This window comes from Malurus melanocephalus, unplaced genomic scaffold (genome assembly GCF_030028575.1).
Source record: "Malurus melanocephalus ecotype Western Australia unplaced genomic scaffold, MMel_1.1 scaffold_267, whole genome shotgun sequence".
NCBI classification, from domain to species: Eukaryota; Metazoa; Chordata; class Aves; order Passeriformes; family Maluridae; genus Malurus; species Malurus melanocephalus.
The window spans coordinates 101,581-219,437 of record NW_026623499.1 but is presented as its reverse complement, the minus strand read 5'-3'; the positions used below and the strand labels follow the sequence as shown (position 1 = coordinate 219,437).

At 37.3% G+C, this 117,857-nt stretch overlaps 1 protein-coding gene across 1 annotated transcript; it reads left to right on the top strand.

Moving 5' to 3' along the window:
* Positions 1–47,808: 47,808 nt before the first annotated feature.
* Positions 47,809–108,724, top strand: SPRED1 (sprouty related EVH1 domain containing 1). Its single transcript, XM_057376003.1, has 6 exons — positions 47,809–49,001; positions 82,536–82,710; positions 89,295–89,463; positions 90,759–90,808; positions 98,814–98,972; positions 103,654–108,724. The coding sequence occupies exons 1-6, from the start codon at positions 48,973–48,975 to the stop codon at positions 104,311–104,313; spliced, it is 1,242 nt and encodes a 413-aa protein (XP_057231986.1). The 5' UTR covers positions 47,809–48,972; the 3' UTR covers positions 104,314–108,724.
* The last annotated feature ends 9,133 nt before the right edge of the window (positions 108,725–117,857 follow it).

The following is a 117,857-nucleotide window of genomic DNA, read 5'->3' as shown; positions in this document are numbered from 1 at the left end:
CTTCCCTTCCCTTCCCTTCCCTTCCCTTCCCTTCCCTTCTGCAATCATTCCCAGAAAAACTGTGATGAACTTTGTGAAGATTATCTGCATAAGTAGCACCAGCACAGCACTAGTAGAAAACTGCTCTGAGTGAACATCTGGGTATAGGATTGAAATTCTTTCACATGTGCACTTGATACAATTTTGTGTATCAAGATTCCTTTCAAAGCATTGCCAGCTTTGCTGAAAAGCTCTTCGTGTTTATTATTTGTTCATGTCAGGTAATTTTCAAGTTCTCCTGAGGCAGATCTTACCCAAGAAGTGGGACTTGGGATTCCATTGTGCATATCATTACCGTTCCACAGCAGCAAAATGCCATCTTTTTATTCTTTTACATTTCTGACAAGCTGAATTCCCATGGCTCATATTGTGACTGACTACAGCAAGAACAGCAGCCTTCATTTTTTTCATGTTTGGCAGGATGCTTTTGGGTAGTTTACATGACTTAGAATGGACAATTTTACTTCCTGGAAGTAAAAATGGAAAATCATAATGTTTTCTTTATTCATTCTGTGATAAAGTGGTAACCATATAAAAGAAGGGTACTCACCCGCATTAAATAAGATCAATGCAATAATGTCCCGTATTCATTTTCTTTAACATATTGTTGTAATTATATCAGACCAAAACATCTCTTACTGAAGTCAACTTAAACCCCACTTTGAATTTTCATTTTAAATCCTTTGAATTTTCCTTTTAAAGGAACGGGGTATTCAAAACTTTGAGCCCAGATTGACTTTTGCTACAGTGCGCTATGAGTATCCCTTAAAAATTTGGATAATTGGTAAAGAAAGGCTACCAATCAGCTTGTGACTGATGGAGCTCTTTTACAACTACACTGTCCTTGTTTTCTTTTCCACTCTGGCTCTTTTACACTACATTACACTATTTGATTTCATCACCATGAAGCATCAAATAACACCTGGGTAGTTTTTTCCAGTTATTTTCTCTTTTTTTCTATACCTGTTTTCTGTCTCTTTTTTCTGCAAGAAAAGCTGTCAAAATAACCACAACCAATAGGATCATTCCAAATCTGTTAAGTTGCTGATTTCATATGCTTTATATGCTAAGAGTCTGCAGAAATTTCCACACACCTTTCTATGAGTATTTATAATAATGGAAGATATTTTTCTTGGTTTCAAAATTACGAATTTCAGTCTAAAACATCTTTGGCTAATACATGAGAAGACAGAAGGCTGAATTTAATGAAATTGACTTCATGTTACCTAAAGCTTCTCCATACAAGCCTGCTGAGTCCCCAGTCTCTGTGCAGAAACTGTGGTTCCACAATTTGTTGACTATATAATTCCCATGTAAGCTGCAGTTGTTTCCATCAGAAGTCAATCCCTGTACCACTAAAATAARGACTTGAGGAGACAAAAGAAAAGATATTGCAGACATTAATTTTGATGCTTGTCCCCATTTGATGAAGCATAATGCTCAGCTGCACTCATCCAGTGACACTTTCAGCTCAGACATGTCATGCTCCTGCAGCATYGGTGTCTGTCAGTTGGTGTTCAGCCAGTATGTGCTGATAGAAACCTCGGCTGGAGACTCATGTCAGACTTTGGCAAGCAAGGAGGCAACACAGCAAACAGAAACCACAAAGGGAGAACTCAGCTGGAACCCTGGATTTCAGTTCTGCATTTTTACTACCACATGGTGTTTGTTCTTAACTCTAAAGTTGCCAAGTCAATTGGTTTGTCTTCTATTCTTCGTTGTTGGCAATTACCAGATTACACAGGGTGAATTACAGGAGCATATGAAATCTAGTTAAAGATTCACTTACTGAAGGGGAAAATTCTGGTGTGATTACAGACCCTGTACTTACTCAAGAATATYATTAGCATTTATTTAGATAACAATAAGGGCTGCACTTGTCCAGTGCAAGTACCTATATATATTCATTGCTATGAAAATACCAAATCAGAATTCCCTTTACATTTGTGATTGTCTRTATTTTACAAATTGATTTAGACTGTGAAATTCAAACCTTACAAGTAGTTGAAGTCTTTATGCATTTCAGTTACTGCTTTTGGCAGCCATGTCTATATACTGTTAAGAGTTTACCATAACCYCAGTGCAGGAAAAGTATTTAACAGTTGTAGTGTCATGTAACATACTTCAAAACTAAAATATCTGTGACAGATACCCTAACACTGTCAGAATTATTAATATCAACATTTAATTAAGGATCAAATTTCTGAGGCTCTTTTAACTGGACAACTAATTTAAGAAGTTGCTGTTACAAGTTGAAGTAATTTAGTAATTTACACTTCCTTAAATTGACAGCATTAGGCAGATTTTTTTGAAAAAAACACTTGCTGCCTGCACAATTTTTTTCTTTTTTTAAGATTTCCAGCTGTTGTCATTTTAATTCGCATATCCATGGCATGTAAAGTTCACCATTATTTTTTATGCTGGTGCATTAGTGTAYCAGATATTTTCTAATTTCATAAAGCTTACATGTGTGATTTACATAGATTTACCTCAGTAGTTCTRTACAGCCAATTCCATTGAGTTGATTACTTATCTAAATGGAAAAATGGTTTKAAAATAATCATAATCATGGGAACTCAGTGAGCAAAAATGACAATAYTTTCACCTAATAGAGTTCAGAGAGTTTTGTTATTTTTCTGCCTATTTTTTGTTAGTTTTCATGAAGGACAGTTTACTTTGTAGAATATAATGACCTAATGAAGGAAATATAATGCCTGCAACATTTTTTTCTCCACATTCTCTTTAGGACAGGTTTTCGAAGATACCTAGAAAAAGAAATGTAAATCTACTGATAACTTAAAGCAATGCAATACRTTCATATGACTGCGGCATTTGTAAAAGTTGAAAATGCATGGGGAATGCTGTTTCATCTGTCTAACAAAACAAAATAAAACAAAAAAAACCAAACCAAAACAAAAAATGCATTTTTCCTGTCTGTTTCTTATTAAAACTAAATGCAGCAGCAAATGCTAGCCTTGGACTTAGATTCACCTGGCTAGTGATCTGCAGGTCACTCAATTTGCCTAAGCAGCTTTAGAACAGGTGAAACTTGATGATTTTGCTGTGGAGAGAACTGGTGAATATTTATTTCTTGCCACAAGCAGAAGAATTAAGATAAACTACAAACCTCAGTGTTCAGACTGCCACATTCTCAATGGTTTTCCATATGTTGGCTCTGGTTCTCCTCAAACTTCCAGGAACCTCATCTGTCTCAGGATATGCAGTAAGACTGCGGCATTTGTAATATACAGTAAGACTGTATGTTAAAATTCAGCCTCTGCCCATTAGCACTCCAGAAACATGAGTCTTCTGTCATAGAGATTATCCCATACTTGTTCTTACACAGAAAACAGAAGTTGACTTGCTGTTGGTTGTGTTTGGGATAATGGTTAGTGACATTATTTAGGACATGGGAGATGGAGAACTAATGTAATTCTCAGCCTCATGGGTTTTTAATCTACCTCTCTCTCCTCTTTGTGGCAATTCTGTAATCATCCTCTGACAAGGCAGGGTGGGTGAGATGTGGTGATACTGAATTACCACCGAACCACTAGATAGAAAAAAAAGGTTACTCTCACCTTGTAAAACTCAACCAAGTTATTTTACGGCACTGAATTAGCTAAATTTATAAGTAAACAGAGACATAAATAAGTTCTTTTGTGATTGTTGTGGCAATGAAATAAAACCAGTTTAAAATAATTACCTGTTCATACAATTCCCAGAGAATTTTGGTATTATTCAGACATCAAAAGCATCTAGCAGCTTTGTATATTAGGCCTTCATCAACATAACAGGACATGTTTAAACRTGGTAATTACTTAAGTATTTTGTTGCATTAAGAGATGTGTAGCATCTGTTTCCCATCAGACATGGTAGTTAGATGAAGAAAGTATTTTATAAAAACTTACACATTTGTTGTCTCATACTTGTGAAATTGGAACAGAATCATCATCCTCAGTTGTAAATGGAAAAGCTTAACAAATTGCTTTTTCAAGTTTATGCAGCTATGGTGGCTGTTTGAAAGTAGGCTCTTCTGAATGCAGAATCCGTGTGTCTTCCTTAGCAGCACAGAATGGTCCTGCAGTTAGTTTCATCTCTAGAGATTTCTTATATTCAAAATCTCACCCRTTGTTTTAAATTGTCTTTAACATTCTAGAATACGCTTCTGCCAAAGAACCTTACCCCTTTTCAGTAATACCCTCTAGTTCTTCCTCTGCCATGTATGCAGGAGCATGAAAGGATGACAACACTCCAAACTTGAATGTCTAAAGTGTATTACAATTCCTGCAATAAACTGGAGCATACCTAGTCATATAAATGATATTTTGTACTGTAGTGGCCTGTGAAATATAATGCAGTACTGTAAAGTTGTCTTAGTTCTTGTACCCTCATTGAATCCAGTGAATGGAACAACCAAAGGATTTTCATCTTTTAAAGCAGTTATCCGATCCTTAATTTTCGGAGATTACCAGCATTCATCTACTTTGGTCCAAGTAAGAAATCAATGTGACTGCCTATGGAGTACTCTGAATTTTATAATAAAGTGCAATTACAAATTAAAAACTGTAAAAAATACAGGCATATAGAGAATACCAGTCGCTTTTAACTGAGGTTCACAAACAATCTGATAGCAGTCACAGGCATTATGGTCTTTTTGAGTTTGGACAGCTTCTGTATATATCATTATGAGAAATACCACCCTTATCTGTACAAGATCCTGATATTATTTGCCTCACTTGTCTTCAAAACTTAAAAGCAGAGAAGTACCATAATAAAAACAATCAGAATCTCACTGGTAAAGAAAAAAAAGTCATTGACATCTATTTGTTATCCATCTTAGTTGAATCACTGCAACACCTTCAGACATCAGTTAGAGATCCATGCTCCTTTCTCCTCAGTATTGCATACACATAAATTTAAGACAGTGTAAAGTTTCTTCCTGTTTTTCCATCTGATGTTCGTAATTTGAAGGGGATTTTTTTTCCTCTCTTTGTTAGATTCATGTAAACAGATCCTTACTTCCGTGAAGTGAGTGAATTTCTGTACAGGAAAAAGAATAAAAGTTCAAGTCTTATTCAAGTCTTCAAGAGCATCACCACCAATCTGTGGCACACAGCACTGCTGCTGCATGCAGGGTGACATGATAAAATTAGTCTAGTTGAGACAAAAAAATACTGAGAACTCTATTCTTTCCACTCTARTTTCAGCTTCTGTTACCTGATCACACACATTTTAGGTTTGGGGGGGAGTCATGTTGGTCATTTTCTTTTCCTTTGGGCTGATTAATATGKCAGAAAAATCTGCCCCAGCCAAGATTTAGTCCAAGTCCTGCCTGTTAGGTCCAGGTAACTATTTTGAGAACAGAACTTCAAGTTCTACTTCTTTTCCAGGTAATTGGTAGGTCAGTTTGATTGGTGTTTGATTGCTTCTCTGYAGTTAAAGGGATTCCTGATGGAAACCGGCATTTAAAATAAATCTGATCTGTGTAGTTCAGAACATTGTTAGGAAGAGGGAGTAGAAGAAGATCTAAAATCTCCAGGGCATTTAAATAAGGAAAAAAAATTATTGGGCTCTGTAAGAAGTTCAACATTGTAATACATTTCTAGGCCTAAAATCCAGAGAATTTTCCTATGTCTGAGAATTTCATTAAATCTGTTGTAGGTTTGAATAAGATATTTCTTGACCCTTATTGTCCTATGGTGGGAAAAAGAAACAGCAATATTGACTGATATCACAGGTGAGCATTCAAGATGAATAAATACATGTTTATTTTAGGCTTTGAATATGTAAATTGATTTAGTAGAATGAGAATAAGCAAAAGCCAGGCACAAGGTATAATTCTAGTAGCAATGTGTATATACAGTTACTATTTGTTGCATAAAGGAGAAGAGTTATTGACATCTCAGATCTTTAAAAAGAAAATTAAGATATTTCAAGCTGGAGTATGACTCAGAATCCTGTCCTTAAGATCCTTTGTGCTGTCTGAAAGATGCACAAAGCAACAGGGGAGAYAGACTTTAAATGAGAAGCAGCAAAAATGCTGTCAAAAGCTAAGGTAAACAAATATAAAATATAGAAAAAAATGAATGTGTTTTGCCATTCTGTATGACTCAGTGATGCATTACGTTTAGTAGTGTCAGCCATATGTGTTTAAGGCAAAARTGTGATTGTATTTCAGCTGATGCTTTTTCTTTGATTTTACTGTATACCCGAGTTCTGCACAGCTCTGTATTATTCACTGAGATGAAGGATGATATAAAATGAATTCAATACATCAATAAATTAAATTTCAATAAAATTAATTTAATATATTTAATGTTAAAGACAATAAGATGATCAAGCTCCTTTCTGTTTCCCTATACATCTCTTTGGCCCTGTTTTAAACACTTCATTTTTTTCCTAATGGGGTTAAAGGAGAGCTAGCAGGCAGTGTAACACCATTTTTACTGTATTTCTCTGAGTCACTAAGTACCCTGAGAGATGCTGGTGTCTYGATTTGTCAGCTTGGTCCCCCTCCTTGCATCTGACATAGTTGCAGTGTCAGAAACAGGAATAAAGACTTGTTTAAAACAAAGGGAAGCAAGCAGCAGAACCAAAAATTATACATGGWTATTAAGAATGTGCACAGCTTGGGAAAATAGCCTCTTTCCCCCAATATTCTCCAGTTCATCCATTTCTTAGAAAATCACAGCCATTCAAGTTTACAGTGATCTCTTTATAAGTTGGACATTCAGAGATTTATGGAAAGATGGCAAATTGGACAAATAGCATTTATAGCAAGATGACACCAGCTACTTTTTACAGATTTTGGTTTGCTAAAAAATAATGCTGATGGATGTTTCTCACTATGCAATAAATCTAAATAACTTATATGTTATTAAGGCAGAAGCAATAAAAGGGAGTTATTATTTAATCTATTTGTGAATATTTTTGCTACCACATTAGTTTCCATATTGCACCTCAGAAATGAGTGTACTGAGGTGAGAGGTAAGCTTTGGTTGTGAAAATCTGAGCCCTTCCAAAAGAGGATGTAAACATTACTACAGCAAATAAAGGAAATGCTCCAGAACAAATGCTGTTTAGAAAAGTAGCTTTCATTCTTCAGAAAACAGAATTAAAAAAAAAAAAAAAAAAAAAAAAAAAAAAAAAAAAAAAAAAGAGCAAGCAACAAATAGTCAATAGATTTCTTTTTCTTCAAAGGATAAAAAGATGTTTTTTCTGAGAGGAGGTTTTTACAGAAGGTTGCTTACAAGATAATAATTAATTTATTGATTTAAATCTTATAAAGGAAAATGTTATTTCTGATATGTAAGGTTTAGGAARGTTTAGCAACAAAGCCTGATGACAGAGTCAAAATTCTAAAATGAATATACAAACAAAGAGGGCAAAGGGATAAAAATTAAATTTAAAGGCTTTAAATCAGAACTTTATGATTCAGTGTTTCTCATGCAGTGATTTGCTATAACYGTAATGAGGACAGTGTGTCCTTACATGACTGAGGTAAATTTGGGTCTAAAACATAGGACATCCCTCATAATGAATATGGGTTTGGGTGTGTCGGATATGCGTGTGGCTTCATTTGAAATTAGCTCCTCAGCTGAAAAGTATATGCTGAAGTTTCTTCCCATACCATAGCAGAGAATGTCACAAACGAGTGACTCATTGCTTGAGCTTTATTTTCYGTTTCTGTTGTGTTTGGTCATCTTTCTCCTGTGTGGGAAGATGGTATGTCTGGTCCCCTAAGCCCCATTTTATGTGCAGTAGCTGCACAGCCATGCATAGCCATGCAAAGGTGAAGCAATTGGGAACTATATCTCTTCCCCTTATTTTCCCACTGGATCTRTGTCAGACAGCTGGAAAAACTGCAGTGGAATGTCATTGACTGTGCGCTCTGCCACCCATGGTCTGTAACACAGAGTAGGTTCAACCCTACAAAAAGCTGCCTGTGTGGCTCTTCCCTGTTGTGGCACTTTGGGATGTGGTTCAATGGCAAACAAAGCAGTGTCAGGKTGAGCTGGACTTGATGATCTTACAGGTCATGTCCAACCTTAACGATTCTATGATTYTAATGAGAAGACCCCCATCATCCATGCACATCCATGACAATCAGTATCCCATCTTTTCTTTCTTGTTTTTGAAGATGGCCTATTTATGTAATTTCAAACAGATACATCCTTGATTTAATACAACTACACTCTCACATACAGAGCAGAAAGCTGGTGCTGTTCCTGGGGGGGAAAGAAAAGAAATAAAGATTAATATTTGGGACCTTTTCAGAACTCTTCACAGTAAATGCAAAACATCAAAATCGRCATGATTGCACTGTGGATTTTGCAGGCTATATTCTCTCTGGTATCTACTTTTACTGGGGTACAAAAGCCACTGAATTGCATGGAATACAACCTGACACAGAATTTCTGTCCAGTCCTTTCAACAGACTTTACTTAGCCAGATTCAGTTCCTAACCGGCGTCCTCACTGTATGAAAGCTACCTATGGCTCTTGTGTATCTGTCTGTGAGTCTTTCTTGTCTGATGTTATATTTTGTTATTTCAATAGTAGGTCAACCAAGTGACTTTCAAGCAACCCTACCAAGCCAGACGATGAAGAGGTCATCATGTCAAAAGCTTGGATTCTGATGTCCTGCACAGTGTAGTATGCCAGGGTGTGGAGGACAAGCTCATTTACGGAGATAGTTATGGTTGGTGGCAAAATATCATTMCTCCTCAAACAATAAAATTAGAAATAAATGAACAAAGTGCAACAGTAGAAAGAAATCAACAGTTGATTTGCATGTGAAACAAGAAAGAATACTTCCATTTGCATGACAGACTACTGTCTGCTTGCTCTGTACTAGCTCACTCCTTTTATTCCTCCCTTTCTTCTCTTCAAGCTGTCATACAAGTTGGCTGAGTGTTTTACCGTGCTAAATTCTGTTATTTATGCAAGTGGCCTGAGTACTTGTTATACTTCTTTGTGCACTAGAGGCTGAACTTCAACTCCCCTTTTGACTGTTGAAAAGATATATTGTGCATACATGGAGAAGGAATAATTTAGGGGGTTCCTTGCTATTTATACTGGTTTTCTGGTGGGTTTGTTTTTTTTTTTTTTTTTTTTTGGGGGGGGGGGTTTCAGTTTTATGCATCCACTGATTGTTGTCACAATCATATTTCTTCTATGTGATAAAAAGTATAATGGTCCAAAGAGATACATTTAATATCTCCTTCAGCACCTCATCTTTCATCCCTACATGTTTTACATCTCTCAAGTACTTAACACAAAGTGCACAATTCTCATATCCTGTTCTCCCCTGAGATTTAGTTGATCTCATATATACACTCATTTCCACTGGAYTTCACAAGTATCATGATAAATAGCAGGACCATTTGGAATATGATGATCTTTCTGGCTTATTCCATCACTCTCTCTTTCTTGATGGTCATTTTAGGAGAGATGCATTTCTTCCTCTGTGCTCACAAAACTCATTATTTCTTTGTATGGAGAAGTTGCCTTGTGTGCTCAATCACTTCCTCTCTATGAGAAATTCATTAGATACAGATACAGTCACTCATGGTATTTCTTAAATTCTGTTGAACATGTATTTCTGACAAATGCTACGTGTTCACTCCAAGGCATGATGCAGTGTTAGTCATCTTTATGTATTCATACTAAAAATAGTCAGCCCCACAGCCAACTACCTCTGTGTGAGTGGAAGCCAGCTTTGTGACTGTGGAAGGGTGACTAACTCCGAGAGCAAACATTCTCCAGAATGCCTCCGCTTAGTCAGTTTAGCTAGGACATTTCCTCCACTCTCTACATGATTAATGTTCTAACCATTGTCTTAAACATTAGCTTTGTGTTGACAGTGGTAATGAGAAACATTTAGTGTGAAACTTTGTTCCAAATTTAAAAGATGCTCTTTAGTAAGTTAAAGGGGATATCTTTATTGTTGGTGCTGCCTCGTGTTCCATTTTAGCTAAAGCACATGAGATCAAAGAATGCCCTAAGGCATGTTACATCATTGCTACAGTTTAAAAACTGCATCTTGGCCAATAACTAGAAACAATTTATTGCTGTCACATTTCACCAGGCATCACAGAAGGGGTCAAACTGATATAAAATGTTAGTATCTTACAAGAGAACGTGAGAATCTTCCTGGTAGCAGGGAAGAAACCTGTTACAGACGTTCTGTTCTGGACTAAGCCAGATCTCTGCAATGCCAAGCAATGGTTACAGCTAGTAATGAAGTGTACATTTTCATCCCTCCTATATGTCTTATGCATGTTTGCATGCACACACAGTATGTTTTTGTGTGTGTGGAATATTTCAATATCAATATATGCATATTTTTGATAAATAGAAGAACAAATGGACAGAAACTGATACGTGTGGTTTCCAGCTCTTATTTTGGCAAACTACATTCCAAGTCCTAGTTCTGAACTTAGCACTATAGGTCACTCTTTAAATGAAATGTATTTTCAGAAACCAGGCAGCCATATGTCAAGCCAAACTATTAAGACCAGTTAGAAAGAAAACACCAGTCTGAACTTCCATCTGGAAGCTGAAGCATTATTGTGTACAGTTCTGGGCCTTTCACTTTAATAAAAACATTGAGGTGCTGTAGCATGTCTAGAGAAGGGTAATGAAGCTGGTGAAGGATCGAGAGAGTAAATCCTTTGAGGAGCAATGGAGGGGTCTGAGATTGTTCTTCTGGAGAGAAGGAGGCTCAGGGGAGACCTTATTGCTCTCTACAAAGGAGGTTGCACCCTGGAAGGAGGTTATGGTGAGGTGGGACTCAGCCTCTTCTGCCAGGCAACAAGTGATAGGAGATGACAACATAGTCTCAAGCTGTGCCGGGGAGCAGGATGGACATCAGAGAGGAAGAGTTTCTGCAYGAGAAGGGTGGTCAGCATTGGAACAGAGGTGGTGGAGCCACCATCCCGGGAAGTGTTCAAGAACCAACTGGATATGGCACTTAGTGCTGTGACAAGAGGGTGACTGGTCAAAGGTTGGACTTGATGATCTTGGCCTTTATTCTGTGATTCTGTAATACATAAAAAGTTCTGAGGAAACATATCAGAAGTAATCCTACAGAGTTGTTTTGATGAAGTGTGGTTAAAAAGATGAAAGGACTGAATTTTCAATTCTTACATTTAAAGTTAAGTATTTGTATTGATATTATATCACTATTAGATGAAAGCAGATAGTGACAGGACAAGGTTTGTAAACTGAAAGATGGCAAATTCAGATTRGCTGTTAGGAAGAAATTTTTTAGTCAGAGGATGGTGAAGCACTGGAACAGGAGTTCTTCCCTCCCACAAGAGGGATTGTGGATGCCCCATCCCTGGAAGTGTTTTGTGGCAGGTTGGATGGGGCTCTAAGCAAACAGAGGTGACAAGAAACTGGGATTAGTTAATTTTGTTTCAATGTTAGACATTCTAAAAACAGCTATCTCCACAAGGACCTCAGAAATTAACAATTAATGCTCCTACTGAATGTTCAAAGCAATTATTTTTTATTGTTTCTAAATGTACTTTTTGTCAAGGACACAGCACTCTTGACTGGTTTCCTGTCTGCACTTTACACAGTAGAGATCTAGAACAATATTGGCATGACAAACAGAAATAACATCAAGGGGCACTATATACAAAACAAATTACTTGCTTTTACCTCACTGACTGCCCAGACTGTCTTAATAAATAATACCCTGGCTCCCATCCAACTCCCTGCTTGCAGTCCTAAAAATTATGGCAGAGACTGTGTTTCAATGTGTGTACTGAAAAAGAGAGATACAAGCTCAAGCAAAAAAAAAAAAAAAAAAAAAAAAAAAAAAAAAAAAAAAAAAAAAAAAAAAAAAAAAGAAAAGAGAAAGAAGTTGGAGATCAGTCTTTAGCTATCTAAACAGAAATAATTTCATTTCTAATCTGGCCTTGGAAAAGAGGTGCAAAAATATCTCTCATCTGGTGTGTGCAACAGTTTTAAAGTAGTATACTCCAGAGGATCAAATTATTCAGGCAGCAGAATGAGAGGCAAAACAAGAGCCAAGGATTTTGAATAAATACTACAGCTGTGGGAAATGAGTTGCAGAAATAAAAGGAGGAGGGACCAGCTAGTTTTGAGGGTAACAAGCATATGAAATCTAAAGGAAACATAGGAAAACTGGCTCTGATTTATACCGAAAATAACTTCATTGAGTTCATTAGAGTTCTATAGGATACTGAATACATCATCTCAGAAATTAGTTACTATATGATGGCAGTGAATAAGAGAGAGGGAATTCTGCAGAAATACCATTCCTTTTGTCTTAAGGTTTTTGTATTATACTATTTCAGAAAACTTGGAAAGTGACAGTCTCAGAGTGGTAGCTAGGGCCAACAGTATTGCAAGCAGGTGTTACACAACTCCCCAGCTCCCCCAGCTCTTGTGCTCTGCCTTCAGCCACAGTTCCTCTGCTGCTCTCAGTTTGGATCACTCTATGCTGTTAATTTTGTGATGAACTGGGTAGTGCTTTTGCAATGCATACAGATATGCAGCACTGACTAGAAACAGATCTCAAGATTGTTTCCACTTTAGGTATCTTGGCCTTTTGTCCAAGATTTTCTGGTTTTCCATGCTTTCCAGTCCTCTGTGTTTGTAAGGTGAAAAAACAAAATGGGCTGAGCCAACTAAAAGGGATTCTCCACAAGGGACTGTTTCTGCTTCTGCAATTCTGTTCTGTGCACCCTTCCTTCCTTCCTGTTGACTTTGCTGCTTTGGATCTCCCAAGCTCGGCCCCTTATTGCCGGGGAGAAGACTTTGTTGCCCTTCACCAGTCTTTGCTCCCCACCATCCCCATGAAAGTGTGCTTAGGCATAACTAGGAGATGAGTATTGCTTCACACAGAATCTTGCCTCCTGTCTGTCAGAAAAAGAATACATCTCYGTCTTCAGCCAAAAGGCAAAGAAACAAATAGTGAATCCTTATTCACAGGGAAATGTTTTATTTGCAATACATTGTGTCTGAAAATATACAGACAGCAGCAACTGTGACTTCTGTATTAAACCTAATTGCCTTTGTGCCTGAGCCACCCATCTGAGGTGACCCTTTAGAGTTTCATCTATTTTAATTATTTCCTATGAGCTTCTACAATTTTTCCTAGCTTTACTGGAGATTGAAGACAGACACCCGAGATTCACCCAAAGAAGGAGGCCCACCACCTAGAAAGAACAAGAACTACACAGGCTTTATTTTCAGCATTCCTTTACCTGACTGTTAAATGAAAAAGTTGAAAATTCTGCCATTTCTTAAATTTCTGAATCCCCCTGCATTTTTTTGTTTTGTTGTTCAAAGGACCTCTTAGTCATAATCTTGAAGTTCTTAGACATATTGTATTTGCTTTTTGCACACAGCTGGGACCAGGTCCACCTGTCCATCTAAGTATTAACATCAGGCTGTACTGATGGTCAGTTAAACTGTTGGKATCATTCAGAGTACAACTGCTCTGTGCAACTGACTCAGCTTCGAGTGAGGGTGCACTGCAAGCAGAACACACGTCATGTAATAATGTGTTGATTTTGCATTCAGTTTCTTGTGAATGGAATCAATTCTATAAGTGACACTTCAGTCCCAGCCCTAAATACTGAGAGTCCAGTGCGTTTAGCTCTCAGGGGAGGGGTTGGCATTGTGGCAGGGTGCCCACCAAAGCCACTCTGTCATTCACCTCCTTTGCTTGATAGGGAAGAGAAAACACAAGGAAAATCTCATGGGTTGTGGTAAGGACAGGGGGAAACTTAAGGCAGTTCCTCATAGAAGCCTCCCCAGCCAACCCCTGCTACGAAAATCTTGCCACACAAATGAAATACAAGCACAAAGAATGAATTAAACTAGAGGAAAGGATAAAAAAATAAATGTTTTCTACTTATCACCCACGTTTGTAGAGGTGAAGTTTCAACAAAATGCTGGGAAAACATGAATTGGAAGAAACTTTTTTCCTCATTTCTTTTTTGCAGTAAAGTGCTAGATGCATTATCAGTAATATTAGAATCCCAGGCAGTAGGCAAAAGAAGCAGCTCTAAAGGAAACTATTGAAGTGGGAAGAGTTTTTTAAGAAGAACCAGGAATCCAAGATGTTTGTGATAAAGGGTGGAAAAAAACATGAGGGAAGCAAAACAGTGTTTGATGCAGTACACTTCCAAAGCATATCATTACAGTTACCTACTGTCATGAAATCAAGATTAAATCCATTGCAACAATTAATACACAGAGCTTTTGGGTCCTTACTTAAATGCTTAAATGCAGAAATATAGTTTTGAAAACTTTGTCATTTTTCACTAYGGTTTATTGAAAAATAATTGCAGATATACTTGGAAAGCCAATGGAGCCAAGTTGCTCCATGCCACTGGATTCTTCCGCACATCCTGTACTGATGGTACTGACCATCCTGAACTACAGGTGTCTTTATAAAGCTTTCTAAGATTACTTTGAGAGAAGGCCAAATTATAAATTTCATCTTTTCTTCTTTCCCGGGACTTCTCTCCCAGAGCTGGGGGTGGTCAATATTTTGGTACAAATTGTCAGTTTTTGCCTGGCAGGAAGGAAGGAGGAGCCTATATCACATATATGATAATTGTAAGAGCTTTATTTTTTTAAGAGCAATGAATGTAGGGCTTCTTTTGTTGTTCTTTCTTATGTTGCCATTGCAAATATTTTCTATGGAATTATTCTTAGAGTATTTACACATCCATACACTGAGGAAGTTCACTGTCCACACATGAGAATTTCTTAATGGATCTCAAAAATAAAGGGAAAATACTACTCTCACATCTGGCARTCATTTGTTCATCACAGAACTGTGCATCTGAAAGTATTGCATAATAGATATGCAGGGCCAAAATCATCCTGGGTGTAACAGTACTGACGTCAATTCCCTTACACCACGAAAGAATTTTTTGTGTAGAATGCAAAATGTTTCCATGAAAGACAGAGAAACACTTTAGTATGGGTGCTTCTTCACTTTATWTTCTTTAAACAGCTGGCAGCTGGTAGACATTGGTGGCCAGTTGCAATAAATTAGATGGACCATGAAAAGGCAAAAAGGAGCRGGGTATGGCCACTAAAATAATTGGTATTGAGGATTTGAAATGCCATGTGCTTTATGTAAGGGRTGCTATTTCAGACTGTCTCTAGAACGATCACTTGAATTGAGTACATACTGTAGGCCAGAACACACAGGGTGTGCTCCTGAAATGCCTAAGATTTTCTCATAACTAACATGCTTGGATCTTCTAGAAACATGAATCATTTCCTACTAATGAAGGGTAAAWTTTTTAGGCGTACCTATGCGACTTAAAAAGCAGATGAACTCCTTTGRAAAGATGCAGGAGCAATTTGCAATTTGTGATACTTTTGCTGTCACTTAGATTTTAAATCTCCAACTATATTTCCTCTGTTGTTTTTAGGGTGGCTGGTCCTTGGAGCTCTCCCTAACTCACTTTGCTAAAAACAAACTCCTTTACCTGACAGATGAATTTACCTCCTGGTTTCATCTGTTGTGGATTAGGAAAGATTCTACTAGCAGAGAAGGGGAATTTCTTGCAGAAAGGTCATGAAAAATGAGAAAATTAAGATCTGAAAGCACAGGGTGATGGCTGCCAGTTTGGTATTTCTCTAAATTTTGGGATGTTGAATTTTGCTTTTGAAATCCAGAGGGTTTTTTGGATGATCCTTTGTGTCCTAAGAAAGGTACATGTTGTGCATCCTACTAAAAACAACCAGGGAGATTATAAAAAATATTACTGTCATAACACAAGACATTATAAAGATTTARGCTCTGCACATTAAGAGATTATAAGGATTTAGGGCTCACATATATAATTTTATTATATAATCACTTATTAATTRCACATCTCAATAAACCATAACACAAAATTTCAGGGTACCATYGTGGCTTCAGTGCAACAAATGGAACCTTTGATAAAACAGAACTTTACCCTTGGCCCAAAATCAATTAAAATTGTTTCACAGATCATCTATGCTTTTTGCAAGTAATGTATGTAATTTACTAACTGTATTTGTCTGTAATGGGCTCACTGCATTGTCCTTCACAGAGGAAAAAGCCTGACTTGGCTTCCTCCCTTATTCCTTCATGTCTCTGGGCTCCTGACCCCGTTCAAAAGGAATTCCTGAGCTTCTCTGAACAGAGGCTGCACTTGCTGCTGGAACTTATTGTAGCCACAAAACTAAGAGGAGATTTTGGCAGTCACAGCTCAACTTAAAATGCTAGATTGGGTCCTAGCAGCTAGGAATGTTATCAATTTGGAAAAGATTTTTTTTAAGATACACAGGTCTTTTTTAGAGAATTATCATATTAAATGTATCTGCTGAACCACTTAGGTGTGTTTTTCTTGAAATTCTCTTCCTTTACAGCATTCTCTCTTTGATTCTATTTAGTGGGAACAAGATCAGGATACAGGATCTGGATATGTGTAGAAACATTTAAAAACATATTATGGATATATCCCTTATAATTTTTTATTGGAATTGAGTGTGAATTTGTATTTTTATATTGTTCAGCTGGCTTGCTTCAAAAGAATCTTAWCTGAATTAAATTGAATTGCAGCAACATAAACTAGTCACTTGAAAGCAAAAGGAAAAATCTGTATGTGCAAATGCACAGCTTTGAATTAAAACTATTATTATTTCTTTAATTGAGCAATTTCAGATTGCAAAAATCAACATTTTCAGCTTCAAACACAAAACATAAAATAACATCCTTAGTCTAGTCACAGTTAACCACACAGTGACTAAATATAGCATCAGCTAGTCTTCAGGATGTGTCCACAATAACAGATTACTCAAAATGTTCTGCTGCTATTGCCTACCTAATATTATGTCTACAACAAAATGTGGAAGTTTAAAATATCTCTGTAATTATGGTAAACAGACAACAATCACTAAAATTGCAGAGTACTGTCTGCTGTTCCTAACCTACAGGCTGTATATAGAAAACTAAATTAAACAATTCTGCCTACCGCTGGTAGTCAAATGCATGCTGAATTCCAGGTGTTGATGAAACACAGRGAAATCACATTTTGAGTGAGATATAAACTTCACTCCTGATTTTTGTTAAGATTTTTAGATGATTTCTAATTCTGAAGTATTAGTGTGTATTTCCTCACCAAATGTTTTGAGAATTTTGACAGACTTTTAAAATGTAGAAGTCGTTARAAAAATGACACTATTTCCTTTTGCTTCCTTTAAATCGGGATATTACTCAGTGACCAAAAACCTTTATTCAGGCTAACTCAATAACTCAAGCCAAATTGCTCTTTGAATTGAATTGAATGCAAAAAAGGAGCAGGTATCTTTAAGTGTGTCTCCAGCCGTGTTTTGAGGAAAGCAGTCCTTGTTTCCGGGCATGGCTTCCACCCCTCCCCGCCTGCGACCCCGCCGGTGCCCTTCTGCTTACGTACAGCAGCCTTTGAGTGAGAACAGGAAGAGGCGAATCAAAGAAGCAGCTGTTCTCTGAATCACAATCCTCTCTGGGTTTCTCTATCAAAAAAAAAAAAAAAAAAAAAAAAAAAAACCAGGAAAAAAAAAAAACAAAACAAAAAAAACCAAAAACAACTAATAGGAAGATAAGACAGAGCAGAAGTATAATATTCCTTGAAGCCACATTTGCAGCTGCTACCAAGAATCTCACCAGCAGCGTGATAAAGATGGGTGCGAGTCCACACGAAGTTTTGTCTTTACAGATTGAGGGTCTGTAAAGAGAAAGAGGGTCTGAAAGAGACAGGGTCCCTTTCACTTTGGTTTGCACAATCCACACGGCTGGATAGCAACAAATTCAGACTCATCTGTACAAATGGTCTATTAGAAGCTGCCTTAGTTTGGCTCCAGAAGTTTTCCTTCTATCAGTTCCTGAATAAAGGCTTCCCAAGCCCACTTATAATATTTTCAATGTTTGTGTTTAAGAATCACMTCTGTCTTTGCTGCTCAAATACATATCCATTTTCAGTCTACTCACTTCCTGGTCTAAGTGAGCACGTGGAGGCCAAAATCCAATATCAACACCCTGTAAACAGTTTCCGATCAAGACAGCTATGAAAAATGTATAGACTTGAGTAATGATTATTTTGCAAATTCAGGAAAATCTTCCTTTTTTCATTTTAGAAAGACCACCTTGTATTGTATTTTTCTAAATGGAGATTATCTGTTTCTTCAGATTGCTTTTTCTATTATATCTCATAATATAATCTGTATAATTACTTCAGATGCTTTTTCTATTAATAGGGCTGTAAGATATCCCGAATTTCAAAACTTACTGAGAAATTGTATTCTGTGTGATGCTTTTGAAAACTAGACACTCGGTCATTCCATGATTTACTTATGAAATCAGATGCAGACTTAGTTGGATTAAGAGGTATTAATGTTCCCTAGAATGTCACTTCTTATGCGCTTCTGCAGTAAGCCATATGGTTCTGAAGTTTCACCTACACATTCCCATTTTCCCATTCAAATCTAGATTTCTTTTCACAGTCTAATATATTTTCATTAAAGGAATCCAGGAATTCCTTTCAGTGGGTCAATATGAAAAGAATTTCTAAAAAGTATGTACTCAAAACTACAGGAGCAAGATAATGAGTATTGTACATTTAGTATAATAAATCCATGCTACTTAATTTAGCAGCCTCTTTGGTAAAATTACATGACCCACCCACATGAATACCCTGGAGGTGTTCAAGGCCAGGTTGGATGGTGCTTTGCGCATGGTCTAATGAAAGATGTCCCTGGTCATGGCAGGGGGGTTGGAACTGGATGATCTTTAAGGTCCCTTCCAACCCAAACCATTCTATGATTTTATGATTGTGCCTTCTAGCAAAATCTTTATATTTTCTCAATGAAATAATACATGTCTAATGGAAGTAGCAGTTATATCGCAGCATATTAGCAGTTTTGAGCATATAGAACAGGTTTTTAAATGTTGAGGACAAWGTTTGTCACTCACATTTTAGATTTCCAGTGTATGACATGAAACCAGAAAAATGTGGCCACAACTTACTTGCAACATGTTTGTGGACAACATGAAAAATGCACAGACCTCATTGGATTAGGGAACTGCCACATTGCACCATGACTCAGTTTAAAAAGAAAGCAGTGATATGTAGAGAATGCTGAAATTGGACATTTGCTACCTTGCTGCTTTGTAGTCATTAAAAGTTACCATGAACCTTCAGAAACCTTTTCTTGCATTCACTTTGTTATTAAGCTTCGATATTAATAAATTTCATCATTTAAAAGATGGTGAAAAAACAAGTCTCTCTGTTCTGACATTATTAAAATTGAGTTTTAAATTCCCATTCTGGTAACTTCTATAGACCTTTTCCCATATATTTTGCATGTGGTATAATATGGGCAGAAAAAAGAACTTTCCAACAAGATTAGTTGGTGACCTTGCATGACACTTTACATTTCATAAAGTATGAAAACAGACCTAGTTAATTACTTAAAACATTTATTTCCTCGATTAAACATTTCATGAATACGTGACTTTAATTTTCATTTTAACTTGGGCTTCTGAATGGAAAAGTCACTTGTGAAAAAGAGCTTAGAYGCCTGACTTGGATATTTTTTGATCATCCTTTGTTAGCTTTAGCATAAAAAAAAATGAAGCATGCATTCCTGTAATATTTCATCAAGTTCTGACTAACAGAGATTCAGAAATGTTCTAAAATGTACAATTACAAACAGGCATAARCTTTGAGACATTTTTGTGGTTTCAGAGAAAACTGACTTAAGTACATACGTCTGGAAAGTCCCACCAAGAAGCCACTTCTGTGTTTTCAGGAAATAAGGCAAAAGTGCCTGCTGCAATTTCTCTATTGTCWTCTGTTTATTTGTTTTAAGCCACATAATAAGCAGAAATTTGTGATCATAGATGCAGTATTTAGAGCAAAAAGAACTTTTTTGAAGATAAAAGAGTTGTGTATATAAACAACTGTTCTCAAAAATTTTGAAACCGGTTCTAATGGTCTTATATTCAGTGAGACTGTGAATAGTGGGAGGGTTCAAAGCTTCGTAGCTGTGGAACCAAGCCATGATCACAGTCATTCTCCTAAGTACTTTGTTTTTACTTCCTTTTTCCGGAATGACCCACAGAGACAACTGGACAGAAGAAAAGTAGTAGGATATGCCAGAAGATGGCTCTGAACAGCCTTGATGAAAAGGGTGATTGGAAAAGTAGTATCCTAGATTGGACTGCTATTCTTGATCATAAGAGCAGCTATATTAGATCTGAAGGGCCCTCTAGCCCCACATCCTGTCTCCAGCACTGGTCAAGAGCAGGGATCTGCAGAAGAGTACAAGAACTGGATGACTATATTGTCAGCACTCTCTGGTATCTGGAAGATCCTGATAACCAGCAGTTAGGAATTCAGAAATTTCTTTACATAAGAGCCTTGGATTTGTCTAGTCCCATATTCTATCTCCAACAATATCCATAACTAGATGCATAAAACCCACAAGTTTCACAGGCCTACTRCCCCTTCTGCTTCGAATTTAACTGCTAATAGTTAGAATAGATGGTCACTTCTTGAAATTGATGGAGACTGCAAGAAGTTGGTCCATGGTAATAAATGTTGGAAGGGTTAAAATTGCAGTCAGTGGGATTCTGATGTAGCTCACAATCACACTCCCCCTTTTCAAACAGTAAATGTCTTCATCATGCCAACTCTCTGCTTTGACAAAAAGGAAAGTCTCTCTCCTTTCTGTAAGTTTTCCTATTAAGTTTTCTCTATTCTCTCAGAGTTTCTGGATTTCAGCATCACTTCCTGTTTAAAGCCCCTAGCAATCCAGAAGACAGSCAAAAAGGCACGAGTGATTTCAAGCATGTGTGATGAATCTTCTTCTGATCCTGAGAAAAAAGATAAGGAAACTTGGAAAGAAGACTTTTTGTAATGACACAGATATCAGAATGGTAGAGACTCGCAGCTGCCAAACTAAACCCTGATCATTCAGGACACTTTGACTCTGTCCCAGCTGACCCCTCAGCAATACTGCAAAACTGTGAGACTCAGAGTGAGACCCAATCTCTACAATTAGTGATCATGATGGAGGGATCACAAGTTGAAGCTTAAATAGAATCTGTTTCATATATTTGCTGTGCAATCTTTGCGCCTTTGTGCTGAGAAAAAGGTGAGTTCTGTAGGACAAACAGAAATTGGAAGGAAGCAATAATATTTTTCACATTGGCATAAGAAGCACTTTAATTCTGTCATATTTCTGCCACTTAAAGAGTGATGAGYTCACATAGTTCATACAATCAGAGCATATGCACATTGTGGAATGTCTAGCAGCAGTTAAAGACACTTGTTCCTTTGTTCAGCTGCCTCTTGGGGTGGTGAAAGCATCCATCTTCTGATAATGAAGAATGCCTTTTCATATTAATACCTTACACTTTGATCTCTAAAGACATCTATGTGAAAGAGATATAAAAATATAAACTTTTTCTTTTTGCACTGGAATCAGTGAAAGCATTTCTGAATACAATTCCTTTTGTGACAGTATGTAATATTCTATGGTGTCTTCCCTTTTCCAAAGACACATGACTTTCTTTTAGAACATGTTCTTCAGTAAAGATGCTGAATAAAACTAGGCTGTACTTAGAAGTAGATACCTGTTATGTTCTGTCTTTGGGCAGCTATGAGCACAGTTGGAACCTGTGCTTCTGTTGGAGTCCATTTTCACTCCCACAATAAAAACAATATGACTGTGCTGAGTAGATGTGACCTCTACTTCTATTTATTTTGCTTTTTTTTTTTTTATTATTTATGCCTGTATTTAGATTTCACTCTATTTTAAACTGCTCTGTCATAGGTCATAATTTATATKTCCCCACCCTGTCATTTAATTTACATCCCAATCACAGTAAATGTTGCAAAAGAGAATCTCGGAGAGAGAAGTAAGAGAGAAAGAGCACAGGCTGTTTCACTAGAGCTAAAGGATTTTTCCCACTTCAGATACCAGGAGGCTTTATCTTTGAACCTTAAGGTGACCTTATCTCTAAAAATTCAGAAATACACTGAAGTCCTGATTCCCTGCCACTTTAGGTTTAAMAAAGTAGAAAGAGTTACAAAATGATCCTTGTGGCTTGCTACTTTATCTATCCAGTGATTGCTCTCACAACTTGAAAGGACAGGTGAAAATAATATTCACCCCACCTTGCCACCCACCTCATTGCCCTTTTTTACTTCTCTGAGCTTTTCCTTGTCTGATGGACATGGGAGTGACAGCAGAACTTCCTTAGTTCAGCTGCCACATCCTCTTTCCTTGTGGGAGTTGGGAGACCTGCTAGCAAAGGTATGTTCTGCATATTCACATTTGAAGGTCATTGTCTGGCTTTGTGCTGCTAATTACGTACTAAGCTCAGTGTTGATAATACAGGACCCCTTCTGTGAAGCTTTAACCCCAAAAGACACCATTTCCATTTGGCAGTAGTTTCTGCCTCACATGTTCACTGAAATCAGACTTCCTCTTTTGAGAACTGGAAGAAACTAGATTTGTTATTTGAAATGTCAGCAGCTTTTACATAGAAAAAAAAAANAAAAGATGGGAAGTAAAGCCAGGGATTTGTACTTCTATCATAACACTGGCAAGACCTCTGAAAACAGGAACAAGAACAGGTCTTGGGATATTTTAAGTGTGGTGCCAAATTAGTTCCAATCTGTATCTATTAAAATGTAAAAGTCAGCAGGAACATAAACCACTGTTGATTTATGTTCCTTAATCTCCTCCCAATGTCATATTACTCTCATTATGCAGTTGGCTTTACAAGCTCCAAGAAAGGACTGGCATCACCAAGGACTACAGAAAGCCCTGTGTACACACACAGAGAAAAGGAATGTCTTCTCCTTAAACAGCAATCTTACTTTTGCTCTCAGTGTGAGATTGGAAACTGTAACATACTCACCACTRTCAAAATACACTTCAAAAATAAACAAAATTCAATGCAGACCTGTCTTTTATAAACTATTTTAGAAACAACTTCAAGGCATTTTTATAATGTGAACAGAAAATCAGTTTTTGTCAGAATRAAGTTAATACAAAATCTAAAGCAATTTTTAAATATTCGCAAGCACAGTCACATAAAAGCAAGCAACGAGCTTCTGTGTAGGACAATTTCTGATCTATTGTCTATTAAAATAGGATCATTTGGCCTATTTTCAAAAAGTCTACCTTGAATCAGGTCAGCAGTTTGATGACTTCACCCATTACAATCACATTTCAGTGCATTCACCACAAGAGACTGAATATGAGACAGACAGACATGAAACTGAAGAATCAATAAAAATAAAATCTGTGGAAAATGTAGTCTGAGAGCACCACTCAGAAACCCAAGGTGAATGAAATATTTGTAGATGCAGGAGTGCCATGTTTTTGACACAGGATGACAGATGGGCAGAGGTGTGATTCACAAGCATTTACTGAACAKAGACTTAATCTCAATATTACAAGCAAATTTGTGCTGCAGAGGAAAGTCTGAGAGAGACCATAAGGCTTTAAGTCAGGAAATAACAGGTTTGCTGCCTGTAAAAAAAAATTTTTCTTTCTGAGGTGTGTGGTTTTGATGGCAGATTTAGCAAATGATTGGCACAATATAACAGAGTGTAATTCTAAGAACCACAGAATTACCCAGCAGTGGTGGTACATGCCTTTATTGTATGGGCTGAAAWCTCAGCCTGGCTCAAATGCTTGTGTCTATCTCTTTTTCTTTTTTAATATTCATTATCCATTTTTTCACCAAAGATATTATGTTTGAAGCAGYATGTAATATGTCATTCAATCTATCCATTGAATTTAGCTTTACTTATTTGGGGAAGAGTCTCTAAAAGCAATCTATTTCCCCTGGAAATGTGAACATTTAACAGGAAAATTCTGTTATTTTTGCAATTAATTTCTTTTTATGATGCATAAGTCAAAATTTGAAAAAAACATTTTTGACAAATGTTGTCCAGTTTTGAAAATGAGATTACATTCCTCCACAACACTTAAAACAACTTTAAAAAAAAAAAAAAACTGAGGGAAATCACTTATGTGTTTATTCTAAATATGKTTCATGTACATAGAGGAAAAAAATATCCAGCTGTATGCTGTTAAGCGTTCCTGGAAACAGGTGGTGACCTCTGTCAAACAGGAAACGCGTGGCAGGGAACAGAACACGATGAAACRGCTTCCAGAAGTCACACCTCGGCTGCACAAATGAATTTATGCCGTGTTTTGACCAGAGAACTACTAGACAACAATTGCACTTAGTCCTTTCCATGGAGARCATCCACATTGCTCCCTTCTCCAGTGGCAGCTCTCAAAAACCCACGGAGTCCCAGCTGCAAAGGTGGTCCTGTGTCATCTGGCTGAAAGAGCAGCCCCTCGGAAGCAGCGTGGGGGGCAGAGGGGAGGAAGGAGAGCACCCAGTGTGCAGAGCTCCCCTCCAGCAGCACTGCCATCCCTGGGCTGCCACGCTCCCTGCTCAGCCAGGAACCCATCCCTCCCAACCAGCCCTGCTCTGGCAGCAGACCTGAGCAAATTACATGCGTGAAGTCCGCTTTAATCACAGCTCTCGCAGCCACAGAGACATACTTGTGATGCAGATTCTCATTAATTCACCTGAAGGCAGACCAACCAGCTGAGGAAGAGAAATGAAGTCATTTTTGTGAGAAGTAATTCCCCTCAGAACATTTGCATCCCCTTCCCAGTACTTCCTTGTGTTCCACATTGCYGTCTTTTCTTTCTCAATATAGAACTTCAGATATAGTCATACATAATTCAATACTGTATTACACAGCTTCTTCTGTGGTTTTTTCTGATCCTTTTTCAGTTTTAGTATGATTCTTTCTATATTYCTCAAATGTGGGACTGGAAAACAATAACAACAAAAAATAAATCTGAAGTGCTTCCTAGCAATGTTTGCATTTCCATGACGGCCTTCAGTGTTCTGTGTAGCTCTGAAGAACCTTTACCTGGTTTCTCAAAGTCTCTTTTGACCACTTCTATAAATCTAGTCAGGGTACCAASTCGAGTGCATAACAGCAGTCCTAAGTGCCCCTAAATTACCTCCAGAAAATACCTGAGATGCCTCTCTTCCATTTACATGCCTGATTAAGTGCTTATTTGCTATGCAGAGCAAAACTCTTGCTTTGAAAGTTCTGTTTACTTAACAATTATCTTTTTGAACTAGAGCAATGCTAGAGGTTTCTACTCTGGTATTTCCAAATCCCTTCTTGGCATGGTTAATCAATCCAAAATCCTTTTTCTTGTTTAAACAGAAGACTGGATTTATGAAGGCCACAAATCAAGTTTCTTTACTCCATGTTATAGTTTGAGTAGTCTCTGAATTTCTCATCTGTAATTTGAAGACACTGACCTACAGGCCAGCTTAGCAGCTCTGCACTACTCCAGCGAGACAAAACTGTTTTAACTGCTGATAATCTTTAAAGGAAGATAGTTCTTTTCTCTTTCCTTCTGTAGCTTCAGTGGCTACAGAATGTTTGGCTTTCCCTTTCCCRAAGACTTAGCATGAACATCTCTCTGGGAAAAAGAGGGTGTGTTTCTGTCAGRTAGATCTCTGCCTGAAATGTGGAGTTTAAGCAGTGGTCCTGTAACTTCTCTGAAGGAAAATTTTTTCTCTGTCCACTCTTCGTTTTTATGCAGAATCCGTGTTCTTAAAGAACTCAACCTGTCACCTTCTGGTGAGACTGGATGTTATTTTAGCCCCAAAATTTAGTAAACACACAGACTTTTCTTAGCTGTGTTCACATCTCTCTTAAGACAGCCTGTCTTCTTTGTGATTTCAAGTATGCTTCAATATTAGCCAATATATAAGGCAAAATGTATATATTTTCATTCTTCCAAGAAAAGACTAGTATTAAATATCCATAAATCAGATAGAGACTGATCCCAGCTGAGATCTCAACTCAAAATTCCACAACTCAGAGCAGAGCCCAAAGTTTGAATCTCTTCTATCCAAAATTATATAAATCCTTCATGAATGTGGGTAAATCACTACAACATAGACTGCTTTGTTTTCTGTCTCTGCTTAGCTGTTTCCATGGCCTCAGTCTTGTCACTTTACCTTTCTCACACTCAATTTCTCCAGCTCCAAAATGGTGTTAAATTGTATATCTTTCTAAAGTATTATGAAATAAATTGGTGAAGTGTTTCTGTAGTCCCAGAGTTTTATTACAGCGATCATGACCACTGTAAGATTGCACTGAATATAGGCATCAGATATTTATTCATTGCAGGTACAAAACCTAAACATTTTTTTTKATATTAAAAGGGACTGGACCACAGTTGTTGCCCTCCAAGTAGYTACCCATTTGTGAGTGACAGACATAGCAGGTGATGTATAGCACAGAGGAGTGCCTATCTGATGGCTTCCAGTAAAATGGGTACCCTTGTTCACCTTTAGCCTGTGATCTGGTATATAAATGGAAAGTCAGAGGATTTAAAAGGTTTCTACATTTGGTATGCATGTTGGCAGTCTTAAGACTAGAATTTGTTAAGGAAAGCATTCTTTAACCAAAAAGTACCTCCACTTTAAAAGACAATGTGCAGTTCTGGCTTTTCAATACAGGACAGCAATGAATCTTTTACTGCTTTGCACATGCAGGCCAATGCCAATTATGTAAATAGGTCAGATAAGAAACTAAAGAATCTTAGATTAGGATAAATAGGATAAATAATTCAACAAATATATTAATCAACCTTAGAAAGTTAGGTTTACTTAAAAAAAAAAAACTACCGCTTTTGCAGTAAACTCAGTTACCCAGTGCTTGCATCATCTTGCCTTACAAATTGGCCACATACTCATGCTGACCTAAATTACTGGTTTGTAATTGGACACAATCTTTGAAAAGTTTCTCATTTGGGATTGAACTTTTTATGACCTGGGTAGAAAACTGCTATTTGAGAAAAAAAAAAAAAAAAAAAAAAAAAGACTATAATTTCAGYTGATGAGTTTTGCTCATAAGGAGATAACAATTGATTTGAGAATTTAATTTACATAGAGTCCATTCCTGAAAGCATTTTACAAATACAACACCAAAGAATGCTTTTCTGGAACTAGAGAGTTAACTATGGCCCTTAAAAAGCATTTAAAGCAATTTCTGAATGTTTTCTTTTGGCTTTCCTGTGCTTTCATGCTTTCATGCATGAGATGCAAAACAAGTCCTTTACCATGGGTTTCTATGCAAAGGTTAAGTCACCAGCCTAACTGCTGAAATTGTTTGGTTATCCCAATGATAAATTAGTGATTTGCTAAATAAAATCATCTGCACTGCAGATTTATTTGCCAGCGCTGGCTTTATGTATGTGGACAACACACCTGAAAGCATGGTTTTTGTTGTAGCCAGACAAACCTGGATTTGAACATGTCCGGTTTATAAACTGCCAGCTAGATCCACACAAGCTGGATTGGTAACAGGCAGGTTCTGCCTACAAAGCAGGGGTGCAATGGGTCAGTTMCTTTACTTACAACTTTTCTTCAGGATGCTTTCTCAGGATGGTGTAGACAGTTGTTAAGATCAAAAATGTGCTCAGCAAAGTAAGGGTGAGTCATAAGCAATAGTTTGCTGATTCATCCATTTTTACAGTTGAAGGGCTTCACTTAYTCTTTTTGCATGGCAGTTGCACAAATTCAGCCTAAACTGGGTAAAAAATGCTACTAAATGTGGAAAATTTACTTTACACTCTCTGCTCTCAGTTCCAGTACAAATCATTACTCACCGTAAAGAGCAATGGCAAACAGAACTTGAAGAAGAAAAGCCAGGGCAAGTATTATTCTGTAAACGTAAAAATTTGCAAACAAAAAGGGAGGGTTACACTSTTACTTATTTTGTGGTTTAGTTATTTATCATGTTGCTTTGGAAATAATCTTATGTTTATGAAAAAAAAAAAAAAAGGACATATTTCAGATCAGTCACTAGTGCTAACTTTGCAAAGGAAGGTAATGAGATCAGATTGGCTGGATTAAAACTTAGAGTGTTTTCAGGCTTGTAACTCCATGCATCTCTGGGACAATTTCCAGTGCTGGAAATCCTTTGTCATAAAAAATGTTTTACATTTGTTTATTTCAGTAGTATTAGTAGAAGCAATAGTAGTATGTATTATTAKTTCCTTCATGTGCAAAACACCAGTTTCTGAGCACCAAGAATACCCGAATGTCCATGATGACAGACCTGACAAAAGTTGGGCTACTGGACAAAAYTTAACCTTCCTGTACTGAGTTACAGAGGCACGGATGTGAATAGGTTACTGTGATTARAGCACTTCCAGAACTTTGCTTGGTTCTTTGACTTTTGTTGGAGAAAATCACTGTTGCAACTTTTCATTTACAGCTAAGTCTGTTTCCAGCAGCAGCTTCTGTAGGATGTATTTCTTAAAAACTTTAAAATAATGTTAAGAGAAGTGCTAACACATAAGCAAGATAAGATGCTGCTCTTTAGGAAAGAAGAGTGACTAAGGTGGAGACTGACACACATCCGAGTAAAATCTTTTCTTTCAGCATATCTTTTCTTGAGGTGAAATGTGATTTTAAAGCTCCATTTTAGCAATACAGAACTGCCCACTGTGAAATATTAGGCATGAAATATTATACTGTGAAATAATAGGCATTATTTCACAACATATTTGTGTTCAGTTATAAAATATAACTGTTCATACTATGAAATTCTGAAATGGAATTTGGKTTTTTTTGGATATATTACAGGCCCAAAATAGTTTTCATTCATTAATTAATGAAATCAGTTGATCTATTTTCTATCCATTAACCAAAACTAAGCACTTCCTGAAACCTTTAGTAACTGTGCTACAGCACACAGACTCCTTTAATGAAATTGCCCAAATCTACCTTAAGGGGCCTTATTTGAGCATTGCTATCCTCATTATAAAAAATGCAGTTGGCATTATGGAAAAGCTATAGATACAGCTATAGATATGTGTGGGAACAGCTTTTGCATCACACTTAAGRTGGGGAATATTCTCTTTTCTGGTGTGTGTGTTGCTGCTCTTTGTGGTAGGTACACACAAATATCCAATCCACAAATGGYTCCCTAGCGCTTCAGTCTGTCACTACAACCAATCTGACTGATCTCTGCTAGGAAGAAGTTCTAGGATAACAATATGACACACAGCGTTGTTCCCTGCCTGCTGAATGAAATGTCGGTTTGAAATTTAGGGAATATTTACTATTTTAATATATTTTAATATATTTTAATATATTTTAATATGTACAAATATATTCAAAGTCTTTTATACAGCAAGATAATTGCTAATTAAATGATCAGGTTTCAGTACGTTTACTTGTGTAATATTTACATGATAAGGTGTGGTGTTACGTATTTTGTTGGCATTCTTATACTCTGCCAGAGAACATGCCATGCAGAGTTAATGAAAGAAATTATATTATTTTCTTTGTTATGTTTATTTACTGTATTATCACCATATGATTTAATTATTCTGATCAGTTGAGACCTGGCTGTCATTACACTCATGCAGAGCAAGGGCAAACATWTGGAACTATAACAGTAACACTTTAAACACTTTGCATGAAATTATAGGCAATATTTAAATTCCTCTGCAAACTTAGAATAATTTCAGCCCGGGAACATACTTTTAACTTCAACTTTGGGGAATTTGTTTATTTTCCTTCCTAATAAGCAGGGTTATTTTTAAGTTATTTGAGTTCCTTTAAAAATCAGGTTTTTGCATGGATATAGATTTGCTCTTGAATGTCTAATAATTGGAAATTATAATTGGCAATTGATTAGAATGCTCTAGAGCACAGTATAGCACCGATGAGATCTACTCAGCTTTTACTGAAGTAAGGCAGTGCAAATTGCAGCTTATATACAGGCATCTTTCTTAGAGGGATAAATGACAGATGGTTGCTCTTTCATTGACTTGAACTTATCTGCAACCAATAACACAGATGTGATAAAAATCGGAGTATAAAAACACATTTGCTTAGATTTCAAATGGTTTGTTTGAGAGTTAATCTTGATCTTGTTAAATTTGCTGGCAGAATTCATGTAAACTATTATTGGAGATTTAATCCTTTTGTGGATTAAAACATTCTTGCCCATAAGTGGAAATGTTAGCTATTGGTCCACCAGAAAAAAAAACTCCCTATAACAATCATATACACCTGAGTCGGAATTAGATGTCTCCTTCAATATTCATACTTGTGGTTCAGCAGAGAGGGAGGCTATTTTTCACAACACACAGCAGCCAATTACAGCTTTAGACTTACTGAAYAATTCACTAAAAAATGAATACTGGTAGAAGTGTGCCTAATGCTTTACTCAGTTCTGAAAATTTGATCAAAATGTGTGACTGGATCCCACAGTAGCTTRGCATTAAATCTGATATGCCCTTTCAAAGAGGAAGTTGTTCAAAAGATCTGGAGTATTTCAATTTGTAAATTGGCAATTGTGATTGCCTGGGGGAGTGGACAGGGTAGAAACTGTTTTATTGAACAGATGAGATTTCTGAACACAGCAGGAAACATAATCTACAATGCTTTCCAAAAATGCCAACGCTGATATTAAACATGTATGCCTCATCCCACCTGAGTAATAAGAGTACTGCRAGCTAAATTTATTTCTCATAGTGGGGAAAAACACGTCCCACTGTGATAAAGCAGCAGAATAACAATGAGACAACCTGGAGGACCAACTCTGTGTGTTCACTGTACACCTGAGCTGTCGTACGTGCCAGCCAGGTCCCATGGCCCCTCCATCCTATGTCCCACAATCCAAATTGAATCCCAACAAAAAGACTGCTAGTAATGTTGCTGTGCTGCACGACTCCCAAATTGAAGTTCTGGCTCATGAGAACTAATGGCAATGGTATCAACTATTTATGCACAATTTCAATGCTAAAATATGAATTCTAGGTGGTTTTGTACTTGCTGCTCATTTTTCCTTCCTGATCCCARAGGAACTGCAACAAAGAGTCTGCCCCTGTCTTCCAATATCCTTATTTAATAATCCAAGACAATCTGGAATATAGAAAATGGTTCTGGTGAAGAGGAAAGTATCTCATCTGTCTCTCCACAACTGCAAGGTCCATCTCCTAGAACTTCCCTGGCCCAGTGCCCCAAATATGTTAWCTCCTACTACTTTCCCTGGACAAGCTCACCATGGCCTTGTGCATATGTCCCATCAGTAGGAAGCTTACCCTGGTTCAAGGACACTTGCACCAACAATGGTAGTAAAACTGAATCTTTTTCAGGATCAAAAGAAAAATTATGTTGCTTAAAGCCTTCCTCTGGGTGCTGCAGGCAAGCAGCCCACCTTAGTGCACAGTAAGAAACACCCTGTACTTTCTTGTGCTTCTCTCCGTAGACTCTATACTAAGCTATATTTGGAGGGGACAGGAAGTACAGCCTTTACTTGAATAATAAGAAAATGTTAATATGCAGTAGTCCTTGCAGATTTATTGTTATTTAAAGAGAAATACGGAGAAAGAAGCCATCAAAAAGTTCAACCAGAACAACATACTTCAAGTTGCATCTCCCTATGTTTAGCAGATGACAAAGATATTGAACATCAATAATCCATCCACATGGACTAAATTTTTTACCCACTCCATTCCCAGTTCCACTTTTTCTTGTGGCAAGGTCTGGTTTTGGCATTTGATCTGTTCTAGCCACGCCTCCCATTCCTTTGATTAAATTAGTTGCATATGTAGATTTGGTTTTGTGTGTTTTCTAATCTTAGATAGCATAATACTGCATCTCTTTCAAATGAGAGTAAGAAGAATGGCCATAAGCTACATTTTATCAGTGYGTTTCCCTACTGTGTTCTCAAAGAACATAACACTTTTCTCCTCCTTTTTCCCATACATTCATATATCCTGAAAAGGTTTTTGTGTGTTAGTTTCTGGTAGCTCACCCTCCTCTACTGGAAATACAAGGATTGTAAATTTAAAAAAGAAAAAAAAAACCTGAAAAATTAAAAAAACATAAAGTAAAAAAAAAAAACAAAACAAAACAAATTGTATTAAGAAAATAGCAACAGGCAAATGTGATCCCACACCATTTCCTAACTTGTGGTGTATGAGGAGGCAGTGATGGATTTCATGCTGTGAGTGTTTTATAACTATACTAAAAAAATAGCATTTTATTGTAGGTTTTTTAGACCTCAAAAGCCTAATGATGGTCATGCCAAAATAGCACAACATGGAAGCGGTAAAATAAATGCCAGCAGATGCCACACAGGAATATTCTTGCTGTATGATTGCATAGTTTTACTAGGGAAGGCTTTCTCATGCATATAGTCCAATAGACCATTAGTGAACCTGCCAGCCTAAGTGGACATTTCTGTTCTCTTTAAAGATATAATTCCTCTCCGTGATTCTTAAGACTTGTTTATTCATATATTTTAACATTAGAAAACTTGACAGATTTATATATCATACTAAATATACTAAATCACTAATATAGGAAGTCTATTGAAATTAGAAAATAAGATTTTCAGTGTTACCACAAAGGAAATCTTAATATTATGTGGCTTTTTCAGGTGCATTACCGCAATTTTTACCAATTCTAGTTTCCATGTAAGAGTTCCCAGACACATGTGTTTGGGACAAAGGATGTGTAGTATACATATAAAAATTACTCACAGAAGAAAAAGGCAGAAAAAAAAAAAAGGGAGAGAACTATCTAAAACTGGGAAATGGATGGGGAAAAAAGAACACAAATTCAGAAAAGTGTGAAGCCAAACCGGGGACAGTTTTAAAATCTAAAAATAAAGCTTTCGAATTGATACAAATAGGAGTGGAATTAGTCTTATCCCCTATAGGGGATCTCTCTTTAAAATATTATTTGCAGTYAAACTGAAAGGGATTTTATTTTAAATGCTGATCACATTTTGTGAGGACCTGAGAACCGTGATTTATGTAAAGAGACTCCAATGTAAAATTAAAGATAAGGAGAATTATTTGAAGCTAGAGAAAAATACTCTAGATCAGTTCTTCATCACATTGGCTGATTAATATTGGCTTTCTGGCCTTTCATATATTGCCTGGTACCCACTACTGCTTTTTCCAGCAGGTGATTATTCGCTCAGCAGTGAGAGAGAGCACCATTTCTTTGACCTGGGTGGTAGTTATGTGTTAGTAACAATCTTGCTTGGAAAGATTCAGTGATTCATCCAAAATGATGGAATGGGGTATCCTGATCAATCCGAAGGTGGCACAGAAAAGGCTTCTGAGTCTCTGTGGGTTTTGAGATGAAGTAGGATTTATTCGTGATGGTGCAGCAAAAGGAATGTTCTCAGAACTGTTTCTAAGAATAGCAGGATGACTTCTATAGCAATCCTGTGAGTAATTTGAGAGCAGCATCTATTCTGTGTTTCTGAATCCCATGAGAGCATTTGAAACATAAATATATATAATTGTACAACAGCTTTTTTTTTTTTTTTTACATCTGACTTTTTTTCATTTACAATAGCTTAACTTGCATAAGAAATCTGCTGTGGTCTATAGTATTTGAAGAAACTTTGTRGGATTTGGAAAGCAAGAGCATACACCAAATCTCAGGCTTCATGTTTCTGCATCTTATCTGTAAGCTAATGATGAAAATTTATAGAAATGTAAGTGGTRGATTTGAAAATGAAAGATCTGGGAGCTTCAGTAAGGCAGCTGAACCACAAGAAAATCATTCTCAGAAGATTCATTAAGATGCTGGCAAAGTTTCTTCCATGGGTTTCATTTAATAGAAGCAATCACCATACGGTAGCTAGCATATATGAGCAGCRAAATATACTCATGGCCAGCACAAGAGATAGTAGTGGTCTCACAGTTTGAGGTAATCCCAAAGCAAATGTCAGCCACTCACCAATCTTGAAAGCCATTGATTATAACTCTGTTTCTAATGGAAAATCAAATAAAAACACTGACATTGTTGAAGAAAGGAAAATGAGATGTGGAAAGATTAAAGGACAGACACCCCAATCTAGTTGAAACCAGCTAGATGTAGCTGAAATGTTCAGAGGATTAGTAGTGACAAGAGGCTGCTCCTTTTCCATTCCCAGAGTCTTGAAGTTCTTGATCCCAAGGTCAGACGGCTTCAGGGCTGCCTTGTACCTAAATCATGAGATCAAGAGAGTGTTTGTTGCAAATTATTGCAAAACTATATATTCCCAGTAAAAGTGACTTTCCTTTGGAGGCATCCCTTGGACTGCCAAGCTGGCAGAGGATATCAAAGAACCTATTTCCTGTAATCTAGAAGAATATGTTTTCTTTACAGTTCATATATATTTATGGCTGTCATAAGCTTATGTTTCTCAGCAATTTAGTTTTGCATTCTCACACCAGGCAGAAATTTGATCCCAAACCTTCTATAAGCCATACAATACACAGTAATATTTCTAAAAGCAAAACTGAAAATGTACATGTTAAAATACGCAAGTTAGAGCATTTGTAATATTTTTTAGATCAGTAATACAGTGGAGCACAGAAAAATCCTGACAATAGGATTCATATGACATAGAACTTGAAAACCCACATAGGAATTATAGGCCATAAACAATTATTGCCTGAAARTCCAATTTAACTGTTACAGTCAGTGTCATCTACATAAATGCTAAAGTAGTAAAAACCAGCAAAAGCTTATTACTGCATATTGTAACCAGGTTCTCCACCTCAAAATTCAGCTACTGATTTTGAAAGCTTAAAGGTATGAAGAAATTTAGCATCAGGTCAAGAAAAATGCCCTCCTTAACTCTTTTTATTAGGTCTTTGTCCCATTTTTTCTATTCCCACACTTTCAGAAACTTTAACAAAAATCGTTAATCCTATCAGATCATTAATACTATGAACCAAACTTTTTCTGATGGTTTCAAAAAACAGACAAATGTGCTGAATGACTGTTTTGCTTGACTCCTCCTCATTCCTGAGTATAAACTTACTTTCTTTATCTGTTTTGAAACCCAAACAGTGGTTATAGGAGTGCCTCTCAAATGATATTTGCTATTTTAACAGAGGTTATTATTATGTTGATTCAGGAGGGCATATCAGCAAAGAGATGGTATCTTAAGACTTCACAGATGGGAATCTGAAAAGATGAGTCCAAAGAACATTCTTAAAAGGTATTTTTCACTGTATGGCCCTTTGCAGCTCACCAATAGTCTGTGTCCTGTGCTCAGCAATTTCCTAGTGAAATGACTGGAAAATAAAATGTTATTCGCTTTTACATTATCCTTTACTTTTGCATACTAGGTGGATTTCTCTGTCTGTCAGTCAGCTGCTTTCTCCATGGACTTCCAAGAAAGTTTCACTCTTTTGATGCTCTCTTGGGGTTTAATTTCTTAGTTTCCCAAGATGCTTTACCAATCCACTTTTAGTATGCCCACTCTTACTGTTSTAAATTGATTCATAGCCAGCCAAGCTAAATAAGACTTCCCAACAATCCCAGATATGCAGCATTTTCAGGTAAACATTTTCTAGTAACAGTAGGAGAATAATGTTTGGTTAACATTTGGTATTACAGAGAAATCAAAAGATGTAGAATCAATCCACGCTCTTTCCACAGGGACGCGGTACAACCTTGGGCTAATCATAGCAGAAAAAACGCACAATATGTATTCTCGGGCCTCTGATGATCTAGGCGCTTCACTCACAATCCAGTCTCCCAATTCAACTCTGGGCAATGGACAGATAATAGTTGAAGGTGTCTCCCACTTCTGTCTGCAAACACAATTGGACTTCCACTCCTTATTGGATCACTCTCCATGTGCTCGTTCAATAGCAAGTGCAATGAAGCCCAGATTTTGAGAGCCATAGACACTCTGACACCAGCAGCATCAGAGCCTACACAGCTGGTATAACAGCATGGACAAAAATACCTGGAAATGTTTATTAATTTAAAAATACTTTTTTCAGGAACAGATGAGATATAAATTTTCATAAACAACTGGAGCATTCTCCTATGAGAATAGGCTGAGGGAGCTGGGCCTGTTGAGCCTCGAGAAAAGACAGCTGAGAAGGGTCTTTGTTTGAAGGGAGGTGGCCAAGAGGATGGAACCAGACTATTCCCACTGGTATCAAGCAATAGGACAAGAGGCAACAGGCAGAAACTGATGCACAGCAAGTTCCACTTGAATATGAGGAAGAACTTCTTTATTCTATGAGTGACTGAACACTGGAACAGGTTGCYCAGACAGGCTGTGGAGTCTGCCTCACTGGAGATATTCAATAACTGTCTGAGCACAATCCTTTTCCATGTGCTCTAGGATAACATGGATGTTAGACCATATGACCCACTGTGATCCCTTCCAACCTGACTCATTCTGATTCATGCACAAGATACATGTTCATATATGTGTATGTATATCTGTGCACACATTTGTGTGATATACATGCATTTGTTTGATATACATGCGTGTCCCTGAATGAGAGTGTGTGTGTGTGTGTGTGTGTGGGTGAGAGACAGTTTAAAAACAGGAGTACTTCATAAGCATTTAGAAGATTGATTTAGCAATGGAAGAATTCAACCAAAAACCCAGAGCACATTTCCAGCCATGTGTTCTTTATTGTACTTGTCTGCATTTCCATCTAGAATGAATAACTGGAAACACTCTGTCAGTATACCAGATCACAAGAGGAGCAGGATGCTTCTTAACTACCACACATTTCKTAGAGGAGAAAAGGCTGTTTGCTGTAGTGTAAAGCAGATCAGGATGAAGAGAAGCAATTCTGTCTCTTCCTCCCACACACAGACAATTTACACCTGCACAATTCAGCTGTGCTGAAGCATTTTAATCAATCTCAGAAAAATCAAGAATGGTTTAAAATTCCCTTCTCAGGGAAGACCAGAGATTTAGGAATGTCATATYATATATGTTGCAGCTGGTGTGTACAATGGAAAGAATTAAAAATTGTTTCTAAAACCTTACCAATTTTTYGTATATTTGTGAATTGGATTTACTCATTAAATTAACTGAACACTGTTCTTTGTACAGCAAATACATGTACTTTGTTATTTACAGTGGGAGTTTTTTTTATCCTTACAGAATGTGGAGGCTAAGAGGAAATATGTAAAGCATTACTATTATCCATGATTCATTGACAACAGGGCAGTTTTTGTCCATACTTCTTCAGAAATGGTGTTTCTTACAATAGTGCCAACTAAGAATAAGAGCCCATTTTTCTAAGCACTATGGAAACAGAATAATCTTGAAACTAATCCTACCTCAAACAGTTTACAACCTAAGAAATGAGAGAAAGCAGATAGGGGTTGTTACTCTTTATGTCTTGCCTTGTATAATGGAACTGTAAAGAATTATATAAATTGCAGCTAGTTCTGATGCTAGTTCTGAAGCTTTGTGATTTGCAGATTAAAATGAAACTAAGTATGGCTTCTGCCTTACTGTTCCAACTCATATTTGAATTTCTGGATCTGAATGAACCTGACAAACCTTCTTTCTCACAAAAGCTTTTAGTTTTACTTCCAAAGCTTTTTAATCAAACTTGGAGGAAAGTGGAAAGATGCTGTAGGTTTTCTGAYGCCTTCTAATCAGAATTCTAAATCAAATGAAGCATCAAAGTCAGATCACATTTCTTTATACTTAATCTGAATATTAATCCTGTTTCTTTGCCCTTAATTGTTCTGAAGTTGTTAAAATGCTCTCATATAAACTAGCTAACTGCCTGAAAACGTTAGCAGACTGAGGTGGCAGGGGGAAATTTGATGGAAAAAAAGAAGCTTTAAGGCCTGACGATGGACTGATGATTCTAAAATCTCWGAAAAAAAGCAGTTATCCTACTCTACTCCTTCCATTTACAAAAGGCATCTTCAAATCTCATTAAAAATATATGCAGGAGCAGTGGTCTCCATGCCACTTTACAAAGTGCAGATGTTTCTCATCAATTGTTGAAAGGAAATCATCAAGCTGCAAAGAGGCAGCAAGCYGAGTTCCTAAAGCAGTACTCTTGGATTAGTCCTATTTGCATCTGGATGGATGTAGATGTCACTGAAAACATCTGTGGTTATCAGATGGACTGACAAAGCAAAATAATGGCAACAAAGGGAGACAGCGCACCAGAAAAACTGGGTAACTTTGAGGACTGGAGTAGCAGAAATAAACTGAAATTTAAAGGCCAAAATTGAGTATTTAGAAACTAAGAACAAAAGTTTTACTGTAAAATCCAAGCTTTTCAGCTAGAGGAGATGCAGGAGGAGAAGGAGATGTAAACATGTACTGGATACAAAACTATTTGAGCTACCAATCTGCTACAATCAAAGAAAAAGATAAATACATTCATTGGCTGTATCAGGGTCAGGGAAGGATTAATACCATTAGTGCAGAGCCCTGGCAATAGCTCATATGAACTATTCTGCACAGTTACTGTGTTCCATGTTCAAGAAGAATTAATTCAAGCTAAAGTAGTTGCAGAGATGATGGGCTATTCAACTGGTCTTGGAAATGGAGAGCCTGGCATACGAGAAGAAAAGGGAAGACTGTGTTCTGGTTCATCTAGAGCATGGGGACTGAKATGATGGGTTAAATATATCAAGGGGGAATATAACTAAGCAAGTAGACAGTATTGTCATAAGAACACAATGTGTAATCTGATCATGAATAGATTTAGGCTGGATATTAAGATGTTTTCTCTTAATTAGGGAATGAATACAGAGATCAGCTTCCCACTAAGTACAGAGGAGAAACCTTGGGTTGTTCTAACCCAGCAGCTTGGTCTAACATTGACAGGCCAGTACAACYGAGAAATTATCTAACATAGGTGCTCATGTGAGCAGAGCCACATAAGTCAGCTTAATGTTTTTTTCCTTATTACCTCACAGAATTCTTTTACCTATCTATGCAAGCTTCATTTTTAAATCCAAGTGATGTTTCACCAGGGAAACTGAACCCTTTAAAAGTTATCTATAYACCCAACCCCACTGAACTAATCAAATAAATTATATGGGCTAAAATACTGGAAATCAACTATTTTTGCCCAAATGATTTACGTGTGCCATGCTGTGCTGTGGAAGATGGGGAGTCAGTCATCCAAAAAGGATACTATTATGATAGTGATACTATTGTGATAGTATTTTAATTAAATTATTTTCCAGTGGTCTCCAAAAGCCAACAGCTTAATTCCTTCCTACTTGGTATGTTTAACATCCATTGTATAAAAACAATCTGTGTAAATGTTACTATAAAAAGAAATTTGTCAGTTTTATCRTTTAAACCCTGGAGATGTCAAATATTCCTAGAGAGCTGGTGAGCAGTTATTTTACTGATATGCCTATGTTACACTGAAATACACTGAAAAGAACTTATAAGTTATCTTGGCACATTTGTCCCTAAACTTGTGTGTCTGTGATCTGTCCAGTAACAGGTACTGCCTTAACATCTGCTAGACTACAGACCCTTCAACATTTTTTCCATTTGTAGCTGACTGCGAGGTCTCAAAAGAATTAATTTAATTTTTGATAACTAAATTATTCTTGAGAAAGTAGTAAGAAYAATGCAAAAGTATTTATTGAGTCCAGTCTTTTTTCAGAAGGATGAAGTGTGTCCTTTTCTTTATAATTCAGCTCTCTCTGAGATCCGAGACTACCTTTTTATGGTTCACAAGTTGTTGTTGTAATCAGCTTGGCTGCAGGCCCAAAGCAAGCTGTGTGACTCAGTGACAGTTGCAATCAGTGCAACCAGGAAAAAGACAAAGAGCCAATACATTTGGAACCYACAGCAATGGATGAAAATGTTTGGAGAGCTTTTTAAGGAGTCTATTGGTTGGAGAGTTTCAGATTAATCTGATGTTTAAAATATTAAATATTGTCACCACAGAACATGTATACAGCATCTAATGTTGCCTTTTTTTTTTTTTTTATTTAGAGAGTGTTATGTTTCAATTGAAGATGGTTATGTTAATACCCCACAATAAAATGTTTCACTATTGCTGTGCACTACAAGATTTTTGTTTAGGAAATGCTTAGATGTGTCTTAATACAGGCAGCAAGTTACACTGTCCCAAAGCTGCAAAAAGGCTGTGTCATTAGCTTAATGCATGAGCTTAACTCTTAGAAATATCAGTGAGATTTAAATATGGGCAAGACAGAAAATTATTTTATTTAAATGTGACCATGTACCATTCCAGAGCCCAATACATCCTCTTGAAAGACAGGTTTCCTATTTGCGATTTGCAGATTGCTTTGAAATAAAAGATGTTATTTCAGTAGAAGATATCTAAAACTCTTCATATAAATGATAAGGTCCCTTGGTACAAATCTGTTGTGTAAATTCTTTCACAAACATTTTGGTAGCATTTGTGTGATCTGATTGTGAGGGCAATCAGGAATCCACACTAACACTGTAGGGAGGAGTTGAATCCAGGGTGAGATACAGATGATGTWGAATAGTTACACCTGTTCTGCACTTTCTGCAAGGAGAGGAAAAATGCACAAGCATATGAGAACAAGTTAAAGATATCCTGAATAGCTCCAACTTATGTAATAGTACTCCCACTTTCTCTCCTAGCAATTCATTGCCACTTCATGAACAGAAATGTACTTAAAAGTCACCCACAATCACACATATGAATACAGTCCCACTCGCACATTTGTACAGCGATTCCTACAATATTACCTTGTATCAAGCAGCCTAAAAATTAACTTTTAAGGAAGAACATACAATACACATTTTAAATAGCCCTGGGAACTCAGCAGATAAATCATTGGGAACTATGACATGTCCCCCTGTCACAAAGAACCTTTGGTTACATAAAAATTGCCAGATAGGCTCAGATTAGTTGTCCATCGAGTCTTGAATCCTGTTTTTGAAGGTGACAAGTACCAGATGCTTCAGAGGCAGGTGCAAGAAACCCCCATACTGAACACTTATGTAATAGAGAGGGTTCTTCCTAAAATCAGCCAGTTGGTGGGTGGCTTGCGCTTCACAGCAGGAGAGTTTATAATGCCGTGAAATGTTTATCTTCATTATGTAACCGTCGATGTGATTACCCATCTATAGTCAGCTCGGGCAAAAAGTGCCACAGGGCTTTTAATAAACACTGTTAATCAAGACCTTGTTTTATTTCTCAGCTGAGAGACATCAGAGCAATTGAGGATCTGAGAGACCCTAGAGTATTATACAAATTTGCCAGACTGATCATATTTTACARTATAGAAAGAACTTGTAAGTAGGGTTCGTTTGGCCATCTAAAAGGTGAGAGTCTGGTGTAAGCTAGTCACTAAACCAGAAATACATCCCAGTGCTGATAACTAGAAGTGAACTTTTAGGGTTACACATGATGAGCTTGAATTGGGGAAGTGAGCAAGAGGACTTTTTCCTTAAAGTCTTTCTTGGGGAAAAAAAATGTCTTAGGCAAATGGAATTAAAAATAGCCCACATCTGAAGCAGACTACAATTCTAAAATAATATTCATAATCTCCACTACTCTAGACAAAATACAGAGCTTTTTCTAATATAAAAGGATGATTTTGCTCCATAGTAAAGAAGTAAGAATGGAAACTTGCAGTAATAAAGCAGGAAGGGAAACATGCAGTATAAGTACTAAAAAAAAAAAAAATCTATACTGAATGCTTGATATTTAAATAAATTTATAAATTTATACTGATGTTTTAGATTTTTGTTATTCTTCCCCAAGTTAAGCTTTTCTCCATGAGGCAGCATGCATGTATAATGATTACATTGAATTTGTTTGATGGTACATTTATGTCATTAGTTAATTYGGCACAACTCTGTAGGGCTCCTAGAAATAATGGCACACACAAAGTAGTAATCACACTGGTTTGCAGCACAAGACCATTYGCAGAAAAATAAACAAGTACAGTGCAGAAAGTCTCAGTGTTTAACATTCTTTTCAACTAAATTATTTTGATGAAATGGCAAAGATAAGCTCAGTGGAAGAAGATATTGGAGTAAGTGGGCACYTGAAGTGGTGCAAGGCAAGTTCCCTCTGCTATCCTGTTACTGTGAAGCCTATTTTCTAAAGCAAAGACTACGTGCAACATTCACTTGCACTTGAGCTAACATGCCATTCAGAACTTGCTTATCCATTCCAGATTTCTTTCTGCTTCTATCAGACCAGAAAAGCTTGAGAGCATTATGTATGTATCTGTTTGCGTACCTAAGGGACCCTTAAAAATAGGGTAGATATTTCCATTCTCATTTCTAGAAGTGAGAGAAATCAGGGTGGAATAAGAATTATCCTCCCATGGAAGTCAAGTGATGTAGGAACTTACTTCCTCATGACTGAACATATTAAACAGTTGTGTAAATGTGCTCCTTATTCATTTTACTGCAAAAGAAACAGGTCTCCTTTAACTTCCTGCAGTGCTAAGTTGAAACTTACCCATCTGTGCCCTGAAACGAAGTAAAAGTTGCATAAAACTGACCACAGCATCTCAGCTGAAATCTCTTCAACTACATTGCAAGTGTTCCATCACAACRTACCCTGAAAATTTTTTAAATTAATTGCCAAAGATTGCAGAAAACAGGGGTGGCAGGGCTGGGAGGAGAACCAGGACTGCTGATGGGTCATTCTGTGTTCAGTGCATTGGGCCACAGTTTCCCCTAAACAGTGCATCTTTTGAGACAGTAGCATCAAGTAGAAYAAATAACTTTTTTATCCCATATGAAATAACAGGATTCCTACTTAGAACTTAACAAAATCTGACTTTGATGATATACTAATATAGATTTAATCAGCTCAGTTTAGCTAAATCCTTATTAAGATGTGTGTAATGACCACTCAGTGTTTTAACTCACACTAGGCTTGTGAATGAAAGCTACTGCAGAAGAAATTCCCAAATGACCTCTAATAATTTTACTCRGAATGGCAGAACATCCATCTGACCTTCATATTTTATAAATTTATCATTAGCATGCAGATACAAACATAAACATCCTTGTGTTTTGTGGAGGCAGAGTTCAAAACTTTCATATTTAAGTCTTAGAGCTATGAATTGGTCACTTAAGTTCTACAATGACTGACTAATCTGGATTGCATTACTTCCACTGATCCTATTAAGGATTTTAAGATGCGAATGCCACGCCGATCAGAATTATGCAACCTAATCTCAATAATACATCTATATATAATTCTGCCATAGTSTCAGAGTCCTGCTACACTCCATGGCCACTCTCGACCACCTCTTTCATCAGAGATGTCATAGACACATGTGGAACCATTTCAAAGAATGGTGGATAAGAAGACTGGGCCAAACATACATTGGCTCTACATTCAGTTGTAGATATGAGAAATGCTTTAGTCCCACTTAGTTAAGTGATCACATTTTTTTTAGCATGGGGCAGACTGCTGCCTCTTCATARTTAGTCCTCGTTAACCAAGCATTTTCAAGTCCAATGTTAGTCACATGACAAATGCCAGTGAGTTTGGGATGCATACGTGCATGAAAATTACAAAAACACAAATTCAGAATTCAGACTCTTTCACTCTATTGGGTTYTTGTGGCCAGGTTTTGGTAGCAGAGGGGCTATAGGGGTGGCTTTTGTGAGAAGCTGCCAGGAGCTTCCTTTGGGTCTGGCAGAGCCAATGCCAGGCAGGTCCAAGACAAGACATGCCACTGGCCAAAASTGAGYCAATCAGGAACRGTGGTTACACCTCTGTGATAACATATTTAAGGAGGAAAGAAAAAAAATTATTGTGCAGTWGTAATTGTGTCCAGAGCAGAGCAGAGTGAGAATATGGGAGAGAAATAACTCTGCAGACACCAGGGTCAGCAGAGGAGGGGCAACAGTTACTCCAGGTGCCAGAGCTGATTCCCCTGCAGCCCACGGTGAAAACCATGGCGAGGCAGCTGTGCCCCTGCAGCCCATGGAGGAGACTCACTCAGGATCAAATGGATGCCTGAGAGGAGGCTGTAAACCCAGGGGAGACCKATGCTAGAGCAGATCCTGGCAGGGACCTGCAGACCTGTGGAGAGAGGAGCCCATATCCTCCTGGTAGGGCTTGTGACCCTGTGAGGGACCCAGGTTGGAAAAGGCTGTGCCTGAAGGACTGCACCGCTTGGAAGAGTGACCCATGTTGCAGCAGTTCAGGGAAAACTGTTGCTCATGGGATGGACTCACATAGAAAAGTTCAYGGAGAACTCTCTCTCAYAAGAGCAGCCCTGTGTTGGAGCAGGGAAAGGACTCCTCTCCTGGCAGAAACAAYTTGTCATGAACGACTATAACCCCCTTCCCCATCTGCCTGTGCCATCGTGGGGGAGGAGGCGGAGCTTGGGAAGGAGGGGAGGGTGGAGAGAAGGTGTTTTTAAGACTTATTGTATTTCACATTATCCTGCTTTGATTTTGTTAGTAATAAATTCAATTAACATCCCCAATTCCAGTCTATTTTGCCTGTGATGGTATTTGGTGAGTGATCTCTCTCCTGGACCTTATCTCAATCCACAAACCTTTTCTCTTCCCCTGTCCAGYTGTAGAGGGGAGAGACAGGGAAGCTCTGGTGTCCAGCCAGGGTCAGCCCACTACACTTAGATTTTTTTCTTGTGTGTTATATGGCTTCCTAATAATACACATTACTTTCATTCTGCTTTAGYGGTAACAGTTACCTCCCCATTTCTTATTTCAAAAGCTCCACAGATATCAAAATGTTATAGCAGAGCAATGACATTGACATATAAATTCAACTAAAGTGGCATTTGATATGGGAAAACATCAAATGCAATGTAAAAAATATATTTTTCACTTCATTTGCCATATTCTATTCTGAGTGTATCTTGTCTCTAGCTAAGGAGTCACCCCTGAACCCACACCACAAAGTGAGTACATTTCATCAGCTCTAGTGAAGAGTAAAAGAAGCTTTCCTTTTTAGAGGTAACTTTCCCAGGTCATAGAGAAGGCAGCCAGACTTCAGCTCAGGACACTTCAATTGYACAGTTGCTAACAACAGAAGCCAAAGAGGCACAAAATGTACAAAGAAAGACAAGGCCCCAAAACATATGGCGGTTTGGAAGCAGTAATTTGTCTGAGGTTTCTGAATGGTGACATATGCCTAACTTGCTTCTGCCTTGTTTGCATAGGCAGAGCTCACGTGTACTAATGAAATTAACCACTAGCATTGAAAACACCTCATCACTTAATTCTGCTCAAAAGAATAAAACCTGGAAAGCCCTGAAACCAAGTGCTGCTCAGCAAAATAATACCAGTACTCCAGGATTGTGTTCTTCAACCTTTCCAACCTGGGCAGAGGGAAACAAACAGGGTATCAGAATGGAAACATAAATCAGTGCAGATTTTCTGTCCTGCTTAGGATATTCAGGTAAAGAGAGAGAAATTGCTGCAAGACTTCTGTTTTGCATACTGCAGCATGAGACTGCTTGCAGAAATGGAAGAGCTAYCACAGGTGAAGAAGCAGTGGGTCCTTCTCCCCTTACTACTTCCACACAGAAAAACAGAAACCCAGGATAAGTCTCACATTTTCCAGCTGACAGCTAAGACATTTTATTCTTAATAAAGATGCATATGAAAACCTCAAGGAGATTGAAATTATTTCAAATTATTGGTTGTATTACAAAACAGTTTATTTCAYTGAATTGCCACTATGAAAATAGTTTTTACATTAAATATATTTAAGGAATTAGAATTAAAAACCATACACCTAGATTTATAATCTTTCTTGTCAATTGACTTATCTTAACCAAAACAACTTACAGAATGTTAACAACTTTAACTTTAAAGCCAAAAGAAAATGAGAAATAAATTAGCAGGAAGTCACATTATCTGCCAGTCACAAGACAGGAAGTTCTCTGAAAGGGTTCCCATTGCTAAGTAGAATATTACATTGTGCCCACAGCTGAGTTTTAAACACTTTTGATTCATGTGAATTGTAAAATTATATAAAATTAGGTTTGCAGCCTACTTTTAGGATCTGGATGAGGTTGTGCCATGAATAACCATTCCATTTTTGGATGTACTTGTCTGGAAAAAAAAAATTAAATTCCAAAATAATTGGTAATTTTYCCCCAAAGCTTCCTAGATAAAGAAGCAAACTTTAATACTGCAGGTTTGAGATATGTGCTGTATGAAACACATTAAAGTGTCTTTATCAAAGAAAACAAGATAGCAGTTTACTGTAATTCTACCATTATGTTTATGGTAGAACCCTTTTATAGAAACACAGAATTTCGATCCATAGGAATGAAACATGCCTTTCCTTGCCTTCTAGGTAAGATAAAAATAGGTTTTGTTTAAAATGCTTCAAGTAATCACACCACAAAATAAAAGTCTGACTAAAACTGTATACACCTAGTGAAAAGGAAAAATTTCCTTAACAAATACCCTTCACAAATGCAATACTGCCCTGCTTCTGTSCATTCAAACAGATGATGCAAGTTCATAGTCTGGCCTTCACAGATATGAGGCACTCCAGATTCCCGTGAAATGGTGAAAATTCTAATTTCCCACGTTCCTGTCTCTCCCTTCCTTGAGAAAAGTCATTCAACAGTAGTGTGGGAATCAGACGCATTATTATTGCCGGGGAGCTTGACCCATCTTTCTCAAACAGGAAGAGACAACAGCTCATCGCCACTCCTGTGGTACCACCAGAGCTGGGAAAAAAAAATCTCATTGTTACAGGAAAAAATTAATTTTTTTTTACAAAAAAAGTTTCGTAGAGAGCAGCTGTGAAAAAGTGAGGAAGAACACAGGAAGCCTGGGATAATGGAATGTGCATTGGGAAAGTGTTGTCTAACAGCAGTACCACAATGTTTTGGGCTCTCCATGAAGTTTGGACAATAAAGTGTATCAGCTGGCAAGCATGCATACAAAGATGAAGAAGGAAGAAATAAAAATCCAACCAACAGACAAAACCACAGTATAATCCTTTATTATAACCTAATTTACTTGATAGTCTGACTCATGATTTTTGAGTCCTCCGGGTTCGCAGCCCTGCTCCACTTCTTCATCAGATTAAGCAGCACATTCACCATTTAAGTTCCTGAAAAGGGATTTGCTTGCTGCTGCGTCTTGATTTCATTGCTTTACCTAGATCCACTACAAATGCTTCCATTTCAGCGTGCATTTAGAAAAGTGGACAGCTAAGTTTACACGCATCCTCCCGTGCCGTCACCCACTTAGAATCACAGTTACGGAAGCAATTACAGAAATGTTTTCCACGTCTTCAGAGCGCACACTGGTAAGAGCCTCCCAAGGCACCGCTGGCAGTAGCGCAGCCCCGGGCTCTGCTCAGCTCTCCGGAGCAGCGGCTCCACGCCGTGTCCAAGCGGGACGCGGACACTGAGGGCGGGCGCCCCGAGAGGAGCCGCCCGTAGCAGGTATCGGGCAAAGGGTCCCGTTTCACCAGCCCYCGCGCTCCCCAGAGACAGCCGCACTTTCGCAGCTACGTTCACTTCGGCTTAAAAAAGTAGAAGAGAGGGAGCTCAGCCCGYAGGCGAAGACTCCGGCGCTCAGCCGCGCCCGACCCGAGTCCCCAGCCGCTGCAGGCGGCCGAGCCGGGCCCTCCGCCACCGCCGGCCCGTTCCCTCCCACCACTCCCGGGAAGCCCTCCCCGGCCCACGGCGGCGGCCCCGGGGGTCTGCGCGGCCCCGCGTCGAGTAGGGAGCGCCCGGCGCGCCGGAGCCAGCGGGGCCCGGGAGCGGCGGCCCCGCGCCCTCGGAGCAGGAAGGAGCGCGGCAGCGGGCAGCCCGCGTATCCCTCCGCGGCGCCGAGCGTGCGTGTGCGGCGGCTCCTCGGGAAGCGCGTGAGGCAGCGCCGCGGGGAGGGAACTACTTTCAGGAAACTCGAGCGTCGGGCAGCGCCGGGCGCCGCGGGCAGGGCGGCGGCGCGAGCCCGTCCGGTGGCGGCCGCGGGTCAAGGGGATTACTTTCCTCCCCTCGCTCTTCCCTCCTCTCCCGCCTCCCTTTCCCCCGTGGTTATTTTGGATCAAGCTGTGGCGGCGGAAGGAGCCTGAAGTCAACGCTTCCGCCCAGTTTTCCTGTGAGGAGGAGGCGGGGGCGGCCGCGAGGAGCCGAGGCGGTGGCAGCGGCCGCTAATGGAGTTGCTGCCGGGGAGGAAGCGCCGCCGCTGAACTTCCCCGCGGGCTTTCTCCCTCCTTTCCCCCTCGTCCTGCAGCCGAGGGTTCCTCTCTCGTCCTGGCAGCCTCGCTCCCCCTCCCTGCCCGCGCCTCTCCTCACACAAACAGCCGTGACGCATCCTCGCTCTCCGCCGTCCCCCCCCTTCCCACCCCCAGGCTGGTTTAAAACGCCTCCCTCCCCCCGTCGCCAGCCTTCTCCTTGGGGCCGGCGCGTCCTCCCTCCGCAGTGTTCGGCGTCGCTTTGGAGGGGGTGGGAGATCCTCGCCGAGCCTCTCTGCCCCCCCCCTTTTCCCCTTCCCTCCCCGCCTGCCCCGGCCTGTGGCGGCTCCGGTGTCTGGAGGAATTTCTGCCGCCGCCTGCCCCGGCTGTGCGCGGGAGGCGGGCAGGGAGGGAGGCGGCCGACCAGCAGCAGCGGGAGGAGGAGAAGGAGGAGGAGGGCAGCAGCGAAGGCGGCTGCAGCGGGAGATGAGCTGCAGCGGGAGGACGGTGCGGTGCAGCTCTTTGCGGCGGGGAGCCCTCCCTTGTCTCCACAACTCTGTACCCCTTTAACTGGGAGCAGCTTAAGAGCAGAAGATACGTGGTTGTTGCTGCTGTTTGCACCACTACCTTCGCTACCACCATCATCATCACCTCCAAAGACAGGGGAAATACGCTGCACAGCCGGACAACAGGAATTCCGTGCTTCCAGGATAAAGACCGCTCTCCTCTCCTTTTCCCCACCCCTCCCTCACTCACCGCACGGCCCGTGCCCTGGCCGGGGGCGGCAGACCGGGAGGGGGGGTAACAATGGTGAAGTTTCTGGTGAGTTCTGCCTGCGCCCTGGCTGCGTCGGTGCTGCTCCGTGTGCCTGTGGGATCGTGGTGAGGAGAAAATGAGCGAAGAGACGGCGACTTCTAACGAGTAAGTGGCCGTGCCCCCTCTCCCCTCCTCCCCGGGATCGGAATGGGGATGGGGCTCGACGCGTCCCTTCGGCTCCGCGCTCCGCGGGGCCTTTGCCCGCGCGCGTACGTGTGCTGTCCTCCCCCTGCGCGGACTGCGCATTTCTGCTCGCCTACATGGAAGCCTAGAAGCTCCCTCTTTGTGAAGGAGCTTCGTTTGGAAGGGCTACGAGCCGGCGGTCAGAAAAGCTTGGTTTAGTTAAAGCCCGGTAGAAAACGGTGCAGGTAACGATGTTGTCTTGGAGGGGTAGGATGGGTCCGAAATGCCCAGAGAGGTATCGGCACGTACTACCTCTGATAATATCCTATTACTTGCAGATATTTCACATGGAAACTAGTGTGTGGGAGCTTCATCCTGCAGGAAACTGCTCCTGAATTTTAATTGGATGAGTCAGTCAGTGTAAATACAGCTTAAATCTACCCTAAAGCCCTTTTTTTCCCCTTTTTTTTTTCTGTTAATGAGCACTTGGGACTTTTCCCCCCTTCCCTTCCCCCTCCCTCCCCGAGAGGAAAGGGATAGTTCAAGGGTCTCTTTAATATTTTTACTGTGACTGGTTTGGAGGAAATCCAGAGGAGATGGTGTGTGTGTGTGTGTGTGTGCGTGCGGCTATATTCCCCTGCATATAATCAGTCTTTGAAATGCATTTGGGTCGGAGGCGATAAATATTTGTCAGAAAATATCCGAGTTCTTAATAACATTGAAAAAGGAATATAAAGTATTTTGAAACTTTTCTTGTGATCAGGAAGTTTAAAGTTGATTGCTGCGGTCTCCGAACCATAGCGTTACGATTTGCGATGTCGGGTGTTTGCTCGGGCTGATTTTATGAATGATGCGGTGACGGCCGCGGCCATGGCGGTGGGGAGGCAGCGCTGCGCCCATTGTATCTGTAGGTAGCTGTGAGCGGCCGGGAAGCCGCCGAGCTGACAGCCGGGGTGCGGACGGGGCTCCTCCGGCAGGATAGATGGATTTATCGTTTCACTGCCTACCTCCGAGCAAAGCTTGCGCACCTTCCCKTGCGCTCCCTAAACGCGGCGTTCGGGTCCCCGGGGAGCGGCGCGGACCGGGCCCCGAGGGGACCGGAGCCCAGCGGGACGTGGAGCTCGGGCGCTGCCGCCCGCGGCGCTGAGCGGACTGGGGGGAGCTGGGCCGGGGGGAACCGCCGGGCGCCCGCGGGGCCGGGAGCCGGGGCCGCCGCCGCCATGTTTCCTTTTTTTGTGAATCGCTCTCATTTGCATACCATTCATAAAAAAAAAAAAAAAAAAAATTACGAAAAAAGAATTGCTGTCACCACCGCTGACCTGCGGCGGAACCTGCCCTGCGGAGCGCCCGGAGCGGCTGCTCCCGGGCCGAGGGCCGGCCTGCGGCCCGCGGCCGGCGGCGGAAGGTCTCCAGGACCTGCTGTATTAATATGTGCTGTTCGCTGCTTGTTGACACAGTTATGTGGGAAATATCAGCTCGGGGAGGTGCTGGGAGCACGTGATCAGCTCCATTCATAAAATACCTGGCTGTCCATTCACAGTGCAGTAAGTGTCTGCATTCAGCAGCCTCGCAGATCAGACCTGCACGGGAAGGGAGAGGCAGCCAGGCCGGCAGGTTTATCGGAGAGGGCAGCAGAAAGAGGGCTTATGGCTGCGAGCATGGGAAGTCACTGTAAATGGGGACGTGGAGGGACGAGAAAGGCTTATTTTTATGGTTTATGTTTGTCCTTTTGCTTTCAAAGGGCATTAATTCAGATGTGCCTTCTTCCTGTACCATCTTACAATTAAGCAAGGAAGAGTTTTATTCRGAAAACGTTGAAATGTTTTCCCCTCCAGAAATACTTCATTTAAAAAAGAATAGTGAAAATCAAATTCATTATTATGAACGTGTTTTCAAGACAGTGTGTTAATCCATTTGGACTAACTTACATTTGATTAAACACTATCGCCTTACATCTGCAAGATACCAACATTGTGAAAAAGGAAGTCAGTCATACCTAATAAGGTGTCTGAAAATGTTGCCTGTTGTAAAATACAGGTGACAGTGAAGACAACTAGATTGATAGAAATCAACATTACGGTTCATTTTTGTCTGCTTATTTTGAGAATTTTACAGCAGATTAGCAGTCATAGTTTCTCCTTAACCTATGCCGTGGCTAAAGAGACCTCCGAAATATCAGAATGCCAGAAACATTTTAAATAGGGCAGAAATTGTTTAGAGGTCAGTGTATCATCTTTAATTTTAAATATATTGAAAATTTAAAAAACCCACAGTGACATTTACTGATGGAGGATCCTTAGCACAGATAATGTATTTGTTTGATGTAACTGTTTTGTGGTTGCCAGTGTTAAAATGGTGATGTTCATTGCTCATGAGTACGCTATTACATTATCTTAACAAATTACACTGAGGTGATTCTTAATTATACAGTCATGGAGTGGAGGAGGCTTGTTGTTAGTACAACCTAAGAGAATACCTGAATTATTACTAGTCTTTACCTGATATAAGAAAGCTCACATACAGTATTTGCTTTGAGTTTATTCAGTGATGCTACAGAAGTAAATGTGTTCTTACATAAATACCCTTACAAAGCACTATAAAAAATGCTTGTTTTTAAAGAATGGATTGTTCCTTTTTTTTACTTCAGTAAAATAGCAGAAGAAAAATAAGAAGGTCTCTACGTTGCTTTGCTTTTTTTGACAGCATTTTTGGCGTGGCCAGAGTCATCATTTCTTTCTGATTGCTTTTGCACATAGCACAAGCGTGTCACTTTAAATGGTTGGGAAATATCATTGAAATGCCAGATAAACCATTTGTAAAAATAGGACAGATCTACAAATTGAAATTCATCAGATATTAAAGTTCACTGTGTTTAATCTTACCAGTAGAATTGATGACATCATGACATCAACGGCCTTGCGTTCATTAACAGACCTTTCGGCGTATGAGCGAATACGGGTACTTCGCAGTGCATTTTGTGACATTGTGGCTACCAGGAATTTTCTGGTAATTGGGCCTTATTCTTTGTTTATAAAACTTCATTTTACAGAGTRAGATATAAATATTTGAGGTGTCTAAAATTTGACCTGAGTTAATAATACATTCTCAGTGGTGGGGGAAAACATTCATTAAAAAGCTACATTAAGGACTACTAGGTTTCTTTTTGGTCGTGAACATACAGAAGGCAGCCTTATAAAATTCTGATCCTCAGATAAATCTTCATTGGTGATTTTTACATTGTTCTTGTAATGATGTTATTGTATTTGTCAGTTAGGTGTTAATTAAATGAAAGTATTTCTGTATTTCCAAATAATTTTATTTTTTCCTCTTCAGTGATGTTTTGCAGTCAGGGTAGTCAGCATCAACACAATATATTTGGAAAAACTGATCAGTTTTTAAATGAAAGCATTTCTAGGATTTGTGGACTCACGGGTCAATTTGTTACTCACATAATTCAACATAATACTGTTAAAGGAGGCATGTCAGTATGCATTGTACAAATTCCTGTTTTGGTGGCAGGTTTTTATTGCTGTCTAGAAATGTTACTGAATTTCCGTGTTAGGTAAAACAGAATAGTTGTTGCGCTGTGTAGTCCTCATTCAATAGGGATGAATGATGACAGGCTTAAGATGGAGTCTGAGTTGCTGCAGTCGGAAAGTAGGAGCACTGCTTTACTGGCTTGTTTACTTTCCTCTGTATTGCAGGTGGTCGCTTTATTTATCGTTTATCGTTTATTTCAGGGAATGCTACTGCTCTTGAATTATATTCAGAGTTGCTTTTTACATACTGTATTCTTACAGATTCAGCTTGTCACACACTGATTGCTTTACCACATAAATACGGGAAACCTTATACTCATTTTCCTAGATAATTTAATTAAAGAGATTATAAATTAAGCACAGAGTATATTCTAATGCTGTGTGCCTAGCAGCCTTCAGGTTATGATGCTATAARCATCCCTAAGTTTTGATTTGAAAAAGTAAAAGTTAACTAAATTTTTAAATAAGGTGTTTATTCATGTCTTACTTCAATATATATGAAAATACTGTTTGTACTTCATTTGTGCTTCAGATTTGTATTGAATTTGTCTTACAAGCCCAGATACTGAAAGATTAATGTGAAATTGTATCACAGAAAGTAAGGCCAATTAGTTTGGGCTTATTAGTTTGGGGAGGATTTTAACACTTTCCAGCAGGCTWATTTTCGATCTGTTACTTAGTGCATATATAGACACTGAAATTCTTCATCGCTTAATGAAAAGAATTTGTAAATAGAAGCTTTTTTTTAAGGAAAGGATCTTCTAATAATAATTCATTAAATCATTGCAATTGTGATATATTTTCATGTGAGGGAATGGTTCCTTACAGAGTCCTTGGGAGGCTTTTCCAGTATTATGAATGGATTCTTGCTGTCTGTTTGGCTTTATGTTGTGTGACACTGTTTTGAAGGTGAAACTGAATTTGCATGTTACATAATCTGAGAGTCAGTTGGGGGGGGTGTTATTTTTACTTTTTTTCCTTTTCAGAAAAGGCTCACCCTAGCAACAGTCCTTGATTACTGTTATATTGCAGAAAAATGCTTTTGGATGTTTCAGCCTAACTGGAGCCAGCCTTAATACTTGAATTCAAGAATGCCAAGTGTTTCCCTTGTTTCTTCATTTAAAAATGCTCTTGAAGTGTTGAAGTGACAGTGAGGACATCAGCATGTCTTTTAAAAGTAAAGATATTTCTTGAAAAGAATATATCTTGACAGGATCAGAAGTCACAGGATAAAATCCTGGTGGGTTTGGTGTAAATGCTGTCAGTTTTGTTTGTTATTTACCCATTCTTGTGTATATCTGGAGAAATTGTATGTATAGGTGATGACTTGATGGGATTATGACAAATACCGGAAATAAAAAACTCTCTTCAGAGTATTGGCACAAGTTTAAAAAGGAGGCAAAGGAAATAATTTTGTCTTTTTTTATTTTTATTTCTGTGATTCAAAAAGAGTGACTATGATAGGACGTACAATATATGTTGTCTTAAATGCCATTTAAATGTTTGCATTCTCCCTTCTACTCTTCTTCCTCAGTTAGAACATGTTACAGTTTACTGAAAGAAATTTGAAAGATGTCTGGAACTTGCCATATTGTTCAGGATCCCGTTTTTTTTATGGCTGAGGAGAAGTAAATACCTATTTGAGAAGGAAATATCTCTTTTTCCTTTCTGTTCTAGTGTGCAACAGTGCTTAAGTAAATTTTAATTTGTCAAGTTACTGAATGTCTGTAACTGATTGCAAACAAAAATTCAATGGTCCCCAAAAATGCGACATTTGTTCCTCTCCCTTGAAAATATTTATACCTCTTTCCGAAGGAGCTCTCTTGTTAAGTATCTATTTAATTAATGGCACATAATGTGCTGCAAAGTTTCCAGATGAAAATTCAGTAAAATGTAAACACACTTGCAACAATTTTTATATTTCTCATACTTTGTTAGGTGTGTCTTCTATCATCAGCAATTCTTATTTTTTGATGGAAGGAAAAGGACTGAATGTATTGGCATATATTTCTAGACATAAGACAATAGTGATACATACTTCTATTTCTYGTACTCTGTAAGTGAAGATTTTGGGTTTTTTTGGTTTATGCATAGGTTATGCTTCAGTAAAATCTGTTGGCTGGCACCATTCCCTGTGGTTTTTCTCATTCACAAAGTGATAATATTTTGTATATGGTAAAATACTTCATGGTATGTCATACTAGCGTAAGCGTAATACCTTTCCTACCTGAAAATTGTAATAGGAATCTATAAGACTGCAGTGGTATTGAACAGCACTTATTTGTATGAAGTAAGCAGACATTTTAAGTGCATGTTTTCTAATATTTTCAAGCTTATCTTAACACACGTTCAAGCTGATATCTGTGATATCAGTTTGTTTAAAAATTAATATTAATTTGTATATATTCAGGTCTGTATTTTAATTTTCTCCTACATACAAGCAAGGAAAAAAAATACCTCTAACAACCTACAAGTCTTTAGATATGCTAAGGGACAAAAAATTTGCATTTAAGTGTTCTGAATGCTAAAATTTGTTTATAAATGTGGTTCTGATTAAATAACAATTCRCTTGCTACACACAGGCCCTAACTCCCAATGCTCCAATTTAGAGGGGGAAAGCTGATAATGATGATAATATTATTACTGTTATTATTATTATTTTATCCCAACATAATGATGGTAAATGAATCTATCTATGGAAGGAGATCACTCACAAGCATTTTTTTTTCTGTAAGAACTCGGTGTCATGACAGTAAATAATTTGCACAAGGAAAATAGGCCATAGAAACTTCATCAGTTACTCTGTTCCATGCTGCACTGCTGCCTGATACCAAGCTTCCATTCACAAGGAAATACTTTTCATGTGCCCACTATGCAAGAATTCACCAAATGTGTATCATTGAAACAGCTAAACCATCTTAAAAATTAGGTGATGTAGCATCTGTTCCTTCTTCTTCTACCCCCGTCCCCCCCAGGTGTGTTCATTCCTGTGTCTTGACTACTGCTGTTCATAATATTTTGTTTAGGTAAGGAAGTCTAATTCTGTTACAGCAAGTTCAACACTCACCTATTCAGAACACCAGAAGGAATTGTGTGGCCCGAATGCTTGGCTTGAATGATTTTGTGAGCTRGTTTTTGACTGGAATGGTTTGCAAGGGCAGGTGTCATTAAAGCCTGCGGAACATGGTTGGGGTTTTTGAGGTTTTTTAAAAAAACTCCAAAACCAGTACTAAATTAATAGGCCTTACCCAAGATGATCTGACAACTGTTGTCAATCACCTTTTTTTTTTGACTCCTGCTGGCTAGTTGAGAAGTAAGTCTAACTGAAGTTTGACAAAGCAAAAATGAAACTGATTTCTTTCAGTTTTAAGTAAAATCAAATGCTGTCAACAAACAAGCCTATCAACAAAAAGCATCAAGAATCTCATTAATGAAACAAGTAATTACTGAAATCTAGTGTCACTTTTATTAAAAAATTGTTGCTGAGACTGACTGTCTTCCCTAAATAACGCCAGAACTGGTAAGATATAGCTGTCAGTGAGGATTCCTGCCAGGCATTTTTATTCCTTCAGAAATTGTGCAGAACTGTTTTGGTGAAGTGGTATAAACCTTGAGGGCAGAAGTGATTTCTCTCTCCTTAGCCTTTTGAAAGGATTAAGTAAGGGTAGTGAAAGGTGGGAGTACAGAGCCTGTTCTGATTTAGGAATTTTTATGTAGCTTCTTAGAAACTTTTCAGCCTCTCAGATGTGATAAAGTATTCTGAGCCCGGAGTATTTTCTTTCTGTGCATGGTGTGCTTATTCTGGATCCCAGTACAGCATGCCTTAATATGAGGCCTGTGATTGAGGCTGATGCACTTTGAACCTTGAACAGAAATACATTTTTAAAAGGTGTAAAGAAGCTAATTGCAGATTTAGAATGGGAATTCTAAAATGGGAATTCCTGAGGGTTTTTTTAATCTATGTATGGAGATGACCTTACTTACAAGAGTTGCATGTTTTTAAGCACTAATTATTACCGATAATCACTGGTCTTTGTTTGCTTTAGGACAGAATAATTTGGAAGTTTCCTAGTAGGACAGACTTAGAATAGGTTTGTTTGTGCCCTCTTCAGGGGGTAGTTAACTATATCATTACAAGTTCCACTTGTAATTCAAATGATACTGATCTGTCCTACTGAGGTATGACTGTGCTACTGATGATGAAAAAACATTTTGCTTTTATTTTGGGAGATTTTTTAAAAGATATTAATTGCTGATACCAGTTGTACATAATGAGCATGCCAAGGGAATGCAAAGTTGTAAAATAAAATGGTTGAGAACTGAGGTTGTTTATGCAAATACAATCCATGTGGCTAGGGTGTATGAATTTTGATGATTTTTGATAATACAGATCCAGAATTGTAATCAGATTGCCTGGGTTCTGCTCTCAAGCCTTCAATATTAGGAAATGCCTGTTTTCTTTTTTTCAACCCCTTGTCTCATTTAATGCACCTCCTGAGCCAGAGAGGAGGATTGCATCTTCTGGTCATGGATGGGGTGGGTCCATGTAATTGAAGACTACATCTAAACAGTGGTGTCACTCTTATCCTATGGGAAGTGTCATTGTTCAGGCCTGTAAATAAGTAGTTAAAATTCTATAAATAGAAGTAAGCAGTTAAAATTCAATGATGACTACTATTGAAAAGTAAAGCAATATTCTGACAGGTTTGTAATGAGGTTTTTTAATTTGGTTTGTTTCTTCATTTAGTCTGATTTTAGTCTTTAATCTTCAGATTTCAACTATGGGAGTATTTCAGATGTTGGTAATATTGCTGCAATTGCATCCAGACTTGCAGCGTGCTATTTCTTACATTCTTTCTGCTGATGTGATTTTCTTAATGCTTATCTGAAAGTTGGGGTTTTGGTGTCTCCCCCCCCCMCCCCCGCCACAGTTTGAAAGCTCTGTCTAGTTTTTTGAGAAGTTTATTTGAGGCATTAATACATTTGTAGTGTTGAACTTTATTTTGATTTGGTTCTTTTAAGGCTGTAAGGGCATCTGTTATGAGAAGTCACGTGCACCAGACACATGCATCACTCTGTGGCAAGTCATAGGGTGCCAGTGAGACTGTTAACAGTGTATGGGCTTACTTGCTGTGGAGGCACCTAGAGTGAGGTTTACCATTAAGCCTGGTTTCTCTGTGGTGACACATAGTTCAGGCCTGTAAGTGCAAGTTACTTGCAGTGCTTACTAATTTGAAAATGCCAGTTGCTTGTCATTTCTTAATGAGTACATACGTTTTCTATCTTTATCTTTTTTTCCTTTTTATGGGGGGCTGGGGTAGGTGAGGCAACTGGCAGGTGAGCTGTGTTCATGAAGTCTTTTGTTATGTTGTGCTCTGTGGTTCCCAAAAATCTTAGAGTGTGTAAAATCACCCCTTTATTACACAGCTGTTTCAATGCATTAAGGCCCATAATGTTTTCACAGAATCTTGCTTCATCTTCTACTTCTTTCAGCCTCCAGAAAACTTTTTAATGGATGTGTAACCACTGCTTGAGCAGTCTTGTGATGATCTCTAGCACAATACTTTCCTGCTTTCTGTATTTGTACTGAACGGTGCTAGCTTAAAATATCTTATATTGTCTTAGGTGTATCCAATTTGACACATCCTCTCCAAGAGCCCCCWTATGCACCTTAAAATGTACGTGCTTTGTTACTATGGTGATGGAGAAGAATTGTGCATGTTAACAACCCGTGTTAGGTAACGGAAGATTTGCAGAAATCAGTTAAGCATCTGCCTGGGGCACAGAAAACTCAATCTGTGACCATACCTCCACCCAGCCTCTTGGCTGCAGGCAAGCAGAGGGAGTCTTGTTATGGGATTACATGCTTCCCTGTTTTCAGGTTGTCTGAGGGGCAAAGACGACTTTTTGGTAGTGGTTTCAGAAGTTGAGATACTCTTGCCTTATCACATACTTTCAAGTATCTTCCATCATATAAGACTGTTCTGCATAGTGTAAAGGAGATGCTTGGGCAAACATATTGTGTGTTTGTCACTGACACAAACTCGATTTTGATTTTCTTTGGACTACCTGGGTTGACGATGCATGAATTCATTAGCTTTCATTTCTCAGTTATGGCCACCTGCAAATCCTGCACAAGGAGAACATGTCCACATTCATTCCCCTGAAACAAGGTAGAAAACATGAGCTCTTCTTCATCTATTAGTTGAATTCTGGATGAAGAACTGGTCTATTCAGGGAAGCTATTCCAGTACAACACATGAATTTAGAGTACTGTAGTTTACTATAGTGTAATTTCCTGCGGGGCCTTTTATTTTCCTAGTTCTGGAGTAAATTGAGGTTAACTAGGGGAAAACAAGCTTAGCTGGCTAATTAGAGGAGCTTTTTCAGGTTCCTCCTTTCTTTCTTTCTCCACTGTGCWTTTAAAAAACGCAGGATTTTTGCATTAATTACTTTGGTTTGTTTCTTTGTGGCTTCTTGTTTATTTCTTATTTGATTGTTTCGCTATTGCTGAAAGTGGCATATCTTTTCCACTTTTTGAATGTGTTGAAGTGTGTGTATCTCTAGTCATCCTCATAGGTTTTGGTTTGTTTTTAGTATTTATAGGAAGCATTTTCTCTGAGTATTTCTCTGTATTGGTGTTCTCATACAGATTATCCTGAAAAGCTTCTCTGGAAGGTAGGCCACTGGTTAGTGTCTCTGAGATGTTTCACTGGCCCATTGAGCATCCTTACAGGTCTTAATACCAGGGTTTTACCCTTGAGCAGCGCTAGCAAGAAGCCTGGTTTTTACCACAATAAAAACATAACCCAGATAAAAACATGTGTTTCTTTTGCTGTAGAAAGAGAGAATGCTTCCCACAGGCTACAGGTTCATCCTCTTTTCAGCAGTGAAAGAAGACTACATTACAAAAATGCTGAAAATCAATGTTGAGTCACTGCTACAAAAAATTCTTTTTTTATATATATTCTCAAACAAGTTTTCCTGAAGAAGAGCTACAGTTACATGTAGAACTCCTTTTCTGAACAAAATCAAAAAGTGTGGATTAGACCTGATGAATAAGTTTATCAAATCTATTACTTCAGCTGGTTTTTAGGCCTGTGGAGCTACTGGTAAATATAGAATTGGCTTCTCTATCATTTGGCAAATCTGTGCTGCTTGAGCTTGAGCCCCACAACTGAAGCTCAGTGGATGAAGTAAGAGCTTTTAGTTAGTTTTAAGATCCTCATTCTCCTTTCAGCAAGAGCATGCAAACAATGAGCTTTGATCAACTTAGCATCCCAGCTAAGGCATGATGTTCCACATCTCTGCCACATGCTTCAGGAAAAGATCATTTCAGTAGAGAAACTGCAAGAGAGATCCTAATTGTATTTCACATGGCCAAAGAGGAAGGATCAAGTGGTGCTTCTTAAAGGTAAAAGTAATTTTGGTCAGCTTTTCTGACATTGCTTCACAGTTTGTTTTAAAGGCAATTACARTCAGGTAGTGCAGAAATTGTAATATTACTACAGTAGAAATTATTTGCTTGCTCCATATTTTTTTTTTGTTTCGTCACTTATATGTATGTATTTTACAGTGGAGAAAACGTAACTGTCATTTCCCAGTTATAGAATTAATGTTCATGATCTAGGGTGTATTTAATGTGAGGTGATTTTTTTCCAGTGTTGTTACTGCTTGAGTGAGAAAAATACTCTCTTACTTTGTCTAAAGAATAAGACAGTTTACTTGATTCCTGAGGAATTCAGTCTTAACAGCTAAATTGAAAGATGCTGTTTAATTGTATCATTAACAACAAAAACTTTTGGTTGTATCATGTTTTCAGTAGGATGGAACTTCTGTTATCTTTATTTATACTGGAAAATTATGTTCTCCAAAGGACTAATCTTGCTTTCCTCTGCAATGAGTTCTTATTAAAACTCAGCAAATAATTTTGTCAGGATGTGCTCCTGTTTGTCTTTGTCCTTTGTCAGAACAAAGGACACTGTCTGACTAACAGTCATAAAGTAGGAAGGTCTTTTGGTCTAACCCTTTCTTCATGCATATTCCACTAGATCACAAGGAGCTCAGGTCAATGCTTCTTACAGTTTAAATAGCCACATAGTATTTGTATGCCTTTAACTTCCAATATGATCAGAAAGGATACTTACAAGCAGATCTTCAAAATTCCATGGGTGTTTTTAAAAGATGTAAGTAGATGCCTGCTCTCCCAAGCGGTATGAAGATCTGGAATGATATACCTGATATGTGCAATGGGTGGATTTGTTATAATGGTTTCTGATAGATTACATAATTTGAAATACTTAACTCGTCAGGATAGTTTRAGGGCTTTATTTGGGTTTGGGGTTTTTTTCAGACCTTTTCTGTTAACCTGTAAAGTATTTCAGAATGTAAGTACACATGCCATTTAAAATAGAAATAAAAGAGAATTCCATTAATGCACTGGATTTTATCACCACTGACAAATCTAGTTTCACTAAATATAAAAGTACTGGTGCTGTCATTTTGACACACAAAATAACTTTTGTCTCTCTGCAGTTAATAGACCCTCTTAAAGCAACTAAAGCAAATTTACAGTTGAAATCAGTTAATGAGAGAGAGTGGGAGTAGATTTATTTAAAATCTACTGAACTTAAATGCTCACTTGTTTGCTTTTTAATGGTAAAACAGATCTGTGGTTTGAAATGGTTTGGGGAAGTTGTGACAAGGCAGATGATGATTCAGAAATGTTTGAAGAGTGCAGAGGGGTCAGCTACAGTTTCTCCTTTCTGGGAGATTGGAAATGTCCCTTTGAAAACGCCTGAGAAACTCAATAGATATTGAAGATGTTCAGAGGTGCCATTTCTACCTGGACAGTGTTCCAAGAGCTCCACAAATTAATAATGATTTAGTACGATATTTTATTATTCTTAACATCTTAGTGCTGCTGTTACCTGAAGATGATAATGCTTTGCATGAAAACATAAGAGTTTTCATAAAGGATCTGGCAAAAATTCTTGTTGACATCCTTTTCTGACTTTTCCATTTGCTGTGGAACTTGGTTAAGATACATATGCATCTGTTTCCTCCTCAGGAGGTATGAGTTGAAATATATTATTTGTTTCTGGATTCTTTGGTGGGGAACTTTACCATGTAGTTTTTCRGAGGGCTTAATTTGACTTTAGCAAAAATTTAGGTTTGGGTAGTTTATCTGTTCTTAATTCAAATTTCATGTTTTCAGGCATTTAGAAGTAAAAGCAAACTGGAATTACTATGCCAGCCTATGCAGTTTTAATCCTTTGGTGTCATTCGCTGTTCATACTTGATGGTAGAACTTGAAATTAGTCTTTATCTAAATGAAATGTTTCAGTATCTGAATATACTCCAASAGTATTTCTTTCTTGAAACTGTTTGCCTCACAAGAGCCATGTGAATAAGGTGATGAGGGAAAATGTTTAGCATGGTATTCGAGGGAAGAATTTAGTTATTCAGTTTGGTTAGGAAACATATTGAATTTATGGTCATGTCAGTGTCAACCACTTGCTTACTGATATTAAGGTGGTATTTTAGATAGAGAAAGGGATYGGGAGGTGCTTGTGCTCTTCGGTTTTGGCCTTGAGTAAGGACCTCATGAAGTAGGGAGGAGACTGCCTGTGTCACTTTCTTTCAAGTGTCCATTCAGTCAAGGCTCATTCATTAATCCTTGGTGGGTTTGTTTGTTTTGTTGGGTTTTTGTTGTTGGGATTTTGTGTGGTTTTGTTTAGGGTTTTTTTTTTTTAAGATGTGTCTTTGCACTAGATACAATTGAGGTGCAAACAAAGGATTTATTAATTAAAAGTTAGGTAAATATTTCAAAATTTACCTGTGTSTTCTGTTTAACTGTAGGTCTGCCATTTTTGTACACAAAACATGCTTAATGGAAATCAATTAAATTCAAGTAAATTCTAAGTGGTTATTTGAGTCAAGACACTACTGATTCTAAGTGTAATTCATATAGGTTTGAGAGAGCTGCTGAGTGTTTTAAATTACTTCTTTTTCCCCTCATAGCTGTTAGTGTTGTTGGACTGGAGTTAATTTGCACCAGCACTGGTTTGGTTGCATGCAACACTTTCTCAGGTGTAAAATCTTCTTTCAAGGTGTTATTAGGGAGAGAAAGGTATCGAATGAAAATAAGGATAGGCCTGTGGAAGGGCTGAAGTAAAACTGCTGTAAGGGCTACCTGTGTCTACAAAATGTATTAATTCCTTACCCCTTATTAGAGCTGTACCTTCTGCCAAGACAGGTCTGCTATTCCAGCTGGGGCTTGCAGGAGGTGATGTATACCATTCTTTYAATTCTCAGTGGCATTGATGGTAACTGAAACTACTTTTCTTTGCTCCTGTCTATCCTTGTTAGAAGTTGAAATGAAAGGCAATAAGGAATAAGACAAAGCTGAAAGAAAAAAATAAAAGACTGACAAGGAGAGAAATCTAGGGCCTGGTTTTAGGTATGTATTTAAAAATCAATTAGGCAAACTGCTTGCATTAAGTTTCTAAAATTATTTCAGTTGCCTGTCTTACAATTTGAAAGCTCTGATAGCAGATTTTTAAGCTTTTTTATTGAAGCATATAATGTAGTGAACATTGAAGTCCTTTATTACAACTGCTTCTCATACTGAATTATTGCCCTGTTGCCCAGTGCATTGGGTTCTGGAAAAATACCTAGTAAACTCTACAGCCTAAATGATGTTCTGTTTGGCAGTGTTGCAAGCTATAGATAGTTTGGCTAAGAATTGCTTCCAGTCCTACCAGTGGTATCCATGACACTAGTAAGAAAGCACTTTTAGGCAATTTTTATCRGCTTCACTTGTTAGCTTTCTTGCTACGTTAAAAGAATGCCCAACACTATTCTGAAACTTTAAAGAAAATGCGAAGAGAAGTTTAAATGTCTCTGTGGGCTATGCAGCTGCCACTCTTTATATGAAGAATGACAGGCTTCACCAGAATGTCTGGCTCTTAAAGCAGGAGACCATGATGCTGAAACACATTAGAGCAATGTTATTTATATTCTGCCAAAAGCAATTATCCTGCAAGACTTATAAATATGTGTTAGCTTTTATGTGTGTGATAAACTCTACAGACTTCCACAGAGATCTCTAGGTCTACTCAGAGTGATATATTTAAATTTTTGCAGGACTGGAGCCCAAGTGTTTGCATAAGAAGATGTTTCTAGTTGCAGGCATATGCTGATTATTCAGTAGCATGGCAGGAGTGTTTCTTTGGGATTGGTCTTTTACAATTAGGATTGTTATTATGCTGAGCTAAAGAGTTTTATATTTAATAGTATTTAATAAGAATTGTTTTAAGAAACTTGTTAGGATCCACTGGTATTTCTTTTCAGCAGCAACTTCTAGGCTCCCAAGGGCTCTTATCTATCCAAGTACCCTATTTTTAATTTCTGTGAATCCTTTACTTTTCTTTCCCATGAAGATTTATTACTCCTTAAAAATATCTTCAATTAGCTACTTAAAGCCCTAAAAGTGGCTTTGTTCTGTGCTATGTCTTTTTGTCACCCTTTGACAGAAAATGAGCTCCACTGTTTGAGAGGAAAGGCCTCTACTTTGGATCTTGGCTACCAAATAGAGCAGCTTTTCTGTTCACCCCACAGCTGTTGTTAATGTTTCATTCTGCAACTGCTAGAGGATGGGCAAGTAACCATCCTCATAGGAGACAAAAATATAACTCCATTAGTCAGCTGGCGTGGGTTGTTGAAGCAAAAATGCAGGCAGTATTTTCTCCTGGTGGAGAAAAATCCATCACATCCTATTAAAGTTGCCATTAGCTGACTATGGGACAATGTACATTTCCTGAGTTCATGATTGCCTGTTCTCCTTACTTTGATGGCTGTCTACTTTAAAACTTGTAATTTAGTCAAACTATTATAAGATCATGTTACATCTCTGGGGTTAAATTTATTTGACATATAATCTGTCTGGAAAAAACCTTTAAGAAGCACTGGTGCTTTCTACCAACTGAACCTCAAATTTTTCAAATTATTGTTGTGTGAATTAGTGAACCTTATTCCTGAAGAGGTTCTATGAGCTTTCTCAAATCTGTATAGCCATATAGGAATTCTAAGATTTAGTGTTTAAACTCATTGATACTTATTGTACTTGATTGAACTTATTGTTAAACATAGATTTTTAAGTTTGTATCAAAGGTGGGTTTGTATCAAAGGGGTTTTTTTTTGACATTTTTTGATGGGGTTGTTTGGGTTTTTTTTTTTTTTTACAGATGTCTTCTGAAGGTTGAAAATGTGGTAGGATAGTGACATCTTTGACATTCTCTTGCTAGTATTCATTGTAAAGTTTAGGTCAGGGAAAGTTATAGTCCTTCAACTTTTTCACACTAACATTTGAACTCTTAAAGTTTTTGGATGCTTAATCTTCCTAACATGAAGTTATTACATAAAGCAGAACCAAGAAAATTAAAAGGTTCCATCTTTTCCCAGCTGCTTAAGGAAATTATTTTTCTTTGGTGTTCTGGAAGTGCGACAGTGTTTTGGAGGAGGATGACTCTCTCTCTCTCTAAGAGTAACACATATGTGGTCAGGCTTCCTAATTTAATGCTTAGGGATTTTGTTAAAATTCCATATTTCTTTAATTGCTTATGCGTTTTTTTTAAATGTGGTGTGTACAGAGTGAGATGTACAATCTCTTAAATTGAGAGGATGAATATTTAGCCTTAACACGAGGATTGAATGGTTCTTTATGGTAACACTTCTGGTATTAGTGTCTCAAATGTCGTAGGTTATTGGTTGTAGGTCACAGGTGCATTAGCAACTATACATTAAAGGCAGATTATTATGCAGTCTTGTGCTGTGTGGCCAATGTCTCTTTCCACGTTGTGTAGGATATTGATGAAGAAATTATGCAGTGGGAAACCATGGTTTAGTTTTGGTCTTTATTGCAGTAGTCTTTCAATACAGGCAGTTCCTATAGGAGTTGGATGTATCTCCAGCTACTTGGCKGTTGTTTGTGATGGTTTTCATGTTTCTTTAGGGCAGGTAATAGGCAATGCTTTCTGCTGCTTTGATTTTGCTCCCTATGCCCTCTGGTAGAGCTGCTTCTTATTCTCAGTAAGTTATCTACGCGGTGGCAAAGTTATCTATGTGGAGCAGAAAAGGTAAAATAGGAAAATTAGATTACTGTGTTGTTATACAAATATAATCACTCTACTTGTTGAATTAAACTAAAAATTAAAAATTTCATAGCTCCAGCTCCAGTTTTCTGTCAAGTCACTTCCTTGCATGTTCATGTAAGTTGTCTAGMCTAAAACTTAGTATTAAAAAGTTGACAATATTTTGTACTATTTACACAAAARCTTGGTTGCTGGGCTATGAGCTGTTGTAAATTATTATTGAAAATAAAGTCTCTGTAAAAATAATTTTTAACTTCCCAGAAAAGAACATGAGCAAGATCCTATTTCAGTATTTGATCAGACCTGGTTTTACTGGTTATACTCAGGTTCATGGATCTAAAGGTTAGGCTCCTTTAAGAATTTTATCAGCTCTTCACTGAGAGTGCATAGGGGAGTATCTCCTGAGGTGCTGTGAGTTGGAGTGCTTTTCCTACTGGATTTTTGCAGTTTGGTGTTCAGTAAAACTTTAATGCTTTCCCTTAATGAAAGGAAAACCCATCTTCACTGTGTTTCTGATTGGCTTGGCTTTGCCTGGCAGCTTCCAGGCAGCTGTGGAGGTTCCTTTTCAGATTCTAACCTTTCTCTTTAGTCTCACTCTCCCACAGTGGGCTTATCTTCTGCATGCATTGCTCATCAAACAGGCACTGTTTTTTCTTCAATACAGTAATTTTCTTTAAGTCAAGTCCTTCCTGCATGCTAAACTATACAGCTGAGTCTTTGGTTTTGCACTGGGCCACTTGAAGTTGCATGTARGCTGCTAGATAATTTTGTGGGAAGTTGGAGCATGCTTCTGTGGGTATGGGCAGGGTTGCTCTTGTCCTTGAAGTAACATTTTCTCTACTTCCTGCTTGTTACATTAATATATAGGCAAGCAAGATGTAGGAACTGGTCTCTGAATAAAAGGCATGTGGACACTGGTGTCAGTAGGCTTTTGCTCTTACCTGCTTCTCTTCAGATTGGCTTGGTAGGAAGCTTGTTTTGCCTCTTGCAAATTGAAAGAGATTGCCATATGGTCTGGTACAGTTCATGTACACAACTGTGATCCAGTAGAGGAAAGGCAAACTCCCAACCCCCCTACTGCTGTTTCAGAAAGGAACAGACAGGAGGAAGTAGGAGTGAGAACAGATTTCTGGATAGATTGGTAGGCAGTGGGGTGAATTCTTAGCACTTCCCACCAGAAGCCTATTCTAATAAGCATCGGGTTTTAACTGTGTGTATGCTGCTGAGGAAGACAGAATATGAGTACGAAGAGTAAATGCATGAATTGACTTAAAGGGATAATTTCAATTTAAAATCATGGATGTATTTCATACCTTGAAACAAGGCTGTGGTGCTCTCAACTCCAGCTGTGTGAAGCTAATCATGGCTTGATTTTTTTTTGTTTTAACCTCCATTTTTTTAAAACTATGCATTCAACTGAACATGCACTACTGGCTTTATCAGAAAAACACTGCTATAGCAGTATTCCAACTGAATGAGACTTTCCTATGGTTCATACCTGTTGTTGGAAGGACATGTGTAAATAGATCTACAGTGATTGAAATATGCCAAATGCAGCAGAAATTTTTTTCCTTTGTTTCTGGGTCGTTTAATGCAAGGGGGTAATGCTACTTGTTCCCAGAGTGTACAGGAGGAACAAATGGATTTTTATGTTCGACAAATGGCTAGGAYACTGGTCATCAGTTTGAGTCTGATTTAAATCTTTACTCTTTTAATGAATTAAAGTAGTAAACAACAAAAGAGCAATCTGTTTAGAATTAAAAAAATTTGTATAGACTGTAGAGCATTTTTTATGGCTTTTCTCTGTATAAAAAAGTATTTTATACATGCCTCCCTCAAAATTAGTATTTTACATAAGTCTTTTGAAAACTATGTAAGCCTGCATTTCTGTTGAGGAAATGTAGTTTTGGGTTGCCAGTGAAAGGCGTAGTTTGCATTCACCTACACAGCCTTGGCCCTAAATGTAAGGGGCACATGACTGAAGGTGGGTTGGGGCACTGATCTGCTAAAACAATCTTTTTATGAGTATGGGTTTTCTGTTTGGTTGCACAACCAGTCCACTTAAATTAAATCAGTATGCAACTGTAAACACAATGGAGGTAGGAGAATTGTATCCCAAAACTGGAGAAGAAAAGGGAGGGAATTCAGGCTGGATTTAGGTGTATTCCCATTATCCCACAAAAGCAAATAATATTTGCTACAGACCTGCAGATGCTGAATCACTGATGGAGCTCTATATTTAGATGGCTCCTTAGACGTCTCCTGTGAATAGCACCTTGCAATTAATGAGGAACTCAAAAAATGAGAGATCTATGTAGCATGTATGTGCTATGCATAGTATAGGGTACTCCTATCACACAACGGTTCAATGAAGCATCGCCCTTTAATTTGTCTCCTGGAGATGCATCGTCTGTCTGTGTCAAAATGCTTACATGAGTGTAATCTGGAAGCTGTTTTTCTTTTGAGTGCCTATTTACTGGAATCCGGTGTTTAAAATTTGAAATCCACAGGTTGGTTTTTTTTTTTTTATTTCCTTGCATTCCCAACAATCAATGAATAACTTTCTGTCGATACTGATCCTTGTTAAAGGATGAATAGCTGCAAAACTTGTAGGGTTTTCATGTTTGGGGCTTTTTTTTTCCTTCCTCTTTTGTAGAGCGGAGATTTGTATTTCCTCTCCCTTATGCGCTTTGCATAATAATGCAGGACCACAAACTGGGGGAAAAAAAAAAGTGATTAGAAGCAACAGTGGTTCATAATGCCAGCAGTACTGTCGTTTAGAAATTTTGTTTTAYCAATAAACTGACTAATCTTAATTTAAATTTAAATCATCTGCTTTACAAGTAGTTAACGGTATGGTCACTTCTTCAGTTTTTGTTAGGGTTTATTATGAATAAATGTTTTGTAGCAGAAAATGTTCAGTTGTCAAGTGAAATGTTCTAGGTTGTTTTTAAAGGCTACTTTTCTATTTTAAAACCTATTTAGGGTGATATTTCCTTGAGTATTGGTGACTAGGCATCAATGAAGATGAGGTGATGAATCACTTCAGGCAATCACATTTGTTTGGTATATATTAAACTTCTTCCAAATAGAGGCTGCTATGATTCCTTTCCAGTGAAAAGATCCAGAGTGAGTACTCTTAACCCTTCCTGTGACTTATAGTAGTTTGCATTCAGACTTCTAAATTCATACAGTAGGACTGCAATTTTTGTGCTAATTTATTGTCAGATAATAGTTTTATTAGTATAAAAGTTTGGCCATATATGCTTTATCAATATTTTAATGTGCAGGATGGTAGTACTCATTTCTTTTATAACTGTACTGAAAATACTAGGTTTAGCATGGATTAATGATATAATGAATTTAAAGTTACATGCAGGTTATATGTGCTTAAAATTGATTCTCATCTTGTGATATATTTTCAAATTTTATTTCTTGAAAATTGTGATTTCTCTCATTACATCATGGAATGAACTTCTTAGTGTTCAGAACACCTGTTTTCTGTTCTACCAGAGCTAATCCCTTTGCACCTTCTGGAATCAAGAGTGCTTTCCTTTTGTATTCAGTTATTGCATAAAGGAAATTGTTTCTTTTGTTAGCATGTAACTGGGCTTTACTAATAAAAAAAGGCCAAAACCTCTTACAGTAAGAATTCAGAGAAAGAAAAAAACTTGTTTCTTGGAAGGAAGAACACTTTTTTCCATTACTTCTTTATGTGTTTTGTTTTCATAATTCCATACATGTGAGGCCAAAAAGCTTGAATATTAAGTTTTTCCTTTATGTTGATACTGCAGAAAAAAGGTTAAATGTCCCAAACTTTGTCACTTAATCCTAGGTATTAGTATTGTTAGTTGTGTCTTAGTCTGAAAATACATATTTAACATAGATAAGCAGGCAAGCTCCAACTGAGCTGAAATGTGACTGACCCTTTTTTGTATTCCATAGGGGCTAATGTGAATGAGAGTTAGGCAGCAGTTGCTGACAGTGAATCAAACATTCATACACATGTTCAGATGCTGCTCAGGAGCTTGTGGTAATTTCACATCTATAATATTGCTGTGAGCAATTATGGGATAGTCTTGTGGCAAAATCAGTAGTGTATTGATTAAGGTTGTATAATGGTTCTGGGTTGAAGTTAGTCTTTCCTTCGAATTATTCTTGATTCACATCAGTGTTCCCAGTGTTCATCACTGCAAAGCTGCAGAAGCAGTGGAGAAAGTGCATSGTAGAAATAAATTAAGAATGCAGAGTTCTCCTGGCAGCAGTGCCAGATCATATTAAAGTGCTTATAACAATAATTGTAGTGTGTAGGTATGCAAGTTGCCTTGGATTTATTAGTAGAAGATAGTGTAGAATTGTCAGTAGTTTCGTGTTCTCCTGCAAGGCTATGTCAAAGGACCTCCTGAGATCATGCTGCAGAATGTAGTTTCAGGTAAGATTAAAAGAAATCTGATTGCTGTGCATTTTCAGCTGTCTGCTTCCTCATTGGAAATGCTTCTTACAGTCATTCTTTCCACTTCTTTTTGATGCTTACGGGTTTTCCACCTCCTAAAACTGTTAATATGGGATAGATTATGATACAATAACTTGTGTTTGCTGGAAATCAATAAACAGTTAAAACCAAAAGATTCTGTCAGAMTCTGGGTTTTTAAATTGGAACCAATCTAAGCAAATTTTTTCTAACTTGAATTTGGCTGCAAGGTTTTATGCTGCCCTTTTAATCCAGGAAAAAAATCAGTGTATTATAGAAAGCCACAGCATAAGAATTGCATGTGAAACAACGATGTGCATTGTGATTATGCTTCTAATTGATAAAGGGCACCTAGTTTTTCCTCATGTGTCAGCTTCTTGTTTGGGAAAAGGAGATACTGTTTCCTTTCTCTTTTTTATTCTCTCTGCTTATTCTGGTTTTTTTTTTTTTTTTCTTTTTCCTTTTTTTTTTTTTTTTTTTTTTTTTTTTTTTTTTTTTTTTTTTTTTTTTTCTTTTTTTCTCATTCTCCTTTTTTCTCATTCTCCTTTTTTCTCATTCTCCTTTTTTCTTCATTCTTTTTCTTCTCTGCTCATGTTATTTACTTGGTAGGGGAGAATTTATACAAGCCATATTCCCTACCCCTGTCTTTTCATATCACTGACTTTTGAAATGTCTGTTATTTCACTTTTGTTATTTGAGTTTTGGCATTTTTAGCTCCCTCTTCTTCCCCTTTAATAAATCTTAGGCATTCGGGKTTTTTTTCGGTGCTTCCTAAAGAAATGATTGTGTCAGCTTTTTGCATTTTTTTATTATCTTTTTATGATAATAGGCCATATTGGCTTTTTTTTACTCGGTCTCTTGTAAAAATGCCTCATATAGATGGTTGTGTTGAATATTGGTCACACAGTACTTCCCAGTCAACACAAGGGTGAAGAAAACAAGGATGTTCTACAAGGATTTAGCTACCTAATGGTAGCTAAAATTGCAGTGGTAGTTCTAGAATTCTTCTACTCAAATAATCGCTTCTCTCAGTATTATTTTTAAGTACTTATTGACTAAAAATTTATTTTATCCGTCCCTTCCAGTGTTATTAAAATTACAGGCAAATTACTCTGTCTGGGAATTGCTGCATGGCTAGAAAAGATTCTTTCTTCTCGTCCAACCTAATATAACCTCTTAATATTTGAGCAGTCAAATTTTAMAAGCAGAACTCTCAAAACCACAATTTCATGTCCTATATGTAAAGCTTATGCATGATGAATGCATTCCCAATGTTGGGTTTTGAGTGAAATGTACAGACTTCTGTCAGTTGAACAGAATTGTATGGTACAACCAATACTTGAGACTTAAACTCCTAAAAAGTGAAAATTTTGGCTCAAAATTTAGAGTTTGTTATCATAACTAAAGCAGTTACTTGTAATACACTATTGGTCTTTTGACCTTGCTGCTTTTCAGGATGCATAATAAAATGCTGTCTGCTTTTCTTCAGTTAATAAAATAGTTAATGACTTCTCCTAGATTATTTTGATTACTTGGACAGTATCCTTGAAGATAAACATACTCAAAATTTTTTATATATAATAAGGAAAAATTAAATGTAATCCTCACTGTTTTGGTAGCAGATCCTGTCCTTGGAATGTGAATGTAGAAAGTCCTTCTCTTGCTGGAAGAAGAGCAAAGGTCTGTAACAAAACTCGTGGGGACTAACCAAATAGCAAAAATAAAATTCTTGAGTTTGATCTTCTCCACCTGCACCTATTTTTCTGTTGCACCAGTTTAATTTCCCCTTATGTTTATTGAATATATAATGTCTCCTGTCTCTCAAAGCAAAGATATTTTATTTTCTGGTTGTATTTCTGTAATTGTGCAGTCAGGATTAATTTCCAGTGCTATTAAACACAAGGACATCAAATAATTCTTGAATGGCTTAATGTCTCATTAATTTAGTAAGATTTTTTAGTTTTGTACTTTAGCCTAAATTGTGTATAATAGAAGTGGCAAATAGCCACTTTAAACATTTTTACAGTGGATAGCAATCAGTTTTGTCTAGTAAAGCTGTGCAATACCGATGTCAGAGCTGCACAAAAAAAAAACTCCATAGTTGTTCCTACGTGACATTTTTGTCTCATAGATTGTCTGCAGCTAAAAGTCCGCTGTTTCGCTTCTTGCTTGGATTCTGCTGTCTGAAAACTGTTTTGAGTTTGTGTTATATCATGTTGCACTTGCTTTCTTGGTACTCTAATCATATATTTTGTGCAGTTTGACTTCACTGTCTCCATCACCCTTTTCAGAACTTCCGCCTTAGGGTTAAGTTTCATCCTAAACCATAATTTGTCATAGAGTGATTTGCATTAGAAGGGACCTCAGATGTCATCTAGTTCCACCACACTGCAGTGGACAGGGGCATCTTCCACTAGACCAGGTTGCTCAGAGCCCCATCCAATCCATCCTTGAACACTTCCAGAAATGGAGCATTCACCACTTTTCTGGGCATCCTGTTCCAGTGCCTCACCACCCTCACAGTATAGAACTTCTCCCTAATAACTAATCTAAACTTATCCTTCATCGGTTTAAGGCCATTACCTGTCTAATGGTATTAATGGTTTTAAAAGTCTGAGGTAGAAACAAGGGGATGTGATTATAGCACTAAATTATCTCATCATCTGTGTTGTAATCCTTTGTTGTAACCCTTTGTGTTGTTGCCAAAACAAGGAAAATTTATCTGGTGGATCCCTTTTAAGTTGCTAAGTAGACTGAGAGATGCAATGATTATTGTAGGAGTTCTCATGACTAACTATMATTTATAAAGTGTGAATTTGTACTTATTTTGGTTTATTGCATATTTGGTGGGGAGGAGGGATGCATGTGTACTCCTTATTCTTTTTCTGTTCAGTTGGTTACAAGTTTCTTAACTTTTCTCCTGGAATAGCAGCAAATAATGGAACTTAAATAATCTTCATTTTGAAAATGGAGGCCTTTCAGTCCCTTGTTATTGTTTTGCTCTGTGTTGTATTCATACATGACCCATGTATTACATGCATACATGACATGCAGGTTTTAGTAGAAACTAGCGAAGAATATTACTAAATATTCTAAATTACTGGTAAAGAACTATATACTAAATATTATTTAGTTACACTTTCTTGGGATGTGCTGTTAGAATTCTTATGTTCTGACCTTAGGGCTTGTGAATCACCTATGTTCTATGCTTAAACTGCTGGTTAGGCTGCTAATTATTACTGAAATTATTAAACATAGATCATACAATTATATAATGGCTGTGTAAGTCACATTATTCATGCGGATGTATGGCAAATATAAAGGGCGTAACATTGAAACATTTTGTATAATCTTCTTAAAAGTTTTTCTGGTTTGATAGACTATTGCAATAGAAATATTTGCATTTGTCTTTCACTTGCTTGTTTCAGTTTATGTCCTCTCTCTGAAATATTCATGGTTTGTTGAAACTGCAGAAAAGACTGTCTCAAGCCACAAAATGTGGTGCTGTGTAGCAAGGAAATGGTAGCTTCCTTTTGGTCAGTGAACRTACACCTTTAAAATAGTTCTGTAAATTCGCAAGCTTCTCTTTAAGGCTCATTCTGACTTCGGTGTTAWGCATTTTGCTGTTTGGTTTTTAGTCTGTTTTGTTAGTGCAGACATTTATGACTTGTCCATTTGTGTGTGTTGGATGTTTACTGTTTTCTTACGTTAAAAGGAGAAATTTAGCATTAGGGGTTTTCTTAGAATATAATTTACTGTGCAAGATAACTCTCATATTGGTTAGTTAAAGTCCTTGAAAAGCCACATCCATATAAATGTTGAGACAAGCTTTAGATTTAATAATATCAGTGATGGATACTACAATTTCAGTTCACATGGTTTTAAACACATGAATGTTGTTTATATACAACATWCATTAAAAATCTCACAGTTTAGCAAGGCTGTTAAAGAAAGAGTATTTTTATAAGTGTGGGTATCTTTATTTGGTTCCAGGTTCTGTTCCTGGGAAATGCGTGCCAGAAAGGACCTGGACCTTTTATAAATTTCATTTMATGTGATAAGAATAAAATCTAAATTTTGTGCTTGCCTACCTAATATCAAGTCTTATTTTGGGTGARTAAGGTCAGTGAGTGTAATGCTCTTTTATAATGCATTGCCAAAGTTCAAGAATACGTAGCAGCTCACTCACTAAGCTTTGTACACCAACAGGCAACTCCAAACTTCATTGAATTGTACTCGTTACAGATGGTCCCTTGCCCAAAGGGTCTGTAGTCCAGGACAGCCTGTCAGAAATTCAGACATAGTGAATACAGAAAATCTGTGATAATGTTTTCTGATATGCTTGAGAAAGTATAACAGCTTTGTCCTTTGTTTTTGCTAAATAAGTTCTTAGATGGAGGAAAATAATAGCTGTCTGAACATTTGCTGGGCACTATTCCTAAATACAGTGAGCAGTGGAATAAAAAGTACACAGGTGCTTGTTTGAAAATAATGTACTTGATATAGCCTGTCATACCTTAGGGTAGCTAAAATAATTTGGAATGAATGTTTTAGTTACCTTCATCTTATTTTAGTGGTCAAGAACTTTATTACAAAATGGCTTATTGATTAATGGATTCAAATACATCTGTTAGTGGGGTTTCTAGTTCTGCCATCCATAATCTCAATGGCTAGATGGCCAGTAGCTTGGACAATGAGAGTGATCTAATTGCTTGCCAACTTGAGAACTTGGACTTTGTGAGCATATAAGACTTAAGGAAAATAGCTCTGAGAGAAGAGGGAATTCTGATGTGTTGAGGTCCTAGCTATTACCTAAAAACTTCCCATAAATTATTGTCCTAAACTATAGCAATCATTGCTATTCCCAGGAAGATAAAAAGCAGAACTGAATCTGAAAACTTCATTAAAAAAACCAAAACTTTCTAGGCTGGATGAATGTTGTCTGATGACATTTGCTGGAAGTGTCAAGTTRTCTTAGTTTCAGTGGAATCTGCCTTAGGCTGCAGACGAGGTTGTCCTAAGTTTGCCAAAGAGCTTGAGAAAATGAAAAGCTTGTTTTCCATAGTTTCTTTAGATGCTCCTTTGTTTTTGCAAGCTTGGAAAGAAATGGTAAATTTTCTAACTAAAAAAAATTTTTTTTGGTGGGCTCTTTCATCTTTCTCCATGTTTCCATGGTAAGCAAATCAGAATTAATACATGGCATCAGTACCCAATAGCCTGGTAAGAAACAAGTAATGATTTCATAGAATTAAAAGAGGGTACAAACAGTTCTGTGCTATAAATGGAGTGAAGAGATTCCTGTGGATCTTCAGAGATTCTGAGGTAAGGAAGAAGCAAAAAACTATGAGAATATATGCAGAGAAGAGAAGACAAGCTAGGATGGAGAGTCTTTCTGGAGTAACGGCTGTCAGCATTTAAAAACGAGGCAAATGTAGGGTTTTCTGGAGAAAACCCACTAAAACTGGGGGGGTACATGAGTACCAGCATCTGACCACTTAAATTCCGTCATGTGCCTAAAATTGGATGCAGTTTAATTCAGGAGTCCTTGGTACCAGCAGTCCTCTGTTGTTAAGCAGGCAGCTATGGAAGTGGTCAAAGAGCATCTTCCGTGTCCAGTTATTTCATAAACTGCTATGAAGGGGAATGACATACTATATGCTGTTTATTTAGTTTTGCTTCACGTGTCCGTAACCTGAACAGCCATCTTTGAATGTTACTTTGAATTTTTTTAATTTCGTGCGGAAGGATGGAAAGAAAAATAAATTTGTTTAGGTTGTTTGTTTGGTTGTGTATTTTATATTAGATGTCATTTTCTAAGTAATATGCCTTGACCAGATAGTATTACAGAACCCTTTCTATTACGGAAACTTAAGAGAAGGCAGTTTCTTGAAAAGGAGTAGAATCCAAGTATGTGCTCTGATCTCCCATTGTGTGATAAAATATTACTTTATTTAACCAGCCCTCATGGATGACATACAGCACTAATAGAAACTAGCTACAATTTTTAAACAAGAGAAGATGCTGAGGAGCAAGGCTAAAATGTTTTCCATGCAAATTCTAATACATACTTTGTATGTAATTTTGATGGATTTCAAATCTTAAAAGCTTCTCCATTCTTCATATGCTCTTGTGCTTTGCAGTAGTGCTTACAGCAGCCGCCGTTCTTAAATTGTCTGTATTAAAATATGAGCACAAGAACACCATTCCAATTTTTTAAGGTTTTTTTATTACTCTTATTTTGTGTCCCAGAGAACACTTCATGAGAGCAATGTACTGTTATGACTCTTGTTCGTTTGTGTCTCATTTTCCCTTTTGAATTGTAGGTCCTCTGTCAAACACCTAGTTTTATGAGCCTCTTCTACTAAATAATAATTGTAATCACGTATTTTTGGCTGATTGGGATACCAGTTATCCTTTCCTTACATAATGCAGTCTCTCATGTAGMTTTTTCCTTTCACCATTTTGGGTTCAAGCCATTTTGCTTGGTAGTTCAGGTTTCTGTAAGTAGATTTTCCTCTTCTTGTTTTGTTTTGTTGGTTTTTAAATTTTTTTTTTGTTCGAGCACAAATGTTCCATTCAACTTTTTTTGACAAAATCAAAAGCTCTTCAGTAAATCAGTGGGTACAAATACTCTAAATGGCACAGCATTTGTCTGTAGTTCTTCCTGGAAATCCATGTCTTTTCTTGCTTAACTTCTCACAGAAGTAAACTTATTAGGCATGGTAGCCATGCACATTTGCTGTTTATTGTGAGGAACAGCTTTTGCCTTTTTTTAAAGGAGAAAATCTGCCAAGGCTTGCATTCTACCAGCATAAGAGTTTGGTATATATTTTGATTTGTTGATATAATTTTGAGAAGAGAAAAGTAACAGTCACATTTAGCAGAGCTATATGCAAGTAAAATGGACTTCTGCTCAGTGGTCTGACAGTACCTTTTGGTGCTCTGGATATGCACGTACTCATGAGCAGTTCTCTAGCTGAGTGTCATAAAGTATTCTGCTAAGCTGTTTGGGTAGTTAGAACCATAAAAAGCTGACTGTGGTTCATGTATGCTCTTCTGGTAAGGCTACAAACRCAAAAGTATATTGCACCAGAAGTTGGAGGGGTTAAAGTACATGTGTAAAGTGCCAGTCAAAGGTAAAGAGACTTGATCCATGGCCATTTTATATTTGGAGATCAGCCTGGAGCTGTTACTTGCATGCCAGCAAAGATAGTGTAATTTCATAGCAGTGTGTCACGATTTTTCAGAACGCCTTTTTTTTTTTCCCTTAGCCTTGTCAGAAGTGTTTAAATAGCAGTTTGAACAGTGACAACTCTTCCTTCGAAGTATTATGAAGTCTTATAAATTAACCCCTATTGGTTATATTTCTGAAGTTGTATTTTATTGAGATTGCTGTGCTTTGAAATATGATACTAAATAAAAGAAAGAGTAATTGAGATGGGAAGGCGTTTCTAGAGATCATCTTGTGCACCCCTGCTGCTCATGGAAGGGTCACCTAAAGCAGGTTACCCAGGACTGTCCAGATGGCTTTTGAAACTCTCCAGGGATGGAGACTTTGCAGCTTCTCTGGATAATTTGTGCCAGTGCTCAGGTACTGTCACAGTGAAAAAGTGGTTGCTGATGTTCACATGGAACTTCTTGTGTTTCAGTTTGTGTCCATTGTCTCTGGTGCTCTCCCTGGGCACCACTGAAGAGAGCCTCTCCCTATCCTCTTTTGCACCCTTCTGTCAGCTGTTTATGTACACTGATATCCACAAATGTTTTCTTCTTCAGGCCAAGTCCACCCAGCTCGCTCAGCCTTCCCTCATATGGGGGATGCTTCAGTGCCTTAACCCTTTTTGTTGTACTCTGTTGGACCCACTCCAGGAGCTCCATGTCTCTTGTGTATTGGAAAGCGCAACACTGGACAAAGCTCCCCAGGCGTTTCTCCATAGTGTTCAGTAGAGACAGAGGATCACCTTCTGGCATCACATCTAATGCAGCTGGGACATGGWTGGCCTCCTTGGTACCACGGGCCTGCTTTTGGCCTGTGTTCAGCTTGGTGTCTCTATGAAACTCAAGGTCCTTTTCTTCAAATCTGCTTTCCAGCTTTGAAAGAAATTATAACTAAGTATTTTTACCAAAGCTGAAAGAGTCAGTTTCTCCTATGGTTCAGTTTGTAATTCCACTTGCAGATTCAGGTTTCATGATGGTAATGGTAGTAGCAGTATAGTACTAAAAAAAATTTGCAGTTGTAGTACAATTGTTTTAAGAAACAGTTCTGAAATCACTTTTGGTTTTCAGTCCTGTATTAAAATAGAAATGTGCAAAATGCAGTACAAATAAAAGAGTGGAAATATTTAAATGGGTTAGGAGAGGGAAGATTTGCCTGCTGCTTAAACTAGGGTAAAATAAATGTAAAGCAGCAAGATGGCTGCTTCCCTACTACCCCCAGCATCTCTTCCCCTTTTTCTCTGGGAACAGTATTTTGGCAAAAAATTAATATTCATTCTCTTTTGGTTGGCTAATGGAACAAAGGACAAATATAATAACATTTGTTATAATTAATTKTCTTGATATTAAATGTAAGAAATATCCCAAGTTATCAAAATAATTTGCTTTTTACAAAAAAAAATAAAACCACAGTGATGAAATTACAATTGTGTTCCTTCCCCAGTCACCAAAAGCAGAATTGTTCCTTTGTTGAGCTGAAGGTCCCAGCCTGTCTTGGCCTGTGACATGCTTCCCAAGCTTGGACAATAGTTTCGTCATCCAGCTCATAAGTCAGTTTGGGCCATATGACTATTATAAAGATACAAACATACAGCTTTTGGAGGACGAGAGAGCCTTTAAAACCTATTGTCAGATTTTAATGCGTGGTTCTCTTAAAATGCCTTCTGATGGCGAGGACAGTAGGTCCTATCTTTCCTGTCCGCTTATGGTGGATTTTTCCCCTAATGCTTTTTCAGGCTGCTTAGTTCACCCCACTTCAGCTTTTGATTTTGGGACAGGAAATCATCCTCCAAGAAACGTTATTATCTTCATTTGGTAATATTTTTAGAATGAAACTTTACACAAATATATTCTGCTATCTTAAAATTGCTTCCATTTCAGGTTTATTAGGTATCTCACTCAGACGCATGCTGTATTCCTCAGTAAGTCTTCACTGCTAGAAGGAAAAATGACTGTAGGTAACCTTTGTTTTTTTCTTCTTATTCCAATTTATAAGTCCCTTTATTGGCATAAGAATACCGTACTCTTATCTTCTGCCTGAGGCATTCAGAGAAGGTCTGTTTCCGTAGTTGTTAGGAACTGATCTTAGATTCCAATATCATTGTCCCGTCTTACTGATCCTCAGCAGGGGCTTTTGGAARGCAGCATGCTCCTTTGGCCAGAATACCATCTCCTTTAAACCTCTAAAAATTTCCAGTGGCCATGACCAAAACCAAGGAGTCTCAGGAGAAGTTGACCATCGTACAATAGCTTTGCACTGCTGTCACACTGCTGGTCTTTATGCTCCATATCATGTGGTTGTGTCACGCTGGTAAAAGGCTTTGTTAGAGCAATGCTCAACTGATCGCCTTGTTTGATTTTTTATTTAGTTGAGGTATTCCTGATAGAGCTGCTAAACATGCAAGAGCAGGTAGAAACCTTAAGCTCTGTTAGGAAAACACTGGAGTCTTGTCTGCCTGTTTTCCACATCAGAGGTACACCAGCAGTTTAACAATTTGTTCTGAAGTTCCCAAGAGCAGATGGGGCTATAATGCCTAGAGATACAAGACTTCTGAGTGCTTTCAGGAGTGCCAGTTGTGTGACAGGCAGATGCTGTTTTGCTGTTTGTTTGCAGAGAATTTTGGAAACTGGAATCATTCGTAGGTCCTGCCACTGCACTGTGGATAATTGCAAACCAGGTTGTATTGTTACTAAAAATAGCTATTGTTACCAGTTGTGAGTTCTGTTTAAATATAAAGCTAAACATAAAACTAAAAATCTCTTTGTAGGCTTTGACATTGTTATAAGTACAGAATTTGTCTAGTTAATCTWCAGGGTGGTTGTATGGAAAAACAGACTTGTTTCAATTTAAAAGACTGTTTATTAAACATTACCTGTTGGGGAATTTTATTTTGCACTAATGCAGTGGATTTGGTAGTAGTTTCTAAAATATTTAAAACAATAAATGTTTAAAACATTTTTTGGAATATATGGAAAGCAAAAACCAAGGTTGTTAGCTAGATCATACTAGGCATCTCAGTATAGGATAGCAGGAAAACCCCAACACTGACAGAAAACTATTGAATGAACTCCATCTTTGCTTCTCCTTTGCAGTTCCTGGAAAGAAAATGAATGTAGAGTGTGAACTTTCATTTTAAGAAAAAAATAATGTAGTATTTTAGGTTTTTGCATGGAGCTTAAGGGAAGTTCTCTTTAATGAAACTCTTGCTGAAGTTGATGTAAAAAAAAAAAAAAAAGAAAAAAAAAGCTAATATACCCAGATTTATAACCAGATTTATAGAGTGAATAATTTAAAAGCTAAATTTATGGTTCGCTTGAATGAAGAAAAGTAAAGACAGTTGTAGGCTCAACCAACTGGTACACCTATTGCTTACTGTGTGTTTTAGAGGAGAGTCCTGGTGTCCTCAGYTTCTGTAAGAAGAGGCTCTTCTGAGAGAAACAAGATGAAAGACTACCTGTGTATGAAGTGTACAGCTACAGTCTGAACTTAGCTCTGAGTGAAACACAGTGATACAGGCCAGTGGATGAATGATTCAACTTTCAGTAATATTATTAAGCATCAAGATGTAGCCATTTTTACTTGCAGATATTAGAATTGTGATAGATGCATGCAATGAAGGATTGGATTTTACTTTATTAGATTTGTCTGCTGTGTTTGTATACTTAACTAAAAGGTGTTGGTAAAAAAATGGTGGGAAACCTTGACTGAACCATCATTTTAACTATGAGATATAGAGAGAGGAGGGGACTTTGCTCAGAGGTGGCAAACAATATTCTTCTGAATAAGCTAAGAATTTATAGTCTTGTTTTATTTTCCATTTTGCAAACCATTATGTATTTAAGCTTCAGATACTTGCAGCAAAATGCTTTATATATATATAGTATACATACATACACAAGTGAATCATATGTGTGAATCATATGTGTGTGTGAGAATGTAATATATTAATTACGCAAAAAAGCCTACCTTTGTTATTTTGGGATATTGGGGGGGGAGGGGAATAAAGCGATAATCTTTTATAAGTGCAACAGTTTGGTGAATAGTTTTATCTCAAATACAGAAGGAACGACTTTGTCCTCTTCTAATATTTCCTCTTCAGCCCTTAAATTGGACAACGCTAGTGSAAACCGGCATAAGGACTTAAACCCTCAATCAGGGGTATGTTGTAAAAAGATAGCACCTTATTTTAAGGAGTTAAAATGTTCATTCATCAGCTGCTGCATTAATCCAGTAAATCATATTTCAAATGTAGCACCTTATAACATCCTTGGTAAACCATGGAGTTTTCTAAGTAATGTAATGGCAAATTCATAACCAAAACTCAAGTTTTTCATTTAATTTAAAAGAAGAAACTGAGAGCAGAGAGAGAGAAATAACCAAAATCTCTTTTTCCAAYACTCTGTAGTTTGGGTTTTAAGTAATGACATGATAATAATTTGTTTATTTTATAAAAATTCTAAATGATGGAAAAAGGTGTTAAATTGTACAATGCAAGTAATTTTACACACCATGCAAATAAGGAGAGAACCAGCAAATAGGAACTGCAAATACGCATTTTTAGCGGTCATAACTTGTTCTTGTTGTAACTTGTCAAACCCCACAGTGGTGTGTCCTAACCTACCCTTGCAAAGGATGGCTTATATGCGTGGGGAGGAGGGATGGATAAAGGGAAGCAGGGTTTCTGGCTAGAAGCCTGTTCTTGTTTAGATTTCAGTGACAGAAGGCCTGACCTCTTTCAGTTTTCTTGTTCTCTTTTCTGTGCAATTTCATGGTGGCTGACTGGCTTCATGATTAGTCTAAAATAAATCAGGAGTTGATTCTTATTCTCTTCCTGGCCCTCTAGCTAGATCACTGAGTGTAAAGTTTTTAGAAGAATATGAGTTTTGACTAGGTAACCATATTCTCTGGTTAGGTTTCTTTACAAAATCACAAGCTCTGAGAAGTCCTAATGAAGGCAAAAAAAAAAAGACAAACATTTTTTAGAGGGTGGTCTTAAATTGGTTTCTTCTAGGTGATGTTTGTGGAAAGACGGTGTTAATTATTGTGATCTTGGTTGTGGGTTTGTTGTTTTTGTTTTTAACTAGACTTAGCTGGTTTATGGTTATGGAAAACTAATTTCTTCTTTTCCTTCTCTTTCAGTAATAGTTATGCACGAGTGCGAGCTGTGGTGATGACCCGGGATGACTCAAGTGGTGGATGGTTACCACTTGGAGGGGGTGGACTAAGCTGTGTCACAGTCTTCAAAGTCATTCCCCAGGAAGAGAATAGCTGTGCTGATTTTCTTATCCATGGAGAACGACTCAGGGATAAAACGGTAACAATTTGCATCTATTTAATGATCCTATTAAAACTATAGACTTAAATATAGATGCTTGTTTATTGTTACCTGTAGACTCCAAAGTAAATTTTTAGTCTCAGTCTGATGCTGTTGCTGAAGTTTTCTCTATCGGTGACTGTGTATCAAAAGAGCCAGTTATTTGTTTTAGGTGTATTATCATGCTTTTTTAGAATTAAGCATATCAGTTTTTTAGCAGCTTTCCATCCATTTTGGGAAACATTTTGCTATTAGTTTTTCCTCCACTGAAAGATTAGAGTTGAATCTTGTTTATGTACCATGATGCTGCATTTAATTAGGGTGTTGGAAATGAGAATTTCATTAAGAACATGAAATCAGGTGGAATTCCTTGGTAATGATTTGGTTAGTTGTGGATTATGGCTGTGACAAAAAGCAGCCATTTTACATGAGAACAACTTCATATTGGAAGACAGCATGAAGCTGAACAGGTCCAAGAATTGATCTGGTTTGGAACATTTAGACATATTCATTCATCAGCTACCTTACATAAAATACCAGTAATAAACATTTCTTAAATAGCATCATGAAAATTAGCATCATGAAAGGAAAATGGTGCAAGATCTCAGCTATTTCTCTATGCACACCTAAGAAAGGCAAAACGGGCTTACTAAGGATTACTTGGTTGCTTGTGTGACAGATTTCTGAATGGGCCTGTGTCTTACTGTGGAAACAAARAGAAGTGGGGGAGGCACAAAAGTTTCACCTTAATGACTTGTTATCAAGAACTTACTCTTTCCTGCCAATGAATTTTGACTCCTCTGTAAGCTTAAAAGATAGAATTCCTTCTTATACTGTACTGCTGACCCTTCTCAAGCCCACCAGTTTCTCCCTTGAGGCAGGACTGCTGAGTTTTCTGCCTTGACTGTGATTATTGTAGGAAGACAGCATATAAATAGAAATTTTGCTGACTCAGTTGTTTCAGTGGGGCGTAGTGCTATTAAGAGTACCCTGTGTTCCCGCACAGCTACGTGCACCTGCAGTTCCTTCCYCACTTTGCAGTAGTTCCCTTTGGACCTTTTTTTAGCCTTGTTGAGGTTCTTTTTGAGAAGCTTAGTTGCATTTAGAGTTATTTGATAATTTTCTTTTAATTTGTAATATTTGCAACATTCACAGCTAGCATTAAGAATAATAAAATTCCTGGAACTAAAGGCTGGTTTAATGTTTTGCCTGCATGCAATGAAAATGTCCAGCCATCAGTGTCCTGATCTGTTTGCAGTGTACCTCTCTCCTGTTTCCCCTAGGCGAGCCTTGTTTTGTTTCCACTTCTGGTAGAAGGTTTTACATGTTTCTCCTCCTCCTCTTCCTGTCTAAAACCAAGCTCATGTTAGCATGAATATATTTTCCAAACCTTTATTGTCTTGAACAGTTTGTTTTGTTTTTGGCTTTTTGTGTGTGTCCCATCTTGTGTCCATCTGTCATCCTTCTACTTAACCCCTAAATGTGACCTAACTAGTTTGTCAGGGCAGATTGTAATCTTGCTGTAGTTTTGGGAATTTGTTGTTAGAAGTCAGCCACTGAAAATCACAGGGTCTGGCCAGTAAGTCTCTAGTGAACTGGCTTAGCTTCCAGAAAAAGTACAGAAATTCCCTTATCCTAGGAACCTAGAGTGGGGCACTTTTCTGTGACACAGGGAAGCATAGGTTTTGAAATACCTGAGGTTAGAAAGCAAGTGGAGTTCTGATCTATGGCTTTTACCTAAGATAAATGTGAATCATAATGCCAGTATAACTGTTTAACCTATGTGTCAGTAGAAAGGTGGAACTCWCTCCAAAGCAGCCTGAAGTCTATAGGTTAGGTATTTGATGCAGGTATCTTCCAAATGCCTCTTAAATGATTATACTGAAGAGGAATGAATTAGCTTTAGTTGCTGCTTGTCCCAGTGCTGCTTCTGACACTACACTGCAGTTCTATTCCAATGTGCCAGATCTTTCCATATATTTTATCAGCTATGCAGGCATTTAATTACAACTGTAGATCTCAGCCTGTCAGTCACCTATATAAATTAAATACTCTGGAATGAACATCAAAATACTGAAGTTCCTTGTTGGTGAGGGCTCAAGTTGTTTCTTCTTAGACCTGAGAGGCAGTTTGCTGTCAGCTCTTCTATGAACCAGCTTCAGACTACACTGGAGAGCTTCCAAAACTTCTATGCTGTACTGAGCTATTTAAAACATCTCACAGCATTCACAAAAAGCATCCTAGTTATCTGAGAAGAAAATCAAAGTGGCAGCACCATTGAATGAAATTGAGAGAGAATGCTCAGGTTGTTTAGATTTGTGTTGGAATGCAAGGGTATTTTGGGAAGACTTTTCACATAATTACGCATTTCCCCCTTTATTATACTCACCTTCCTAGGTCTGGCTCCAGCCAGTCTGCTTGGAACAATTGCACTCCCTGGTAACCTGGTCAGGCCTGCTGTTCTGTCTTTCTGTGTTTACAGTAGCTCTCTTCTGTCTTAATAGCACTAGTGTTAAACTTACTGATTTTTAAGCTTTGGCTTATTCTATCTTCTTAATGAAAAGTCTAATTGACTTCTCTGGTTTATTTTCTTCTCCAGACTTTTGCCATGCAACTTGTTATCGAAGGAGACAAAAAGTGTTGCTAGTATCGTCCAGGTCATGAATCAGGAATGATAAAGTATTTACTTTTTAAACTGCCTTTAAAGTTTGAGAAAAGATTGATTCTGAGGGGCTGTGATACAGCCCTTATATAATCTTTTTTCAATGGAATAAAAAAAAAGGATGCACAGAATAATTATGTAATATGGTTACCGTGGCACTGGGTCTCTATGCTCATGTAGCATGAATATACTCAGGTCATACTGCTTGTTCCTCAGAAGTAAAGCAGAAAAGGCATTCAAAAACTATGTGCTTTTGTGTTTGTAGATTTGGCTTGGGAATGAGAAACAGTGAAGCAGTCTGTGTTACAAGTGCTCTTGTAAGCTTTGAAAGTGCAGCTGAACACCAGTAAAATAGTATCCAGTATCTCAAAATGTTCACTTATTTGGTCTGTTATTAAGATAAAAATTCATATCAAATGCTTAACTTTTTTTCTTACTTGTTTCTGAAACAAGCGCTAAATAATGATGTCATATCTTAATTACTTATTTTATTTCTGTTTTAAAATTTTGGGTTTTCAAGTGCTGAAGTAGAAAATTTGTGGCTCTGGAGATTGATCTTGTCTACATAAAGCGGATTCTGTTGTCTTTAAAGAATGTAGCTTTTAGAGGTGAGGAAAGAAACATGAAGGTAACAAGTAATTTTGAGTAGCAATGAATTCCTTAGCGATACGGTTAATGACATTTAGATATTAATTTTTTTTTCATTAAATAATAGGAGACATAGAGCCCTATTTTTGCTCCGAGTATTTAAATTTTGATCATGTGGATCTGGCTGTCTTCGGTCTTGAGTCTGATAATTCTGCAACGTTTTCCATTATATGCCGAAGTGGATGCTTCATATTGTCATGGAAGTTTTACATAAACTCCCCAAATGAAGGAAATCTTCAGAGCAGTAACCCATGGGTTGTTTTTTGAAATGCAACTTAGTTAAGCTGTAGTTACTTTATTTACAGTTTTTCAGGTCTTTGCTGTGCTTATCCCTGGAGATCTTGGGGAAGGTCTACCTGGAAAGGTTAGGGAGCACATATTTTGGGTAACTATGTGGGAGAGTATTATCATCTTCACCTATGATGTGGAGAGTTCTGAACCATAGCAAAGTGCACTAAAAAAGTAATTGGAGTTTTGAAATGTATCTTCATTGAAAAAGCTTGATTTCCATTTCCAGGCCTTGGGGAATAAGTGTATGAGGATACTTCCTCCCCAGCCCCAATGATAGCTTGCATGCTTGAGCATAAAGAAGCCTTTGGCAAAATTAAATTTTACAAGGAAAAGGTACGCTATTGCTGCAAAGCATAGCAGTGTTTCAGGGAGAGAAAAATGCTTCAGAGGATGACTAGTATTTTTTCTTACRTGATTTGGATTTTTAGTATTTTTGGATGCAACAAAAATTATTGGAGGACTGGATGATTATAAATTTATGTCCCACTGCTGATTGAGACCTTTAGCTTCTGAGTTATCTCACAGGTAGAGCAGGCATCAAGTCTTGTTTGTGTGGATTTTTATATCTGATAACACACAGAATTTTGATGCAACATGTTTTTCCATTTTCAGTGCCATTTCACTAATACTTTCTGTGTTAACTGATCTATTTTCATACAGGTTTAGATGTGAAAAATGGGTGTCATCCTCTTAAACATGTTGTTTCCTTGAATTACACTGTTGGATGGGCTGTTTGCTTGTTCTGTTTATCGTGGCTTGTCATATAAAATGTAAGGATTGGAAGTGGGTGATGAGTGTTGCTTTTTGGGGTGGAGGTAGTTGGTTTAGGGGTTTTCTGGTTTGATCTGTATGTCTTTGAAATTCATAGCTCATGGTAAGTGAAGTTTTAATCCAGTTTTTATCTCTGTTGGYAAATTGTTACTGCATATGAATTTTCGGTGTGAAATAATAGGGATTAATTAATTTGGGACCAGAGATTCATTTATAAAATCAGGCTTGCAGTACTTCTTGATGATGTTTTGGATGACACCGCACACAAAATACACTGGGAAAATAGTTGGTGWTAATGTATTAGAGATCCCCTTAAATACCTCACAGATCTAGAAAAGGCAGTAGTGTGAGAAGGCTTCATTTTTTACTCCCCTTTGAAGGAGAAAGCAAGTTTAAAATCATCCATAGGAGCAAAGAGCGATTATTTAAGACACCTTAGAACTGCAGAATGATAGGAGGTTTTCTTCCTGCACGCCTACACCAAATAGTTAMATTCCTTTCTGTGTTTTCTTGTAGGCAGTTTTACCTACTCATTGTTGACCATTTAGGGAGCTCTAAGTGGAGAAACAAAAAATTATTTTAATGCTGAAGGAGTTTATATGTGCAGAAAGAATGTTATCCTTCTAGGGGCAGAGAGAAAGCAGTAAMAATTGAGAGGAGATGATTACTAGTGGGGTGCACAGGGAATAAATAATGGAGAGCAAGAGAAAAAACCTATTTGCATATGTGAAAGGAGAGGAGGAACACAAAGATTATATAGGAATAACCCAAGTTCAGATTTTTTTTTATTATTTGAGGGGTTTTTCTGAGTTCTTTATAATTAAACTAATTTTACCACATCCTGTGAGGAATTTTTTATCTTTTCTCTCAAAAAGCCACATATGTTACAAAACAAAATTAAAATTCTGAAAGTACATTAATGAAATGATAGAATATTGAAATTCCTCATTCATCTCTCAGTGAAGGCTTTCAGCATCAAATACCAATGCAGAGGTGCAGGTGGTTTTGTTACGAGCTTTATTATACTGCTACAGGAGATCAGTGCAGTTTCCTCCATACTTTCTTGTTCACACTGGATTTTTTTTAATCAAGAAATACTAAGTGAAACAATGTTGCTTTAAAATAATTTTTGCCTGTGAAGTGAATATGCAAATATATTTTTAAAACCAGTCTGTTTAAAGGGGTGATGATGAGGCTTTGCAGTACCTAAAGGGAGCTTGCCAAAAAGCTGGAGAAGGACTATTGAATAGAGCATGTAGTGACAGGACAAGGCCTCAAATTTAAAGAGGATGGATTTAGATTAGATATTAGGAAAAAATTCTTCACTGTGAGGGTTGTGGGGAACTGGAAYAGGTTGCCCAGAAAAGTGGTGGCTGCTCCATTCCCATAGGTGTTCAAGGYCATCTTGGATGGAGCTGTGAGCAACCTAGTCTAATGGAAAGTATCCCTGCCAGTGGCAGGGGGTTTGGAACAAGATGATCTTTGAGRTTTCTATCAGCTGAAACCATCTTATGATTCTATCTGCAGACTGGGACTTTACTTCGTAACTGAATGTACATGTATACCTGTATTGATTTTGTAGCCGAATAATTCTGTTTAATTCCTAGTTACTGKTTTTTTTTATGGTTGAACATGAGCCTCAAATGTATTTCTGTCTAGGTGCCAGCAGTAGTACCTTCATAAGGATTTTAGGGTTTATTAATTCCATTTTTTTAAAACAATTTTYTTGTATTATTTGCACTTGTCTAGTGGCCTTTCTGGGAGAAAGCTGATATGGCCTGAAAGTAGCATGAAGTTCCTCTAGTGCTAAAAAATCTTCTAGATCCAAGTGAGACAGTAAAATTTGGTATCAGGATGTGTAAAGGTTTTTCRGGGGATGTGGCCTACTTCATTTGTTGAACATCTACCAAGTCTGTACTGGTTGTTACACGTATGAGATACTTTTGTGGGTATGAAAATTTTGAATAGGAAGGCTGACTTTAGTATGCAAGTAGTGTCTTCAATCCATACCACTTATCAGCAACCAAGAGTGAATAATTCCGCCATAATGGAAATGAAGTTAAAATTATATCCTTGTAGCAGGAAGAAATGTAAAGAGAGACCTCTATCTGCTCTTATGAGGTATATTTTTAGGTAGTTCACAAGGACTACCTTTTGTTCTCAAATTTGATGTATTGGTCACTGCTATGTTTTCCTTGTTTTCTTTCGAAAGGTGGTCTTGGAATGCACATTAAAGAAAGACCTCGTTTACAACAAAGTTACTCCTACTTTTTACCACTGGAAGATTGATGACAAAAAGTTTGGCCTCACATTTCAGAGCCCTGCTGATGCAAGAGCATTTGATAGAGGTATTCGGAGAGCAGTGGAGGATATTTCTCAAGGTACATATTTCAGGGGAAAGTTTTGGTGGGAGGGAGGGATATTGAATGTTTACTAAATGAGATGTCAAAGCACTTTGTGGGACGTTAATACTGACAGTATATAAGGATGTGGATTAGACTATAGTATATTGAGATTTTAACCGTTTTTTAAATAGTACTTCTGGTATTTCTAAAGTGTCATTCATCCAAGTGTTTTAAATTGTTTCACAAACACTAAGAAGGTAATTTCCTGAAACATTCCTATATAATAAAGTATTGCCTCTTTTAGACATGAAGAAATGGAGGAAGCTGGAGTGTTATATTCTGTCACTTGGGTCATATTCTCAGCTTTTTGCAACTCCTGTGTTCTTATAGGATAAGCTAGGAAGTTGAATGATTTGTGGCCTGTTGAGTTCTCTCTTTATCTGTGCATACTTTCAGTTAATCATTTGATTTTTCACTAGCAGCTGGCAGCACAGTTCTGAGGACAGGTTTTATAGGAACAGTAGAAGATTTAGTCAGATAGCAATGTGGCTAAATGGTTCCTGAGCCTCATTGAACTCATGATAACCGGTGAGCAAACTGAAGAATATCATCAAGCCTAGACTCGGAGCTGAAAATATAATAAATGTATTGCTGGGTTGAGACAGGGAGGGAAGTGAACAGGTGTCTATTGAATTGAAAGAACATCTCTTTCTGGCCTGTAAAAAGTAACTTTAGAGATTTTAATGTGTATTGTCCTATTTACGAAGGGAGGAACATGTTTCTGAAGGGAAATGCTTTTTGACATACTAGAATGACTGCTTTTGAATTGTGTTGATCTCATCCATATCCCTTCAAGACAAATAATTAAGAGAACATGAGAGTAATTTTTTTCCCTCAGGGTCTCACAGTTCCTATTTCTGCTGATTTATAGCAAAATACAGCACAGTGTGCCTTCATGCCAACCAAATGTGTCTGCCTTTAATTTTCAAATGCTACATTAAAGGGAATTAACTCCCTTGCTTCCGACTGCTGATGACACTGAAAATGCTTTTACAAGAAAGGTGGGAATAAGAGAGAGGAGTGTGYGACAAGGAATATTCAGCATGTTAAATGCAGCCTGTATAAATGAATGATGCTTACTAAATCAACTTGAAAAACAGTGATCTACACGTTCACTGTAAGTTAACCTGTTTGAAATTTCACTGTAAAAAGTAAACAAGAATATTTATGTCATCACTGGATATTGAGAGATGGTGTGCATTACTGGAAGCAGCAAGTTGTGAATAAAAAGAAAATAACCTTGTCTACTTTTTTTTGGTCTTTACATGAAGGTTATCCACCCTCTCAAAATGATGTTGAAGTGGCAGAAGACTGCTTTCAAGTGAGTAAATATTTTAATTAATTGTGCATTTTTTCTTTTACAAATATACTGAACAGATTTTGCTCTCAATCATGAGAATAAGCAAAATAAGAGTAACASTAAAATTCAGTTTAATGAAATAAGCTCCAGAATAATCAGACTTACAATATTGTATATCCTAAACYAAGTAGTCATTATTTAATCCATATGATCGTTAACTATCTTGAGTTTAATTTTTACATTCAAAATGTCTGTTCAAGTTACATGCCCTCTTTGATTTTACTGAAATATGAAATACCCTTTTAGGAAAAATAAAACAGAGGGATGAAAAATCTTTTTACTTTTACATCCTATTTGTTTTCTTGGATTTCACTTTGCGGTGAGAAAACACTTCTAACATCAAATGGTTAGAGTTGAAAAGGTGCTGAGACAACGGTTAAAACAATCTAGTCCAAAGACAGAAATTCAGACAATTTTTAAAAATGTACTGAAGATAGTCACTTATTGTGATTCAAGTTTTTGTGATTTATCCTTTTTTGCACTGTTCAATTTCTRTAGTCATAATGGCTTAAGAGATAAAAATTTATGTCCAGCCATGCTTCAGAATTACGGTGCTTTACACATATGGTATATCATATACCATAAGTACTATAACACTGATCCACAGCATGGCCTGGTAATATCCAAGAATCCATGTCATTAAAAAGCCAGTATAAAAAAATTCTTTGGAGATATATATATATATATATATATATATATACACACATATATATATGTGTATATATATATATGTGTGTGTGTGTGTGTGTGTGTATATATATATGTATACACACACAGAGTAAATAACTGCAGTATAACTGAATAAATGCTACTTGTGTCTTATGTATGCTTGTAATTTTTTCCTTTTTACTATGGTTTTAGGGTAAGCTTTGTCTTTATTCACATATATGTTCCGTTTTCAGAGTGCAAGGTATTTAAATTATTATGAAGATGATAAAGAAGCAAGTTGACTTAGGAGTCTTAGTGGATATTCAGAAAACTGATAGTGTTCCTAAGTGATTTCTTCTGGGAAAGAGTCATTTATGCAATAATACATTCTGTATCAGTGTGAATAGATCCAGTGTAGAACCTCTGCAACACAAAATCAAGAAAGTTAGCAGCCATAGATACTATGGTAGGAGACTGAGGGTCAAGTATTTAGAAAGTATACTGCAATGCAGTGGCAATAGAGAGAAGGCTTGTGATACCTTTTCACTTGATGCTTGAAATGTATTTCTTTGTGTAAGTGTTGGCTGTGCAACCACCTGTTCTTTATTTGCAGTGCTTTATTTTAAGGCACTTGTAAGTAAAATGGCTAAAAATATTAGTTTAAAAAGAAATGAGATTTTGACAGAGTGAAGGAAGTGTGTGTCAAAGTTAATGCGGTCCTTAATCAGCTCTTAAAAGATTTGCTTAAACGTGCTTTCTTGCAAGGATTAATAATTGAACAGTTTTTACAGACCTAATGATATCGGAACAAACCAATTACCTCTTGATTTTGCTGCTTAGTTATTGCATTTCTATATTAGGATGCCAAAAATTGAGGAAAATACCTTTATAGTTACAAATTTATTACTGGGAAAGTGGAGAAAAGTGTATTTATTTACATCTATTCTATATACCTGTGAATATAAATACACCACCTATTTACAAATGTAAATACAGGTTTACTTTATGTTCCATTTTAAAATAAATATAAATTTATATAAAATAAGTTTATTTTATTTATTATAATTATTATATTTATAATAAAAATTAAAATAAATTCAATTTTAAATGCATATAGTTTTAAAAATTTCTATAAAATGTTTTATGTATATATAAATATAAAATAAAAATAAAAATAATATATTTATAATAAAAATTAAAATAAATTCAATTTTAAATGCATATAGTTTTAAAAATTTCTATAAAATGTTTTATGTATATATAAATACCCACTAGATACAKGTATATATTACAGGTACAAACAATGTGGTACAAAATGCTGGTAGAATTATCTTTTATGTTCTAGACAGGAAAACATACTTAATGACTTCATCACAATACACATTGCTTAATTGTGGATTTGTGCTGTGGATAGATAGCCTCTTTTCTAATGACGAAAAAGCTAACCAATGTCTCTTACAATATCTCTGCATATCAAAGCAAAATAAATAATACTAGCATTGCCTATCAATAGCAATACCAGAAGGGAGGAAAAGAAAAGAAATGCAGGGAAAACTGAATCCACCCTGGTTTAGCTGTGTTTCATCTAAACCAGSTTTATGTATCGATAACACGGGTGTAATTGCAGGGTTACAAACATGGGTGTGCAAAAACTACAGCATTTTGATTACAGGCACCAGGTCCAGTCTCCAAGAATATCTTTGAAATACCAAATTGTCCACATTCTTACAAATTACTAATACTTTCCCCTTCCAAGATTGATATTCTGTTCAGTGAAACTGGATACCCCGGTGTATTTTCAACTTAATGGATAAGACCATCTTTGTTTAAAGATAATGTATAGAGAGTATTTGAAGAGTCGTGGTTGGCTTGTCCCCCACTTCTTGCCACGTCTGTATAGTTCAAAAGGCTTAATGATCTTTTGTTTCCCTGTTTATTTTATAAGCTGTTTTCCAAAGTCTCTATTGGTATTGTTGCATAAATTTTGGAGTATATCTGTGCAAGGGCATTGTAGAGTGTGGATAGTATATTGAAGAGTAGTTTTTCCTATACTGTTCTAATCATCTTACACAGCAGGAATCCCATATTTAGTGTACAATTGAAGTGTAAATAAATACAGTATTTAGATTGTACATTAATTTCATTAAGTGGCTTGGTTTTGTTGTTTGGTTGGTTTTTGCTCAATGCTTCCTTGTAATAAGTATTACACGATTTTATAGAACTAGTTACCAGAAATAGTGATTGTCCAAAAGTTGTATGGGTATCTCTTAAATATAAATCCAAAAACTGAACTCTTGCCTTGTGCCGTCTAGGCTAGCAGTTAGCTTGCTGTTGTATCTTGGGTCACTAACCTTTTTTTTTTATTTGCATTTGGTAAATAAAATTCCTAGAGAAAACATTTTTTTGCTGATGATCAAAATACCATTTTAAAAAATATAGCTTCATTATAGTTTCTTTAGCCTCTCTGTTGTTCACAAATAATGTTAATTAAAAGAATATGATCATTTAAGTATTTTCATGGTTGCTTATAAAGGTTACTTAAACTGTTGCAATTATTTTTAGTTGTTTAATTAATTTACTAGATGCAAATTGTTTTTATCATCAAATATGCCCTAGTCTTACAATATTAATTTCAAATAGAAATACACAAATGAGTTAATGTAGAGCTGACTTCCTTTAATGTTGGTAAATGAAACATGGAAATATATATGTACTTATATGGAAATATATATTGGGAATCTGTTTTGTTAGGAAATTTAGATGTTTTTGGTATAAAAAAYGTATTTTGAATGTAGCAAATGGACAGCTTGTTTAAGTCAGTTTGCATGCTTGTTAAAATATCAGCTCAGATTCTTTTCCTCTCCCAAGTATAAACTTACTCTAAAACTCATCTAGCTTAACTAAAAAAAAAAGAAAATTTCTTTTCCTTAGAAATGAATCTAAATGAAATCTAGAGCTCATGCATTTAAAATTACTCTTGTGTGAGTTTTGGATCCTGTAATGAATGCATAAGTCTTGCTTTTGCGAATTAAAGAATAGAGTAGTTGAGCTTTAATTTCTTTCAGGTTTTGTTGATTCAGCCATATTGATGTTATTTATAGGCTACCAACACACTTTAACAGTTTCGAAGTAATAAGAAATGTATCACTTATGCTTTTGAGTTTTTCTTACTGCTGGCAGAACAAAACTGTAGACTGATAAACTGTAGGCAGAAAGTAAAAAGTTTGGCTTCTTTCAGCAATAAGTACATTGGATTTTTTGGTAACAAGAAGGTGAAAAGGCCTGGAACTGAACAAACCACATCTTAAGTGGTTTGGTGCAGGCAGGGAAGACATTTAGTTGTTCATGTSCCTGCTTGTAAATACACCATTTAGTGACTTCTTCATAAGTGTATTTAATGACCACTCAATTTATTTTGTCTCTAACAGAATATTTGCAGAAGTTYCATTTTACAAGAATAACATTATGACTTGTAAGGAAATACGAAGTAATTTGACACACTTTATTGTTTTTAMAGATAAGACAAAACTACATGGAAAACCACTAAAGATTACAAACATCTAGTGTTATTAATAAATTGCTTAAGTCTAATTCTTAGAACTGAAAGCAATGCTAATCCATATTATCAAATCTATTTATATATTGTGCTAAATTATTTTGGTTTATTAAGCTTTTTCATTGGAGTTGTATTCAAAAAAAACAGGAGGAATTATATTTTATCCTCACCAGTATTCCTAGCAGCCTCTTTACATGTAGTGTTCTGTATATATTCAGGTAGAAAAGCATTTGAAGAAAGASGTGTGTCAAATGTCTTACTTTTTAGTTTAAACTGAAAAAAATATTCAGAGTAATCTAGGTAATATTTCAGCCTATGTCAGAAACACATACCTGGAAATAAAAGAGTTTCTTTGCCAAAGATATTGCTCCATCAGTCTTAGAAATAGCTAAAGCAGAAGGAAGTAATTCAGATGTTTTTGAAACCTGTATCATTTATTCACAATTGAAAAAACTAAGGAAATAACATTTAAACATTTCTTGTGTTGGTTAGCATCAAACAGCAGATTTTCGGGCCTCATGGGAAGTAAATGCAAGAACTGAGATGCAGCGGAAATGTGGTCTCTCATTCATCCTTCTGTATAATCATTAAACTTACTTAGAGAAGAACATTTTTAACAATGTTTGCAGAACAATGTTGAATTCTCTCCCAGACTTAACTCTGGCAAACTGGGAGAAGTAAGGAGAGAAATTTTGAAGAACAAGAGAAGCTCAGTCTGGTTTTCATTTTCTCTACAGCTGTCATCTGGCTTTGAATTCTGCTGGAGAGCTACAGCTGGAGTCATTTTATTGCTTTACCCAGCATCCTTTTGCTTTTGCGCACAGAAATGTTTTAGTAGTCTTGGAAAAAAATTCAGAGTATCTCTTAGCAACCATAGGACAGTAATTATTATACCAGCAGCTGGGAGCAAACCAGATTTCCGTTGTGCATTAAAAACTGGCGTAGGTTACTTTACAGATGATACTGAATAACCTATGCCAGTACTGTACTTTGCAGGCTGTGGTTAAAGAATATTGAATGTGGGCGGTGTAATTGCTTGGGACAGTAGAAAAGGAGAATGTGTCCATCTGTGTTAGTGTGTATGATATTCTGTGTATTTGTTCTMTATATGTTCTTGTGGAAAGCTTTATACATTTGCTTCTTACTTAAATACATTTTCGACACAATACCTTTTTTGTTTCTAGGGCTTCCTACTACAGATTGTCAGTGTTTCCATAAATGTGGGTTTTCAGGTGTTTATGACCTTGGTATAAAATATCACCTTGGAGCAGGAAGTGTCCAAGGAAAAGGTTTTTGGTTACTAATAAAGGTGGTTTGACTATATCTAAACACAGTTTAATTAAAAACAGAGTTCAGCATGTTGATCTGGCATTTCTTTAGTTCAGCATAGTGAATATTTATTGTCTAAAGAAGATCATAATTGACATGATTGCTTTTCATTTTAGTACCAGAAGTTAGTGTGTGTCCCCTTACCTGTAGTGTCTCAGTTGGTAAGCTGAACACTGCTTTCCAAAAGGTTTTCTGATCATTTCTTGCCTTCCAAAAGGTCAGATGCCTTTCTCTGCTGCCACCCTGAAATTTGTCCTTGAAGTCAATTAGCTTGAATTGTGGTATCTATGTTGGAATTTTCTAAAAGCATTCTTTGGTAATTGCTGTGTATAGGGCACAAAGGTTTGCTTTAACATTAAGGTTTGGGTTTCATACGTCATCTGGCACTGCGAGTTAGCACAGGAAGAGATGATCTGTGTCTGTGTCCTTCATTAGATGGAGCATTCCTTGACTGCCAAGGGGAGTATATGTGTCTGCTTGTGTGAGCATGTGCATGTGTCCTTTTTGCTCTGTAGTGTAGGTAGTTTATTTTTAAAGAAAAAAGGTGTGAATCACCTGCAGGGACAGGAAATAATGCAGGTTGATGCAAATCCCACCCAGGGATAAAGACTGGCTTAGGGGTAGTAGGTGTTTTTTCCCAGGGAAGGAGTATAAGTTTTTGCAGCTTGCTCCCTTCTCCCTAGATCACTCAAATTTCTAGTAGCCAGGGGAAGGGGAAAAGGGGGGAAGGGGTTGTTTATCGCTGTGATTTCTGTAAAATGGCTTCTAGCTGTTATCTTAAGTGCTTGTAGTAATTTTTAACATTGTTCAGACCAAAAATGGTTGTAGGCATTTCTTYCTCATTTTGAATACAGCTCTTCTGTGGTTTGAACTGCTGTTTTGGAAGCTTTTTATGTCATTGGGCAATGTATCTGCAGGAGTACCTCCTACTAGGAAGATGTTTGCTATTGCACTAATATTTGATACTTTTTGCTCTTAAAATAAGTGTGCATGTATGAAATCTAATTGTTGTCAGTCATTTCAACATTTCTTTTATACTCCTTTCCCAACAGTGTTTGACCAGAAAATTCAATTCTGACAATAACATGGTCAATTACTTTGTGGTGGTGTCATGCTCAAGGATCTGCAAATAGTTTTTGGCATTTTGCCTGTCTTTAACATTTTTCAGGAGAACTGTAACCTGATTGAGTGATCTGTTGTCTTTCTTGGGTTGTATGCTCTCTAGTATTAATTATGCTGGTCATTAATTAATTACTAAATTTAATGTTTTCCCACATGGTTCTTCTGAACAACATACAAATTTTTAGTGATGAGATGATTTTCGTTCTACAAAATCAGTTACAGACCAGCTACTTGCATATTATCTAGATGCCTTAGAACTTGATACATTAGGCTTTTATGTGTGTGAGGTACTCATCTAATCCTGGAATAAGTTTTTTGTAAAATGAAAACTAATGATTCAGAGTTCATACTTAACCTGCCAAAACTTTAGGATTGCCTCTGCCTCMGTATTTTTCTGCAGTATTTTTATCCTTTTCCTCTTAATGTTTCCTTGATACATACAAATCCTTATAACAAGGCTGAAACATTCTCACTGCAGGAAGTCAGATGATGCCGGAATTTTCTTTGTGCTATTGGATGATGACAGCCAGATAACTTTACGGCGTCTTTCAATGCAAACAAAACATCCTACAATACCTTTTTGGCAGCCCAATGGAATTAGTATCAAAATGCTTTGCTGTATCCTAAGTATGTCCCAGTCAGTTAAGCTTGAAGAATGAGAACAGTTTGTTTTTCTGTTCATTTCAGCAATTGAATCATCATACAAGCTAGTATTCCACCCAAACATTCTTTCTCTTCCTTATTCTGAATGGCATAGGTTCTGCAGATGTCTCATTATATGTTGCTTCATGATCACACTTTTGTGTCAAATTGCCTGATAAAATCTCAATTTGAAAAAGACAGTCATTAATTGTTTATGATACAGTTGCTTGCTGCAATTGAATATTTTGATTGGGCCAGTATAGGTTAAAATTGACTTTCTCTTCCACATGATTTTGATTTAAATTTATTCAAAGATCTGACTAGTGGCAGCCTCATGGGTAGCTAGAGAAAACTTTATCACAGAGACAGGTTAATCTCTACTTCCTTAAAGAAGGCTGATTTCGCAACTGACTTTCAAAGGCATGTATCTCCAGTGCCCAAATTGTATACTGTCTGCAGAGAAGAAATTCTGTATTTATCAAGGCTGACTCATAGTAAAGAAAATACTTGCCTACTTCTAAATGCTTAAAAAAGTGTACATTTAAGAATACTTGTGTTTATAGATGCCTCTGACACATTATATAGAGTATTTATGTATGTATGTGGTGGGTTTTGTGCGGTTTTTATATAAATTCAAAATCATTTCAAGGGAGTTCTTATGTGTTCTAGACTGCCCAAGAAAATACATCAGGCTCCTTAATAAAAGATCACCTTTTTCAACAAGAAACTGTAGTAACCAGTGAAACTTACAACAGTGCAAATTTAAGGCCTTCAACATTTGAGGATTTCAAYACCAGGAGAGCCTGTTTTCCTAGCCAACCTAACCAGGTAAGAATACCAGTAAAATAAGCAGTCCTTACTTTGCTGGCTGTATTAATGGTGTGGTATGTAGCTTCTGACAAGAAATCGCTGCGTTGTAAGTCCCTGTATGTAGTATTATACTTTCAGTTTCTTGAAATGTTCAGTATAAGCTTTGCAGCTGAAATATTATAGCATTATTGTTGCAGAGGCAAAGCTTTGTGAAGGTATTTACCTATCTTTGTAGTGCACCAGACTACATGAATAAATCTTTAATTTCTTTGAAGTCTGKTTTTGTGTTACGGATTTCAATATCTGCAGCCTTGAAAAAACTGTTTAAATTTTTTCGGAAAATGTTAAGTGGGCATTAGCTCAATCTTGRTTACATATTTACTAATATTGTTTTGATTATAAATATTGAAAAGTATCTTTAAAATTGATGTCCTGGATGTCGTACATTTGAGCACTTCTGTATATATTTTTATTGAAATGTTGCTTATGCTTTCTAAATGTCTATTTAAACKAAAATACTCTTATTTTGGTACAGAAAGGAAAAAATATGTATCAGTACATCAATTAAGTACAAAAATTATTCAGCCATTGGAACAGCTTTTCTTTTAGCTCTATACCTTTTTCTTTTTTCTAGAGCTAAAATGTGACAGTTTTGTAGACTTTTGAAGTAGTCTTAATAAGTTGGATAATAATTAATTTGATGGTCTTATGTCTAGAGCCAAACTCATGGGAAGCTTTTAGAATAATCAGAATAACAAAAGTCAAAGCAGAATGTAAGTCCAAGTAGTTCCAAAGACTTACCAGAAGATATTTCTGCTGTTTGAAATAAAGCTTTTAGTACCCTCAGTTACTTTTGCAGAGAAAAATTGTGTTGTACTAAAGGTTTGATATCAACTGCTCTTAAGCTGCTTTGTTGTGCAAAAGAAGCAAACAGTGTTACATGGAGAACTGAGGAGCTTGAAATTACTATTTTTTTTATTTTTAGTCATTGATCGACTTCAATTATCTCTTTGTGTAAGTCACCTCATACTTTTGTTTCTCTTTATCTGGAGGTACATATTTTTCCCTCTTCCCACTTACTTGCAAAGAGAGCTGTAAATATTTTTTAGAATAGAATGGATGAGTGATTAGGTTATTGCAGCTAATATTTAATAGCTACAGTAACCAGTGATGAATGTGCTGATAGTCTTCAGTAAGTTGTAAAGAAAAGCTTAAAATACCTCTTTTTTATAAGATCATGTATAAAATTGACTACTGAAAAAATTATAGTTTAGGCTGTGTTAAACTGATTAGTCTATGTCTGTCTGGTAGAAATGGAATAGGAATTTCTTTCAAATGACAATGCTAGAATTCAGTTATTGAAAATGAAGTTATGGGAGATTCCATGAAAATTTAAGTAGATATCCTTTAAAATACTCTTTTCATATTGCAACTCTTGCAAGCCACAGATACTCACACTTTTTGCATGRTCTTGTGGTACGCACATTTAGAACACAGGCAGGTCACCAAAACCTGACATTCTGTATGTGCACACACTGCACTGGCTCTGCTAAACTCCATGCATGTGACCAGGTGGCACAGCAGATCTTGAGCTTATTACTGCGTGTGTTTCRATTTTATGTAAATAAGTTTGAATACTCTTACTATGCTCGTAAGTTGAACATCTCAAGAAGTTCATGCTCAAACTAAAGAAGTGATAAATGACAATTCAGATCTCGACCTGTAGTATTTTGACTGTTAGTAAAAAAATATCCAAGTCCTTCAGTTTTTCAGCTTCTGATACATGGATGTGTGTTAAACTTAGTACTTTGCAATGACATGGCCAGCTGCTGGAGTTTCATATTGAGAAGTTGCAAACTGAGCAAAATCAGGTCTATCTCTTTAAAGAGAAAGAGCAAAGGCTACAGTACCAAGCAACTGTGCCTTGTTTAAAGGTGCACCTCTTCAAGTAAGGTGAAATACTTGTGGGTTTAGTTTTGTCAACAAAAAATTTCTTCCTAATTTCCAGCGGGCTAATCATGTTCCRAATCCGATTCGCTGTGAATACCAGTTTGCTGTAACATTCTTCCTCCCTTCCTGCTTCAGCTGTTACACAGAGATGACATTTGTACTGAGTTTTGATTTTGAGTGTTTAAAGGATTGAGTGCATTATTCTCATTAAATTTTGCTAGTATTTTACTTCTTTGAATTTGAATTATGTATTGTTCCGAAGTTTTCATGTACTTCATCCCATAGGTCCCATTAAACAACCAATGAGTAAGCTCTTCATGTACATAAAGTTTTCCAGTATTTTGCCAGTCTGCTTATTTTTCAGCATTTCCTACTCAAAAAATATTTCTTAATAAAAAAATCAGTGATATAAAGAAAGTAGCGGTGTCTTATCTGTAATATGCCAGTTAAGCATTTTTMGGTGTTGGGCTGGGGACTCAAAAAAGTTCTAAATATGTGGTGTGTTCTGCTCAAACAAATAAAAAGCCTTCAAAGGCTAAGGAGAGGTCAAATTTTACAGTTGTTACTATTTGTAGTGGCTGTTAGCCGTCTGGGCAACAGAATCTTGAGGGTGGGATTTTTGTATTGAGGTTTTAGGGTTGTTTTCTTTTTTCTTTTAAACAATGGGATTCATTTAATATATTAAATACATGTATAATATTCCATGTGGATGTTGGAGTAAGGATGCTTTGTGCCTATTACATATGGAATTCTAATTACTTCTGCACCTTTTATCCTAAATAAATTTATACTGTAAAGTATTCGAAAAGGTCAGTTAGCCATAGCTTGTTATTGATGCTAAACAATAGGTTTCTTCCTCTTGTTTGTAAACAGAATAGGGCTGAGAAGCAGTCTCCTTTTATAAGCAAAGGGGAAGTCCAACTGCTTGCATAGGAGCCTGGGGAAGTACAGAAGAGGAGCAATGTTAGCTGAACAGGGTATAACCTTTCTTCTCCCTKTATCCTTGAAACCTTGTGGAAGTTCAGCTATGTGGCTTGGAGCCAAGAAAAAAAAGTTGTTCTTGTAGCATACTCCAGTTGAAAGTCCCAGGGCAAAGCATCTCTAATTACAGTTCTGTACTCATCACACAAGGATTGTTGAGCAGGGAAGTGATGGTTAGAGCAGGCTACAGATATTCTTACATAATCAGAAGATAGCATATTTTAAGACTCTCTTCCTTCCTCTTTTCCAGCTGCTTTCCGTCTTTCTTTGTCTCCTACCCTAAAACCAGGACATGCAGACTTCAGCACAGTAGGAGCATAGGCACGTGTAAAGTGACATAGAAGTGTTTTAATCTAAAATATCATCTTCAGTTATTTCATGCACTGCAACAGAGTAGGAACATGCAGTTCAATTGTTGTCTTTGACTGTGGAATGGTGACACATTAATTCTCATTAATTTGAGTACTAATAGGGTAAATACTCTCAAAGCAACAGTACTGATGCCAAAGATTACTCCCAAGTAATTCATGACTCTGGAAGAATATGTAAGACTAATAGATTAGGCAGTGGTGGGGTGTTTTGTCTTTTCTGTGAGATRGTTTACAGGCTGTGCACTTGATAGAGAAAAAGGCAGAATTTGACTTGAATTCCACTTAAAATCTGCCTGATTATTATAGCCCTACAGTGTAGGAAAATAATTGCCTGACTGTAAGGTAGAAATACTGGGGCATACTGAGACCCTTGCTTTTTTGTTACACTGTCTGCCATTTTCAGAAGCTGCTTCCATAYGCATGTGCTGAATTTTTATCCCGTCATTATTTGCACTTTTTCTTGCATATGACTTGTAATGTGATTTCAGTAGCATTTAGTGGCAATCTAGTATCTAGATTTAGATCTCTTAAGGCCTGCAGTATTTCAGTTTGGATGATTCTATTAATTTTGTCACCTTTGACCAGTTTTTCATGCCCCCACATCCTTTCATTGTAAAGCAGAATAAACAAGAACTCTGTCTTACTTCTCTGCTCTTGTATATGTTTAGCACATTACTTATTACTTGCCTTTTGAGGTAAAAGGTCTTCAGTTATGGTCAGTTCATTACTAAGATGTACTTATGTCTTGGCCTGCTAGTGTGCTAAACTAATCAGTTTAAATAATGTATATTAGCTAAAGGGGAGATGTGTTGAGAAGCTGCTGTTATTGATTGATCATCATAGGAATATTATTCTTCATATGGTGAAATCGTTATCTAGAATATAGCTTTGATAATAAGTAACCAGTATTCAGYACTCTTGTTAGAAATTGGAGTGTTTGAAAACTTAGAGCAGGAATTAAGGAAAGCTTCTCCTAGATRACACAAAAGTGAGCATATCAGGGAGTTAGACCTAAAGCAGCAGATCATCACATGACATCAGCATATAAAGTATAATTAATTGGTGGAATTAGTTTCCACTTTAAGATGTTAACACTCTAATTTTGAGCATAATTCACAGAGCAGCATCAAGTTTTATATGGATACCAGAAGTCCAAAGCTCTTATGGGACAGAAAAAAGTCAGGAAAGAATACCAGAGCTCATAGACCTAATACCCTGCAAAAGGGTCGGGAAGTCTGTAAGTTGTCATAGTGAAAAAATAAGCTTAACTTTTTATCCTCAGGCAGCAAGGGGAAAAGGTCTTGTTTTTTTAAATTTTCTAATCTAATTTTTACATTGTAGGTGGACATAAATTTGGGACTTCACCATAGTAAACTTCTCTTACTTTGCCATTTCAGGTCCCACTGAAGTCAAACAGACATGTTAGTTTTCAGGATGAAGATGAAATTGTCAGGATAAACCCTCGTGACATTTTGATACGTCGTTATGCAGACTACAGGCATCCTGACATGTGGAAGAACGACTTGGAAAGGGATGACGCAGACTCAAATACACCATTTTCTAAACCAGACAGTAAAAAATCTGACTATTTATACCCATGTGGGGATGGAACTAAGTTGAATTCCCTAAAAGACTCAAAGAGTTCTGTGGTATTTAAAACTCAGCCTTCCTCATCAAAATTTAAAAACTCAAAACGAAGAAAAGAGGATGGTGAGCGTTCCCGCTGTATATACTGCCAGGAAAGGTTTAATCATGAAGATAATGGCAGAGGAAAATGTCAAGATGCGCCAGATCCTATTAAAAGATGTATCTACCAAGTTAGTTGCATGCTTTGCGCAGAGAGCATGCTGTATCACTGCATGTCAGACTCTGAAGGAGATTTCTCTGATCCTTGCTCATGTGACACTAGTGATGACAAGTTCTGCTTACGCTGGTTAGCACTGGTGGCACTCTCGTTCATTGCTCCATGTATGTGCTGCTACCTCCCCTTGAGAGCATGCCACCACTGTGGTGAGGTGTGTGGGTGCTGTGGAGGAAAGCATAAAGCTGCGGGATGAATCAGTCTTGTGCCAAAYAGAGCTGAAAAATCTTTGTTTCCAGGAAGCATCTAACTTGGATTTGTGGAAGCTTTTTGGCAAGCTGAAGGGAATCTTCTTTCACGTAAGAGATGCTTGATGTGGAGGAAGCAACAAGACTTGTCAGACCTTGGCATTTTACAAGTGCTAGCCACGCCTAACTATTTCCTTTGAGCGCGTGGCGTTTGTTGCGAGTTGTGAAGGAGATTTTGCAAAGGAAAGCCTGTTCTTATTATTGGCTATAAAATGAGTATATAAACTATGATTATACTAAAAGGGATTAACTTTTGCCACTTTGTACATTCATGGTTTAGGTGAGGGGGCTCTTCTAAAAGGATTAAAACTTATCTGAGGGGAAATTTTAACTAAAAGTGCACTAGTGACAGTTGATTTAAGATTAAGAAAAGTTAATACTCAGCAAATGAGAAATGAAACTGATTTTAAGTGCAACTAAATCACTTATTAATAGTTTTTTGGAAGCGACTTTATGTATAAATAACAAATGTTTATATTTAACTAAATGTGTAAGGTACGAATTATTACATGTTAAACTTTCCTTCCCTTCAATATAGTAGGTATGGACCATATCTACTGTCACATTCCATGATAGTATTTTAAATAGTTAATTTAGTTGCATTTTTATTCCAGATGGACAAATTGATATTTTCAGTCCTGGTTCCCTTCAGCTACAGTTTGTGTTGAGTTGTATCCATGCATTCTGATAATCTAAAAACCTTTAAAATATTAATTATTCTAGTCTTGAGTGACCAATATTTTTTTGTTAAGCACAGATGTAATTGTCTAAAATGTTCTTGCTAGAACATAACATTTATTTTTATATATAAATGACTTTCATTTCAACATAATAGCAAAAAGGACATTGTTTCTGTTGTTCAACCAGCAAGTTGTTTTCTTTTGGGGTATCCTCCAAAAATACTTTCTTGCATATTCAAATGTTCATTAAGCAAGAAGTACATTAAGGCAGTTGTAACAAATTGTCATCAGTGTTCTTGTTTATCCTTCTGTTAAACTAGGATCCTGTTCAGCTGTTTATCAAGTACTATGATTAAAACAAAAGATTAATAACAAAAGTGGAATTGTTTTCATTATTTTGAGCCACAACTTTTTCTAATTTGAACGGGCAAGAACAAAAGTACTGTGTGTTTTGTTCAAAAAGAACAACAAAAGACTTAGCTTGAGAAATAAATTACAGCCCAGGCAAAACTGAGTGAACTTCTTAATTGGGGAAATTTGAAGGCGGGGTTGGGGAGGGAGGTTGCAGAGTGAGAGAGTGTGTGTATGAATGTGTATGAGTGGTGGTATATTGTATATGKTATTTCTTAATGGTTTTATACCTAGTAAGTCTAACTTTCAGGTAAGAATTAATCAATTAACCCACAGAGAATTTTTAAAAACGTTACGTGTTTCACTCTGTTACAAAGTAAAAATGATTTACTTGTTAAAAGTATGTWAAACACTAAAACCAGTCATAATTCATTAGCAAAGGTGCCTGTTTGACATCTTGGCAGAAGTGGGATAAATTGTCTTCAGTATAACCTTGTTATTAAACACAGAACTCSTAATCATTTTAATTTAAAAAATGCACAACTTTTCTCACTTCTATGCATTTCTTCAGTATATTTTGTGTAATTCTTTTTGCATGTATCAGGCTCCTTAATTTTCCTTTGTAGCCCAGAAATAAAAAGAGCAAATGTATATAACTATCTGTTTCTAAAAGACTTTTTAAAATAAAACATTTATATTTATATTACAGCTTGAATTGACCGCCTTGTGTACATAGATCATCTCAGAGTATTATTTCACATTGAAAAAGATGACAAATACCTTGATAACTGTAGAAGTTATGGAAGAGCTTCTAGTTTTGTATTAAGAGTTGATTGGATGGCTGGAGTTCAAAAATATGACATGGTAGCAGCAGTCTTGGGTTTTACTGTTTATGTATTTGAAAGCTGCTACTCTGGTTGGTTCTCATGCTTCACACATTTTCAGCTAAACTTGGTTGCCTGAAATAGACTGTTAACTTTAAAAACAACTTTCATTTTAAAAATGGTCATGTTTTTCTAGTGAATGAGAGGAATTTAATATTTGTAAGTGCTAGGTTCCTAATTCAAGGTGGAGAGGTATGAACAACCTAAGAAAAGAACTTGCTGGCTGTATAAGAAAATGCTATATAATAGTATTGTATATATACTTCAGAAAGAAATTAGTTTTAGCAGTCTCCTTTGAGCACTATACAACATAGTGAAACTCCTGGTCCTGTACTGTATTTTATATAAAACATGCTTTAATATTTTTATTAAATGTGTGCATTAATATTTTCACCTTGCATTTAACYTCTTTGCTGCTAAAATGTTTTCACCTTTTGCTTTTCTCTTTGAAGACTTGCATCATCTAAAAAAGATTGCTGATATGCTCACGTGTTCCTGTTTGTGCTGGAAGTGTCAGCCAGCTTGCCTGATTTGAGAGACCAAACGAATGCAAASATCTGAGATTGCATAAGGGTCGGTTTTCGTAGCATGCACGTGTACCTTTTCTCTGGTGCTAGGGATCTTACCCACTGTTACACTTAGGAGATGAGCAGTGGAAGGATCCTGTTCAGCAAACCCATTCCAGAACAGTTTGTTGCATCCATTCAGCTTCTGGTTTTGGCAGCACGTAACATTTATTCTGTCTCTTCCAGAGACAGATACTTTCTGGAGCGTTTGAAAATAGAGAAATTTCTTCCCTGACCTCTACTCCTTGCCCTTAACATCAGAGCTGTAGTTTGTCAGGCATGTAGTAGCAGAGCTTTGTGTTGCCTGGGGGGAACCGAGCCTTTGGAAACCGTCACTGAATATTAAGTCCCTTGCTGTTGAAAGCCTCGGTTACCGTGAAAATTGTTTCCCCTTGAAAGTGGAGGAAGTTAAATGAGAGCAGCGCTCGGGCACCATCTACTGGGGGAAAGCTTGGTGGCTCTCAGGCACAGCTCTCGATGGCATCGCAGTTAACGAGCTGTCCGTGCACGGCTTAATGTACACGGTTAGGTTACGCTTTAGCTGTGAATCTGCAGAACAGTCACTTAGAATCTGACTGTGATGCTTTAGCTCATCATGCTTCTTAAGTTTCATTATTAATACTGAAATAAAAATCGTTTAACCATATATTTTGTTTGGTTCAAAATAGTTGCAATGGCCTATTACAGGAGCATAAGAATCACAAATAAAATGAAAAACCTTTTGGTTGTATCACTGGGATTATAAGCAATGGAGGTTATCTTATTTTTATTATGATGATTATTTATTTTCCCTCTCAAATTCTTCCCACAACAACATAATGTAGTTTTGATGCTCATGCGGAGGAAATGTGGCCTTTTCATTTGTAACACAAATCAAGTTGTGAGTATGCACAGATGGGTATGTGCTCTCACACATGAAATTCAGTAACTGTGAAGGGCAAGCTGTGTGCACGGTTAAAGCAATATTTAATAATAATCTATAATTATTATGGTAACTTTAGTAAACAGCAGAAAATGACACTAAACCTTTCGAGAGCTTATAGATGTTTCAAATAGTCTTAAAAAATGCAGTTTGCTCTAGAGAAGCAAATGTATTTTGAAGAATGCCATGATTGTGTGTGTTGGAATATAACATTCCCATATTGGATGAGTTCTCTTCAGAATGGTCTGTTTGTGTGTACCTGGAGGGTAATGTCAAACCCATGTTAAACAATGCCCAGGTTTAAATTAGACTTTAAATCTTTACCAAGCTTACAGCACAACGTGCAGCCAGTGCAGCTATACATTCATATTAGTGAAATGAAGATCAGAATCACTGGCTGACAACAAGAACAAAAACTTCTAAAGTATGCCTTATGGTACCATTGGTTCAGCGGCTTGGTGGATAAAACTTGTTTCCTTTTGTGCGCTTAGAAATATAAAGAAGGATTGAGGGGACTGTTGGATTTTCATTTTGGTTTGGATTTTTTTTTTCCCCTCTGAAAGTTTCTCCCTTAATTGCCAAAGTTGTGGTTTGTTAAAGAAATCAAAGCAGTTGGTGAAGAAGCAGCCTTCATTTTCCATGCTGCAGTATAAGCTGTACATGGTTTTCCTTCTTTTGCTTGGTGCCATTTGCTTTTCACCCTAATGACCTCAAAGTGCCTCATGTGTATATTGTTTCCATTAAACCTCAACTGCTATTTGTGTCTACTAAATGATGTATAATTTAATTAACTCATCCCATAGGTGTTTGCTGAAAGAATATGAATATAGCTTGTTACTTTGAGTATATAATGTAAATATGTCTTTAAGTTTGTAACTGGTTTGTTGCATCATATCCTTGTAAGTTTAGGTAACACCATAAAAACTGTTTCACTGTTTTTTCTTGTAATTACTTGATTAAAACTATCTTGAAATGAAAAAATAACATGTTTTTCCGTTCTGTTTGGGATTACTCAGAACAGTGAACATGAAATGATGCAGCTCAAGAACAGGATAAAAAGAAGTAAATACAGGTATTACTTTCAAACTCCAGCATCTTCCATTGTAAGAGCCATTTTTAAGAGTTGCTATAATGTTTTAAAGAAATAAGTGCTTATAAAGCTTGCTTTGTGTGCACAGATTTACTTGACATCACACTGAGGAGGTCAAGATTCCTTTATATAAAATGTATCTGAGTTCTCACTTGACCCCACCACAAAAATGTGTATCTCTGAATATAATTCTAAGCTTACTGAATAAGATACATACCAGAAAAGGAAGGAAAACTAGGCAGTTTCTTCCATGAAGAAAAATGAACAAGCAGAAATCTGTGAGACCATAATTTGAAAGTTCAGTGGTCAGGGTTTAGGATGGATTATTTTAAATTGAATTGTATTTGCCTCTAGGTTTTGGAAGTGGTTTTTTATTGGTTACAGCCAATAAAGTAATTCTCCCTGTTCARTTGATCAGTTTCTAACTTGAAGAATTTTTATTGCCAGGTGTAAATGTTGCATGGACTATTAAATGTAGATACTTAAGCTTTTAATTGATGATGTGAAAATGCACCTCTAGCAGAGAAGTGAAACAGGCAAATTAATTGAATGACTAATAAGGTGAGGGGTTAATAGAGAAAATTATAGAACTATGTGAAAACCGTATATGAGAAAGTGGTTCAGCGTTAAACATGATTTCATACAATTTAGAAACCTAGTGTTACATCTCAGACAAGTCCACCTTAATGTTATAGTTAATGCACAATCTTCTGGGTTTGAACGAAGGAAAAAAAAGGATAGGTAAGGGATTCTTGTTCTTTTTCTGGGTTGATTTATTTTTCTTCTTTTTTCTCATTCTTTTTGCTTCTTGGTTTGTTTCTTTTGTTTTTGGAGTGTGGTGGTGGGGGGGGTTGTTTCTTATTCTTTGTTGTTCTTTTTTTCATTATAGCTAAGTCAAACTCAGTTGCTGGTGTTCACAGAGCTGGTGGCTGGTTTCTAAAGAGAATTCACAAAAATATCCAAGTCATTTAGCAGTTAATACTCAGCATTTTGTATCACTATTTATTGAACTTTTTGGTTTACTGCCATGGATCTCTATGGGATTCTGTGCCAGAACAGAAAGACTTCAATCTGTAGTACTGTATCATCACTTCCATAATTTGAGAACACTTAGCTGTAATATAACAGCTTGGAAACAGACATAACAAGTAAATGAATGACAATAAAAATTAATCCCACATTTTATACCTTTAAGTTGCAGTTATGGGGTCTGACTTAATTATGCTTTGAGTAATGCATAATGTGAATCTAACAATATTTGGTTTTACCTAGAAAGAAAAGAAAAAAAATAAAGACATAAGTCAATTCCTCAATAAACTTGTATCTGTGGGTATCCATGCCCTGACTTGAGGAGTTTGGGAATATTTGAGAAAATAATGACTTTGACAGAATAAGTTTCTCACATTAATTGAAATTTCAGCTAAGTGGTGGTTTGGCAGACTCCAGGGTCATCTCAGTACCCACCAAATCATATCCGATGTTTTTAGCAATATTCAATTATCTATGTCTGTTCAAGGTAATGCACAGAACAATTATTTCATGTTTGGCATTTGCTGCTTTTGTTGTTTTGTTGGGTTTTTTTTGTTTGCTTGTTTGGGTTTTTTTTTTTGAACCACCAACAAAAACCTCTTCTGCATTCTGATTTTGAGTACCATCCATGATTCAGGGTAAGTAAGCTGACCAAATAAGAAGTGTTTGAAAGAGGTAGAGGCACCCTTCTAAATGTAGAGCCGGTACTCATCAATCAAATCTCTCTGGTTAGTGCTACAATCAGCTATAAGAAAGCCTGTTAAGATGATTAAACTTACTATTGCATGCAAAATTGGCTTTGAGTTATGGGCTAATCTCCTTTRCTCCAATGCTGCGACCTGCCAAACCATTCTGTATGAGCTCTCCCTCCAGTAGTACATTTGTAGGATACAAATTATTTATACTTGACACCTTTGTATCCCATGTAAACAGCAAGTAGTGTAATGAACTACTTCTTTTCAAACTGAGAATATGAGAGTATTGTTTCTGAAATAAAAAGGGGTTGTCCATATTACTGCTGTCAGCAGTTACCACTGCCCTTTGCTGGAGCTGGCTGTCTCTTTGTCCCTGCCAGTGTGCTTAGGTGCTTTTCTGTTGTTGCTTTATATTGCCTGGGAGGGAAGTGTTACAATAATTTGATCTTTCCTGTCTTTCCTCCATAACTTGTTTCCTTTTTCTTTCTGTGTGTTCTGAAGTCTTCTTCAGCTGTCTGTGCCAGCATTTAGTTTTTACAGGCCGTGTGTGAATCTGATGATGACAGCTGCTGATTASTAAATGTCCATTATAAGTAATACTTAAAAGTTACGTTGCAAGGACTGAAAGAGTTTGAAATATTKCCTGGTGCTTGAATATGGTAATGCCAAGAAGTTTTCTCCTTTACGTGGGCATTCAGCCACAGACTGACCAATCCAAAGACTTGTTTTCAAAGTCTGATATGGTTTTACCTAAGTTTTCTTTTGTCTCTTGCCTCTTTGCATTTAACTGCTTATAAGAAGGGCAATGGCCTGAACTCTGCAAAACATTATTGGGCAATTCTTTCCAAGGGGAGTGGGAAAGCCAAAATGCACTGAAGCTCTAAACAACTCTTGGTTTGCTCTTTTGTCCTAACAATCACATCAGTAAAACAGCTAAATAATTTTAACAGTTGTTTGAAACCAACATGTTGGAACAAATTAGTTGGGAAGGTTGTCACTGTTGGCCTTCAATGTTACTAGAGACACTTGAGCCACCAGCTTTGGAAGATCCTCTGGTTTTGTTTTCCATGACTCTACAGCTAAGTGTTAAAAATGCTGCTTATGAAGGAGAGAGCTCTTTTTCTTTCAGCAATCCTTCTACTGTGAGAATGCTGGATGACTCTTCCTTGGGCTTAGTGGTCTTCAGTTAGTACTCAGAAGCCTGGAAATTAGTGGAGACATGAGAAGTGAGAATGGTGATCCCTGCAAGGTGAAGAGRTACACTGTGGGGCAGAGGTTARCTTATCTTTGTGGAATCATGGGGTTGGAGAGGGTGAGCAGAGGAAGAGGAGCATCATCTGGGCCCTGCTCACAAAATTAATCTCTTCAGGATGTGTTGACAACTCATGCAGCATTCGCAACAAATTTCAAACATTCTGAATGCATCTATGCAGCTTCTGACTTCCCCAGGGCCTTTGAGCCTTTTTGTGTACCTGAATGAATAAGTAAAGTCCAATACAGTCAAGGTCTTGGTTTTTTCACAATAAGCACTGTCTCAGAAATTTGTCAAGTCACAGTACAGAAAAATCCACTTTGTAAATGGTGCCTGTCTGGGATTTGCACAGATGAATAGCTAATTGATTTGTATTGAAGGTTTACTGCTGTACAGACATTTCAATTAACAGCACTGCTCTAAAGTAGTGGTGCTATCTGGACTCCTGATTAATTCGTATGTGGCAGACTTACACAGTCATCTCTGTTAGCTACTTTAGTAAACCTGTATTTCTAAAGTCATTGTCCTGAAGGCTTTAGTGCATTTGGAGCTTGTTGACCTGAGAGGGGATGTATCTCCATCCTTGAGACCTTCAGAACTCACCCAGACAGCTCCCTGAGTAATCTGCTCAAGCTGACCCCACTTTGGACCCTTGAAGTTGGACTAGGTGGTTGCCAGAATTCACTTATTGCATCAGCAGTTCTGTGGCTTGTTTTTCAAGCAAATTAAGATTTTTAGAGAAGMAATAGTGTTTTAGAGTAAGTGGTATGATTTTGTGCCTACTAAATCTGATCTCTAACTTGGAGGCAAATCCTACTGTTAATGCTTGAATATTTCAAGTTACCATCGAAGGATTGTCATTTCAGTCATGTCATCATAATAACTCAATGTTTTTCATTGTCAGAATTATTAAAATATGAATATATTTCATGAACAAAGGCTTTTCAATATAAGTAATAGGTATGAGCATGGTATTGAGGTGAGGGGGAAAGCTAAATGTTAGTAAGCTTAAAATATTCGCAGGTGTTTGCATAAATGCTGAACGGCTGCTTCACATGCTCTTTTGGCACATAAAAATGTTTTCACAGACTTGCTAATTTCAAGATAGTTTAGTTTAAAAAATAAATAAATAAATTCAGGACCACCAGACCTTTCCCAGATTACCAATCTATCTTAAAAGCACCTCTAAAACCTGGCTGGAATCAGACCTGAGCTAAGATAGGTTAAAATGCCTGTGCAGAATATATTAGGAAGGCACAGGTATTTGTTTAGACAGAAGTATCAGTGGCAGCTAAATAATAATCTCGTACAGGCAGAGTTGGCATCTGGTCAGTGGCTCTGGAACCCTCTACCTACTACAAAATTTAACCTGTTTAGTAGCTAGAGCCAAAGGATGGGTGGGGACTTGAGAAGATTGAGTCATTCCCCTTTATGCTACTACTAAAAAAATCAAAGTAATGTTATTGCACACAAATATTCAACCCATTTTTAGACAGACATTTGTCTCAAGTGGTTACTAGAAGAAATTTCAACTATATAATTCCCAGTTCACATTTCTTAGTCCTCTTTCTCTCTTACGAAGTTTAGAAAAAATGAAATATTTYAAAAACTTTGGCCCTTTTTGTGTTTCTGTAAAATTCAAAAGTATCTGAACTGCACTGTTTGCTTGTTGGGTGTCTTGCTGCCAACAGATTCCTGCTAGTTTACCTCCAGCCAGCACTGAAGTGGTAAGTCTGGCTCATCAGCTTACTCAATAACGTGCTGATCGTGACTCAAGTCCTTTCTGCACTATCCTTGATGACTTCATGCTCCCTGTAGCTTTTCTCTCCGTAATCCTCCAGTGTCTCTAAAAAATGCTCAATTGTTGGCTGAAGTCTCTCTTCCCTGTAGATCAGTCACATCTTTGCTTTTTCCTCAGTCCTCACTTGTTCAGACTGACACCTCTGGACTGATTCACATTCATGAGWGGTGGCAGTTCTGATCACTGATAGTATTGTCCTCCAATGTTTATTAATTGTAGATTTCATTTCTTTGTAAATGCTGGTAGGGTAAGGAAAGCAGAAGGATTTTGCCCCAAGATGAACCAAAACCACCCTTCCAGACACTCCTCCCGTAAGGTGGTAAGTCAGCTAAGGGGGGGTGGCAGTGGTTATGCTGTCTGTACTTTTCCATGTTATCACTCCTCAGTCTTGCAGTAATATGCCTTTGGCACCAGAGTTAAGATTGTAAGGCACTGGAGCTGTAAGGCTGATTTTGGCTTCACACCCTGAATGTGTTGCCTGGATGTATCTACTGAAACTCCTGCACTGCAGCAGTTATCTCTATTCCCTCTGAATTTCTTTAACATAACTATTTACATTTAGAGGGGAAAGTAGGGTGAAAATGTTAGCAGATCTGTGTTGTAACAATTTGTTAGGACAATTGCTCTTAGAATAATTTGGAAAATGTGCAACAAATTGACAGAACAGTTTCTTCCAAACTAACCTTTACCATGTTCTTTGCCCAATGCAGGTATTTCCCACTGGCTACATATCTGCTGAAGAATGAGATGGAAGTTACCTTTAACCATACCCCTGGGGATAGGCTTCAGTTACATCTTGAGTGCAAAGCTGCCTGCACTGGCCAACAGCTTACTTCAAGTCCTTGCTCCCTTGATTTGTATATTTTTTAACTCTTCCTAAGCACCTGCACTTGAAAATGTACTTTTAATCTTCTGAGGATGATATAAAAGCCTTCCCCTTCATGAAGCAGGCAATCATAAGGTAATACAGTGGAGTATTTTTGTAGACCTGGACAGAACATGGCCTGGCCTTGCTCTTTGATTCATAAGTAGGATATACTAAATCAGTGATGAATTGTGTTACTAACATTTATCAACAAATTACCTTTAAAAATGTAGCAAGTTGTTGGCTAAAGAACTGTCCTTTGCAAGATGTCAAAGTGATACAGATTTGTAAATGGACAGACCAGGTCCTGCTATGAATGTGGACCTCTTTTGGGATTGTTTGCCTTCTGAAAAATTYGCGTGTGTGAAAAATCTCACCTTGTGTAATCAATGATTATACTGTAGAAAAGATTTTCGAGGATGCCAAGTTTAAAACTCTGTGTGTGGTAACTGGACGTAAGAACATTTAAATGGAACTGCTCCCACGTGTTGCAAAGGTCATTTAGGAAAGGCTGACATCATTAATGATTCATGTCTGCAAAAACAGAGCGACTGACATATTATCACAACATCACTTGAGATGAAAGTCTTGGCTGTCAGAGCATTTGGTGAACACACTGCCAGTTCCTGGTGGAACTTCGACATCTGTGATGTAGCCCAAGAGGAATTTCAGATTGCATATTTACATGAATGACTGGATGGCACCTCATCAGCTGCAATCATCTTGCAATGATCTTCTTTTCCCTGTTTCCACTACATGGTACAGTTAGTGCTTAACTATATCTCTGACTTTGAAGATCAGCTCTACGTGCAGTAATCGTACCAGCTGCTGATATGCTTGGATAGCCACTCACCAGACTTTGAACAGCTTCTGAAATGTGGCTGGTAGCAGCATGCTAATAGAATTTCCAGTGAGTTCATTGCTTCCTTTTTTGAACAGTAGTTTGTCAATAAGACATCTACAGTGACAGTTTAAAAGAAGAGCTCAGAAAATTGTCAGTTCACTCCTGATTTCTTACAGAAGTGGAGAAAGCTAGTCCAAAGGTAGGTATCAACAGGTGCTGCTTAGAGTCAGTAGACATAGTCTAGCTACATTATTCTATATCTCTGTATGTAGATACAGATAGATAAAACTGTGTTATACAGAGTTATTCAAAATCCTGCCCTGTCATCATTTATATCAGCACAATACCTGAAAACTTATTGTCTTACCTTCCTCTGTTTAGGATACTGCCTGTTAAATCAAAGTTGAGAGTAATTTGTGATGTCAAATCAGAACTGAAGCAAAGATCTTTCCCAATTTTTTTTTTTTCATATCATCCTCAAGACAATTATATAATTATATAGGAACTTATAGTGATCATAGATCTCAGGCATTCAGGATGTAAAATAGCTTGAAGTGTTAACTGGGCTCATATGCAACGTGGTGAATGCAAAGGATTGCTGAGTCTTGGTTTCTTCCAAAAACTTCGGCTTGCTGAAGACTTTTATGTCCAGTATGTACATCAGTGAGCAAGCAGCAGTTAATCTGTCAGACAGATAACATGTAAACAATGTCTTACAGTGGCTTATCAACAGTTTTCTTCAGGTGAAATAGCTCCAGATGACTTACTGAGGACTGATGCTAAACATCAGCTGTGTAATTTTGCTTATTTTTTTCAAGCTGACTAGCTGACCGGAATGAGAAAGCTGAGCTGGGGTTTACCTTAGCACTTGGTATTCAGCCTTGCTCAACCCCTACATTAATTTTGCTCTTCTGTTTGACTCAAATACAGTCATTCCAGCTCTTCTACCAACATAAATATCTCATGCAGCACTCTGCAGAGCCATGGCATGAAAAGTTTCTTTTCAGCTGAGCAGAGCTTAGTGAACCACAGCATGTCCTGAGGAATGGCAAATACACCAACCCCGATGTTGAAGCAAATAGTGGTATCTTAAGCAAAATCTCCATAGCCAGGTAAACAAACTGTGGTGTCTCAAGCAAAATCCTGCAGCCAGGAAATTCTGCTTCTCTCCCATCACCAAGTACATCCTAGAAAAGTGCTCTGAGCTGTTTTGTAGGGTTTTTTTCTCTCTTCTTCTCAGTCACTAGTTTGCTTATATACAGTGTTCCCTGAGCAGCAAGTTTGGGCTTTTATGCTATCTGCCACCTGTAGATTTAGAAGAGCACTGGCTTTGGGAACATTTGTAGAAGTGCCTTATCTGTATATGTGCTGCTCTGGAGTTCTTTGGCTGTGTCATGGACAGCTCTTTAGGAGATCTGTTATAAACCTGAATTTTCAACAGTAAACATCAGGCAAGAACATGATCAGTATCACTTGCAGTCTCACAGGTTCCTGTGCTGTGACTTGAAGCCTCCTGATGCTCTTTGTTAATCTGGCAGTGACAGAGTTATGTCTCATCAGGCACTTCAAGATGAAAGTGCAAATCTTGTGCTAAGATGTACAAACCATGACAGTTTCCTTCCAATCATCCCCTAGGAACAAACAGAAAAAGCTTGCAAAAAAATCTCCTAAACAATGTTTTGGGAAAGAAAGAGCATATAATAAAGTTTCTATCAATAATATCATAAAATTCTTTAGTTGTCAGGTTAGAGGGCAATCCTTCAGCTTGAGGTCCCACAAGCGGAAATCAATCCATTCCTTTTGAAATGCTGAGATCTGACTAGCTGGGCTTCCTGACCTTACATTTTTCTTTTTATACCATCTCTTCTTGTTGCAGAGCTTCCATTGGCACCCCATTCATCATATAGTATTTTCATTATATAATTACATTAATAAGCACTACCCGCACAGCTTCAAACGGTGCAAGGCTAATCTAGCTTTCTAGCACTCCCCTTACACATCCTGGTAGGCCAGGTGTGAACCCCTTACCTGTTTTCTGTGCCACTAAACATCCCAAATACCTAATTTAATCTTTAGAAGTTGAATTACAGCCTGGAGAACAGCACTGTCAGTGTGCGACCCTCCTGTGCAKTGGGTTCCAATGACCTTTTGTTCTACTTTTGGCTCACTTTCAGACCGTGGTTGTCCCAGTTCCACTTTCCCTCTTTCTTTGGTCCAGTACATCTATTCCAGCTGGTAGCAGGCCTCTGAATTTGTCATTGCTCAATGAATGAGCCACATTGATGTTTTTGTAAATTGCATGGAGAAACCCTGTTGTGCTAGTCCTCCCTTACTCCCTCTGCTGTAAGAACCTTGCATAAATTTTAGTGTCACTTAGTCACACATGAATAAGGCTCTTTCAGTGCCATGGGAAAAAAAGTCATTGAAAGGCCAGTTATGAAAAAAACTTCAATTTCCCTTAAATCCAGTAGAAGCTGTATATATTCTTTTTTTTCTTTTTTTTTTTTTTTTTT